Below are 139,105 nucleotides of genomic sequence, written 5' to 3'. Positions count from 1 at the left end.
AATAACCAGAATGGTTTGATTAGTGATCCCTAAGCACCTTATCTATTACATCACTCTCACCATGCGTCAAGCTTCCACGGTAACCCAGGAGTCCGGTCCCGTTTTTGATTTTGCAGGCCAATTGGGTCGTTTTGCCTTTAACACAGCTTTTCAGAGCAAAAATTCAAATGGGTACTCTTCGTTTAAGTCAAATTATTTGTTTTTCGATTGTTCAGTTGGGCAAACAAAGCGCAAAGTGGCTGCTTCTTTGAGCTTCGGTAGTCGGGGAACTTCGAGTGTTAAAAGGATTTGGAGTGAGTTCGATAGGGTCATTAGATTTCACTGTCAGAGAATCCCAATTGGGTTTGCTTCCGTTGGCGTTGATTCTGGAGATAGTAACGGTGATAATAGCAGTGGTTTGAGAGATGATGGATGTGGTGTTTTGGTAGAAGGGGGCTTACCTTTGAACGGTGCAGAGGCCGAGAGCCCCAAAAAGGTTCTCATTTTGATGAGTGACACCGGGGGTGGCCATCGAGCCTCTGCAGAGGCTATCAAGGCAGCGTTTAATGAAGAATTTGGTGACGACTATCAGGTTAGTTTTAAATTTTGATGGGATATGGATTCGTTTCAATTGCTGTTTCTTTGTTTGATCAATTGAACTATGGAAAGAAAATGGAAGTGCTTTTCATAACTAGGAACCTGATGAAACGGAAATTTGCATTGAACTAGTGTAATGCAACTTTATATTAACTGGGTTGCTTATATTTGGTCATGTGAATCGTTATGCAAAACAAAATATTTTGAATTGCATTTTTTCTTTTTCCTCATATTTTTGCCTTATGATTTTTCCCCTAGGTTGTTCGCTGTTTATTGTATTCTTGGGGCAAAAGATTTACTTGGTGTTTATATATGTATTCTGCATATTAAGAGTGCGTCTTGCAGGTGTTCATTACTGATTTATGGTCAGAGCATACACCTTGGCCATTTAATCAATTGCCTAGGAGCTATAATTTCCTGGTGAAACATGGGCCATTGTGGAAGATGACATATTATGGGTCTGCGCCTCGTGTGATCCACCAATCGAATTTTGCTGCGACTTCTACTTTTATAGCCCGGTGAGACTTTCTTGCTTTCTTCAGATAAATATCCATTGGTTTGTTTTTCTGGTTTCAATGTGATGTAGTATGTATATGTTGCTTCCATGTTTCAAGCCTCATAATATAGTTTGTGTAGACCTAACATTTCTAGTACCAATGTCATATTTGTTTTGACTTTTTATCTCGTTCTTCATGGGTTGACCATACCTCCATAAGTAATTGGCTTCTATGTTGCCCTATGCCCACCTATTTTTGAAGTGCTCAACTAGTGGTTAGAACATAAATTAGCAAGTTGAAAATTTCAGCCATGAGGATTACTGAATTACCCCAATATGCTTAGTGATACAAGATGAAAGTATCAATTAAAAACAATAAATAGTGAACTCTATGAATCAGTTTCCTTTGTTATTCCTCATCCTAAATTGTATTGTTGGGGATGGTTTTGTGCTAGTATGCTATGCTATTCTCACTTAACCCTTATTTTGTCTATTCTTGTAGTGAGGTGGCAAAAGGACTGATGAAATACCAGCCTGATGTTATTATCAGTGTACATCCACTTATGCAACACGTTCCTCTTCGTATATTGAGGGCAAAGGGTCTTTTGCAGAAGATAGTGTTCACAACAGTAGTCACAGATTTAAGCACTTGTCATCCTACATGGTTGGTTTTGTATATGTACATTATGATTTAATGATATCTTATTCATGGCATAGTTTTGATCTTCTATATTTTGAGGTTTAGGTTTCATAAGCTTGTCACAAGATGCTATTGCCCAACAACAGATGTGGCAAAGAGGGCATTAAAAGCTGGGCTTCAGCCTTCCCAAATTAAGGTTTATGGCCTTCCAGTGCGGCCTTCATTTGTTAAGCCTGTTCGACCAAAGGTTTGTGATCATTTTGGCTGATACTTTGAACTCTGAGATGTTGATACGTCTTTGGTCTCTATTACATATTCTGATGCAACATATAGTTTGTTGAATACCATGTGGTCACTGTGACTGGCTGACTGCATGTGCTGGGAGTTGTTTTTCATACACTTTTAGAAGCAAAATGCCATAGTTCTGAATTAGTAGAGTCTAGAAGCAAGATCTTCAATCTAATAACTGTAACTAGTAGAGTATCAACCAGTAAATTTCAACTCATTTGTTCTTCCTAATTAATGTCAAACTTTGTCTTGATGTGATGTTGACATAGATGTTTATTTACTTACCTTAGGATACCGTTTCTAATATTGTAGCATGAACTAAGGCGAGAACTAGGAATGGATGAAGATCTTCCAGCTGTGCTATTAATGGGAGGAGGGGAGGGGATGGGTCCCATTGAGGCAACTGCACGGGCACTTGGGGATTCTTTATATGATGAGAATCTTGGTGAGCCAATAGGTCAGGTTCTGGTGATATGTGGCCGCAACAAAAAGTTGGCCAACAGATTGCTTTCGATTGATTGGAAGATTCCTGTCCAGGTATTGATCTGTCCTCTTATAGTCCCAACCAGAATCTTCTATCACAAATTGCATATTGAACTTCATATCTTGCTTTTTTTTTTTTTTGCTATCAGCGATTGAATGTCTTATTCTACTTCTTCTGTCTGCCCCTTGCATAATTGACAATTGTTTTGTCTAGGACATTTGATGGTGAACAAATCATCTTGACCTAGAAAAATTTTATTTTCCTCATTGTATGTATAATACAGCCGACCTGAACTAGTTAGAGACCAAGGTTTAGTTGGGCTGAGTTTTATAATATAAAAAGTAAAACATTTAAAATTGTCAATTCCCAATAATTTTGGAAGTACCAGGTGTACATCTCCAGCTTGTTTGGCGCCCTCCTCCCCTCATCTCCCTTTCACTCTTGTTCCTTTTGGGGTAAATTTCCAAAGAATTTCAAGAATCATGCAGTCATTCTTCGTATGAATTCAATAATGGCCCACTTTTGAGTTCCCACATTCATTTGATGTTATAATAATTGGTGATACTATACGTCCATCATCTTACTGCTGTAGATAGGTGATGAGGTTGGTGATAACCTGGGAATAAGATTAAAGCATTGTTTCATAATAGATTAAGCATATACACAGATGCATTTGTAGTCAACCACAAAGAATTATAAAGTACTAAAGAAGTTCCATGATATAGGTGAAGGGGTTTGTCACTAAAATGGAGGAATGTATGGGTGCTTGTGACTGCATTATAACAAAGGTAACTTCTTTCATGACAATATGGTAATTTTTTGGGTACATTATCTGCCATCAACTAAAGGTTTCTCTTCTGCAGGCTGGCCCTGGGACAATTGCAGAAGCAATGATACGAGGTCTCCCTATAATCTTGAATGATTACATTGCTGGCCAAGTAAGTTAACTTGATGTAGCGTGAAGCTGAATAAAACACACACACAATACACTAAGGTATTTGAGAGAAAATTTCAGCTGAATTTTATTAATCAAATCTCAAAAACTGAAAATACATGGAATTAAGGGCTATTTATAGAGATTTGATCTCTTAAACCTAATATAGGAAAATATAAATCCAATTTAGTTACATCCAAAATAGGAATCCTACTAATTAGAATAGGAAAATTAAATAAATCCCAAATAAAATAGGAAAATAAAAGCTAATTCTAAATGAAATAGGAAAGCATCTAAAACTCAATCTACAGCTGTATTTTTACAAAAAAAGGAAGTTAAAACATGTTTACATTTGGAGACGTTTCTGGACTGTTTTGGAGCATGCCCCCCACACCCGCCCCCGCCTCTCTCCCCCCCCCCCCCTCCCCCTAAAAAAAAAAAAAAAAAAAAACCTGCGTCGTAACCCTATTCTAGAATTCCTCAAATGTTTCAATCATCTTAAATTTTTGAAGCTGAAGAAAGAAATTAGGCTTATTAATGAGCAGTATAATAAGCTGTGTGCTCCTTGAAATTAGGAAGTTGTGGATGGAGAAAATTAAGCATATGAAAGTACTAATTTCTCTATTCAGTATTTATCCGATATAGTTTCATTTACTTAAAACTCCGCCTAAGTAGTTTGCGCTTAGTCGGTCCTAAACCCGGACAAAGGAGGAGGGTTGCGGTAGGTGACAACCAGCGTAAAAATTTCGTCACACTCTATGATATGGATTCAAATGATATAAACGTTGGGGCGTCCTCTACTAACGACGTACTACATCGGAGCCCGGGTGTAGGGCGTTCACCGAAAGCAACGCGCCATGTCGGCGCCCGGGTGTGGTGTTAAGTGAGCAAGGGTTCCCACATCATGGACGAGTGTGGGTAAAGAAGTTAGTCCATAGGACAGATAGTAGAATAAATAGTGAAACAGAACACAAGATAGACATAGAAAACAATAGAAGATATCATAGAAGGAGACCAATTAGGAAGGAGCAGGATAGGAGAAGGATCAGGGTTGGTACTTGGAATGTTGGATCACTTACAGGAAAATTAATGGAGCTTGTTGATACCTTAGAAAGGAGAAGGGTGAATACTGCTTGCATTCAGGAGACTAAATGGGTAGGAGAGAAAAGTAAGGAAGTGGGTAATTCAGGGTACAAACTGTGATTTACCGGAAAGGAGAGAAACAAGAACGGAGTGGGCATAATCATAGACAGTACATTGAAAGACGCAGTAATAGCTGTGAAAAGAGTAGGAGATAGAATTATACTAGTAAAGCTAGTACTAGAAGGAGAAACAATAAATATAGTTAGTGCTTATGCCCCACAAATAGGAATAGACAGTGACAGTAAACAAAGGTTTTGGGAAGAGATGGATGATTTAATGCAAAGCATACCGAATGAAGAGAATGTTTACATTGGTGGAGATTTGAATGGGCATGTAGGAAGTGATAAACAAGGTTATGAAAATGTTAATGGAGGTTTTGGTTTTGGCAGTCGAAATGAGGAGGGAAAAAGTATCCTGGATTTTGCTATGGCATACGATCTAATACTAGCAAATACCTATTTTATAAAAAGAGAGTCACATTTAGTGACTTTCAAAAGTGGGCAACATGGAAGCCAAATCGACTTCCTCTTAACTAGGAAGACAAATAGTGCTCTATGCAAGGATTGCAAGGTCATTCCAGGAGAGGCTTTAACAAGTCAATATCGGTTAGTGGTCTTGGATGTCAAGTTTAGGAACAATTCAAGTAAGGTCAGAACAAATAGTGTAGCTCGAACAAAGTGGTGGGAGTTCAAAGAAGTAAAGCAAGTGAAGTTTAAAAATGAGCTTATCGATTCTGAAGTATGGAAGCTGGATATGGAGGCCAATGATATGTGGATACAGATGGCATCAAAGATTAGAGAATTAGGTAGAAAAGTACTTGGAGAGTCTAAAGGACATGGACCACACTCAAAAGAGAGATGATGGTGGAATGAGGAAGTACAAAAGGCAGTGAAGAGAAAAAGGGAATGGTATAAGAAATTACCTAAATGTGATAATAATGAGGCATATGAACAGTACAAGATAGCAAAGAAAGAGGCAAAAAAGGCAGTTAGTCAAGCAAGAGCACAGGCCTTTGAAAAGTTATATGAGAAACTTGAAACTAAAGAAGGGGAGAAAGATATTTATAGATTAGCAAGGAGGAGAGAAAGGAAATGTCAAGATCTCAATCAAGTTAGGTGCATTAAGGATAAAGAAGGAAAAGTGTTGGTGAAAGATGAGGACATTAAGGAAAGATGGAGAAATTATTTTAATGATCTCTTTAATAATAGTCAAAATGGTAATAGCGTGAATATAGATTATAGAACAATAGAAAAGAATGTGAATTATACTAGAAGGATTAGATCTTTAGAAGTAAAGGAAGCACTTAAGAGAATGAAAGTGGGTAAAGCCTGTGGACCCGATGAAATACCAATTGAAGTGTGGAAGTATTTGGGAGATATGGGAGTGGCATGGTTAACTAAATTATTTAATAAGATTCTAAACTCAAACAAAATGCTTGATGAATGGAGGAAGAATATTTTAGTACCTATTTTTAAAAATAAGAGAGACATCTCAAACTATAGGGGAATTAAACTCATGAGCCATACTATGAAGTTGTGGGATAGAGTTGTGGAGCATCGACTACGTCATGATACTTCTATCTCTCTCAATCAATTTGGTTTCATGCCCGGTCGTTCAACTATGGAAGCGATCTTTCTCATTAGAAGCTTGATGGAAAAATATAGAGATGTGAAGAAAGATCTACACGTGGTTTTTATTAATTTGGAGAAGGCTTATGATAGTGTTCCAAGAGAGGTCTTATGGAATGTGTTAGAACAAAAGAGGGTATCTATTAGGTATATACAAGTATTGAAAGATATGTATGAAGGAGCAACTACTATTGTGCGCACAGTGGGAGGGGACACAAGAGATTTTCCGATCTCAATTGGATTACACCAAGGATCAACCATAAGCCCTTGCCTTTTTACATTAGTTTTAGATGAACTGACGAAACATATACAAGAGAGTATTCCTTGGTGCATGATGTTTGTGGATGATATTGTTCTGATAGATGAGATACGAGAAGGAGTTAATAGAAAGCTAGAACTTTGGAGAAGTACTCTAGAGTCAAAGGGTTTTAAGTTAAGTAGAACAAAGACAGAATACATGCATTGCAAGTTCAGTGAAGGCCAAACTGGTGATAGGGAAGGAGTTAGTTTGAATGGAGTGATAGTGCCCCAAAGTAATCACTTTAAATATCTAGGCTCAGTCCTTCAAGTAGATGGGAGATGTGAGGAGGATATTAGTCATAGGATTAAAGCCGGATGGTTAAAGTGGAGACATGCCACGGGAGTTTTATGTGATCGTAAGATTCCTAATAAATTGAAAGGGAAATTTTACCGTACAGCCATACGACCGGCTATGTTATATGGTAGTGAGTGTTGGGCACTGAAAGAGTCGTATTCATCTAAGATAAGAGTTGCAGAGATGAGAATGTTAAGGTGGATGAGTGGCCATACTAGACTAGATAAAGTTTGAAATGAGAGTATTAGAGAAAAGGTAGGAGTGTTGCCAATTTAAGATAAGTTGAGAGAAGGGAGATTGAGGTGGTTTGGTCATGTGAAGCGTAGACGTACGGAGGCTCCAGTCAGACAAGTAGAGCACATTAGGTTAGAGGATAGAAAGAAAAAAAGGGGTAGACCTAAATTGACTTGGAGGAGAGTAGTACAACATGACCTAGAAGCATTATACATTTCTGAGGATTTAACCCAAAATCGTTCAGAGTGGAGAAAGCGAATTCATATAGCCGATCCCAAATTTTTGGGATAAAGGCTTAATTGAGTTGAGTTGAGTTGAGTTTCATTCACTTAAAAGTTTTAAGGTTCTAGGAATGATTGAAAGTTTTTGTGGTTGAGACGACAAGGTTTGATACTGAATCTAGGCTAATGTGAGACCATTATTTTATGCTTGGTTATTCTCCAATTAGTGAGGGCCTTCATTGCATATCTTGTCACCTCTCTCATGTTAAATCTTGCATAAATTTAAGAAATTACTTAACATAATTTGGTTCTTAGTTGCATCCCATAAAAGGAGTTTTGTTTTCTGAAACCATGTGCAAGGAAACTGCATAATGTATTCTCTAACTACATGAATGGATGATGAGAATGATTTTTCTGCACATATTTTCCTATTAAATCAGCATTTCCTTATTCACTACCTCCCCATTCTCTGATAACCATGTACCGTTGATGGAAAATGCAGGAAGTAGGGAACGTGCCTTATGTGGTGGAAAATGGATGTGGGAAATTTTCTAAGTCACCAAAAGAAATTGCAAGCATTGTTGGTCAGTGGTTTGGTCCAAAAGCAGATGAGCTTAAGGCCATGTCACAAAATGCCTTGAAGCTAGCAAGACCAGAAGCTGTGTTCAAGATTGTTCATGATCTTGATGAGCTGGTTAGACAGAGAAATTTAGTGCCCCAGTATTCCTGTACCCCTTAGCGCTCTCTCTCTCTCTCTCAGAGCAATCAATTTTGATAGGAGCTCAATTACCATGTATAGTGCGCTTATTAGGTGATGGGTATTCTATTGTGAAAAAAAGGAAAGCTTTCATTATTAGAACAGAAACAAAAACATTGCTTATGATTCAATCTTATCATTCGTCTTTTGAGCCTATTTATAATTATGCCTCAATGGGCAAAATAAACTTGTTTAACTCTGTGAATTCAATTCTAATTTTCGGTGGATGAAATGAAATTCAATTTTGATCCCTTGAAACGATTGCTGTGCTGTCTAACACACAACATTTGTAAAATATAATTTATTAATAATATTTTATTATGTTCACATTTTAATTGATGATAAAGTAAAATTTATATATTAATTCATGGAATAAAAACTTTTAAGATTAAATTATTAAAAAACAAAATAAAAATTTTCTCTTTACTCTTATTTGGGTGATGATTTATCATAGTTTCACATGGTATAATATTATTATACTCCTTATTTGTTTAGATTATTACACTTTTCTCTCATCCTCACTCTCATCAATACAAACGAAAGATTAAATATAATTATTAAAAAAATATTCACCAGTCGCCGAAGTGTACGCGAGGTGGTTCCGATTGTGACACGTCAACAAGGAATTGATTGCGGTAACGGATCTCAACGGCTGCCACGTCATCCGAGAGCTGGAAAAGGGTATCGCCAAAACTCCACCATTTGTCGCGTTAATATAACCTGCTGCTGACGACAAAAAAACATCTGAGAAGCGCTAGTTAAATGCAAGATTGTTGCTGCTTTTCTTTTCAACCTTCAACAAACAAGAACCATGTACATGTCATGGATCTCCTTTTCTTTCTAGTGCCCTGATCATCTCGAAAGTTGAAGATTTTTTTGGCAAATTCAAGATTACCCAGTTCACATTTGGGGTCATTTTTCATTATACTGAGAATTCTCTGGTTTTGTTGGCATTTTAGGCAATGGGGTGGAAATATAAAGCTGGGTTGGGATTGATTGGCTCAGTTGTGTTTATATGGGTTGCTTCTGCCGAGGTCACTCAGGTATTTGGCTTTAATCGTGTCTTCTCCCTTTTCTATCTTTGATTCTTCATATTGTGTTCGTTTGCCAAGAGGAGGAGAGAAAAAATGAGAGGGCGTTTATTAAAATTATTATTATTATTATTATGTATTCTCATTGATGGGAACCAAAACAATTGAATCTTTGAATGCACATATCCTTGTACTTTTGCTTCTGCAGTCTTTTCAGTTCTCATGTTTCTTTCTTTTGTTAATGACAAATTTCTTTTAACTAGTATATGTTTAGTGATTGTTATATATCTACTAATTATAAAAATCTGGACTTCCGTTTCTTGTTTTCTACAGAATATCTATGAAAAGTACAGACAGCCATTTGCACTCACATATCTTGGAGCGTCTCTTATGGTGGTCTTTCTACCCATAGCGTTTATGAAAGACTGGTTCTGTAGTTTATTCCACACTTACTTGTTAAAGGACATCTACAATGGCAGTTCTATTACTAGCTCTTCTACTGGACTTGATATTCCGCTTACAATCAATGATATGTACCAAGAGCCAGAGACTGAAGCCAGTTGCTGCCTAGTAACTGACAAGGACCCTCTCAGTGAAAGGGAGGAGGGGTGGCCTGTGATCGTGAAAAAAGGGGAAGAAGAACCTTCTTTGCTTCAACGGAATTGCAAACTTAGTTCAGTGGAAGTTGCCAAGTGCAGTTTATGTCTTGCTCCAATCTGGTTTGTAACAGAGGTAATTTGGTTCATCCATCATCCATTCTTTAGGAGACACTGGTCTTGCAAAGGAGCTTGATGGGGTAATCAATGGCATATTGCTCATAGCTACCAGAAAGAAAAGGAGAAGGCATTACCATTTAAAAACTATGCAATTAATCTTCCCAACTAAGTGGAACCCTTCTTTTCTTATTATTTATGGGTTTAAAGATTAAGGTACTTTACTTTTATTATTGACAGTGAATGGGAGTCAGTCAAATTTAAATAAACTCCTTGGCTCAGAAAATCATGGTTTTCTTACTGATAAATCAGTATTGCAACAGATGGGTGAAGTTCTAATTTTGTTAACCGAGAAACATAATTCGCAAATTATTTACAATTTAAGATCATCTGATAGCCTTTCTCATTTCATATGTTTTCTAGTGATTCAACATTAGTTCCATCATAAATCTGCTGACCAGTGATGTAGTTCCATCATAAATGCTGACTAGTTACGTAAGAATGGCTGCTGAATTGGCAAAACTGATTCTCATGGATAATCTTAATAGACCTGATAATTCATTATTTGACCAACTGTACGAGAAGCATATGCTCCTAAATATTCTATTCAGTTGTTTGCCGTGAATCAGTTATGCCTTTTATTTTCTAATACGCATGTTTAATTGGAGAAGTGGCAAACTGATCTGGGTTTGATATCTTGCATGTAGTGTGGATCTTCTTTCTTCTCATAGATACTTTTTTTTTTTTAACTTTGATTTCATAGTTTTCTTTAGGATGGCAGTCATCAAGTTCCTTTTCTAAACATGTTGTATAATTATTTTAGTTACTTTCATAATGCAGTATCTATCAAACTCAGCTTTAGCAAATGCAAGTGTTGCAAGTACGACTGTCTTAACTTCTACTTCTGGCGCTTTTTACTGTTTTCTTTGGAGTTTTGCCTGGCCAGGACTCCATAAATGTTACCAAGTTGGTCGCTATTTTTATCAGCATGGCTGGTGTAGCCATGACCACGGTTGGAAAAACTTCAGCAACAGATGAAATGCTGAGCGTTTCTGAGTAAGTTATTGTGTCAAAAATGTAGCAGCTGCAATTTCCCATTTAAGTCTTCATAGCTTCTCTTTTTCCCTTCCCACCACTCTATATGAGTAATACCTGATTTGTTATTGATACAATGAGGAGATGTTTACTTGCACCTGAAATTTTATTTAGATACATATAAATTATCTGTAATCTACAAACAACATGTGAATGCCAAACCCAGGGTTATGGTAAAAATCTTGGGTTCAATTTCTTGAAATAATGGTGGGGGTGGGGGAATGTGGTCCCTGGACTCAGCTTCATTATGATCTTATATAGGTAATGCATTCTCCCCCATCCTTTCCTTCTTTCTTCCTCTTATTGTTTTTCCTTTTTCATTTTTTAAAACTATGTCCTTATTCATGTTTCCAAGGGCAAGAAGGCATTCAATCATGGGGGACATATTTGGCCTTTTCTCAGCAATATCATCTGGCTTATTTACAGGTTACATAGATGATATATGATTTTGATGGCAACTATGATCAATTTAATTTTATCTGGTTGTTTCTGATATAGCTTTCTTAACCGGCCTATTAAATGCAGTGTTGCTCAAGAGATGTGCTGGATCAGAAGGTGAGAAGGTTGATATGCAAAAGTTCTTGGGCTATATTGGTCTTTTCACCCTTCTTGGGCTTTGGTGGCTTTGTAAGTAGTTAAAAGTTACAAGCTTTTATGCCCATCAATTGCGTCTGAAAAACACATGCATGAGAACTATAATCTGAGAGTTAATATTATGAAGTTTCAACATGTAGCCTATCAATTGAAAGATAAAGAGGAATTTTTAAAATTCCATAAATTTATCATGAAATGTTGGGAAGAGTTCAGTGATTAAGGTTTCTCAAACCTCTAATTTGGCAACTGTAATCTGCTGTCCAGGCTTCTCCAACTCAAAAGTACCAATAATTATTCTCTAATGTTTTTTACACTATATTTAGGTTAGATTTTACTTTGATATGTACCTTAATTGTTGTTTTATGGTTGATCAGGAGCACATGATTTTTCTCTGGTACAGTCAAATCATTAGTGATGGAAGCCATATAGTAGTTTCTAATTGATATGCAGCATCAAAAATCTTCAATTTTTCCTAATCTTATCTTGCTACCCCTTGTTCTCATCCTTTTTTTTTCCCTGTATTTTTATTCCTTTTCTTGTTCTTTTGTGGGCACCTGGGGTTGTGATCTTGCTCTAAATCCCATTTCTTATTTTCATAGTTCCTTCCTGTATTTCTTCTACAGTTGTACATTTCATAGTAATATTGTTCCTTGCAGTGTTTCCACTGAATGCTGTGGGGATTGAACCAGCATTCAGGTTCCCAGATTCAACATATGTTGGCGAAGTTTTGCTGTTAAATGGCTTTATAGGGAGTGTTCTGTCAGATTACTTGTGGTATGTTCCACAGTTGCCAATTATTTTTGCTTGATTGGACACTGTGATGACTCAACATGTTTTGATTTTCATATTGAAAATCTAATATGAGAAACAAAAACAGTGGGCACTTATATTTCTTACTTGGTTAAATGGCAAAATCTTTCTCAATCAAAATTAGAACTGGCAATAAATGGTGCTGAAATTAACTGTTTATTGTCTGGCAAGAAGATTGTTTTTATATTTGCTGCAATGATGCAGGGCACTTTCTGTGATTTGGACGACTCCGCTGGTTGCGACATTGGGCGTTTCCTTGACAATACCCCTTGCAATGGTAGCTGACATGGTTATACATGGCCGTCACTACTCTGCAATCTACGTCTCCGGATGTATTCAGGTTAATATGCTGCTGCTTATTATTGTTGCTATTATTTTGCAATTTCTGTAACAGCATCATTACACGGACACCTTTAACATGATGTAGTTAAATTTTTTTCTGCCTCAAATCCTTGGCTGCATCTTTTTAAGGCCTTAGAACTAACACTAGTTTTGGTGATTCTATCAAGTTACAATTCAATTACTTTTAACCAAACTTGATTAACCCAGTTTATCGGACGCAGGTTTTTGCAGGTTTCATTATAGCCAACATTTCAGACAAATTTTCACTCAAGAGGGAGTTATAGCAGTCATGAACTCTTCCAAGAAGCATAATCCTGTAAATGGGGAGAGTGTACACCAAATCTTGAATGATGAACCTGTTTTAGAATGTTACAATAAATGGTTGTTTGCTTTTTATGAGGTGGCCCTGCTAAGCTAGACTGTTATGTATTCACTTTGCTAATGCAGTTTTTGAATGTCATCTGAATTCCATTCCTTCTGAAAATGCAATAAATTGCAATACCACTGGATAATGGTTCTGTTCCTATTAAGGTTTTCTCATGCCTGCTCTGCCAATTCTAAAGCCTAGAAGGAATGGTATCGATGGAGAAATAACTTGTCCTTTGAATGGAGAAAATTAGTTTTTTTTCTAAAAATTATTCAATTTTTTTTTTAAATTCAATATTTTTTTTGTAAGGAAAATATTTTCTTCTTTTGAGTCTAATGAAAATGAAATTGAAATCTATCTAATGGATTAATGTAATTTAGAATTGAAATCAAATTAAAATTAGTGTGTATCAGCTTAATAGAAATTAATTTTGAATTAGATTAAAATTAGTTGATCTGATTTATTTTTGAAGTAAAACTGATTTTTTTTCAAAAAAAAAGATTAATTATTAGAAAATTTCTGCTAGTCACCCAACTATTGATTTGGTTTTTTCGTAATGTGTGGTGGGGTGGGATTAAAAGAGAAGATAATCTGTGTATTAGGTATTATTTCATAAATAGTATAACTAATTATTAAATAAAATTTTTTAAAATAATTTTATATAATAACATATTATAGAGAATTCTTTTTCTTAGAATAGTTAATTTTTTTTTTAAATTGTAAATATTAAATATTCCTAACAATTTTATTTGAAAAAGAAATTTATAATTTGCAATTTCCTTAAAATTTTTGTTGAAAATTAAGTCATTTAATGGAAGGATATTCCCACAGGAAATAATAAATAGAGTATTGGTGGATTGGATCCAGTTGAGTGTGAAAGAGGGAAGGGACTGAAGAGACCTCTGCTGCATTATCTATTGATCTTCTTCTTCTTCGAATAACGTCTCAAGAGACATGGACAAAGGAAAAGCTGTAATGGGTTCGGGCCGTAGATGGGCTGTCGATTTCACTGACAATTCAACAGCTCCTTCTTCTCGGGAATTCCCCGATCCTCCTGGTTTCTCTCGCGCTTCTCAAGATCAGGTTTTGGCAATTTATTTTGTATTCCCATCCAATTCCCATCTTTTTATCTGCTTGCCTTAGTTCTCAATTTTTTTTTTTTGGGTTATGTGAATGTATTCAGGACGAATCCACTGTAACTAAGCAAAAAAAGGATGCTGAAGCTAATTGGAAAGCTCAGGTTAGCTTTCCTCTTCTTATTTGATCTCGTTTTTGAGTTCTTGAATTGTTTTTGCTTCTAGTTTCTAGATAGATAGATGCAGAGTTGGTTAATTAAAAAAAAGAAATAAACTAGAAATATTATATAGTCCTCCTCCAGACCTACTATTATGGGATGGATTTTTGGTGATTGAAGCAACTTTTATGAACCAGCAACTTTACCATGTCAAGGCTTGAGCTTTGAGGAGTGTCTTATGAATATATGATTCGGTGATTCAAGTATATGGTTGTCTAATATCTAATGTTTATTATAATCTTGAAGCTGGCATAAATGCTTACAATTGTTTACAACCGCCTTATTTTCGATGGTAGAGGATTTTACTGATTTCCAATTAAATCTCAAATTGACGAATTATTAGGCCAAATTTCAATGTGCTTATTATTTCTTATATTTGTATTGTCTTTGTCTTTTCCTCATCCAAATCAGATCATCTTAAAACTTGGGGATAGATTCCTGAAAAATAAAAGTTAATAGTTAATGGGTTTCTGGAGTTAAGCAATTTGTTTAGAATCTGGTTTCATTTTGTAAAATTCTTGTATGGTTATTGATTCCTGAAAGTGATGGCTTAAGCAGCTTGGCTGAGCGAGAGAGGGATAGAGCAAAGTTGGGTGATGAGTGAATTTGTGTGTGTGTGTGTGTGTGTGTGTGTGAGAGAGAGAGAGAGAGAGAGAGAGAGAGAGAGAGAGAGAGAGAGAGAGAGAGAGAGAGAGTTATCAGTCACCATTATTAGTAGGTTTTGCGTTAGAAAACCTTGTATTGAATTCTTATGCTTGAAGCAAATCAAAGAAATTTTTAATTATGCCTGGCCTGGTCAAAGAAGAAAGACATGAAAGAAAGGAGAAATCTTCTTGTTTTATGCATGTTATAGGGGTTCTCCTAGAACTTTATATTGTTCCTTGAACATAAATTGCCTCAGTTTCCATGTTTCTGATATTTCTGTGGAGTTATGAAATAAAATGATTATCACCAGATTGATCATCATTTTATTGTTGGTTAACACGTGTCTTTATAACGTATGAACAGAAAGCTTGGGAAGTGGCACAAGCACCTTTCAAGAATTTGCTGATGATGGGATTCATGATGTGGATGGCTGGAAGTACTGTGCATCTTTTTAGCATTGGTATTACATTTTCAGCTCTTTGGCAGCCCATAAGTGCTCTTCAAGGGGTTGGGAAGGGTAAGTCATATACTCCAATTTATTACTGTATTGTTATAATTAAGGGGTTGGGTTGGTAGAGGATCACCCACACAATCTATTATGAACTCATTTTTACATATGAGTTCATCTTCTGCTGCACCTCTTAAAGATAGTTGATACCAAATTGAACATTTGTTCTCTGTCTAGTTATTTATGGTATGAAGACTACTACTGCATGCATTGGGAAGAAACCATGTCATTCACTCAAAATCCAATCCCCCTCCCACACCCCTTTCTTGTTTTCACCTTTTTCTTCCTGGGGAATTCTATTCTTTTACACTGCACTAGAGCCTTTCAAATCTCCTTCTTTTCTTCTTTTGCAAAAAGTATATCAAGGAGAGATTGTAACAACATACATCAACTGCTGGATTTTTCTGTTATTTTTAAATATATACAGGAATGATCATTAGGATGTTCACGATTCTTCTTCCTTTTATTTATTTGCGTTTTCTTCCTCCTTTTTTTTTGGTCCTGCTGGGCAAATGAAATCTATGCTTCTCTTATAATCTTTTTATCTCCTGAGTTTTTTTGTAAATCAAATTATCTTTGTACCGTTTTTACTGGTAATCTTTGTCCTTTTCCTTTTTGTTTCTCAGGTGATATCTTTCTTTATTTCTTTCTTTTCTCATCACAATCAGCATTAGTGTCTACCTTGCTCTTATAGTGTTCTAGGTTTATAAAGTGTTCCCATGATAATTGACATTTGGATCTACTCTACAGTGCACATAGAGTTCTTTTATCCAAAGCTAAATCGTTATCTTTTGCTTTTCTTTCCAGTTTTTGAGCCATACAAAGACGGTAAAATAGATCTTCTTGGGCCTAAGTTGCTGTTTATTGCTCTTAATTTGGGGGGTTTGGCGCTGGGTGTTTGGAAGGTAAGATTCATTTTCGTTACCTTTCCTAACTAAATCATTCCTTCTAAAATGAATGGCAAAACAGAAAAGGGTTCATCACATTGAGTTCTGTATATTTGACTTTGGCAGCTTAACACATTGGGGCTTCTTCCAACTCATGCATCTGACTGGGTCTCATCTTTGCCTCCTGCTCAGGTTTGTTTTATCTTCCTGAGAAGTTCAACTTGTAAAGAAGCATTTTTTTTTAATAGAAGGGAAATTAACTTAAATGTGATCTGTTACATAACAGCCTGCTAACTAAGTGAAACAGAGGAATAGGGAGAGAAAGAGAGAGAAATAGATGAGAAAACAGATAGATTGGACGAGAAGAGAAAAGAATGTTCAAAGATGAGAGAAAAGTATTCTTGTTTATTGATTCTTGGAATAGCCTATTCTAATACAGATATACTCTATTTATACACTTCTAATTACAGTAACTGTTTTGACTTTTCCTAAAAAGCTATAACATATTTACAACTACTCAACTACCACACACCACCCTCACTATTTTACTCCTTCCACATACAATTACAAACCTTATTCTCCTTACTAGTATTCATTACATTCCCTACTCCTTGAAATCATTCTTGTCCTCAAGAATGAATAGAGGGGGGGGGGGGGGGGGGGTGGTGCTGCAACATTGAAATTATTGATTGTGTGCAATAAACCAGCACCAAAATGTCAATTCGTTTCCTTCGTCATAGTAATTTTTCTTTCTTTGTCTTCTCCTTCTTTCAAATACATCTTGTTTAAGAATTACAGATGCAATGTTCTCCAAAATTAATTTCTTCTTCTTCAGCCTTCTTGATAACTCCCATTTATCCTCTATGGACATTAAGAACTCACAATAGTAAAACTCACAATCATGGTTCTCTTGAATTAGTAAACTCCATCCATTCCTAGTGCTCCCAGAAATTTCAGGTTTTTGGACTCTAGATTGTGTAGCTTCCAACACTTCTTTCATTCTTAACTGAGGCAAAATCATCCTTTGTTTTATTGAGCAAAGGAATTCCACTTCATATTCAGCTCCTATTCTCCCCATTGAATAGTATAGTTGCCTCATATGCACTTTACTGGAGGCTTCAGTAATGTTATTGTATTCTCATCATTTGCACCATTAACATCATTCTCAAAACTCTGTTGAATGGAATCTTCAAGAATTTGAAATTTTTGCTCCTCCTTTTGAATCGACTTCTTAACATCTCCATCCCCATGAATCTTATCATCAAGAAGGACAATTTCCTTCTTAGCAGCACTGTCCTTAGTCTTTCCCAATTCCTTGTCATCACCCCTATAAACTTCAGTTCCATGATTGTTGTCTTCTATGTCTTCATCATTCTCCTCCCCAAAAACCTCATTTATGCTAGACATATGAGGAAGAAAATCCTGCATCAGATGTTGTAATGTTTCCCCTCCTTCTGCAAGACACAATTCCAATGCATCTTCATTAGTAAAGGCTGCAACATTTTCTGTTTTCTTTTCATTTTCCGTAAAATCCCCTGGAATTTGGGATCTCAGCTCTAAATCTTGAAATTGACTTTTGGATTGTGCCTCTTGAAACAATTTTTCCCTCCTTTTTATTTGCTCTTCTAACAACTTATCTAATTTGTTCCATTTTTGATACAGCAACTCCTCTAAGCGTTCTGTTACTCTTCTTTCAAAAATTTCTAGCATTCCCTTAAGATCCTTTTGTTCCCAAGATTGTACTCCCATGGTTTGATGCTTTGATTGTATTTTACTTCCAAGAAAATTTGAGGAAAATAGTAAAAGAAAATCATATCTGAGCAGGGGTAAGGAATCGATACTGGAATTGGAAGAAAATCACAGAGAAAGGAAGAAGAAAAATTGTGAAAAGAAGAATAGAGAAGAAATTACAGAAATAGAAAGAAAATATTTTGTAGAGAAGGAAGAAAGATTGAGAGAAAAGAAAGATTTTTTTTTTTTTTAAATTTCAGATGTTTCTTGAATTTGACAAAACAGGTCTTGATTTTGAAACCCTAACATTGAAGAAATTGAAAATAGGGAAATTAAGAAGAATTTGATGAAGGGAAAAAGAGAATAAGGCAGCTCGCAAGAGAGAAGAACAAGGGAGAGGAAGAAAATTTTCAAGAATTTCAAGAAACAGGTTTCTTGAAATGCTGGAAATAAGAAATTAAAGAAGGGAATAAAAGAAAGAATTAGAAAGTGACAGAAGAAGAAAGAATTTGATTCAAGAATTTCAAGAAAGTAAGAAAAAAGAAGAAGAAATTGAGGTGAGAAAGGGAAGAAATTTCAGGCAGAGAGGAAGAATAAAAGAAAGAATAGAGGGAAAGAAGAGAGAAAGAGAGGAGCAGAGAAAAACCTGGAATTCTGGAAGTTTGCAACACTCCCATGAATCTGCCCAGAGTTGTGACTCCAACAGAAAATATTGAAAACAAATCCAACTCAAATCAAGGCTCTGATACTAAATTGTTACATACCAGCCTGCCAACTAAGTGAAACAGAGAAATAGGGAGAGAAATAGATGAGAAAACAGATAGATTGGATGAGAAAAGAAATAGATTGGATGAGAAGAGAAAAGAATATTCAAAGATGAGAGAAAAGTATTCTTATTTATTGATTCTTGGAATAGCCTATTCTAATACAGATATACTGTATTTTTACACTCCTAACTACTGTAACTGTTTTGACTTCTCCTAAAAAGCTGTAACATCTTTACAACTACTCAACTACCACACACCACCCTCACTATTTTACCCCTTCCACATACAATTACAAACCTTATTCTCCTTACTAGTATTCATTACATGATCCTCTTTTTATCTGTGTTGAATATATTTGCACTGATTTATGTTGCATGGCCATGTTGTGTATCTTGTTGGTTTAAGAGGTTTTAATAGATATAACATTTTCCTGAGGTTTTCAGTACATTGCCAAAAGAGGTCGTTAGTATTGAATTGTATTCTGCAATTTGCTACTTTCCTATGCACAAAGGCTGACCAAGCTTTTTAGATGATTTGAGCTTTATTTCGCGATATTTAATAATTAATTTAAGTTTTCTTTCATGTTTGTGCCTTTCTTTTCATTGTTCTATGTTTTAAGTTTTTCTAGATTATTTATCTTTCTTTCTTGTTGTATTGTAGGAAGTTTGCGTTCATGACTAGGAAATTGATCACCTAGGGACAATGCTATTGAACCTTGTCTAACTGTGAATTATTTCATTGTTTAATTCTCAGGAGGTCGAATATTCGGGCGGTGGCATTCCCCTACATTAATGTGGTTCCTCTTGCCATTGACGATCAAAGGGAAGGGCAAGGCGTAAAAGAAACGCGGAATTCTTGGTTGATGGCCTGTTATGTGCGGGTTGCACCGTGGACAATTTACCTTGCAGATTGTTTATGTAGGATGACATGGTTGACAAGCTTTGATTTGTTCTACTCCATAGGCTTTGATTTATGTAGAATGCCATCCTCCTCTTCTCTCTTCTTTTTCTTATTGAACAACTAATGAACTCCATATTTGTTTCTTACAAAAACCCCTGATCTGAAGTAGTATTTATCAGATGATAAGTTTGTGTTTATCTTGGACATTGAATGACAATATTCTCATACTTTAGTCATATTATATCTGGATTATAAATATTTACAATGAAAAAGAAATTGATTATATTCTTCTGCAAAGAAACAAAGTAGTAGTTTTTACTAAGAATTTGGAAAGAGAATTTTTTTTTTTTTGTTCTGTAAGAATTGAAAGAGGATTATAAAGGAAGAAGCCAATTTACTCGGTTTGTGGATGATATGATGGGTCTATTGTTGAAACTGTAAGAAAAATGTCTCCTCAAATATGTTCTAATTATAAGGACATTTAAATAATTAAATTATTTTTAAATAATATATCAAATAATATATATATATATATATATATATATATATTTTTTTTTTCCTCTCAAGTCCTGATATAGGAGGAAGATTTCAGTAGGTGACGATCAGCGTAAAATTTCGTCTCATTTTATGATATGGATTTAAATGATATAAACGTTGGGCCGTCCTCTACTTACGATGCGCTACATCGGAGCCCGAGTGCGTGTAGTGAGAAATATGCAAGGGTGTAGGTCATTCACCGAAAGCGATGCGCCATACTAGCGCTCGGGTGTGGTGTTAAATGAGTAAGGGTTCCCACATCATGGATAGGTATGGGTAAAGAAGTTAATCCATAGAACAGATAGTAGAATATAATATCAGATAGACATAAAAAACAATAGAAGATATCATAGAAGGAGATCAATTAGGAAGGAACATGATATGAGGAGAATCAGGGTTGGTACTTGAAATATTGAATCACTTGCAGGAAAATTAATGGAGCTTGTGGATACCTTGGAAAAGAAAAGGATGAATATTGCTTGCATTCAGGAGAATAAATAGGTAGGAGAGAAATAAAGACGTGAGTAATTCAGAGTACAAACTGTAGTTTACCAGAAATGAGAGAAATAAGAACGGTGTGGGCATAATCATAGACAGAATGTTGAAAGATGCTGTAATAGCTGTGAAAAGAGTAAGAGATAGAATTATACTAGTAAAGCTAATACTAGAAGGAGAAATAATAAATGTAGTTAGTGCTTATACCCTATAAATAGGATTAGATAGTGATAGTAAACAAAGATTTTGGAAAGATATGGATGATTTAATGCAAAGCATACCGAATGAAAAGAATGTTTTCATCGGTAGATATTTGAATGGACATGTAGGAAATGATAGGCAAGGCTATCAGAATGTTCACAGAGGTTTTGGATTTGACAACTGAAATGAGAAGGGAAAAAACATTCTGGATTTTGCTATGGCATATGACCTAATACTAGCAAATACCTACTTTATAAAAAGAGAGTTACATTTAGTGACTTTCAAAAGTAGACAACATATAAGCCAAATTGACTTCTTCTTAACCAGGAAGACAAATAGAGCTCTATACAAGGATTGTAAGGTCATTCCGGGAGAGGCTTTAACAAGTCAACATCGTTTAGTGGTCTTGGATGTCAAGTTTAGGAACAATTCAAGTAAGGTTAGAAGAAAAAGTGTAGCTCGAACAAAGTGGTGGGAGTTCAAAGGAGTAAAGCAAGTGAAGTTCAAAAATGAGCTTCTCGAGTCCGAAGCATAGAAGCTGGATATGGAGGCCAATGATATGTGGATACAGATGGCATCCAAGATTAGAGAAGTAGTTAGAAAAGTACTTGGAGAGTCTAGAGGACATGGACCACCCTCAAAAGAGAGATGGTGGTAGAATGAGGAAGTACAAAAGGCAGTGAAGAGAAAGAGAGAATGGTATAAGAAATTACCTAAGTGTGATAACAATGAGGCATATGAACAGTACAAGATAGCAAAGAAAGAAGCAAAAAAGACAGTTAGTCAAGCAAGAGCGCAGGCCTTTGAATTTATATGAGAAACTTAGAACTAAAGAAGGGGAGAAAGATATTTATAGATTAGCAAGGAGGAGAGAAAATAAATGTCAATATCTCAATCAAGTTAGGTGCATTAAGGATAAAGAAGGAAAAGTGTTAGTGAAAGATGAGAACATTAAAGAAAGATAGAGAAATTATTTTGATGATCTCTTTAATAATAGTCAAAATGGTAATAGCGTGAATATAGACTACAGAGCAATAGAAAAGAATGTGAATTATACTAGAAGGATTAGATCTTTAGAAGTAAAGGAAGCGCTAAAGAGAATGAAAGTGGGTAAAGCCTGTGGACCCGATGATTCCTAGTTGAAGTGTGGAACTGTTTAGGAGATATGGGAGTGGCATGGTTAACTAAATTTTTTAATAGGATTCTAAATTCAAAGAAAATGTCTAATGAATGGAGGAGGAGTATTTTAGTACCTTTTTTTAAAAATAAGAGAGACATACAGAGTTGCTCAAACTATAGGGGAATTAAACTCATGAGCCATACTATGAAGTTGTGGGAGAGAGTTATGGAACATCGACTATGTCATGATACTTCTATCTCTCCCAATCAATTTGGCTTCATGCCTGGTCGTTCAACTATGGAAGCGATCTTTCTCATTAGAAGCTTAATGGAGAAATATAGAGATGCGATGAAAGATTTATACATGATTTTTATCGATTTGGAGAAGGCTTAAGATAGTGTTCCAAGAGATATCTTATGGAGAGTGTTAGAATAAAAGGGGTATCTATTAGGTACATACAAGTGTTGAAAGACATGTATGAAGGAGCAACTACTATTGTGCATACAGTGAGAGGGGACACGAGATTTTCCTATCTCAGTTGGATTACACCAAGGTTCAGCTGTAAGCCCTTACCTTTTTACATTAGTTTTAGATGAATTAACGAAACATATACAAAAGAGTATTCCTTGGTGCATGATGTTTGCGGATGATATAATTTTGATAGATGAGACGCAAGAAGAAGTTAATAGAAAGCTAGAGCTTTGGAGAAGTACTCCAGAGTTAAAGGGTTTTAAGTTAAGTAGAACGAAGACAGAATACATGCATTGCAAGTTCAGTGAAGGCCGAACTGGTGATAGGAAAGGAGTTAGCTTGGTTGGAGTTAGTTTGGATGGAGTGATACTGTCCCAAAATAATCACTTTAAATATCTCGGCTCAGTCCTTCAAGTAGATTGGGGATATGAGGAGGATGTTAGTGATAGGATTAAAGCCGGATGGTTGAAGTAGAGACATGCCATATGAGTTTTATGTGATCGCAAGATTCCCAATAAGTTGAAAGGAAAATTTTACCGTACAACCTTATGACCGGCCATGTTATATGGTAATGAGTGTTGGGCACTGAAGGAGTCGTATGTGTCTAAAATAAGAGTTGCGAAGATGGGAATGTTAAGGTAGATGAGTGACTATACTAGACTAGATAAAGTCCGTAATAAGAGTATTAGAGAAAATGTAGGAGTGGTACCAACTGAAGATATGTAGGCATACGGAGGCTTTAGTTAAACAAGTAGAGCACATTAGGGTAGAGGATAGAAAGAAAAGAAGGGGTAAACCTAAACTGACTTGGAGAAAAGTAGTACAACATAGCTAGAAGCATTATACATTTTTTAGGATTTAACCCAAAATCATTTAGAGTATAGAAAGAGAATCCATATAGCTGATCTCAAATTTTTGGGATAAAAGCTTAGTTAAGTTGAGTTTATATTTTTTTCCTCTCAAAATCACAAAAGGCTAGCAGGATATAGATAAGAATTTAAAGAGCGAAAAATAGATATTTTCTCATTGAATAATTTTCATAAATCACTCTTTTAAATTCTAAATATTGATATAAATATTATGTTATCAAAAATTATTTCATAGTTGATAACTATTCTCTTGGAACGATCTTTACCGAATCTTATTTAAACAATTATGGAGGAATTTGAATAATAATGAACGTGTGATTAGCAATGTTTTTTAGTGATATGTTGAATAATAACAAATCTTTACGGGGAATATATGAAAAGTCTTATCTTTTAATTACATATAAAAAAATTTATACCAATAAATCAAAAAGGAAAAAAAACATATAAAGTATTACAAATTTAATAATGAAAAGGAAACCTAAAAATTAAAATTTACCAAACACATTCTCTGTGATTTTTTCTAAGAAGCTTCGCACATCGTTTCGTACCCTTCTTTTGCCTTTGTGTTTGGGCTAACGTATCGACTAAGATTCGATGAGACAACCCTCACAAATGCGACAAAACCCAAATCATCCGTCACCGATCAAATATCACGATTGGATCGACAGATTTAGCGGCCAGGATTTTTTTGGAAGAATTTCCTTTAGTTCATTGATCAGCGTAGAAACCAGACCCAGAGACAGGAGTCGGTCTTTGACTCCTTTTCTTTCATAGCAAGTCATTCCCAAGCAGAAGCCTTTCCTTTCTCAACCTTCTCTCTTTCTTTCATCAAATCAATAAAAACCATCAAATTTTAATCCAAACCCATATCGCAACAAATCCAATCTAAGATCTGTCACTTAAAGATATAATCTTTTTTTTGTTCCCTCTATCAAAACTTCACAATTAGCTTCTTTTTTTCTTGTTAATATTGCCAATTTGGTCTAATAATTTTTTTTTTTTATAGTTTTTTTCCTTTTCAATCAGAGATCAGTAACTCCCTTTCAATCTCCATCAATATGGCCACAAAAAATCTTTTGTACACAAACCCAAAACTTTGCCAGCATCTTGCTGATTACAAGCTTAGACAAGGCTTGAGTGGCTATAAATCTCTCCAAAATTGCCTCAAAACTACTCCAAATGGAAGAACCAGTATTTATAAGTGGGATACAGAGATACCCAGATGCTGTTTTTGTAATGGGTATCAAGGTAGACTCTTTCTGTGTTTGATTTGCTCGTCAATCTCATGTTCAAGCCACGCCCTTTTGCATGCTCAATCAGAGGATGGTCATGATGTAGTTGTTGACATTGAAAGATCGGAGCTTTATTGCTGTTTGTGCAGTGATCAGGTCTATGATCCTGATTTTGATAAGGTTGTCGTTTCCAAAAACATGATGGATATGCCAAATAATACATATACAGTTGATGATGGTATAAGGAGATCAAGCAAGAGGAGGAAGGTGAATTCATTGATGGATTTGGATTTTAGAAAGTCTAAACGGCTGGTTTCGATGAGGGATCGAAGGGAAAAATCGTGTTATCCATTGGGATTGAGAGGATTGAACAATTTGGGCAGTACTTGCTTCATGAATTCTGTGTTGCAAGCATTGCTTCATGCACCCCCTTTCAGGAATTACTTCTTGAGTGGTCGACATGACCGTGAAACTTGTAAGAAGAGATCAGCAGATCGATTATGTTTGGCTTGCAATATTGATGTTATTTTCTCTGCTGTGTATTCTGGGGATCGAACACCTTACAGCCCTGCTCAGGTTCTTTACAGGTCTGCCACTGATACGCATCCTTTAGTTTCAGTGTAATTGATATAACGGTTTTGTGGATTGATTCGTGTCCAAAGATTTTTGTCTACTTTATGCCTCTTGAGAGGATGTATCCTGTCCATTTTTTTAATTAAATATCTTTTGTCAACTTTAATGCATATGACATTGTCTGATTATTGGATTCACCTTTGCTTTTCATAAAAAATGCCAATTTGTGTTATGTTTGATAACACTTTCAGTTAAGTATTCAGCAGAAAGTAGGGAGTTTGCTACTTTTTAGGAATTTTCCATCTTTTTTCAGCTATTCTGCTCGAAACTATCATTATCTATTGTTGGAATTGGCTGGTCGTACTGATGAATGTACTTGGAAGTCCTTTGCAATAGCGGACTTTGCTGGGATTGTTATACTAGTGACAGTGTGGTTCCAGATCTCTTGATAGCTCTTCTTCCATTTAATTTTCTCACCAGATGTTTGGAGATGAACTTATGTTTTAGTAATGAAATTTTGTTTTCATATGAAGTTGGTGGCAGCATTCAGCAAAGCTAAATCTAGCTAGTTACGAACAGCAGGATGCTCATGAATTCTTCATTTCAGTTTTAGATGGTATCCATGAGAGAGAAGGAAATGGAAGAACCCCAACTAAAGGTAATGCTGTAGGTGCTGAGATATAGTGTTCTTTCGACTACATGATCGTGATTTTAATTCACTGTTGTGGAGTTCCTATGGTTTCCTTCTCCATAGTGTTGAATTTGGGATTCTTATTTTATAGTTATATTGTTTGTGGGAGATAATTTTGTATTTAAGAAAAAAAAAAAAGATTAGGCATTCTATCCTCAAGAATTTGGGAAATAATACAGGATGTTCATGAGTTTGTGCTTGGGCGTCCAGCAATAGACTTTCAAATAGTTAGAGGGATATGCCTGTGTTGTTGCTTCCTGATTATATGCAATAACTTGAGAATTGTCGCTAGCAAATTTCAAACACTTTGCAATATCAGGGGCATTGTGAGATTCTTGATATGTGAATTTTACATACTGTCATCATTCTTTTCAAAATGTTGATAATAGTGGACTACGGGCTTTTTCTGTTTTGTTAGGTAATTCTGTTGTACTTACAAGATGGTTCTTCTGTCGTGCAGATAATGGAGATTGTCAGTGTATTGCTCATAGGGTTTTCTCAGGTTTGTTGAGATCAGATGTCACTTGCATGGCCTGTGGGTCTACTTCCACTACTTACGATCCTTGTCTTGACATTTCACTCAACATGGATACAAGTAATTTTTCTTCAATAGATGTGGCTAATAAGTCTGTTACACCAAAGGAGAATTCAGGGATATGTACTCTTTCGGCCTGTTTGGATTTGTTTTCAAGGCCAGAGAAGTTGGGATCAGACCAGAAACTTTACTGCCAAAATTGTCAAGAAAAACAGGACTCATTTAAGCAAATGTCAATTAGCAGACTGCCATTGGTGTTGTCTTTGCATATCAAACGATTTGAGCACTCTGTAGTTAGAAGGATGGCAAGAAAAATTGATTGGCATTTGCAGTTTCCATTCTCCTTAGATATGACCTCATATTTGTCATCCTCAATTGTCAGAAACAGACTTGGGAATAGGATTTTCACCTTTGAAAACAATGAAGCAGATACCTCTGCAGAATTTGAGATTTTTGCTGTGATCACTCATTCAGGGATGCTGGAATCAGGACACTACGTGACTTATCTTCGCCTGAGAAACCAGTGGTACAAATGTGATGATGCATGGATTACTGAGGTTGATGAAGCAACAGTGAGAGCTTCGCAGTGTTATATGATTTTCTATGCGCAGAAAATGCTTTACTACAAAGCAAACGACGGTTTGAGTTGCATGCCATTGTCCCCTATGAGGGATCCATTTTTCCCCATTGCTGGTTGTTGCTGAAGGGAGTGCTTCGACTGTTATTGTGGGCTGGCAATTGGCAGAATCAGAAATTACTGCTAATTACCTTCAAGTTCAGCTGCATACATATTGAGACAAGGAACAGAAGTTTCTGATGTGGAGTGTGCTTTCAGAATCAAATCACTCAGCCAAGATGAAATCACATTTGACTGCAGCAATCAAGGTTGAATAGTGGAAGAAATCAAATTGCAACAAATTAAGTTGTGGATCCATTCGAAAGAGATGAGATGCCAAGTTCAGTTACCTTCAAATGTATTTTAATGGGGTATATGACAATTAGCTCTGGGAGAGAGTGCCAAAAAGAAGCTACTTCTTTAGATGGGTCTGTTCCGGCTCTGGTTTTGCATGATATTTTGGTGGGAATTCTTCGACTGCAGGTCAGTCATGTACTGTGTTCATTTCTATCCATTAAATCAAAACTAATGGATAATATAATCCACGCTAATTAGCTCCAGAAGATTGTGGGCTGTGATGATATTACTGTACATTTGTTTTTTGTTCATTATCCTTGGCAATATCATACTGCAAATGATTTTCTTAGCAATGTTGAAGATCAACACAAAACTAATTAAACTGCCAGAAATCATGACTCTTGATCACCATCAACTCTAAGAAGTTGGTTAACTAACCGTTTTCCATCATTAACTAAGCATTTTTATTTGAAATATTACTCTCATTAATAATAAATAAATAAATAAATAAGTTTTAGCTCAGGGATATTGAAATTGTCTTCAATATCACAGCAGATTCAATTGTATTAAATAAAAAAAATGGCTTTCATAAAAACTTGCAAGACGGCGCAGCCTGTGATCTTTGCTCGTCTTTTGTCCTTGTATTTGATGGGACAGTCAGTGACCATAGCCATTGTATCGTGTCCCTACTTGCGTGGAACCAGTCAGGTTAAACAACGTTTCATCGTATATCCTTGCATTTTGATTCCGAACACAAAGCCTCAAGTAAGTATCTTAATTAACCAATAACAGAAGACATTTAGGTCAAACTAGTTTAACCAGCCAATTGATTCCTCAGTGGGTTGCAATCAAATTTTCTTTCTTTTCCTTTTTCCCCTGTTAAAACCCTGCCAAATTTCAATTCTTGATGCGGACTGCAGATGATTTCAAAGCAGTTGTGCAGGGAAAGGGTGATTTGTAAAAGTGTTTTTGTTGCGTTCTACGTTGGCAATCTCAGATTCTTTTCAGCAATCTCAGTTGATTGAAAGGCATGCACAGTTAAGGGAAAGATTAGATTTTGTCAATTGGTTGGTTGTTTTTTCTCGTTGATTCTACTCATAGTAGACTGTTCCACGTAAATTAATTTTATGGTTTGTGCTTCATGATCCTACAGGACTAAAGCAGTGTTGAATTTTAATGATTTGTGTTTCCTATATGGGGTACACTGTATACCCCGCAGATAGAAGATACAGCAGATCGAATCATGATTTACACTTTTATGACAAAATCCAATTAAGCTGCGAACATGGGTGTGTATTTTCTGTTTTCTGTTGTTCATGAGCCTTGATGCGGATTGGGTTTCTTTTTGATCGAATCTTACTAATATTCATCTTAATATGCTGCTTTTGCTGTTCCTTCAATGTTTTTTATTTTTTTTTCTAGCTTTGACACCATGCTTGTGGCTTTTCTCCTCTAGTTGCCCAGACTGTCACCAAGAAAAGGAAGCTGCATTTATAAGCAGACAGAGATGCCACCCAAGCTGGAGGAATTTTGGTTCAGCAGTTTAGGAGGATTGGGACGGAACCAGTCTGTAGGATCCCCAGTTCCAGTTTCATTTTTATCAAATCTAACTGTCATTTTTTTTTTTCTCTCTTTTTCAAAGGGAAAAAAATTCGTTTTTGATCCAGAAACAGACCAAACGGTTCTAGTCCAGTTCGAATCAGACCGATTGAGTTTGATTCTGGGACCGTGGCCCGGTGTAGTTATAGGTGATACAATAGGAAGCTTTGTGTCATTAAATAATGAACGTTCAAGGACAGAGTGGACTGCAGCCATGGACCAGTATTGCACTGAGCTTATGCGGGACCAAATAGTAGAAGGCAATAAAGCTGATAACACATATACCCAACAAGTTTGGTCTGATGTGCTTGCATCCTTCAATGCAAATTCGTTCCTCAACATGGCAAGAGGGTTTTAAGACATGGATAGTACTGTAGTGAAAGAAGGTTCTACTTGAGCAAAATGGTTTTACCTGGGATGAAACTGAACATATGATTATAGCTGAAAATGATGTTTAGGATACTTATATTAAGGTGCAAGTTCTGCAAAAATTGCAATTCTTTGTCCCTTTCTGTTCTTCCTGGCACACCTTGATTTGACTTCTATGTATACATTTGTCTAATTTGCAGGTGATTCAAGCATGGATCCTTTGACAATGGACTGGCAGCCAGCAATATATTTTATTGAACTTGTGTTAGAGCAGGTGAATAGAGGGAATAAGATTGGTAACACATTCAATGAGCAAGCATGGATTCACATCAAGCTTGTACGTGCATACCACAATTAAATGATCATGTGTTGTGCCTTCTTGATTAGAATTTAAACATTTTCTTTTAATGAATCGAGTTGTGGGTTTGAACTTTGAATTTCGTATATATTTTATTATTTTATTTTATTTTTTAAGATCAAATTACAGATAATTTATTACGATATGCGAAAATAAATTATATCAAGATTGTAGGGTTAGGTAGCTGATAAGAAATAGACAATGGCTGCCATGTATTCACCACGTGCCATAGTCTAGGTTTGACGAATCAGATCATGCGACACCAGTTTTCCAGCCTGCTCAGTTTGGGGATAGGATGAGCCATTTTTATTCCGTAGAATATGAGGCTGAAATTAGAAGATGGGACGAATTTATGGATATTTGATTCATTTAATAAGATGAATTTAGATAGTATATAATTTAATAATATAATAAAAATATATTTAAAATGATGTGACATTTAATTTAAATTTTTTTAAAATAAATAGCTAAGGAATCTCATAATAATATATTTAATAAAATTAGTGTTATTAGAATTACTTAACAAATTAATTGAGAAAATATTACAAGTATTGTGTATGAGTAAGCATTTCAAGTGTAATGAATAACGAAATATAAATATATTAAGAATGAACTATTTTTTTCCATTCATGTATCATAATTGATATAATTAAATTGATTGCTCTTACATCATTTTATAGGTAAGTAAAATTTACAATGTCTAGTGAGATAAAAAACTAGTTATACCGATGTTTTACGGAGTTCAACAAGTAACTCCTCTTAAAAAGTATCGGAAAAATAATGGGGTGTGACAGAGAATAGATTACCATTACAACCTTAAAATTATACAAGTAAAAATAAATATAAAATATCCTCTTTCATCCTGAAAAATTATATTTTGCTATCTAAATTTTCTAAAATATTTAATTTTAATTATTCTGAATAAAAAATAAAAAATTACATAATTTTATGTGAAAATTTTAATAATTAATACGTCTTATAAAATAACATACATTTAATAGTTATAACAAATTATCTTTTTTGCATTTAATAAGAAAATCAAAAATCAATGTCATGTGACATCCCCAGTTAAAGAATAGGAAAAGGCAGAAGCAAAAATAATCTTCTAGAAGATTGACTAATTTTTATTTTATTTTTTTTTCCTGATATATTCAGACATATTTCTACAAACAACTTACACAAAATGCCATTATAATAACAACAAAATTAAAAAAAATAATAATAAGCATTTCACGACGGCGGAGGCCGCCGGTGGTTCCTCTCGAGAAACCCCTCCAAAACCACTCTCTTCTTGTGCTCCTCCGGGTTGAAATCCGGTTCACCCGAAACCAACCCATTTTTCACAGTTCCATTCGGAGTCGGTTTAACCTTAGCGGCTAACCGAGGGATGAAATATAACCATGCAGACGTACAAAGAATCGCACATAAACGACCCCATAGCAACATTATAATTAGGGTTATCATCACAATTGACATGCCAATAACTGGGTCAAATTTTTTATCGCTTGTTCCATTTAAGTTTCGAGGCTTTTTTTTAGCACTGACCCGTGATTTTTCTGGCGGATTTGTTGCGGGAGAAGATGTCAACCGGTGAATAGCGGGGTGGGTTTTATGGGTTCTGGGATTGGGTGAACCGGGCTGGCTGCAGGAGCAAATTCTTGAGGAGTCTATTTTCCGGCGGAAGGACAACTGTTTAGGAGAATTCAAAAGTTTACCATTTTCAAGGATGATGTTCTGTTCAGAACTGTGGTTTGTCTGAAACAAGAAGATAACAAATGAAAGCTGATTAATTCAATGGTCAATACGAGTATGACAAAGCCTTTTAGCTAGCCACTAATAAAATTTTGCATACCTTGTGGGGACTGTCTTCGGAAGCTTGATCTGAAGTAGTATCAACTTTAGGATTAGTTGCCGGAATCTTATCTTGGGATGCCGGAGTTTTACGTTTTGAGAGGATATCATGATCGGAGGAGGAGTTCTTCCTCTTGGGTTTTGATGATGACTTCTTTAACGTAGTCTGTAGTTTTTCAGATATAGCAGAGTACTCGACAGGAACGGTTTTGGTGCCTGATTGTTTTAAGAGAAAAGTTCTTGATCGAGAAAACCACTTATGCTTGTGATCAGATAGTACAATTTTTTCAGGTTTTTTCCGGGAAACTTTTTGTTTGCCAGAAAATCCAAAACAACCCAGAAAGAGAGTTGTTTTGGACTTGGGTTTGGGTTGATTATTATCGTCGTCCATAAGAGAGAGGAATCGGCATGGATGATGGGTTGGAAGAAATGAAGACTGGGTAACAATGAAATAAAAATCTAGCCATAGAATATATTAATTAATATTTTTTATTCTTTTTCATGTTGCAAGATTTGAATCTGATAGGAAATTAATGAATATGTAAATGGTTTGGTTTGAGAATTCAGCAGGAAGAATTGGACTTCGTGGCTTAGTCTTTGCTCTAACACGTTTTCAACTGTTGTACGTTTTCATCATGAATTGAAAGTATTCACATACATACTCAACATAGGCTCTTTTTTTTTTTTTCGAAAAGGAACCAAAAATATTTACCCATAAACGATGGGAACAAATAGCATTATCAATACAAGACTCCACTCTTAGAAACCAGACGAAGAACTATCTACACTAACACATGCGCTTGATTTCAGAATAAATGCATCTTCTTTTTACAATCTGAATTAACTCTTAATAAACACTTAATAGAGATAAATTAATTATCAAATTTTAAGAAGGTTTTGCAACTCATTTCATCTAAAAATCCATCCATCCAGACTGAATATCGGTCATCAAATAATATGAAATGATTAGGGATGATAACGAGTGGAATACTCATTTTGATCAAATTCTATTAGATGTTCAAATTTAAAAATTAATATCTATATGGGGAATTGATTTTATATATCGAGTATTATTATTAAACTCATTATAAAATATATATTATAATAATAATATTCATAAGTTTTTTAATATTGTATTTTAAATAAATAGAATTTAAATATTTTAAAAATTAATTAATATATTTTTTTCATAAAATATAAATTAAACGACTTCAAATAGTATTCAGATAATGATTATTAGTTTTAAGAATAAATTAATTTATGGTGAATATTAATCAAATTAAGAAAGAGTTCAAATATTAAAATTATTAATTGGGAATGAATTTGAATTTGGCCATACCAAGAGATGATGCCATTCGGAGAAAAATAGACTTTTCTCCTAAAATATATATATGTGCTTGTGTAGGCTTGTGAATTTTATTCTCTCTAGAAGTTGCAGGAAGATAATAATAATAATAATAATAAATAAATAAATAATAATTCAACTCTAATTGCTAGTCAGACCAAAGAATTCCGACTCTCTTTGCTTTTGTGGTCAAGTTAATGGCGCTTCTGAAATTAGAAATAATAATTAAGCTTTAGCATTCTGAAATTTTGAGTTTGAATTTGAAGTGAAAGTCAAATAAATTATAAAAAAAAGGATTAAATAATAACAGCAATAATCACTATAATCTGAATATTTTAAAATTGAAAATGTGAACACAAGGACTAATGTGACGGCTGAATTTTTTTTTCTCATTTTTTAAAATATTTATTGAAGAATTTTAAAATTTTAATAATTTAAATTTTCAAAACATTTTTTTTTAAAATTACTTTTTGCTTCAATGATAGTTTAAAAAAATCGAAAAGTAATTTGAATTCAAAGGAATAATTGTCCAAAGATAAAAAAATAATTAATAATATAACAGTTAATGGTGTTTGGTATGAAATTAACATGAATGAAATATGGCGTTGCTTCATTTTTTAGGCTTTGTTAATCTAGTATAACAAAAAAAAGACAGATTAATCGCATCAGAGAGAATCTATACACACATCATGGCTAAATCTATATGCAATTTAATGCAGCAATACACTGAATCATTGAGCACTTGAACACAACCATGACATTAAATTTTTAATGGCAAAATGAAAATACATCTAACTACAACATTGTTTAACAAGAAGCATTCTCCACCCTCAGGTTCTCACCGGGAAGGCAGACATCCCATGGAGGCATTGATAAGCCAATTAATCTCTTCATCTAAACGTTCCCACTTCAACACTCAGACCAATTTCACTCCGAAGTATCACACATTTAGAAAGAGTCAACTCTGTCAGGCAAAGAAATTCTACATCATTCCTCGAGTGCCATAAACCAATTAACTCACTTTACTCGTCTCCTTCTATCTCTATCTCTACCTCTACCTCTACCTCTCTCCCTATCATGATCATCCCGCTCTCTACTCCCACTCTTTTCGCGGCGATCCCTCTCCCACCTTTCACTTTCCAAATCATGAGCTCTATCTCTATCCCAGTGCCTTTCCCGCTCCCTTTCTAAATCAATTTCCCTCTCCTTGTCCCTGGTTGATGTTTTCCTTTGTGGGCTCTGGCTTCTGCTCTGGCTGCGGTGTCGCTTTCGTGATGATTCACGGCTATCATCCCTTCTATCCCTCCTTTCTGAAGATGTTCTCTCTGTGATAGACAAGTGAAGAAGATATTTACGCACATCTCAAGCATCACAAAACTGGACGTGCATGAAACTGTTGCTTGCATTACATGAATATATAATTATAATGCTACATTTTGCATTTTCAGTTATGAAACGTAATATAGTTCTAGCACCAAACCAATAATCTAGATATGAAATCACGCATGCCCAACAAGAACATAAATAAGGAAAGAAATTGCAAAACTAAAATAACACATGAAATGGAACATTTTTGCTGGTGAAAATCTACATGTAAGATCCTGTAGGCTAGAAAAATGGGCACTTACTACTGTTCCCAGGGACATCTTGAGAAGAAACCAATAAACCATATTCTGACTGTAGCCATTTCCGATGGATTGCAACTTTCCTCTCAATTTCCTCTACACTTTTCATCCCTCGCTCCTCGAGGGATTCACGGTATTCTATCAAAGCAACCTCCAAACGTCTCAACTTCTGTCTGCAATATTAAGGCAAGTCAAGTGGAATTCGAACCTGAACTCCACATTTACAAAGATAGCGTGTGCTATGGACTATTAAGAGCAAATTATTTTTAAAAGTCTTAAACTCAATATCTAAAAATTCAGCATGATAAAACTGATATAATCTTTTATATCAAAAGATGGGGAAAAACCAGCCAAATTCAAGTCATATAGATAATCAACTTCATATTAATTTTTATCAAAAAGAGGGTTCAATAATTAAATTTACGAGGGGTCAACTTAAACAAATATATATATATATATATATATATATATAAACAGTAACTTTTAATAAAGAGGGGTGGGTCCCCTCTTTTTTCTAATTGGATCTGCCACTGATTGCAAGTGCTACATAAGAAAATTCAGGACATATACGAGCAATATAAAACATACAAATTCTAGTGAAAGAAAAATAAAACACGCAATCACTTAAAGATGATACCTCTGCTCTTCATTCATCCCGCTGTCAGGTTGCATGGGAACACTTGCATCAGTAACAAACTCCGTTTCATCATCAGCCTTACCTGGATCATCACCAGCATTTTCACTTCCAGAGGACGAGTAGCTCAACCCCAAACCTCTAGTGCTTCTTTTTTGCTCATCATCACTGTCATCATCATCTCGAGCCCATTTAGAGGCCGGCAGAACAGGTTCGTTTTTCTCTTTCTTTGTGAAGGCTTTTAATTCAGGTTGTGGAATTGGAAGGGTTGCTACTAAAGATGCAGACCCTCTGCTTTGAGAAGGTGTCCCATCCTCCTCATAAAGATTCCACCCTGACAATCCCACTGGCTCTGATTCAACATTTGTTTCTCTGCGCCCACTTGAAAATTTACTAGAACTAGAATGGCTCTGAGAAAATTTCAAGTCATCATCTAACTCATAGCCCCTCTGCTTTTCTGCCTCTTCAAGACTGAGCAATCGGGCAACCATCATTTCTCTACCACCAACAAGAGACAATCCATTATGTCTACAACGTCTTTCAAGCTCAGCAAGAGGAAGACTCATTAGTTCCTTCACAGCAGCTCCTTTGCCCATTGCCAATGCAGCATCTTGGTTGATCTTTCCTCCATCACCTATATCTTCTGAGTTAAACTTTTTTTCTATTTCTGGTGCATCACCACATATAGAATGAAAAGAGATAACACCCGAAGTACTAGAACGTAGAAAGGTAGCCCGCAATCCATTCACATATGCATCTGAAAATAGAAACCAGTCTGACCATACTTGCAATACTTTCAGAACCCGCTCCTGTTGGTACCCAGAAAAGGCTCACATTAGAAGAGGACACAAGTGAAAGAGAATGGAGAATTGAAATGAAAATAAATAATTATAATTACATCTTACCTTGAGGGCCTCAGCAGTGATCCTCCCAGTTATACTACGATACAAGTCATTAAAGCTCTCCATTATGTCAGGTAGTGTGGCTTCAAATTTGGTGCGGTATGCGGAAGCATTTTTTACGGGTGCACTGCTATTATGTAGAATGTCAGAGACAAGCATGAGCCTTGCAACTTTAGTTGGAATAGGAGTTTCTTTCAGTGTCAGAGAATCTGTTAGAACTTCAACTATCTGACATGCAAACCAAAATATATGTGAAACATAAAGTACCATAAAGCACTTTCATTTAATAACCACAAAAAAAAACTCCATTTATATTTATTTACTTATTATTTTAATTCTTTTGCTTCCTCATTGATGAAAAAAAATGTTAGCATCATGATCAACATGTCATTAGCAAATTTAGGCCAGCTGACACAATCCATAGGCTAACATCAATCATAACATAGCAATGGGACTCATGCCAAGCAAATATGAAAAATGCTGCACTTGCTTTCAATGCATGAAGCAGAATATCAAAAAGAATACAAGTTAAATGCTCTGATATGAAGCAGCACCTCTCCCGCAGCATCAGCATTATCCAAAGCAAAACCCATAGCATCCTTTATCTGACTTCTTTCTAACGTTAACGCACGTAACATATCCTCAAACTCATCCCTCTGGGGATCAGTCAGGGTTCGTTCTGGGTCAACACGCTGCAAAAGTTCAAAACAGTAAGGAAAAAAAACTGGGTTGCTATATTTTTATCAGGTTTACAAATTGATTCCAAATAACACAGGATATTACCATATTAAAGTTAACAACAGAAATTTATCTGTTGTTACCTTTTATTTTGTTGGTTTGGAAGGAAAAATACAATCCATCATTAATCTGTCCGTATTTAATGACAGATTAAAGATAGTACTACAAATTGAATATTAACTTACATAACAATGGATTTAACTGTCACTATCTTTTGACATTGTTTAAAATTTTAATTCTGAACATTAAAGAATTCACAAAACAATTACAACGCCAGATAGGCCATCGTTACATTTTCTTTAGATTTTAATTAATGAAATTATATAATCCATCGTTATTCGGTTTATAGTTTACAATGGCTTAATGACAATAGTTTTTTCAATAATGGGAAGTAATGTCACTGCCAGAAAACAAAATGATAAATATACCCTGCTTTTTCCAGCAGCATATGTGTTACCAGACTCCTTTTCATGCTCTGGGCTCTTTGCTGTGGGCAGAGGCGGTGGCATCCATCTAGGGAGAAAGAAAAATGAAAACAGTCTCAATCATCAATGTCCTTCAGTACAACATAGTCACAAATTTGTACGCGCCTTCCAAAATTACTGTTCACCAATATCCAAAGAAATGTTACATTAAATACCTTCCACTACCAGTTATCATGATAAAAGGTTCTGTTCGCCACCTTTGAAGAGTATCACCCTGCATTCCCAGGAAGATTAAGCATTCTCAAATCTCATGTCTCAACTTGCTCTCTCACAGATAAATATATAGCAACAATATCCTTTTTTCAAATTACAGATCAGAATATTATGAACATTACAATAAAACAACTGCCAAGGCAGATGTCACAGAAACCTTTTAGATTAGGGTTTCTGATCAAGAGTTTAGAAGAGAAGAAGAAGAAGAAGTAGCAGAGAACAGATATGAGAATTAGAGAGAGAATAGAAAATAGGAGAAAGAGTATTCTTTATTGATCTTCACTAATGACCAATTAAACAGGTACATTTCCTATTTATAGTGCAATCCTATAACTGTTCTAGTAACTCCCTAATTGCTTAACTACTTAAGTTATATTTCCAGCTCAGGCCCTCTATCTAGTTATGTGACAATACCCCTCCCTTTAGAACCTTCTTGTCCCCAAGAAGGTTTGAAAATCAGGAACTGAGCCAGTGGGAATGAAGGTTCTGACTTCCCAAGTTGCGCCTCAGCTGGAACTTTGTTGGTGAGCATTGTTTGCAACCTCTGTTGCAGCAACATAACACTGGAACCAGAAATTGGAAAGTCATTTGGCAAACAAATAGCTGCAGCAAGGGCCTGATTTTCTTTCTCTGCCTTCTCATTTCAAACCCATTCACTTTGAGAAATAAATGATTGCAGTATCTGAAGGACCAAATCTTCTTCCTCTGCCTTCTCCTTATTTCAAACTCAGCCTCTTCGAGTAGTAAATGATTGCAATTTCTCAATGCTAAGACACTGCCACCAATATTTACTTCATCAATCATGAGATAGTCATCTTCAACATGGACAAATGATGAGAAAGATTCCTCAACTTCCATTTCCGTAGCTTGTTTGTTCAGTAATCCCACCAACAAATTGTACTCAACTGCAGCAACATATCTTACTTGGATATGATCCTGATTGTGCAAAACTCCGATGGCCATAGCATCTTCTACAGAAGTTGTATATTTAGCAACACAACACCCTTCATTATCTAAGATTTCAACACTTTCACCAGGAAACTTGATATCCATGTCGCCATGAATTCCAATTGGATTGTTTTCTTGCCTTAATTTCACGAATTCGTCAACTATATCCTCCATTCCCTCATCACCAAACCTATTACAAATCCCCTTCTCAAATTCCTCCCACAACAGATTAGCCTTTCCGTTACGCTAGTTATGAAACCAAGAATTTGCCCTATCTATTAAAAACAAAGCAGCAATTCGCACTCTTTGATCCCCTGGTACATTATATATTTCAAAATACTTCACATTTTTTAAGCCAAACCCTAGGTTCACTACCATCACAAGTAACTAACTCAATTTTTAGCGGTGACCCTGGTATGTCCCCGTTTCCCATAACAGAAGAAACACTTACTTGCTCTCTTTGATTTCCCTTTGCTGGCTTCTTTGGATTTGGTAGTCCCCTTGCTGCCTTGCCCTTCTTGAATTGCATTCCCTTCAACTTCTTCGTTCACATTTCCCTTCCCTTTATTAGTAAAAATTCCAGTCATTATAATCCGCATCTCATCAATTATCATTTCCCTCATTTCTTCCATTTTATGTTCTATCTTCTCATCAATACCTTCTTGTATGATCCGCAGCTTCTCCTCAAGCTCATCCATTCGAATGGCTTCTTGACTCACCACCACACTCCTAGGCATCTTGCAACCAGTGGAATGAATTGGAAGCAAAGCCAACGTGTGAAAAACTTCAAGAAAGCAAAGAAAATCAAGAAAGGGTAGAAATCTGACTATCGGAAAGCAGAATAGGAACTCAGGGAAAGGAAATTTTGAGGGAAAAATCAAAAAAATAGGAAGAAATTCAAGAACAGGGTTTCAGTATAATCTGGAGTTTCAAGCACTTCAAGAAACAAAGAAAATAAAGAAAGAATACAGATCTGATCCTAGGAAAGCAGTTTTGAGGAAGAGAGTAGATTTCAAGAAATTGAAGAAAATATGAATTCCCAAAAAAAACCCTAATTCCAGGGTTTGTCCCTTGAAGAAAAGAACTAACGGAAAGAAGAAACAAGGAAGAAGAAATAGAAGGAAGAAAGGGAAGAAATTTCAGGAAAAGAAGGAAGAAGAAATAGAGGAAGAAGAATTAGAGAAAGGAAGAAGAAGAAGAATAGAGAGAAAAAAGTAACAAATCTCAGAGAAGAAGAAGAAGAAGAAGAAGAATTAGAGGGAAGAAGAGAGCAAGAGGGAAGAAGAGAGCAAGGTAGAAGAACAGAAGAACCTGGCATTTGGGAAGTGTGATCTGCCATAGATGCAACTCCCATGAAAAAAATTTCCTATAGTTGCCCACTGATCTAAGAGGTCTGATACCGATTTGTCACATAAACCTTTAGATTAGGGTTTCTGATCAAGAATTTAGAAGAGAAGAAGAAGAGGTACCAGAGAATAGAGATGAGAATTAGAGAAAGAGAATAGAAAATAGGAGGAAAGCGTATTCTTTATTGATCTTTACTGACGACCCCAATTAAACAGTTACATTTCCTATTTATAGTGCAATCCTATAACTGTTCCAGTAACTCCCTAACTGGTTAACTACTTGCAGTTATATTTCCAGCTTAGGCCCTCTATTTACTTATGTGACAGCAGATGGTCATGACAAACATAACTACTAAATGATACTTGTTGCTAGAAATGAAAATAATGCTATTTTTGAGAATGACCAAGTTTATACTTCTGACTCCAAAGAGACTTGAGCTGACCAGGCATTTAAGAGGATGTACCTGAGCAAAAGAATACAGCCTCCAAACATAATATGTATGTTCCTTCGAGCCAAGCTCAAACAAAAATTTGAAAAGAGGATTCCCACGGCCCCTTTCCATGATAGCTTGTTCAAAAGCACATCCTCCATCCAAAACATACAAAGCCATTGTATCAATTACATGGTGGAGATGATCATCATCAGGTGGAACAACCATTATATCAGGAACATTTGGAGTAAGAACCTACACATGAAAACCAAATCATCAACAGGATATATACACTAAGCCAAAATGAATTCAAACCTTCACAGAGGGGGGGAAAATTTAAATGAAATAGATATGTTTCCAAATCTGGCTAGCTTGAATTCAATCACCGAAAATAAGAATGGACAAAAATAAGATCTTATTGAGAGTTAAGACTTCCATTGAGACATAAATTTAAACAGTTGATTTTTTTTTTTCAACAAAAATAACTAATTTACGTCACAGTTCAAGTATATATTATTATTATGAAATAACAACTACTGGTCATGCTCAAATCAGACTGCCATTCCACATAGTGGCATATCAGCTCCAAAATGAATCAATGAAATAGGAAGAAATGGAAATTCTCCATTCACAATGTTATTGTTTCATTTCTTTTTCTTTGGGCATAGAGTTGCAAAATATTATGGCTCTATCATAAAATAAAGCAGGCAAGAAAATTTGTGAACTTACCAGTTCAGAGTTATGGTTTGGGACCGAAGTTACTGGCGGGCCCGATGGACCAGAGAGAATTACAGTGGCACCCTATCAAACATAAGTTAAATGTCTCAGAATCACAGCACACGGAGACAGAGCTGTACGTTTATTTCAAGTACTATCAAATGATGAAACATTGGTCACTCCTTTTTCAGGAGGATATTAGTCTCAAAACATCACGTTCATGCTTACATCCATGCGCCACAAATGTAATAATCCAGTCAAGAAAAACAGTAAGCCCATAAATCAACCAAATATAAACTTCAGGTGTTCACAGGAACATGTAACAGACCTCTTTACTCCTGATGGCCATATGTCCTGGTGGTGGAGCAGGTAGTGCTTGTGATGGAAGAGCTACAGATTTACCCCAGCCTATCTTCAACTCATATTCATACACAACAACTCCTGCGACATGAAATATTTCACTACAATCACATTTGTATTCCAATATATTCACTACATTTGAAAAGCAGCTCTCACATAATTATAATGGCATCGAACTGAACATCATTCATAACTCAGTAATATTATCACATTGATGCACAAAACTGTAGGACTTCTAGCATTCAGCATCCCAAGGCATAAAAAAAAAATTATGCCCACAGTAACATGAAAAAAAGGGGTCCTTTTTCTCCTTTCTTGGCACTGGCCAAAGGAATTAAGTTCAGCAAACCACACGTTTTTACTTTTAAAAAATTATTAAGAAAACTTAATTGGATATGGAGAATATCAAAAAAAAAATTGCCAAAGCACATCAATAACAATATGATACTTGATAATGCAGCACATTGAAACAAAGCAAGTAGCTGTTCAACTACAAAATAGGTATTGCCTCTTTCAAAGACCATATTCTCCCATCATGACTTTTCTAAGGAATAAACTTATCCTTTTCACCCATGCTCCACACACCTTCCTTTTTCCTTCCTTTCTTTATATATATATATTCAGGTTGGGTGGGTAAAGCCATGCCAGAGAGTTAAAGACCCAAAATTCAATAAAAAAATAGTAACAGTAAATTCAAAACAAAAAAAAAAACCTTGCATTTCATCTTTTGCAGCCTGCCCATCAGCTCTATTCATAAATGCTACAAATCCACAATTTCTCTGCCGCCTTCGCTCTTCTTCTGTTCTAGGCCACATTATCTTGACACTAGCAATAGGCCCAAATCTTCCGAAAGTTCGCAGAAGAAAATTCTCGTCAACCTATAATAAAAAGAACAAGAAAAACTTAGCATTTATCATGAACAATAAAGTGTTAATGAGTAACAACACGAGAAGTATCAAAATAACAATCAAACCTGAGGAGAGAGATTCCCAACATAAAGATTTGTAGTTTGTGGATCACCATCATCAAATGATCCCTTTCCAGTTGGATCAAAGTCATCAGGCAATTCATCAAATCTACTAGATGGCTGGAAAAAGAGACACCTTATTAAGATGTTCATCCATGTATGAAAGATGCAAAGAGTAATACAAACATAATACAGTAGGCAGTATTGTCGCATATATCAAAAACTGCTTGGGATAATACAAAACAATTTTAAAGCAAAAAAGTTTTAAAAAATGGTACAAATCAAACAAAATTTATCAGCATGATTTGGATGCAAAGCATTGAATTACAAGATTTTGGCAACCATCTGCCCATTTTCCAAACATCACTCATGTAGAGGGGATGAGGGTGAACTTACAGCAGCAATCTCAGTAGCACGCCCATCACGCCAGCGCTCACGTTCCTGATTTCGCCTCTCCCTCATCTCATGTTCATGCTTCAGCTCCTCCATGAAATGATCAATGTTACGTGCCTTCCCTTTTTCCTTTTCCTTTTCCTTGTCCTTTGGTCTTTCCTCCTCTTTCTGTAATGTATATGAAAAGATGTGTTACAAACAAAAAATTCCTAAAAACTAATGCAAACGGATGCCATAACTTCTATCAAAATACTAACCTTCTTCTCAGATTCTTTCCCCTTGACTGCCATGGGAGGTGGCAAAAAAGATGGAACATACCTGCAGAAGTCATGTTAAGGATAAACATCCATGTCACTGAGACAGACGCATAATTTGGCAAGGTTCACATCTTTTTGCAAAAGATGAACTCCATGTTGATTGTTAACGCCATTTGTTCTATTTCAAAGTTTTTAATGTGCATTAGAAGAACACTACTGGAAAGTGTTATTTAAGTTTAATATTGGTTCCATTCCCATTTCAGTATACAGTGTTAATAACAACTAGTGGACATTAACTTCTTTTTTACAAATAGCAAGTTGATTTTTCATGGCATAAGGGCTGCACAAAAATGCACGCAGAAATCCAAGCACTTGCTTAATTACAACCCACGTTTACTATTCAGCAAATCAAAACATTTGTATCATTTGACAGTTCATCATGAAACTTAGGGTATTCATATTGTGCCAGTATTCCTCCTATGGGTCAACCTAAGTAGCAAAATTTTCCTGTCACTGTCCAAATAGTAACTCACAAATGAAAGCATGCACAAGGGAGTATGAGTTGGCTTTCCCCACATCAATAGTCATAATGATATTGCAGACTTTTTAACATCATGAAGAGAAATACCAATAAAAATGTGTTGAGATTCTGATTTCTCATAAGGCACCATAAAAATATATCGGTGTTCATAGCAAAACATCTCAGATGTAAACACAGAAGAGATAGGAAGTGAAATGTAGGTTAACAGCGTAGTACTCTTAAGCAACAGGAAAATTTACTTCCCTAGAATTGCCAACAAGCCCAACACAACGAAAGCAGAAGTTGACTGAATAATATACTGCAGCCCTTTATTTTTGAAATTTTGGCCAAAAGATTATTCTATCATGGCATTTGGAAACTCTAATTCAAGTAGATATTGGAATTGATGTTCAAACTTAAAATTTTATTTAGAGGCATTCAATGGAGAAATAAAGTGCACAAAAACCTCAGGGGCAATAAAGAACAACACAACCGTTAAAACAAATTTTTTAAGCTCAAGTAACCAAATACATCCTGCAGTTGACAAATATTTAAAAATACTACCAAGTAATAGCGCCTATGAAAAAAAATCATAAGTTCAAACTAGAAGAGTATTTTACATATAACTTAAATTAAAAGCATCACATGACTATTATAAAAACATTTCAGTAGAAATTTTAAGTTGAATCAAGTAAACCGAACCAACACACTCATTTTAAGGAAATAAGAGAAAAAAAAATGGGGATGATGCTGTGAGATGATCACATTTGAACTCTTCCTTATATCTCAAATAAACAAAACACTGCACCTTTCAATCAGAAGACTTTGTTTGAGAGACTTTTCATCCCCTTTCTTCCTTTTATCTCATCGCAAATCACAGTGGGGTTGGAAATTTGTTAATGTCAATATCCACTTCCACTAATTACCAAGTAATTCTAAACACTGCAAACTATTTCAACTAGTTATTTACTTTTTTTAAGTTTCAATTGAGAATTTTATTTATACATTCTCAATGAAAAAACATGAACACTGACTTTCCAAAGGAGTAATTCCAAGTTGTATTATCAAAAGATGAAAAGAAATATTCTCCTATGGTTTAATGCTGCTCTTCTGGTTATGTCCATATATGACCTCAACATAACAAATAAACAACCTTCTTTGCTTTGCACTGAGAAACATCAATACTGACATTAACAAGTCACCAACTTTCTCAAGACTCAAATGAAATTACATCACTGCATATGAGTGGCAAGGGCCCAAATTCATATCATATTGCAGCATAAAAACATCACGTGATGAAAATCTCATTACAAATAGTGTGAATGTTCCAGGCTCCAAGATCAAACTAAGAATTGGTAAATCCAAATATCAATTTCACACCTTTATTTCAATTATTTTTCTGATTTAGAGCAAATCACTGTAAAAACCACTTCTGAAAAACTCTCTTTATTTCCTTCAATATACAAGCCTAACAAACAAACACTACATCTAAGGATATCAGCACCATATAATTGTCCCAACTCTGTGATGCCTTATGAAACAGAATTGTAACATGGTTAATCATGTTTATAATCAATCAAAAGCATTTATTTACCTACTTCCCTTTTTTGGACCAGATACCCCATCTTTGGACTTTTCACCTGCCATTTGCGAATGAATAAAAAAGGCCCATACTTTTATTAATGTGTTCCCGTAATAATAGAAAACTATTAATTTATCCATAGCATGAAAAAAAAAAAAAGAATAAAACACAATATGAAAAATGAAACTGTAATTCTAAAATCAATAGGCAGATAGAAGTTACTTCCAAACTGACCTTCGGAATCAGTCTTTACTCTCTCATTGGGATTGATGGTTCCACCTCGAACAAAAGCCTTAGACCCAGGTGTGTTGTCCCCTTGAAATGACTCCACAAACTCAGCATACAATCGAGCTGTTTCATCATCCTCTCTCTTCATAGAAAGAGGGGTAGGTAGAGAGTAAAGAAAACCAACTCATTGAGAAAACTAACAACTTCATTTACAAATAGAACTCAATCAACTTTGAAATTGGAGGTCCAAAAATATAAATAAATAAATGGATACCTTCTTCTTTGCTTCTTCCTCCTCTCTATGCTTCTGGAAAGGTGTCTTTTTGCGCGTAATAGAGAAGGAACTCATCTTTGCATTAGTTTCCCACGAAAATATTCCCTAAAATGCACAAAGACTCAAATCAGAGTATGCATCTGATTCAGAAAAATACAAAGCCAAACCATATTCAAAAATCGCCAAATTCGTCATCAAACTGCACGCCATTAACCAACCAATTCGATTCCAAGTGGTAATATCAATCTACGGGAGAACAGATTTCGAGCTACTGAAGCAAAGCTACAAATCCGGTAAGCTAAAACAACTAAGATATTAATATACGTTTCGAATTTAACTTATCCCGGAACTACACAGAAAAAGGAATAGGAAAGAGGCATGGAGAACGAACCGAGTTGAACCGGGTGAAGAGAATCGAATCAGTGCAGCTATCCCTAGGGTTTGTTCAGCTGCTAAAAAGAAGGTTTCGGGGTCGAGTCACGGTGTGAAGAAACACGGAGTGTAATATCCGAAGCTTGTCTTTTTTTTTTAGCAAACTACAGTATCTCTTAGCCCACCATGCTGTGTTTGGCCTAATTTTACTCGCATGAGGATTCATCATAGAGGCAAAGTGCTTACGACAGTGCTTACGAAATTTATCAAAGAAAAATAATTATTTGATTTCTATGATATTAATAATTAAAAATTATATTAATAATCCATTTATGCAAATGATGTAGCTTATTAATTCTAAATTTTTATATTAATATATCAATAATCATGAGTTCAAATCATAAATAGGCAGACCTTTATGCTCAATTATTTTTGAAATTAGAGTCTTATCGTCAAAATGGCTTAAAGTCATCTTAATTTTACTTAATTTAATTTATTTTAACTCTTATATGAAATATAAAATTTTATAAAAATTTAATTCAATTGATTTCCTTTTCGTCAATTTTTATATTTGAAATAAAATAATTAAATTTCTTTTAACTTAAAATTTTTATTTTTAAAAAAAAATATAAATATGCAAAAATTAAATTAAATTCTTTTATTATAAATAATTTATTTTAAATAGAAAATATGTATACCCCATCAATGTGAGACTTATTCTCACTAGCCATATATCAACATTGTTTAACATATAATTTTAATTTTCAATTAATATTCTTACATATGAGAAATTTCATATGACGTGTTAGTGATTATCCTTGAATTTTGTTTAATTGAGCGTATGTGTCATCATTATTAACAAAATATTATAATAATACAATAATATTAGTGCTTACATGCAATTACTAGATAAATCATTTGACACAAACTATACAACAAGAGTTTGGCAAAAAGTAGGAAATATCTTAAAGGTATTCATTATTAACTTTTTCATAATATAATTTTATTAGGCATAATTTATCTTCTAGTATTTATTTATAATAAGAAAATTTTATATTATTGAAATTTGTTATTAAGGTGAAATCCAATTTCTAGTTACAAACACCAATGGCAAACTAAAACTCAAAACTCAAGCAAGAAGTAATGTTAATAATGCAATGAGGATTGCTAAGATAAAGAGATTAAAAATACAGCAATCCTCGCACACTTCCAAATGGCTTTCAAACTTGGCAGATCATATCAGCAAAAACAAGAGTAAAATTTGCATCCCATAAATAATGTGTTGTAAGAGTAACTTGTAAAGGCAAATCAAATAACAAACCAAAGTATATATGCAACAGCACAGCATACTTCCCAGGTCAAGTCTTGTAAACAATACTAATATTTCACACGTCAAGCCTTGTAAACAATGCTACTTTGTCAAACGATACTCTAATCAAATAAACAATCACTTCTCATCGGTAATTTATGCAGAGAACTGCCACTGTTATTACTTATATAGGCACATAGAAGCCATAAGGAATGAGAGTGTACAATTGCCACATTAAACAAATTGGGATCAAGGGCCAAACCCAAATGAAATGACAATCCAAATCTGCACTTCACATATATTCCTTTCCAGGTGGATTTAATTCTATATAAAACTTTAGTAGATATTAGGTACTATGATCAGCATGTGTTTCATTAACGCGCCAATTTCTTAAGGTGTTGAAATGTCCGCTGTTTTATCCACTGTCTATCATATGGCAGATATGCCCGAATTGAGTGATCATAACTGCAAGCCAAAAGCAAACAGCTAATCAGTTATTCCAGCAGGCTAGTATCAGCAGTGCATTCAAGTTCACTGGTAAAAGCATAGAGTTATAATTCAACAAACGCAACAAAGATAGACTTTAGTTCTTTATCCCTAGAATATAAAATATAGCATCATATATTAGGCCCATTCATGGACAGCATGTTACCAAAACTTGATATTTTTCACAGGAAGGATCTCATTCCATAGCACATTCAAACTTGGATCGCTCAATGCAAGGGCAGTCACAAATAGCAATCAACAGGTTATATATTAGTGAATAATTGCATAGGCAGTTGTCACAATTGTTTACTATTTCACATTATCAATCTTGGCAGACATTTCCTTGTGACATTGATATCTCAGTGGATACTCCATCTTCAAAGGAACATACTCCTCTTAAACCATCATCACAGATGTACAAATAAATCTCTCTTTTTTCATCTTTAAAATCAATAAATCCAAGTGGCACAAACATAATCTTCACAGAAGTTTGAAGGTGCTTAATTGTTAGCTTTGAAGTGCTTTGCAATGAACATAGACAGACAGAAAGAAAGAGAGAGGCAGAAGCATACACTAAAGCACTCATGTCAGCAAGGCCATCAATAAAATTGTAGAGATCTGCAATGTCATAAGTGATATTTCTGATGGCTGGATTTAGTTCCTTAAGTTTTCTTTCATATAGCCCACATATACCTGTAAATACATTGAGCATTAACAAAAGGAAAGATTTTCTAAGCATGGATAGTAACAAGTTACCAAAAAAATATTGTGACAATTAGTAAGAAGCTAGACTATTAAACCCTACACGACAGAAAACAGCAATGCAATGAAAAAAAAAATAATGAAAGTAGGAATCAATCAATTTCACATTAGCTGAATCAGAACCACCCACTCTCTGCCACAACATACACTGTATCAAAACTAAACAGTATTAGAAGGGAAATGGTATTCCTTGTATAGGAACAGGACGAAGCCTAGATAAAGAACAGTCTGAATAATATTGATATTATTATGCAGTACGACTAAGGTTGTTAACAGATATCTCAATTCTTTTCCAAATTAAGTGCGCCCTGGATGAAACAAACCACATAACACGAGTGAGACTCCTAGATGGACCGTGAACTCATAATCCATTAGAGCAACTGCCTCGCTTTAATGCTCATAGCTTGAAACAAGTATTTTGACAAAAAGAAATAAGAATATTGATAAAAGAAAATTTCCATGAATAGTATTATGAAAAGACTTTACCACTCAACATCACTTATTAATAGAAAAAGTGAATGATGGTTCACAAGAATGATGGCGATTGCATGATAATAAGAAATACATGTATTATATACCATCCATAGCTTGAGTTATTGAATCATAATCCATAAATGTTCTAGTTGCTCTATTTTGAGAGGTCTGCATCAGAATGATAGTATGCCTATTAGCCTACATAAGAACAGAAAACAAACGGTCAGTAACCTAGCAAGATAAGAGCATATAACTACTCACAGATTGAAAACCCATAAAACTCAATAGGCATTAATGATAATTTTTACATTCTGCAAAAGCACAAAAGGCCTGATGAATTAATTTCAAAGATATGCATTCCTAAATAGCTCTACTATTGTAAGTATCCCAAGATATACAAAATAACACAAAGGAGCTCGCCTGCGAAATCCCTACAAGCTACAGCAGAATAGCATTCACTGAATTAACTTGATAAAATATAGCTCCCTTAAGCTATCCAACATGAGAATATCATCAATATTCCATGGCGAATATAGTTGAAGAAATATGTTACACTGACAAGCTAAGTAAGAAATAAGAATCCATTTCTAGCATCTATAAAGTCCATGTCTTTGCATCCTCAAAGCCCAATTCAAACACCAGAGTTCAGTATTCACAAGATTTCAATTATTATGAAAACTAGTAATGAGCTCAAATCCTCAAACCAACCTAGAAATGTCCGCTGCCAACCACTATCAAACCACATAAACAAGAAACACCTCATTAAAGATCAAGTACAAAAAATTCAATTTATTCTTTATTAGGAACCGGAAACAGAAATCATGAAATTTCAGACAATAATTACAGAATAAAGCAAAAAAGGACGTAGCATGAGAAGGAGGGGAAATGAGAAACCCTAACTTTCCAGGGGAAAAAATGATAAGAAAAAGTGAAAGGGAACAAGAAAACAGATAAAAAAAAAAAAAAAAAGAGAAGAAATCGAATTACCATGCGAAAGGGGTAATTTGAATGCTTGAGGAGCAAGCGCGAGAATGGATTCTTTGCTTCAGCTCAACACGCAGGGAGAATACCGATTGACTTGTAGAAGACCTGGAGTGAGTGCGGAGGTGGAGGAGTGACATTAATGTAAATATTTAAAGGGAAAATTATTATTAAATCTCTATATTTAATAAAATTAATTATTTATTTTTTATTTTAAAAAATATATTATTTATTATTTTTGATAAATTATTTAATTTATCCATTATTTAAAAGTAAAATTTTTTTCTAATTCAATTATTTAGTTTATGTGTTTTTAAATAATATAATTATAATTCATTAACTTATTTAATTTTCACTGTCTACCATTATTGTATCTCTTTCAATTAATAGAAAAACTAACGAAATAGACAAAACAAAGTAAAAACTAAAGAGGGGATTCCTTGCTTCAGCTCAACAAATTGACTTCTTAAGATACAGCACAATGCTATAATTAGTGATGATATTTGGTAGGATATATAAAACTTATTATATTTGAATTTGATTAATATTATTAAAATTTAAATTTATTTTAAATTTAATTAAAAATTATTTTTAACTATTTAAATATATTTTAAATTCGATTATTATTATTCAAAAGAAATTTAAAGTCATTTAATTTTTATATATTTTAATTAATATTTTACATAAAAAATTTATTTTAATTAATAATTTATATTTTAAAAATTTTATAATTTTATAAAATATTTAAATTTTATTTTATATAAAATAAAATTTATAAAAATATATATTTTATTTTTAATTAAATATTTATATAAACGAATAATGAATACCCAATATATAAAACTCAATCTTAACATAATTGACATTTTCTGTAAGATTATATTTAGAGTCATGAATTTGGATTTTATAACGTACTTGAAATTTAGAATTCAAAATTTATAAATTCAAAAATATTTTTGTGAAAACCAATATATAATTATTATTTATTATTATTTTATTTTAATTAGCTAATAATAATTTAATATATTTATAAAAAATATATATTTTTATTAAATGATCTGCTTATTTATTTTTAGATATATATATATTATTTTTGAAATTAAATATATATCTGCAATCTGAACAACCCAGTTCAATAATAACTCTTATCCCAGTCTACACCTAATAGAACTCTTAAAATATATATATATACCCTAATAATCCCTTCTGCTAAACTTTAATCTTAAAACCTGTTTGTCACCTCCTTTTTCTATCAAATACTCTCAACAGAGAATCCCTAAATTTTTACTTCTCTATTCATCACATCCGATTCTGTTTTCAAGGTAAAAATTCTCATTCTTTATTCAATAATGGATGAATTTGATTTTATTTTCTTTCGTTAATTTGTTACAACTACCCTAGAAATTTATTTTTTTTCTTTGATCATTAATATTGAATTGGGTTGATCGTAATTGCTGTTAAATAATAATTGATTATTATATATATATATATATATATATATATATATATATATATATATAAAAGTTATTATATTTTATTATTATTTGATATTTTTATTTTATATTTTGAGTATGTAGGAGATTCAAATATTCATTCTGTCAGCTGAAATTATCTCTCGTCCATTGAAAATAACTATTGTCTTGGAGATTCCAAGTGAGTGGTAATTATAGTACATGGCACCGTTTTAGTCCCTTTCAAAATTTCTTAGCATTAAGTTTATTATTAAATGAAATTTTAAATTAATATTTTAACAATTATTTTATATATGATTTTCTACAATTTTATTTTATTATTGAATTTTATTTTGATTTTGATTAAATAATTGATTTTGTTAACTATCTCTGCATTAGACCCATTAGGATTCCGAAAACAGGCTTTTAATGTATTTATATTGATTGATATTTGACTATAAAATTTACCGATGTGTTACTGAATTGATTTGAGATTAATTTGATTTTATTGAATTGATTTGAGATTGATTTGATTTTATTGAGTTGATTTGAGATTGATTTGATTTATTCGACTCTTTGAAATTATTGAAATACACTATTGGAATTGCACTATCAGTTATTATTTGATATCTGAAATTTTTTATTGATTTTGATTGATTTGTACAAATTGATTTTCTATTTTGAATTGTGTGGACTATCACGGTATTAGGTTGCATTGTTGAGTCATGCATCATTTTTATGGTTGCATTAGTATCATATGCATTGATATCGTGAAGGAGGAGGAAAGTATCGATATCCGTAGCGCTTACCATCCGACCTTTGGTGATGTTATCATCACATAAAAATTTTATTGAATGAATTTATTTTATATATATGTTTCTGAAATTATTTTATTAATGATTTATGAACATGATTTTATTGAATAGAAAATTTATTGTGAAATTAATCACGCTGTTCTTATTCCGTTGTGTGCTATAATTATCATTCATCGAGCATCTAGCTCAAACCACGTTTAGAACTCTGATCCAAATATTCACCCATTTGAGAGGGACAACTTTGATTTGTTCTCATGGTATGCCCGAATTCATATTTTCTCAGGCTAATAATTAATTTAGTTTATTGAACAGTTTGAGTTTTTATTGAAATCTGTAGAGACTCCGCAGTTTACCTATGAGATATTTATGATGTTTATTCAGTATTTTATTTATTTAGATTTTATCTATTTTTGGGATTAGTAATTAACTATATATTCGTTCAAGATATTCTGATAAGACTTGCATAATTTAATAATACTTAAATTATGCGCCAGTCACGGTTCATAATTTTGGGTCGTGACAATTTTATTTGATTATAAAAAGAATTTCAATTTTAAATTTAAAATGAAGACAAGTATTCGATAAAAATTTTTTATTGAGTTGAATCAAAATTTCAAATAATATAATTAATGTTATTATTTCAAATTCTTCTTTTAATTTTTACATTTATTTCGAATTTATTTAAAATATAATTTTATTTTTTTAAAATTTTTTAAATAAAATATTTAATTCAAATTTAAATTAAAATATATAGATCCAAATGTATAAATCTAAACACAATATATATAATTTATTAAATTATAAATTACAAATGAAAAGCTTTACAACAAATATGGAAAATTCCTTAACATTATAATTATCGTTTAGCACCAGAAAGTGCCTATGTGGGATTGTGATTAAAAGGATAAAATTGCTTTATAAGAAAAAAAAAATCATTTTAAATATAATTAAAAAAAAAACAATTTAAAAAAATTATTTTATTAAATTAAATTATATTTTAATATTTTATAAATAATATAATTTAAAATTTTATTTTATAAACAGCAGTCCAACAACAATGCCACTCAACTTATTATTGCACGTGTTCCACATATGAGTGGACTAAAAGTGGACGCAAGACAGTAAAGCCCAGGCCATTCCAGCAAAATTGTAAAGTTGCTGAAATCCCCTTGAGATGCAAGCAGCTCGAGCGGTGATGGGCTCGAGACCTCGCGGCTCTCTATAGTCGGCTTCGACTTTTCTCTCTGATGCTCAACTGCTGAGTTCTCAGCCCTCACTCTTCCTTTCTTCCAACCTTCCTCAAGGTTTCTACTTTTTACCCTAAAAACCGAGCCTCGGGTTCTTACATTAACAACGTGATGAGAGCTATCTGAATAAAATCATATGTAACTTTTAGTAAAGATGAGATTTTGTGGATGAAATGTTATTGCTTGATGTAGTAGTAGCTGTCCTGATTCTTGGCGGGGCACTCAAGTTTGTGTCCCTGCTGTATATGTGGACAAAAAACCATTTATGTGATTTAGGTGGGGTTCCGATGAGTTTAGCAATGCCCATAAAGAACCCACATTACATGAAATCCGGTCGTCAACCAGTTTTCATAATTTTCTTCAATCAGGGTGCATTTTATGATTTCATTGAAAACTATGTATGTCATGATTTGGTTGTTCTAGCTGGCTGCTATTCTGCAATAGATTGGGGAATTGCCATTTGGACATTGGAGAGGAGTTAAATAATGACCAGGACCAACTACACTTCCAGTTTGCAAGGACTCAAATCACTACCAACCAAAAGGTAAAATCCATTGCTCAAAAGAATAGTCACAGACTCGCAGTTTTTCTATCCATTAATGATGCCTCAACCATACTGTTTATATGATTAAATACAAGGTTTTAGTTGACATTGTTGTTCCCATTAAAGATGAGTGGAAAAATTGAAATTTTATATGGAATTCAAGGATTTCATGATCCATCTTTCAATGAGTGAATCTTTCTTGACCTGAAGTTTTGTTAATGTTAATAAATGTATTGCTTCTATGTTTCTTTAGTATGCTGTTCGAAGTTCAACCAGGATTCAAAAATATTGTTCAAATAAAATTTTGGATTCTGTTTAAATTTTTATGGCAAGTTTCAATAAGAAGTGCTTGTTGTGATACCATAATGTGATGAAGTTCTGTTGCAGATTCGGTATACTGAACAAACTGACACCAGAGAAGTTTGATGTTTTCAAGGGCCAACTGATTAGCTATGGAATTTCAAGTTCAGATATTTTAACAGTTCACATTATTGCAAGTCTTGAGTCCCTTCTTGTGCAGTTGTGCCTAGTAATTCAATTATTTAGTTGGCAAATAAACTGTGTGGGCTGTTGGCCTTGTAGGGTGTTATCTTGATAAGGAACTGCTGAAACCCAAAATTTGCCCCTGTATGTGTACCCTGGCCTTAGGGTTTTAATAATTCTTAGTTTATTGTTATCTTATCTATATGCAAATGAAGGCCAAAAAAGAGAAGAAATGGACGAATTATTAATGTTCTTGTGATTGAATTGTTGAAAGGTGGGTTGCTGATTAGTGTTTATGCTAGGTCTTGTGCTCAGATTGTGGGATTTTTAGATGAGGTAGGGGAGATGTTTTGTATGAGGGATTTTATGGTGGTGCGGATTGTAAACGCAATGGTGAAGGATTCAAGGAAGAGAATAAGATGGCATTGTGGGTTGGTCATAAAAAGCAGGTGTAGCCAGGGCAAATGTGTTCTCTTTCTTTCTGTTCTTCTTGTTGTAGTTGTTGAGGTTTTTTGCGGTTTGCTTGATCTCAACTGGCCTTAGCCGATTCTCAGTATGACAGTTTTCAACACCTTTGATAGACATGTATTCCAAATGTGGAAGTATAGAGCAAGCTCTACAAGTGTTTTGTAAATCCCAAGTTAGAGATATCTATTGTTGGAATGCTGTAGTCTTTGGGCTTGCACTTCATGGTCAGGGCTATTCTGCTTTAGAACTCTTCAACTAGATGAGAAGGAAGCGTGAAATGTCTGATGCTATTACCTTCATTGGCCTACTCAATGCCAGTAGCCATTCACGTCTGTTGCAGGAGGACTATGGAATATCTCTCAAGTTGGAGCACTATGGATGCATGGTTGATCTTCTGGGTAGGACTGGGCATCTTGATCGAGCATATCAGATAATTGAAGCTATGCCATTTGAACCAGGAGAATCCATCCAGGGTGCCTTGCTTAGTGCGGGTGCGATTCATTAGGATCTTGACACTGGTGAGAGAGTAATGAAGCTAATTTCTTCCAGATCTCCCCATCTTAGTGTAATTGAAGTGAATGGATGATTTCACAAGTTCTTGGCTGTATAAATTTGGTAAAAGTTGTACATAAATGGTACTTAACACATCTCCTTGTGTAGTTTACCCATTAATCAAATGAATTGTTTCATTACTTATTTTGATACCCAGCAAACTTCTAAGATGGAGACAAATCCATCATCCTTTCCTATGGTAGGTGACTAGGCGTCCCACTTTAATGTTAAGTGGACCCACCCAGAAAAAAAAAAAAAAAAAGCACCCATTTCCTGCAATTTATTGTTAATCTTCTCCATGAATATCTGTTAAAAGAAAATGCATCAGTAGCAATTAAGTTATAGCTCAGTGCTCCAGAATCATTTTCAGGTGAGATTTCAAAGTTAACCAAATGAAAGTTGCAACCAATGTTAGGCAGATAAATGATTATTTATTTCCTTGGAAAACATGTAAAAATCAGCCCACCCACAGGTTTGTTGCTGCTTTCCCTTTCCCTTTCTTATTTTTCAAATTTTTTAATCAACTTGGTAAAAGTTTTCAACTAGAATATAGATATTTTTGGAATAGAAAAAGATTATTGTATGAGTTAAGTGATTTAGATTTATTGTATAACCAATCTCTTTCTCTCACCTTATCTTAAAATTATTGTGGCCTTAAACAATGTAGATCTTATCATCTTCTCTGGAAGCAATTTTAAACAGTCACATTTAGGTAATATTCGATAATATTAGTTATTCTAATAGTTATTAGCTGTTTTATTAACTGTCAGCCGATTGATAGTATTAATGTTAGCTGTTAGTAGTTAATTATTTATATAGTAATTTAAATCTGAAATGTTTTATGAAAATAGCTATTAAAACACTAAACGCAACTTTAGAAGCCTTTACTCAATAAGACTTTAATAATTAATTTAATAATATTAAAATTATTTTCAGTAAAATTTCAAATTTAAATCATAATCAAATAAATTCAAGAAAATATCAAATAATTTTAAAATTATTTTTTTATGCTGAGAAGTAAATTAAGTATAATTAAAATTAATTCTTAATATTATATTTCCGTGAAAACTTTGACAATTATATATATATATATATATATATATATATATATATATATATATATATATATATATATATTGAATTAAATACCGGCCAAAATAATTAGGAGAATAATTGATCCTATGCAATTTGAAATCAAATTATTGAAAGGAGAATTGTCACGACCCAACCTATGGGAAGACTAGGACACAGGCGACCTAAAGCCCCAGGCCCGTAGTAAGCCTAACTGTTCATTTACCCAACTCTAAGGCCCATTTGGGCCCAATTTCAAGAAACCAACCGGACAGAGTCCGGCCATAAAATGGACCTACCAACGGGGAGTTTTTGACTCACCCGACCTGTAAACACAGTCAATACTCAATTGGGGAGCTCAGCTCACCCTCCACATACTCATCAACATAAAAATAAATGGGAGCTCAGCTCCCTCATCCAATCCATCAAACATGCATAGAATATTAAGTTTACAGGTCCAAAATAATAATTTAGTTTACAGGCCCAAATCAAATAAACATTCTAACACATGCGGAAATTCTAAGATTTAACCAGTTTATACAAACATTAGTAATCGACCTGCGAGGGAGAAAGCAGGTTAACCTCAAAAATATCCTCCTGTGGCCTGGAAAAATATTGAACAGGAGTGAGTGTTCGACTCAGAGAGTAAAATATCAATTTTAACCATAATCTCTATAACTATCTGTAACTAATGCACCCTGTGGAGTGAAATGCAACATACACAACATTTTCACATCATAACATCAAAAAGGTAATTTGGAGCACTCACACACCCTGTAGTATCAATCATAACATATGGGGTGATCCCTATACTGACTCTCTTAAATCCAACTTGGTGCAATTACTCAAGCTCGGACTTCCACTTAATAACCAAATCGAGGGTCCCAATTACTCAAGCCGTGACTACCTCGAAGGATCGGGTCCCAGCGAATTACTCAAGCCATGACTGCCCCGTCCTATCCATAGTCCACACCACATCACACGCACGCCAACGCACGCACACTGCTCCAAATTACCACAACAACATTCATGGCACATTAACAGTTATGAATGCAACATAATTCGTGCCTAGAGTTTAACTAAATAAATATATGCATATAAGTGATGCATGGGCATGCTGAACATATAATAATATCGAAATTACAATTAAAATTAATATTTTACTCACAGACTTGACGACAAATTTGTGGCGGCGGAGGAAGAAGGCATCCGCTCACCTGACAATCATATTATATTTATTTAATACAATCTGACTCAATACAAATAAAGAAAAAGACCAATTACATCCTAAGTCGTGCCGAAAATCTGGCAGAGTCTCCCCTATACCTAGGACCTACCCAACCTGCAAAAGGGCTAAAAACGCACTTCTATACTCACAATCCATACATCAACAGTTCAATCATATCACACAGCCCCTCCTGGGCCCATCAAATCAGTCATCCATCACAATACGCAAAATTTCAATTTAGTCCTTATAATTGATCATTTTTGCAAAAACTGCTCAAATAAGCTCTAAAAATTATAAAACTCGCTTGCGGTCCTTAGAAATATTACTAAGCTATTGCAAAAAGAATCGTAATTTTCTAAGCTACCACGAATATTTTATGGATTTTTAATCCTATTTAAGCACTAGAAAATTACGAAAAAGCAAGGTTCGGGTTTACCTTTGCCGATTCCGACTTCGGGAACGTGCTCGGGATGCCTAACAATGGTGGGGTAGCCAAAATTCTCGATCCAATTCGGAGACTTTTCCAGGTCGGTTCATGCCGGAAATTCACGCATCCCGGACAACCGCCGAATTTTCGAATTGAGGATACCTACACGAAGCCCAATAATAATATATAAAAATCAGGGGTGTTACATTCTTCCCTCCTTACAGAAAATTCGTCCTCGAATTTTACACAAGGCAGAATAAAGTATATGATTACACATTGAACAGATAAGGGTACTTGCTACGCATGTCCCGTTCTGACTCCCAGGTGCACTCTTCCACTGACTGGCTCCTCTACAAAACCTTAACCATAGGGATCTGTTTTGATCTTAGCTGTCTCACTTGGTAGTCCACTATGGCTCTGAGTTGCTCCTCAAATGTCAAGTTCTCTTTTAGCTCTATTACATCCGTTGTAGTACATGAGAAGGATCTGGAATGTATTTCTGAGCATGGAGATGTGAAACACGGATGAACGTGAGAAAGGTTGGGTGGTAGCTCCAACCGGTAGGCAACGGCTCCAACTCTATCAAGAACCTCAAAGGTCCGATATACCGAGGTGCCAACTTGCCCTTCTTTCCGAATCTCATGACTCCTTCATTGGAGATACCTTCAGAATACATAGTCGCCATCGCAAACTCCACATCCCTCCGTCTGGGTGCATAACTCTTACTGCTTCAAAGCTGTCCTCGGTCGTTCCTGATTAAAGGAACTACCAAGTGTCTTGCACTAGGTCTACATCATGCACCTTCGCTTCCCCATTTCCGTCCAACACGGAGGAGACCTACACTTTCTTCCATATAGTGCCTCATAGGGTGCCATCCTATCTTTGGAGTGATAATCGTTGTTGTAGGCAAACTCCACCAAGGCTAGTTGCTCATCCCATTAACCTCCAAAATCCAAGACACTCATGCGAAGCATGTCTTCGATGTTTGGATTGTCCTTTCTGTCCGTCTGTTCGAGGGTGGAAGGCTGTACTGAAGTTCAACTGTGTGCCAAGAGCCTCCTGCAACTTTCTCCAAAAGCGAGAAGTGAACTAGGGCCCTCTGTCAGATATTATGGAAGCCGGAACTCCATGCAATCTGACTATTTCTCGAATGTAGAGCCGGGCATACTGTGCCCACAGTATGTAGTCTTCTGGTAAGAAGTGGTGATTTGGTCAAGCGGTCTACAATTACCCATATCGAGTCATATACTCGTGTGGTACGAGGCAACCAGTCACAAAATCCATAGTAATCATTTCCCACTTCCATTCCGGGATAGGGAGCTCTTGCAGCTTCACAGCGGTCTCTGTGTTCAAACTTCACCTTCGACAAGTCAAGCACTTGGACACAAAGTCTGCTATGTCTCTCTTCATGCCATTCCACCAGTAGCTATCTTTCACATCATGGTACATCTTGGTGGAACCTGGGTGGATACTGTACAGTGTATAGTGTGCCTCTTGCATGATTTCATTCCTAAGGTTGTCCACATCGGGCACACATATCCTAGAACCTTGCACTAGGGCGCCATCATTGGCAAATCCAAACTCACCACCTTCACCTTGCTGTACTCTTTCTATGATCTTCATCAATTGTTGGTCTCCGGGAAACTCTAACTCTGTCCCTCAAGTCCGGCCTCACCGAAAGTGAGCCAACAATACCTCATCTGAAAGATCTAGGATTAGACCTTGATCCATCAACTCATGTACGTCCTGAATCAATGGTCTTTTCTCTGCTGAAATGTGCGCCAAACTGCCAGAAGATTTTCTGCTCAAGGCGTCTGCCATAACATTGGCCTTCCCAGGGTGGTACTGGATGGTGCAATCATAGTCTTTCAGAAGCTCCATCCATCTCCTCTGTCTCAAGTTTAAATCCCTCTGTTGGAAGATGTACTTTAAACTCTTGTGGTCGGTGTATATCTCGCACACTTCACCGCATGTAGTGTCTCCAGTTTTAAGTGCAAAGACTACACGCCATTTCCAAATCATGGGTGGGGTAGTTACGCTCATGCCTCTTCAGTGCCTTGAAGCATAAGCCACTACCTTTCCATTACGCATCAAAACACACCCTAGGCCAACTCGAGGCGTCCACGACACGGCGTATCCTTCACCACTCACGTAGTGTCAACACGGGCGGTGGTTAGACACTCCTTGAGCTTCGGAAACTCACCTCACGATCATCTGTCCAAATGAATGGAACATTCTTCTGGTCAACTTAGTTAGGGAGCCGCTATCTGGAGAAATCTTGCACAAAACGCTGTAGTAGCACTAAACCCGAAAACTTCGCACCTCGATGTTGTAGGCCTAAGCCAATCGATTCTGACTTCAATTTTCTTGGGATCCACTTGAATACCGTCACTTGAAACCACGTGTCCCAAGAATGAGATGCTTTCTAGCCAAAATTCACATTTCGAAAATTTGGCGTATAGCTGGTGCTCCCTCAAAGTCGCAACACCATCCTCAAGTGCCACACGTGTTCTTCCTCGGTCAGAGTATACCAAAATGTCATCTATGAATACGATGACAAACGGTCCAAAAATGGCTTGAACACCTGTTCATCAAGTCCATGAAGGTCTTTGGTGCATTAGTGAGTCCAAAAGACATCACCAAGAACTCATAATGACCATATCTTGTCACGAAAGCCGTTTTGGACACGTCCTCATTCCCGATTCTCAAGCGATGGTAGCCGATCGCAGTCTATCTTGGAAAGAATCTAGCTCCTTGGGTGATCAAACAAATCATCGATCAGGAAGTGGATACTTGTTATTCACGGTGACCTTGTTCGGTATGCGTAGTCGATACACAACCTCAATGACCCATCCTTCTTTCTCACAAATAAAACAGGAGCACCCCAGGGTGAAGTGCTCGGACGTATGAAACCCTTGTCCAAAAGCTCCTGTAGTTGCTCCTTCAGCTCTTTCAATTCTGCTGGTGCCATCCTATAAGGTGGCATCGATATGGGGTTTGTACCCGGAATAACATCAATGCAGAACTCTATTCCCCTTTCTGGTGGCAACCCTGGAAGCTCTTCAGGGAAGACATCCATGAATTCTCTGACAACAGGAACATTTTCCATGCTGACACCTTCTACAGATGTATCTCTCACCAATGCCAAATACCCTTGGCATCCACACCTCAACATTTTTCTAGCACTAATTGCTGACACCAAATTATATGGAGCCACGCTCCTGTCACCATCAAAACTAAACTCTTCCACATCAGGTATGTGGAAATACACCTTTTTGTTCCTGCAGTCTAAGGTGGCATAGTGAGTTGCCAACCAATCCATCCCGTGATTACATGAAATCCATTCGGTAGAGGAACCAAGTCTGCTGGGAGGATCTTTCCATCCACTACTACTGGGCTACCCGGAAAAACCATATCTACATCTATGTTGTTACTAAGTGGGGTAGCTACCGACAAAGGGCATTCTAAGGTTGTAGGGTTTCTACCCAACCTCATGGCAAACACAGGGGAGACAAATGAGTGCGTAGCACCCGGATCTATCAAAACACGAGCCTCATAAGAACAGACCAGAAGAATACCTGCCACAACTGCATTTGAAGCTTGAGCATCCTGGTGGGTCAGGGTGAAAACCCGAGCTTGACCCCTACCCTGAGTGGCAGAACCCTGATACTGACTTTTACCTCCTGATCTGCCTCCAAATTCACGTCCCTCTTGTCCTCGGCCTCGACTGCCATGTTGGAAGCACCGGATACAAGCCGAGGAACATTCGCAATGAACCACTGTGACCCCATCGTGGCTCATGAACATGGGGCATTCTCTAGCAAAGTGACCGGTTGGCCACACTGAAGCATACTCGATCCCATCAAACAAGGTCTGAATGTCCTCTTCCACACTTGTGCACAAGGTGCCAAGGAGGATCTGAACTGGACCAGAACTCATCGTACCACCGCTGATCCGTGCCACAGTGCGAATCCTCGTGGTCGGTATCTGAAACCACTTCTCTTGCTCCTACCCTTTCCTCTGTAATTACCACAGCCACCATGTCCGGAGTACCCATGGAAGGGACACACGAGAACCCTCTACTCTGTTTTCTTTGCTCTTCCTGTCATCCACAAGATAGCTAATCTCAATCTGCAGCTCGATCAACCACCACATCAAAAGCGATCCGACATCATGGCCAGTTCGCATACCTCTGTCAAGCCCCTTTAGGAATCTTTTCACCTTCATAGTCTCTGAGAATCTGCTGTAGGGGCATATCTGCTCAATTCGAAATGCAGTAGCATATTCATCTACAAACCGCCATTACGTCTTAAGGCCTCAAAGGCCCACCGCTTCGATCTCTCAAGCTTTCAGACAAACCGATTGATAAAAAGTTCCACAAAATGAGCACATGTCAAACCCTAAATCCGGGGTAACACGTAGTCATTAATACATTGTCTAGGCATGGGACCCATGACGTGCTGCATACACTCTATTAATCTTCTATCGATCAAATTACATTCTGCTGTCTGCGGGAATCCAAAAACCGATATGCATCGTCTGACACATCATAGGTACCAGGCACCAACTTCTTAAAATTTATGATCTGTTTGTAAGGTTCCCCTCTTGGTGCGGTGATCTGCTGTGGAGGGTGGACCATATACTGCGCCATCATGTCGATGGTTCTCTGCAGACCAGCTAGAGTAGCTGCCATGGGGTCCATGGGACCCTGTGCCATAAAGGACTGTTCCTGTACTGGGGTTGGCTGCTCCTCTACTTGAGCAGCTCTAGGCCTCCTACCCCGCCTCCTCGGGGCAGGTGCCTCATCCTGTGCTGACACCTCGTCAGGCACATCAGTTACAGTGCGATGGCGCTCTCACCTTCTACGCATTTTCCTGAAATTCAGCAGCATTAGCCCACAAAATTCAAAACTGCACATTGCACAGCTCTATAGACTCATATTTATACATAAAATATGGAGCAGAAACTAGAAGCAAAGACGACAATGCAAGACGAATATGGACCCTATTTTTCCGCATGTGACTCCTATTAGACTTTTCCCAACACTTTAGACAACATTCCCTAAGAATCTGGAGCCTAAGCTCTGATACCACATTTGTCACGACCCAACCTATGGGCCGGACCGGCACTAGGACCTGGGCCAGCCTAAAGCCCCCGAGGCCCGTAGTAAGCCTAACTGTTCATTTACCCAACTCTAAGGCCCATTTGGGCCCAATTTCAAGAAACCAACCGGACAGAGTCCGGCCATAAAATGGACCTACCAACGGGGAGTTTTTGACTCACCCGACCTGTAAACACAGTCAATACTCAATTGGGGAGCTCAGCTCACCCTCCACATACTCATCAACATAAAAGTAAATGGGAGCTCAGCTCTCTCATGCAATCCATCAAACATGCATAGAATATTAAGTTTACAGGTCCAAAATAATAATTTAGTTTACAGGCCCAAATCAAATAAACATTCTAACACATGCGGAAATTCTAAGATTTAACCAGTTTATACAAACATTAGTAATCGACCTGCGAGGGAGAAAGCAGGTTAACCTCAAAAATATCCTCCTGTGGCCTGGAAAAATATTGAACAGGAGTGAGCGTTCGACTCAGAGAGTAAAATATCAATTTTAACCATAATCTCTATAACTATCTGTAACTAATGCACCCTGTGAAGTGAAATACAACATACACAACATTTTCACATCATAACATCAAAAAGGTAATTTGGAGCACTCACACACCCTGTAGTATCAATCATAACATATGGGAGCTGATCCCTATCTGACTCTCTTAAATCCAACTTTGGTGCGTGAATTACTCAAGCTCGGACTTCCACTTAATAACCAAATCGAGGGTCCCGAATTACTCAAGCCGTGACTACCCCTCGAAGGATCGGGTCCCATGAATTACTCAAGCCGTGATCGCCTGTCCTATCCATAGTCCACACCACATCACGCACGCCAACGCACGCTGCTGCTCCAAATTACCACAACAACATTCATGGCACATTATGATTATGAATGCAACATAATTCGTGCCTAGAGTTTAACTAAATAAATATATGCATATAAGTGATGCATGGGCATCTTGAACATATAATAATATCGAAATTACAATTAAAATTAATATTTTACTCACGGACTTGACGACAAATTCGTGGCGGTGGGCGGAGGAAGAAGGTCATGGCTCACTGACAATCATATTACATTTATTTAATACAATCGACTCAATACAAATAAAGAAAAGATCAATTACATCCTAAGTCGTGAAAATCCGTGAGTCTCCTATACCTAGGACCTACCCAACTGCAAAAGGGCTAAAACGCACTTCTATACTCACAATCCATACATCAACAGTTCAATCATATCACACACCCCTCCCGGCCCATCAAATCGATCATCCATCACAATACGCAAAATTTCAATTTAGTCCTTATAATTGATCATTTTTGCAAAAGCGCTCAAATAAGCTCTAAAAATTATAAAACTCGGTCCTTAGAAATATTACTAAGCTATTGCAAAAGAATCGTAATTTTCTAAGCTACCACGAATATTTTATGGATTTTTAATCCTATTTAAGCACTAGAAAATTACGAAAAAGCAAGGTTGGGTTTACCTTTGCCGATTCCGACTTGAACGTGCTGGGATGCCTAACAATGGTGGGGTAGCCAAAATTCTCGATCCAATTCGGAGACTTTTCAGTGCATGGGAAATTCACAGATCCGGACAACTGTCGAATTTCCGCGAATTGAGGATACCTACACGAAGCCCAATAATAATATATAAAAATCAGGGGTGTTACAAGAATGATTGACTGAATAATTCTCACTCACATTCTATGTTATCTTAGACTTTTTTTTTTTAAATCCAAATATAAAATTATCAAAATTAAAAATTTTCTTAATTTTTTTAAATTATGAAGCTCATATAATTATAATTAATATATTATTATTATTATTATTATTATTATTATTATTATTTACAAAGATAGAAATCAAAAAGCTTGGCTTTTTGACAAAACTGACTTGTAAAATACTCAAAAGGGATTTAAAAAATAAATAAATAAATAAAGGGGGTGGATAGGGGACAGATTCATGAATTGTCCTTTTCATTCCTTCAAATTTTCCTATAATAATAATAATAATTATTATTATTATTTACAAAGATAGAAATCAAAAAGCTTGGCTTTTTGACAAAACTGACTTGTAAAATACTCAAAAGGGATTAAAAAAATAAATAAATAAATAAAGGGGGTGGATAGGGGACAGATTCATGAATTGTCCTTTTCATTCCTTCAAATTTTCCTATAAGAAATTTAAGGTTTTTTATTAAAAAAAATAAAATTTTGCCTTTTCTCTAGAATTGATTTACATCATATAAAAATTAATTACTTTTGTATTTTAAAAAATAAATAAAAATAATTAACATAATAAATACTAAATTCTACCTAAGATAAATCAGAATTATTAAAGATATTGGTGTATTAGACTAAAATCCTTCAAAAAAAAAAACGGAAAATCAAAAAACTAATTAACCAAAGCTGTCGATTTTACAATTATCACACCATAAGAGAGATGAACAAATTCTAGAGATAGAAAGTGAACAGCTTCAAAACCCACATTCACATCAGTCCACCAAGTCATCGTAGCTCAAAAATATCACCATTTCTAGATTAAAGTTTCTATTTTTTTTTTTAGTTTCATATCCTCCTCCTATCAAAGTATGTATCTTTATCATTTTCTCTGTTGAATTCTTTCTTTTGTCAGAAATTATTAGATTTTTTTTCCCTTTTTTTTTCTCTTTCTCTGACTCTTTGGTGGCTCTGATGGGTCTTCCTTAGTTTTGGGAACAATTCAATTCCATACACGGATCGGACCCTGCTCCTTTTTCTACTATTTGCTTCTGATCATTAGCTCCGTACGCAGCCCAGTTGGGCAGGTAAATAAGCAGTGAGTTTTGTGAATCTATTTGCATATATTGTCTTATTCGATTATTACGTTTCAAAATTTTCTTTATTTTTGCTGTTTTAAAAGCCTTCTTTTCATGGAACGTTTGTGCTTTTTTTTTTTTAACTGTGGTCAAATTAGCATGTGGTGTGGGTATCTTGTATTTTTCTTTGTTCGGCTCTTTTGGATATATATATATCTTATTTTGTTCATGCATATTCTCTGTTGTGAATATTGTATTGTTAAATGACTGCATTTCAAATTGGTTCCTATGCGTGTGTTTATTGTAATTACCTGATTCAGTGTTGATCTTAGATCTTGATTGGTTGTTATTGTATTTGGATGTCGGTTTGGCTGTTTGAGGCTTGGTTGACTTTTCCTGTAACCATCCGGTCATCCAGATTGATCTTAAATTTTTTTTCTTAAATTTTTTTTTTATGATGCCTGTGTATTTATGATTTGATCAGCAAATGATTTGACCCTCAGTTTGGTTGGTTGAGAAACCTTTGGAATAGAAACGTCTTTGAGTTTTGAAGCTATAGTCTTGATTTTAAAGAACATGCACAAAAAAAAAAAAAAAAAAAAAATCTGGGTTGTAATTAAGTTTATTGGAAGCTTTTGCATAGTTTATTACAACAAACATTAAATATTCGAGTTAAACAAACCAGGCTTCAGGTTCTTGCTAACCAAAGAAAACATCTGGGCTGAGTCTGGAATGGCATAGGAGCTATTATTTGTTGCAGCAATTAATAGCGTTTTATGTTTGTGTTTCTGCTGGCTGAAGTACTCTTCCTTTGTCACTGCAAGCTTCTATTTTTATTTCAGGTAGAGATGGGTATATACCTCAGCTCTCCTAAAACAGATAAGTTCTCAGAGGACGGTGAGAATTATAGCCTCAGATATGGCTTGTCATCCATGCAAGGTTGGCGTGCAACCATGGAAGATGCTGTGAGTAACTAATTCATATGCATTTAAGTTCTATCAGTGGCAACTTTGATCCTATAATTCTCTGTTTGGTAATTTAATAATATATTGGATCCTGATGGTGTTAAGTGGGAATCTATGAAGTTATTATGTTTTTGATTACTGCCAATTATAAACTCCGTTAGGCATGACCTTGTATGTACTTAATGCATTGTAAATATCATTTTGGGATCTACTCCTTTTTTTGTACATTCACAGGTTATTAAGAGTTGTGACTTTGGGTTTTCAATAAAAATAATAGAATTACTCCTCAAAACAAATTAGGATTTTGAGAATTAGTTTAGCAGATAATTAAGTTGTTCTGAATCACTCTGTTAGGTATCTAATTGACTTATTTCTCATTGAATTTTTATTTTCCATCATTTGTGGGGTGGGGGAGGTGGTCTCCTTATATATTACCTGAATAGACATTTGAAGCTTTTGGAATTTGGAAATGTTTGCTTACGAATATACATATATTTGATTCACAATGCCAAAGGCACCTTCTGCAAGACAAAGTCTCCCTCATAGTCACCAGTTATATCTTTTATTACCTTTATATACTCTTTTTTTCTTAAAATTGTGTTGTATATATAGTTAATCATTTTTTAGAAATTGAGCTAGTATGTCATATCACTTCATTTATAATTTCTGTTTTTCTTGCATGTTTATTTTTTGAATGTTTGTTTTATGGTCGTCATTCTGATATTAACAATTCTGGAACATGCATGATTACTTTGTGTTCACCACTTTATTTGCTTTTTCAAATTGCATTACAATTATGCTGTTACTTATTACTATTGTTTATTTTTGTTAGCATGCTGCATTACCTGATTTGGATGCTTCCACTTCTTTCTTCGGTGTTTATGATGGCCACGGAGGTAAGAATAGGGAGGTTCAGGTATTTTTGTATGTGCTATGTAACCATTTTTACTTCCTTAATTTTGGTTTTCTCTTGATTGTGCACCATCTCTAGTTTTATTTTTTTAGTTAATCTTGAGTAAATGTTTTTAAAATGAACAATCAAAGTGATCTCTTGGGTGTTATATTGTGGACTTCTGATGAATATTTATTGTCATTTTGACTTACTTATGTGTCAAATGACTCAAATTGTACTCAAATTTCTGTGACACTCATTTAAGTATGTGATATAGTAATTGTGAAGTGAATGAATCTGTTTAATGGAAGTATAGATGTTTGGTAAAACGACTTAGAATCTTTTAGGTCTGACATTTTATTTATTTTTTTAAATTTACGTTTCATGGTCAATTTTTCATATTTCTCCAAATTGTTGTGCTTCTAATAAACTTAGATATTCATCATTTTCTTTTCCAGCAATATAAAATTCTATTCCTATACTGTACAGATGAAATGGTATCATGAGGCTTAGATAATGAATTATTTTTGTCCCAAGTATTTCTGCTTTCATTTTTTCTCCTTGATGTTGCAAGGATAGCCTAATCTAAGCGCATACCTTATATGACTGGACTTGTTTGCACAGCTTTGACTCCCATCTGCTTGTTATTAGTTATCAAGGCTATAAATTAATCATATTCATGCAGTGTGTTGGTAATGACTGGCTTTTATTGCTACTCACCTTGTTCTGTGAACTTGCAGGTAAAGTAGTTGCGAAGTTTTGTGCAAAGTTTCTTCATCAGCAGGTCCTAAGAAGTGAAGCATATTTGGCTGGAGATATGGGAACTTCTGTTCAGAGAGCATTTTTCAGGTTGCTTCATTTAATTACTGGAGGGTCCTTCTTCATGTTTTTCCCCCTTGGCAGTGTATTTTAAGTATGTTCCTGGATGACCAGGTGTTTCTAAGTGACCATCATTCATGTGTTTATTCCCATCGATGATGCTGGCATTTTTCATTTTAATCCTTTGTTGTAATGTCAAGCCATATTTTAACTTGCATTTGTCTTGCATTGTCTCAGATAACATTAACAATTTCATTTCATTATATCACAAATTTTCTTTGTTGATATCAAACATAAACTTTCTTAACATTTTGATATAAAATCTCAATAGTGTTATTTTATTTTCTTCTTTTTATTTTATCTTATTTTGTATCTTGCAAAATTTGGCCCTTTTCCGTCAATATTGTGTCCTTTAGGAGCTTATATCTCCGCAACTAAGCTCTCCTTAGTAGATAAGATGCTGTGAACCGTTAACAATAATACATGCTCTTGTTCTCATTGTTTGTGGTTCTTCCAGAATGGATGAGATGATGCGTGGACAAAGAGGATGGCGGGAATTAGCTGTTTTGGGTGATAAAATAAACAAGTTCACAGGCATGATAGAAGGGTTGATATGGTCTCCAAGGGGTAATGATAGTAATGACCAACCCGATGATTGGGCTTTTGAAGAGGTATTTAATAAAATAAAGGAACTACACTCATATTGGTATCTTCTAATATAATGCAACTACATAAGGTGTAATTCATGGATACTTTTGCAATTCTTTGTAGCATCTAATGGTTATAACTTATAAGTCATTTATTCTGAACACGTGATCAGGGCCCGCACTCTGATTTTTCTGGACCAACTTCTGGGAGCACAGCATGTGTTGCAATTATTAGAAACAACCAACTTGTTGTTGCAAATGCTGGTGATTCTCGATGTGTGATATCAAGAAAGGGCCAGGTATTTTTCAATTAACTGGAATCATAATTGGGTTTTTGTTCTGAAGAAAGATTGGAAGAGAAGGTTGTTCTTCCAATTATATATGTTGGCCAATAACTAGTGTAGTGTCCATTTTTCAATGAATATTGTTCTCCTGTTTTTGATGTGGTTTCTTTGTTGCAGGCTTATAATCTGTCTAGAGATCACAAACCTGACCTTGAGGCTGAGAAAGACAGGATTTTAAAAGCCGGTGGTTTCATACATGCAGGACGGGTCAATGGCAGTTTGAATCTTGCAAGAGCTATCGGTACTCAAGCTGATTTATCATGAACTTCTTTTACACAAATTAATCGCTTAATTAGATTTTATGTGATTGAATTATGGTTTCTTTGCCCATAGACTGGACCCATGTCCATCCCTTGTTTATGTAAGTAGTCCATAAACTGGACCCATGTCCATCCCTTGTTTATGTACGTAGGGCTTTGGACTTGGTCCCTAGGATATCTGTAAAAGATAGGTGGTTCATTCCACTGAGCTCAATCATTCCACATATTGAAAAGCAAGGTTTAATGATATGAAATATCTTGAACTCTGTCTTTTTTTAATTTTATTTTATGCTTTTATTTTTATTAAATCGGTTCATAAGTTACTGATTTTGTTCTAGTTATATCCCAATGGGTTTGGAATGTGTGTTTACATTGGCATGACATTAGGGTGGACCCAATAGTTATTGAAGTTGCAAGGTGCAGGTGTGCTTCTAAGTGACATGTGGCACATCAAAATTAAAATAAAATAAGACATATAATCCTAAATAAGACTAAAATGCAAGCTCCATTAATAACTATCATAATAATAGCATAAACCATTTAAAGTTCTAGCACTAAGGTGTTAATATTAAACAAACACAAAAATAGAGATGTTTTTAAGTGATAACCTAAATCCTATATTCTACTAAATTGCTTATTACTGAATTGCTGTACAACCTAAAACAACTAAAAGACTATTCCTCAATCTCCATCAAGAGTAACATGGTCGTCATGTCCATCTCCATCATCATCATCATCTTCTTCAAGACTTCCAATGTTCTCTTCTTCTCCATCCTCATTATAGTGATCTCCTCTTTCTCATCAAAACCACTCCTCAATCTCTTCTTCATCCTCATCTCTAAGTACTAGAAGAGTATTGGCTCTCAAATTAGAAGATGGTGCTTTTGCCATTTCCTGAGGCCTAACACTTGGAGTGGATGTAGGCAGAACATTTTTGTCTTTTGTTGCTTTAGTATTTTAGACATTCTTCTCAACTCCAGTAGCTTTTGCAACCACACCCCAGGTTAAATTATAATCTTCAAGCACAACTTCATCCTTATCATCCAAGAGGAAATTGATTTGGTAAGCTCAATCTTGCTTATTCTGTTCAGAGAAGAAAATAAAATCCCTAAGCTTTCAACGTTCAATTTGATCTGCAAGTCTGCTGTTTCCTTTTTTTTCTTCATAACTGTTTCTGTGATTTGATGTGGATGAGTCTATGGTCAGCCGACCTATAAAGTAGGTCAAATGATGGATGTTTGATCTTAATAATATTTAAAACACACACACACACGCATGCATCAAGCATAAATGAATGACAGGCGCGCTCCTTAGTGACATTCAAAGTTGCCAGAGGCACTAGGCTTTGAGCCACAAGCACACCTTTGACAACTATGGGTGGATTTTTGACATGGAAGAAAATGATAGCTTGGCTATTCCTCCTAAACCTTAAGTGCCACTAAAGAGGGTATTAGTAATTTATGAATCTCAAAAAACATTTCAAACTACTTCATGAGAGAGGCGTATTTTTTGAAAATGGCTTTTAAGGCTTAAGAGAGGCTTACTTCCAAATTAACTAGTTGTGTCAATGTTTGCCTTCATCTCGACATGAAGTTAGTACACTAGATTCACAAAAAGCAATTTGTTTGCAAAGCACGTGAAGATGTTTGCATGTCAATTAGTAGGTGTCCAGATTTACGTGCGTTGTTATGCATTTGGTACTCTCTTCTATTCTTCATATTTTTCTGTGTAATACAGGTGACATGGAATTCAAGCAGAATAAATTTTTACCTGCTGAAAAGCAAATTGTAACAGCCAATCCAGATATAAACACTGTATGTTTATTTTCCTTTCTGCAACATGTACAATTAATAAAACCCCATTTTACATATAGGTCATGTACATTATTCTCTGTGCATTCAGTTGATTTAGGGATGTGTATTTTTTTTTATTCCACCTCAAAATTTTCTAGTATTGCTTTAACAATTGCTTATATTTCGTGCCTGCAACTTCTTGTTTAATAATCATTGATTACTTCTCTTTTTCGTTTCTTATTACAACTAGGTTGAGCTTTGTGAGGATGACGAATTTATTGTGCTAGCATGTGATGGAATATGGTATTCTTCTAACAATTTAATTTCTTAGTTGCCTAACATAATTGTTCATGATATGGCGATGTTAATCACTTGATTTGGCTAGGTGCATCATGCAATTCCTTGGGATTGGCTTTTACAAAGGAAAAAATACCTGGATTATTGCAACAAAAATTGCAATACCTAGAAAATGGGTCTGGCTTTGTTGGTTTTAATTGAAACAAAGTCAGAGATGGTTCCAGTTCCACCAAATAAGGTTTACCCATGCGCATCATTAAATTTTCTACATGCTATATCTTGGTCCGTAGTTATTTTTTTTTTATCGAGTTCTTTTGGTGCAGTTCTCATTTATTCACCTCTCCAGCTGCGTTGTGCTTTCTAGTTTCAACTTAATTTAGTGACTATTGCATATTGGTCATTTTTAGTATGGTTAATTGCCCTTTATGTCTAGGACAAGATGATGAATGCTTTTGTTTACCCCATGAAGTTTCAGAAATCACTTGGTTCAGCCCCGCTGGTGGCCTGCTTTTCTTTCTTTTCAGTGAATATCTGGATCATATGGATCGGCTCTGTATATTTTGCTGATGATCACATTTTATATGCTATTGAACTATTCATACAATTTTTTTTTTTGAATAATTACAAGTGAATGATTGTTCACTATTGATTATTTCAGGGACTGCTTGTCAAGCCAGCAACTAGTAGATTTTGTTCATGAACAACTGAGTATGGTATGTGCATTTAGCCCTCTGTTACACAAGGTTGTTTAATTTTTTACTTTCAGTGCTTTTGTCCTTTTCTCTATTGAATTTTGTTCAGCATAAAGTTTAAACTTAATAAACAAAAGCTTGGACTAGAAAGCACAGCTAATTTTCAAGTATTGGCTGATGATATCAATGGTGTCTTTGATCAATGGTTGTATTCTAATATTAGACCTTTCAAAGCCTAATGTAGTTTCTACACTTGAACAATTCAGGAAAGCAAGCTTTCTGTAGTGTGCGAGAGACTACTGGATAGGTGTTTGGCACCATCAACAGCAGGCGGTGAAGGATGCGACAACATGACTATGATCTTGGTGGAATTTAAGAAGCCAATCCAGCGCACTGCCTCCGCGAATGAACAGTCCTCAGGATCCGAATTTACTGATACTGAATCTAAACAAAAAGAAAACGAATTGAAGTAGCTGTTATCTGTTGGTGTCTCATCAGATGCCATTGTGCAGCCTCCTGGCTAGACCATGTACAAGGGTCCTCCATTTTCTTGAAAAGTTGGGCCCTTTTATATCTTTGTAGACATGAATGGATGAAATACTGTGAAAATTTGTTCCATTATCATTGTGCTGGTGTGTGCTTTACGTTTGAACCACATTATCATATTCAATAACATGTATAGCTCTTTGAGAACATCATTTATCTCCACGATCTTGAGTGCATCACCTGATTACTTACACCAGGTTTTCTGGAGAATTTGTTAAAAAAAAATATGGTAAATATAGTATTGAAATTTCTCTTTACAATTTCCACTGTGATAAAATGAAAAGAAAATAAAGCAAAAGAGAATTTCTAATCTATGAATGATTCCATTATCGGCTAAGAAAATATAAAACATTTAGATCTTCATTACAGTTGACTGATCTTGCCATGGGATTTTCTTCTGAACTCTTTTGCCATTGATTATCCCATCCTTGAGCTTCTTCTCAGCTCTCAACAATTTCCCAACATCCTCACTTTGCATGGATGAATTTTGTGGTGGAGCTTGATCTTGCTGTAGCTGATGATTATGTGACCACATAGCCATTAAATATCTGTGCCTCTGTCTTAAAAATCTAAAATTCAGACAAAAAGGGAATGGTAAGTCCCAGAATTAAGATCTGCGCATCCAAGTATTTCAAGTTGTAACTTTTAAGAATCCAGGCAATTTGAGGAAGCAGAGTTCATACCGAATTTCAGTTGACAGAATGTCTCTCTTCTGCTTTGTCATCTGCAATTTTTTCTTCTTTGAAACAAATTCCTGAAACAAGAAAAATCATCAAAACTCATCTGCATGCATGCCAATACAAACAAATATCGGCCACTAGGCCCTAGATATCAAAAACCTTCTGTCAATATTGCATCAAGCAACATTGTATTTTTGCATCTCAAACACAACCCAAAAGGGGCCTTAGAACAAACCGAGTAACAAAAATCGACAGAGTGCTCAACGAACCTACTTAATTACAACAAACACAATGATAACCAACCAGGCACACGTCAACAACAACATGCAATTTCAAAACCCACTACCCTTAAACATCAAAAACACACATGAATGAATCGATAACAGACCAAAAGACTCACCTTCTGCAATTCTAAGAAATCCTCAAGTAGGCTTTGATGTTTCGATTTAAATCTAGCCTCCTCAATGGATTGAGATGGACTCATGTTATGCTTCAAAATTAGCCAATTTATTATTTGTGGGTTTGGGATATGAGTCGAAATTGATCCTCCCCTTAATACTCAAATAAAAAAAAGAGCTTTATTTACCTTACTAAAAAGAACTCCAATTCTGATATGGATTTGCAAAAGATATAAACAAAAAATCAGAAAACTAAATAGAGAAATCATAGTAAAACTCAAACCCAATTCGACTTGAAAAGGAGTAAATAGAAAGAAGATATCCGTGTATCTTGTCTTGTCTTAGTCTGAAACTTGCTGACACAGGAACCCAAAAGCAGCCCCGTTGAGAAAGGGAAGAGCGATGAAGATGGGATTGAAAAAAGGGCATTCATGGTAAGATAATCTTTTTTGGGTATGTGTTCTGAAGATAGAAAGAGAGTTGTGGTTGGAGGAAAATTGGAGACATATATCTATCTATATGCTATCTTCCTTATATATAGAGAGAGAGATATGTTCCTCTTGGGTTTTGGTTTTTCTCTTGCTCTACGTAGAATTTGGAGCAGCTGGGCCATTTTATATATTGAAGATACAAATAGAGGGATAGTAATCTGTAAGCAAAGGTGTAAACTTTGGTTCACAGATTGCGCAGAAAAGGTAGAAGATAAAATGGCCACTATTTCTTGGTGGATTTGCAGCTCTCTGTAAAGAAATCTCGCATGGGCTTGGCACCCCACAGCTCCAGTTCCAACTAGACCGGCCAGGGACGGTTCAAAACCAGTATAAGCCCAGAATCAGACCAATTCAATTAAAATTTGAAATGAAATCAAAATCCATCAAAATTGGACTAATGAAAATTAATTTTGAATCAAATTGAAATCAATTATCTTAATTTTGAATGAAAATCAGATTTTTCCTTTTTTTAAAAAATTATCAACGGGTAAATTCGATCAAACAAGATATAGCCGGATTCTTCAATTCGGGTTGCATTTCTATGAACCTTGAATCAAAATCATTGATTTGAAACCGGTTTGAGTCTGATTCAATCACTTACAATATATTAAATAATTTTACGACGTAATTTTAGCTATGAAACAAAGTAACGGTAGAAGATCCGAAAACGTAATCCCAAGTGTCCTGAAGTGTCGCCAAAAACCTCTCCCCATCCTCCAAAAGCCCTAGCGACCTACATAGAAGAACTCAACACAGCAACCTCAAATTTTTTTGATTTTCCTTACAAGAACAGAGGCATACCTGACATTTTTCTAAGAAAGATTGAATTTTTCTTTGCACCCTTAAGAGAACACAGAATGGGTGAAAGAGAAAGCAGTTCATTTGTACCAGAATCAGTCATGGACTCTACGAAGACTACCTTGGCCAACCTAGAACAACTGCAGACCCACTTGCTTCAGTTCCTCTCTCTTTCTGACCCTGAAGTCCTCGCCGAGATGCCCCCTCTCCAACGCGCTCAGTCTCTCTTTTTGCTGGCCAAGGCCACTACTATTCTTTTCTCATGTGCATACTACTCTTTTTTCCTGTGATTCTTATATAATTTGGAATTTTTAAACATGATTAGCATGTGTGGTTATGACTCGTTTCAATACTGTGGATTTTCAGTGAGATTGAGATGCAGTGGAATTGACCCAGATGAGCATCCCGTCAAGACAGAGCTTGTATGCCCTCTTATACCCTTTTACTTAAATCTTAAATTTGGGAATTTGGGTTTTGGTGTTTAGATTGTTGCTGGACATTTCATTTAGTTTTTAAACTGTGATGTCCCTGGTGTTCTTGTCGTTGCTAACTGGTTAGGTATATGCTTTTGGCATTTTTGTTCAAGCTTTTGTATGTTTTTCCCCTTCAAGGTGTTGCTTTATGTATTTGCGGGAGAAAAAGCTTATGATTTAGAGATTCCATTAATATCTCTCACCTATAATCTGCTCTTTTGGGTCTATATCTGTAGGAGAGGTTGAACTTGTACCAAGAAAAGCTTGAACGGTCCAAAGATTTGAGTAAAGGTGCCCCTTTTCCCTTGGAACTTGCTGTTATTTATGTAACCAAAATTTTCATTGTTATCTATTATGTCTAGGCTAAGACACTTTTCATTTGGATTGGGAGCTGATTTCCTGTGCTTAAAGTCTTGATCCGTTATGATGAGTTTTGGTTTTTAGTCTATTTTCCTTACTGATTAAATGAGTTTCAATTGTTTCCTGAAGCACCATTGCGACCTTCTACCACCTTAAATTACCAGGCTGCTACCCGCTTCATTGAGCATTCTTTGCCTGACCTTACCCCTGGTACATTTAATCAATCCCTTGCTAATTTCTATGGGATCAACTTTCTTTAAATGCTGATGTCATTTTAAAAACTTGTTTGCCCCATGCAGAACAGAAGAAAAGTATGAGAGATATCAGTAAAGGAGAAGGACCCAAGATTAAGTATTTGGAGAGGAAGATCCATAAGAAGAGGAAATATCAATCATCTGAAAAACATTCAGTCCAAGCTGCTGCCTCAGAATTTCTTCAAAAAGCAGCGCATGAGCTTCTTGGTGATAACGCAAGTGGCTTAAAAGGACCTATACAAATTGATGCGTTAGATGACAATGATCTGCATGTGGGCTGATTTCCTAATTTGTCCTGGTATATATATTTTGGCTTCATATTGATCCATAGTTAAGGATTCATTTCTCACAACTTTTTTGGCTGCTTCATGCTTGTCAGATTTTTCTTATCTTAATATTTTCAAAATATTTATGGAAAATTTTTACTTTTTTGGTTGCTGAAAGCAGAGTGCCTTGGTTGTGTACCTCCTGATTTAACTGTGAATTTTTCATTTTCTTTGTTAATTTCATGAATGTGAATGACCCTGTGCGATTTTTTTTTAATCAAATTGGTTATGGGGCTGTACAATTGCTGGATATATGCTGCCCATGAATAGATTGCTTTCTAGTTTTGTAAGTGTGTCTAAATAAGGTGGTTGCTAATTACGCATGTTGATGTGAATAAGAATATGGAGCAAATATGCGGATGTCTTGTATCCAATATTATCCCTAGTTTTAGTTCTGAATATGTTGCTACTTTTTATTGGGTTTTTCTAACAAGTGCCCTTACGGCATTAGTTAAAGAGCAGTGTCCTGGTTTTAACTGTTCCCATTGTTATTGAATTTTATTTATCATGATAAAATTTTGTCATGATTAAAGGTGAATTACAATTAAATGTAAATAGTTTGTGATAAAATCTTATCATGGTGAGTAAAACCCTATAGTAATGGACATAGATAAACTCTAATACTGTTACATAACCAGTGTCCTGAGGGCACTCATGGGAAGAACCCCTTTTTTAATTATTGTTGGAATGTTATAACTTTTCATTCAAGTTGAGAGAGGTTACCTACATTGTGGATCACTCTTATACATGGAATATAGTAACGTGAACATCCTTATTTAGAAATGTGGTATAGCAAGTGGGTGTAGGTTGGTTTTTTTTAGATTGCTTATTTTTAGATTGCTTAATGAGAATAAAATAGATTATACGGATTGCATATGTGCTGCAATATAGAAAAATATTATATAATGGATTAGAATGAGAATAACCACAAAGTTTTCTACTATCATATAATTATAATAAAATATTTTCAATTATATAATACTATGTTAACTGCTTCAATACTATTAAAAATATTCAAATCCTAAAATTTTTGGCATAGTAATGATAAAAATAAGAACATTATTTGATATTTGTGTGCTTGAGATTGTTTGATTCTCTACTCATGGTTGTTTGAATTTCAGAATGCTAATTTAACATTCCAAATCACTAACAATCCATAATCTGGATAGTGCGATCCAGAACACAAATCGCTAAGGGGTGCAACTTTTTTCTGGCAACATTGATCAATTGTACTGTCTTTGAGAAGTTATACCAGGTTCTAGTAATTGTACACCTGAAAGGCCTGTAAGGATGCTTGCATTAGTATCTAGATTGACATTTTCCTGTCAACTTGGACATAGATGTCCGCTATTATCATTGCCATGGAAATTATGTTTGACAAAATAAATTGAATGGAAGTCTCTCTCTTTTTTGACATCTTTTCCCTTTTCTATCCTCTCAGGACCGCAGAGACTGGATCTGCTGGTGTTTAACATCTGCTTGAGTTGTACTATTATGACTGTGGCCTAGTTGTTGAGGATTGCTTTTCTTGTTTCTGTGGTACGGAGCCTTTATTAGTTTCTATTATCTGCCGCAGTTTTTCTTGGTGTTTGATGATGGGTATACTAGCACACAGCTTGGATGGAGAATGGAGGGTTCTCTGAAGTCAATTTGTTTTGGTTCTCTCGTCCACCATTATCATTGTGAATTGTTTTGGATTGTAGTAATCTTTTAGCTGCCTCTGTGCAGGGAAAACAAAAAAGCAAGTTAGTTTTTTTGTCTATTATTATGTAATCTGTTATACAGTTCATCGGAAATGATCAAACATTTACTGGGATTATCTGTTGATGATTGTGTGAAATGAATGAAAATTTTGAATGTTATTTGGCACCTAAACTGTGTATGCTATTTGCATTTTGCACTCATTTTGTAATTCTACAGTAATCATAACTCTCATCAGCTGCTATGAGCATCATGTGTGGATGGTTAAAGCCTTTGGAATTAGGATCTGTCAGCCAAATTGCTGCTTTTGCCTTGGGTTTTTCTGTGGGCCTTGTTCTTTTTAAGGTGGAGGTAATTGATGGGTGCTTCACTCCAAAATTGGTCTGGCATAGAATTGTGGAATTGGTGCTTCAAACGCTAAAAATTGTTTACAAAATAAAAAAAAAAAATAGAATATTTTTAATATAGTGATTTTTCTACATAAATTTAAAGCATATATAATCACATAAATATACTAAAAAAATATATAAACAATTTTAAAAAAGTTATTGAAATACAAAACTCTCTAAATCTTGAACTCAACTCAACTAAGTCTTTATCCCAAAAATTTGGGGTGGGTTATATGGATTCGTTTTCTCCACTCTAAACGATTTTGGGTTAAATTTTCAGAAATTTATAATACTTCTAGGTCATGTTGTACTACTCTCCTCCAAGTCAATTTAGGTCTACCCTTTTTTTTCTTTCTATCCTAACGTGCTCTACTTGTCTAACTGGAACCTCCGTATGTCTACACTTCACATGACCAAATCACCTCAATCTCACTTCTCTCAACTTATCCTCAATTGGTGTCACTCCTACCTTTTCTCTAATACTCTCATTACGGACTTTATCTAGTTTAGTATAGTCACTCATCCACCTTAACATTCTCATCTCTACAACTCTTATCTTAGACGCATACGACTCTTTTAATGTCCAACACTCACTACCATATAACATAGCTGGTCGCATGGCTGTACGGTAAAATTTTCCTCTCTAAATCTTAATTTTAATAAATTTATTTCATTTTCACAATCTAACAAAATAAATAAATTATTATCATTTTAATATTAAAGGGCAATTTTTTTTAATTATTGTAAAAAAAAAACCCAAAAAAAATGAAAATTGAAGGATCCGGAACAAGAAGTATTTTAGGGTCGGGTCGAATAGACCAATCGAATTGAAGGTGTTGAGAGGGATACTTTTGTTTCAGTGAAAACCAGTAAAGTGCGACTGTGCGAGGAGCCTGTTATCCTCTATTTTCATCAAAATCAAATGGCGTCTACAACCACCGTCGCTTCAACCCCACAACTAGGAAACTGCCGCTCACTCACTCGCTACAAAAATCTTGCCTTTTCCTCTCTCTCCTTCTGTATGTTCCCTTTCTCCTTCTGGGGTTTGGATTTCTTCAGTAATTCTTAATGCACTTTGTTATGGTATGGATTGTTTGTGTTTTTTTGTCATTGCTCATTGGTGGGTCTTGTATATTGCTATGTGCTTCAATTGAAAGTTCTCAGCTTTTCTTTTTCTTCTTCCTGTTATTATTGAAAAAATCCAAATTAACTTTCAATTTGGTCTTTAAACCCTCTTCTGTCCAAATGTGCAGCCCATTTTGCAGAGAATAAAATTGTAAACAAAATTGGAAGCTTTCTGAGTTTAATTACGTTTTAAGGCAGCTCCATTTTGCAAAAGCAAATGAAGAGAATAACTAGGTGATAGGCATCAACTAAAATTAGGTAGTGATCATGATTTATTGAACAAATTGCCTCATAGAAGGAGGGCAGAGTTATATATGGATGTGCAAATAATGGTGCATACCTTGTCAGAGATTCTGTCCAAATTAACTTTCAATTTGCCTAAACTTAACTCTAGGTCTTAAACCTTCTTCTGTCTAAGTGTGCAACACGTTTCGTAGAGAATTAAATTGTAAGCAAAATTGGAAGCTTTCTGAGTTTAATTACATTTTAAGGCAGTCCCATTTTGCAAAAGAAGATGAAGAGAATAATCAACTAAAATTTGGTGGTGATCAGGATTTATTGAACAAATTGCCTTACAGAAGGAGGGTGGAGTCATCATATATGGATGTGCAAGTAAAGGTGCATATGACTTGCCAGAGATTCACATATTCAATTTTTCATAAAAAAAAGGGGTTCTTTTGGCTTCCATCACTTTGGTCCTAACAGTCCTTTAGGTATTATCTTTCTCTTTGTAGTTAAGCATTCAACTTCACATGGGTTGATATTATTGTTATGTATAGTTTGACTGACCCTTGGGGGAAAGAATTGTGAGCCAACCATAAATGGTAAGGAGCTGAATTATGCCAGCTAAGTTGTCACTCTTTTGTCTTTTGGAAGGGTTGAAAGGATCCAAAACCAATAACAAAAGTTTTGAGTTAACAATCATTCATTGGCATGCCTTTTTTTTGGGTTACACATCGGTATACCTATTTTAAGTGTTCTATCTTCTTTGTTTCCTATGTGCTTATGTTGTGTTCTTTTATCCCAAATGAGATTTATGTTTTCTGCTGGATTCAGGCAAAGTAAACTCATTTGCAAATCATGTTAGACCTTTGTTTACATCACGGCCAAATGAGATTGGGAAACAGTCATGCTCCCTAAATTTAAATGGTTTATTTGGGGGGAAAAAGGAGAATAATGACAAGGGTGATGAGAAACCACCATCAAAGGTTTGGTGAATCTCTTTCAATTTGATTTATACTAGATGAATTGTTTTTTTTTTAACCTGATTTTTGGGTATGCAGAGCATCTACATTTGTATGCTTATGAGTATGACTCTACTTCCTAATTGAATGTTACTTTCTAAGAAATGGACATGTTAGCATATTCATAATAGTTTACCATTTTCTTCCAAGTTTGGTTATTTTTCATTTCTTGTCCAAATTCATTTTTTTCTACCGACACATATTTGCATAAAAGATAATGAATGGAAAGTACTTAACCATAAGAAGACTACATTAATAGGCTGTATGGAGCAAATTTTAGTCAATTGTAGGTTCAAATTAAGTTGAATCGTTACCTGCCATAACCGTACATCACTTAAATTCAGGCAGGATTACTGGGAAATATGCAAAACCTATATGAAACTGTGAAGAAAGCACAAATGGTAGTCCAAGTTGAGGCTGTTCGTGTGCAGAAAGAACTAGCAGCGTATGTAGTGTCTCTTCCATCTATATCTAATATTTTCACTTATTTTTCATTCCAATGGTTCGAAGAATTATATTCTGTTTCATTGTGGTCTATTTTACAGAGCTGAGTTTGATGGCTTTTGTGAAGATGAACTAATAAAGGTGAAGTATGTGTGCTGGTGAAGTTAACTTTTAATATTTTTATGAAATTGTTCAATGTGTTTTCTTCTAGGCAACACTTTCTGGCAACCAACAACCTGTGAGCATTGAGATAACTGAGGCTGCAATGGAACTAGGAGCTGAAGTAAGTGTATTTGACTTCAGACTTTCAGATATTCATCCTCTGTGATTTTATTTATGCTTACAGGATAGTTCGATCCCACCATTTTGCTTCTATGCAGAAACTCTCTCTTCTGGTCACTGAAGCCTATAAGGATGCACACCTGAAGAGTGTCAAGGTGAGGTTTTTTTTTTTTTTTATGTATATTGAGTGTCAAGCTGAGTTGAGTCACTCCGCCATCTTATTAATATTTTCCCCACTGCACCGTCTTATTATTATGCATGTTCTCTTCTCTTGTAGGCGATGAAGGAAAGAATGAGCAATCTTGCCCAAAGTTTAGGGCTGCCACCAAACCTCAATGAGGAGTTGAAGTGATGTACATTTGGATGGCTTCAATTTTGTATTCGAGCTTTGCATAAAATGGTTATTTTATAACGTTGGGCCTTTGTAAACATTATAAACTTTTCTTGGAAATGTTGAAGAGCACAGATATTTCTTTATAGCAAACGCTACATATGCAAAGATAGAAATGTAAAACGAATATCATATATTGATGTCGATCTCTCCATAAACCCAGGCTCAAAACCAACAAAATGAATAAAGAATGAGTAGAAAAGGAAAAATCCAAATTTCCCTTCCACAATTAAAACAAACCCCAAAGCAAAATCCCTAGTGACATTACTAAGCTCCCTTTCAAGCTTGTAGCGGTACTTGTAGGGGCGACTGCTGGACCCTCAAACTCTGCAGGAGAAGGAGCTGGAGAAATACCAGTGTACCTGCGCCTTGGAGAAAGCACAACCACAATCATCTTCTGGCCCTTCACGCAATGTCCCTCTGCTCCACTGATGAAATAGAACGGCCCTGATCGATCAAGCTTCACCTTGGTGTTTCCATCCTTGTACTCTTCAATTGGGTTTGAGGTGTTGCAGCTCAGGTAAGCTTCCCTATTCACTTGCAACACTGAGTCCTTTTCACTGTCGTACTTCCACACTGAGAGAGATCCAACAAGAAAAAGGGTAATAATGTTAGATATGTTGTACACAGCAGAATAACATTGAAAAAGCAGTATTTAAAAAATGTGACCAATGAGTTTTCAAGTAGATGTACCAAGAGTGTCGCCGATGCTAAAACGAGCACTTTCAGCCCACTTGTTGAGAGAATCAGATTGAGAAGATGGGATTTTCCATGAATCTGTTTTCCCACCAATAAGAATTTCTTTAGCTTCTGAGAAGCTGAAGAGCAGGGTGATCATGAGCAACAAAAAAGAAGTTGCAACTCTTAGAAAGTGAGCCATGGAGGAGTGAGGAGCGCTTAAAGAGAGAGAGTATGCAACTTCTTGAGAGAGCGAAGATTGAGACTTGAAACTGAGGTGGCAGAGAAGCCTGTTGGCTGTATTTATGGAGGACAGTGAAAGTAGCCGTTGGAGAAGATAAAAGTGTGGACCCACCTCAGGTTCAGGTAGTGGACCGTTGTCTGGTTTTGTCACAGTTTGTGTCCCCATAGCAAAGTAGTAACGATCAAAATTGTATGAAAAGGAGGGTAAGGAATCTTAAACTGCCCAAAAAAGAGGGTTTTTGCACGAATTTCAAGGGTTGCTATGAGCTTCCAAGCAAATTAGTGTGCGAAAAAAAAAAACTTCAAAATAATGATAGGAATTAGTAAGTTTACAAAAAAAAAAAAAAAAAAAAAAAAAGACAACAATGATATAAGTTTAAATTCATAAATTTAATTATTATAAATTAAATATTATATTGAGATATATATAAAAATAATTAAAAATATATATATAAAATATATAAATATATATATAAAAATTTAATTTAATAGTAAATATATTTATCTTCATATGAATATAAATATATCATAAAAAATAAGAAATTAGATGATATATTTTTAAAATTAAATAATTAAATTTTTTAAAATAAAAAATCAAATACTAATTTTTTCAAACATGTTTTTTATATCAAAAATTTCAACTCAGAATTTATTTTATTTCTAGCGTGTAATACTTCTTTTTGGTAGCTTCTGTAATCTTTTCTTTAAAATAAAATTATTTTCTTGAAAAAAAAATATTTTACTTCATAAAAAATTTGAATTTTATAAAATTTAAAATCTTATATTTTATATTTTACTTAGTGTAATATTTTCATGAAAAATATATTAGATTAATATAAATATGGTAGTATATATATATATATATATAATTTTAAACTAACAATAAAAAATGTGTTATCTATATTTTTATTGTTAAATATAAATAATTTCACTTATTGTTAGTAATTTAAAATAAATATTTATTTTATAAAAACATTATAATTGTATATAGTTAATTTTTTGTAAAGTATTATATTTACAAAATGTGGAAAATAAAATATAAAAAAATTTTGTAACCTTAATTTAAAAAAAAAATCTTATTTCGTTTTAAATAAAGTAACCATAAAACATACTTTCTTGTTGATTAAAATCATGATTGGATTGGTAGATTCGAATTATGTTAATATTTATCGTCGCTAAGTTTTATACCAGTAACATGCCAGCATGAACCAATAAAACCCCATTAGCCTCAATGAGAAATTTATCTCCGGCTTAAATTCGAATTGGGCTCAAAGGCAGACTAGAATCATCACCGCACCAAGTCCAAGCTCCAATTCTCAAATCCAAGGTGTACAGCTCCTCAACTCCACATGTCCTGAGGCTGTGAGTTCAGAGCATGCAACCGCTGACATGGTTTTGTATGCAAAGAAAAAGCCTGAAGCAAGCGCACGAGATGTAGCCAAAGTGGCTACTAACACTGCTGAGCCTGGAGATACTCATCCTAGGAAATAGGTTTTAGATGACAGTATCAGTTTGTGTTTTTGTTTCTGTTAGTTAAAATCTGGAAGCGATTAGTTTACTCTTCTCTGTTTCTTATCCAATCTTAATATTTTATAGGAGGAAATCCAACCTGTTCAGTTTCCTATCATCAACAGCCGTGTAAAGAGCAGGGGAAAATCATGAAAATGATAATACAACCAAAACTAATCACTTATGTTTTGCTTTAAACTAATCAATGGTGGATTTGGGCCAACACTGAGACTAGCATTTCAACGGTGAACCTTTGCTCAGGGATCCTCAGAGCTTCCATTCTTGTCCAAGTGTGGGAAGGGCAGGCAGGCGTAGAAGTGACAAAACCAGTGTAGTTAGACCTGTAAAGCGAACCATTTTTGCCCATGTTGAATCTTGGGGTGCTTTCTTCCTGCATACCGATCATGTGAGAACGCACAGCATGGTGATTCCTTTCCGTGAAGAAATGTAAGAAATAGCAGTACCTTTCCTTGAAACCAATGGCTTTAGTTATCCTGAACCAGAAATAATAGAGGAAAACTAACAATTGAAAAGCTACTCTCAAGACAACAGAATCAAAACACAAACATGATGGTGATACAATACAACACGTTGGCCATGCAGAAATTCACCACAAAAACATGGCCAAGGGCGTCAGATATAGTTTAAAAAATTAGTCCTTGCGATCCACCAACGTTTGTGCTCCACAGTGTCGAAACTAAAGCAATACAATGGACAGCGTAAACCCATGAAGAGAATTCTTGGCCTTTCTTTTCCAATTTAGAGCCATCACCCTCTTCTATGTTTTAATAACAGTATCACGTGAATCCACCAATATTCTTCATTTTCACTGAAACTTTTTTCTTTTCGTAACAAAAGAAGCAAAGGATCAACAACCAAATCCAATAAACAAATAGCAATCAAATGGAAGCATTACAAGCTTCCTAACAATCTATATATTTTAAGAAAACGGTCGTTCTTCAACAGTAAGTAAAACAAAGGACTATATAACATCAGAATCATCAAGGCTCCATTCAAAAATGAGCAAAAATGTTTACATCTAAAAACATAATTATCTACTATCCTTGAAACTTACCCTGTTTTGGGGAAGAGAAGGATCAGCCAGAATTAATCAATTTTCACTGATGAATAGATAAGCCTTGTGAACCAAAAGCAAGCATAAAACCCAATGGTGCCAGTTAGCACAAAAAAAGCATATGATGCTATTAGCATGTAGCCAAAGTATAACGCCCCAGAAACAAACTTCGTTATTTCAAGCTTTGTGAAGAAGTAGAATGTTGCATAAAGGAAGAGATATAACGCTGAGGAGCCAGATGTAAGGTATGACCTCCACCACCACAGGTAATCCTCACTGCACAACTGGAAGTAGCAAAGCACTACAGTTATTTCCGCACAAGTGACAATGAGGATAATGAACACTAGGAAGAGGAAACCAAAGATGTAGTAAAACTGATTCAGCCATATTGAGGTGAGGATGAAGAAGAGCTCTATGAAAACAGCTCCAAAAGGAAGTATTCCTCCGATTAGAATTGAGAAGGCTGGGTTCATGTACCAAGCCTGCTCTGGAATCTGTCTTGGAATTTTATTTGTCTTCACAGGATCCTCAATTGCTGGCTTTCTTAACCCAATATAACTTCCAACAAACACAAGCGGAACTGAAATCCCAAACCATAAAAATACCAAAGCAAACATGGTCCCAAATGGCACAGCCCTAGATGATTTCTGGCCCCAGATGAGAGCATTTAAGACAAAGAAAATGGCAGAGACGATTCCAGGAAACATAAAAGCAGTCCTAAAAGCAGTTTTCTTCCATTCTGTTCCTTTAAACATTTTGTACAGACGAGCAGAGGCATAACCAGCAAAAAGGCCCATGAAAACCCAAAGTAAGAGCATGGCAGTCATAAGGCCACCTCGGTTTGATGGAGAAAGGAACCCTAGAATTGCAAAAATCATGGTAACAAGGGTCATTCCAAAAAATTGAACACCTGTTCCAACATGGACACAGAGTAAATCGGAATTGGATGGTGGCCTGAAAACATCTCCATGGACAAGCTTCCATCCAGTTTCTTCCTGGGCTTCTTCCTGGGTCTCAAGTTCATTGTACTTGGATATGTCATGGTAAAGTGTGCGTAGCATGATCATTGCCACCATGCCCGAAAGAAACAAGACAATCATCAGTGAATTGACAATTGAGAACCAATGAATTTGGTCATCACTCATTAAAAGATAGGTATCCCATCTAGATGCCCACTTCACATCGCTCTCCTGAAAGGCAGACAAGAGTAAGAGAGTGCATAGAACAATAGCACCTCACATATAAGCAAGTAAGACAAGTCACTGCTATATTCCAAAGTTATAAAGACGGGGAGGAGAAAAAAGAGAAAAGAAGAAGAAGAAGACGAAGAGAGAACAGAGTGAGGAGGAGGATGCAGAAAAACCTCCTTTTGGTCTTCATCATCCCTTCATATTCATAGAACAAATGCTCAAGAAATGCAAATAGAAAGCTGTAACACTGAACACAAGTTGTGAGCAAGAATTCACCTGGAATTCAACATCATATGTGAAAATAACTTCTTTTTTCTCTTCAACTTCTTGAGGAGTGTTGGAATTAACATTTCCATGGGGGTCACAGGTTGTTAACCGAGTTTTCTCATCATTCCATTTTCCTTCATATTTGTGCTTAACACTGTATGATTCAAATACGGAAATATTACTACTAAATAACATGGAAATGATGACTCAGAAAAGAAGCAACAGTTTTCAATAACAAGCATGATACATAAAATCAGACCTCAAAGGTTTAACTTCAAATCCAACAATTCTTGCAGAGTCAGTTTGCAAATCTCTATGAAACTTGACTTTGAATGCCAAATGATTGTGGATAAAATACCTTTCCTCCTTGCTCTGCGTGATTTTTCAGTAAGCAAAAGCAAAACCCAACCTACTAACAATAAATGAAGTTTGAAGTAAAATGAGGTACCCCACTATATTGGCCTTTGAGACCAACATGAAAGCCAAGCTGATACACAGTAGGAGATTCCTGATCCAACCTTTGTCTTGGAACCACAAGAGGAAGGTTATCAAGGATCCTATAACATGCATGCCAAGACAATTAAAGGATGAAATTTGAATGAATTATCACAACAATACGAACATATCTTACATGGGTCTATAAAAGGTCTTTCTTACATGTTGACGCGATACTCATCATCTATCTTCTCTTTGAACTCCTTCACAATTTTGGCGTCAAGTTTAAGACGGCAAACAGTATGGCACATCTTTCGCTCCAGCATTTTAAACTGCAATAATTCACCATAACAGAAAAAATCAGTCACAAGAAAAGCACATTAAAACATTGGCATAGAGGCCCTAGACTCACACAAGATAATGTAACTAACCACATAAGGGGAATTTTCTATACGGTCACCACGAAGCACTTCCCCAAGATTCTCTGCACTGTCCAAAATCTTGGATGGGCGACAATAAGGAAGAGAATAGTATGAGTAAGGAAGCTGAGTTTTTGTAGAGGTCAATTTGTTCACTTTCACTTTCAACTCATCTCCCTGCATGTTATGGGAAACCAAACAACCATATAGACAAAAAAATACACAGTTAGTCATTTCTTAATGATTTTCCACACTTGGCACAATGTCTAAATGTCTGCTGTACTACATTTTCTGTTTTGAAGAACTATAGTAAAATATAACAATCATGGGGGAGAGATGGAGGGGAATGTGATAAGGAATAAGAGGGAGGACACTGTACACTGAAAGACCAATACCATCAATGCAAATTACTTTCACAAGCCATCAAACAAACTACATTTGACATATTGCCACAGACAGCAAATACAAGGTAAATGATTCCTATGCACAAATATGGTCTTTTGAGCTAAGGACTACAAAAGTAATCCAACCTTATGGTATATCATCCATGAGCAAAATCAAGTCCCAGATGAATGCAAATGTCCAACAAACTAAGGAATAAGATGCATAGTAAGAGAAAATAGGAGACCATTTCTAAAACTTTTCATAAACATTGATTCAGCAATGCGCAAATCTCACAAAATTGAGCATCAAAATTGTAATGCATTATTAGAATCAAGTCAAGAGTGTTATGTGCCGTTTCCAGCCCAAAATGACCTCGGCTAGTTAAAATCAAAAAGATTTATCATGCATTTTCAAGCTTCAAATCTTCAAGAATTATTATTATAACACGAAAAGAACGAAAACATAATGTAACGAACGTAGAAGCTACAATGGTGAAACAGAAATGGTTGCTTCAAGAAGCTAGCTTTAATTGCTTGGATCTTGGGACTTTATAGTCTATATACAGCGAATAGCTAATAACAAATGCAGGAAGATAATGTCGATCGACATTACACAGATATTCCAATCAGTTCTCATCTTCTTCGCAACAAGAACACTATAAATTCTATAAATTAATCGTATTCAGTGACCTAGTTTTTTAAAACGTAAGTGAGACAGCACCGAATCCATTTGATCATAACACTATCAGGTAAATCGAACAGAAATAACGTGCTAATTCTTCAAATTTCCTCTCGTTTCCTTCATTTTCTCAACGCCCAAACAGAAATTAAGAAAATACCGGAAATCACAATTTAAAAATATTAGCCAGATTCGAAAACAAAATCCAGATCAAGTCAGATAGTGTTTTTGTGTTCGAAATCCGGAAAAATAAAAGGCCGCTCACCTTGACGAAATCCTCAGGAGCGACGCCAGGAAGGTAGAAGCAGCGAGCGCCATGGATCAGGAGCGCAAGTATCGCGCATATCGTCGTCATTAATGGAGGTAAAGATCTTAGTCCTCGAGGCTCCATGGCGTTTTCTGCGAAATGGAAAGTGAGAGAGGGAAAAAAAAATGTAGAACGAGGCTAGATCTAGAGTGGTGATTTTGTCTGTTGCGCGATTGAGGGAGATCGAGACCTGAGTTATAAATTAATAAGAGGCGGGTAAACAAGGTTAGAGTTAAAAATGAAGCTTGGGAGTTGGGACGATAAGCACTAGTCTCCCTCCCGGTTATGGACGTCAGGCGAAAATGGCTTCGGCTGCCGCGCAACATCCTTCCTCGTCCAGCTCTTCGGTTGTGACCCGTAGCCCATCTCAGCTATGATTCTCTAATGGGTCGGGTCTTCGCATGTGGGCTGAGATAGTTTCTGTTAGTCTCTCTTGATTGGATTTCAAAGCCCTAAATTATGTAATCTTTCTGTTGCGCCTTGTATTAATGAATAATACCTAAATATTTGTATTATGTATAAATTTGATATAAATTAATTTTTTTATATTTAATTTAAATTTTAATATTTTGTTTTTTATTAAAATTATTTCTATTTTTTTTATATAATTTGATTATTATAATTTATAGCATACAACTATAATATTCACACTTTAATATTTTATTTTTAATTTTTATATATTCGATTTATATTTTCAATAAAATTATATTTTTTAACACTTTTTTAATTCCATTTTCTATAGAAAAATAAATTAGTTAACATATATATATATAATAAAAATATATTATTACTCATAAAAATAAACTAATGAACAAATTAAAAAAAATATAAAATTTTCATTATAATGATTAATAAATAAAAAATAAAAATAAAAGAAAACATATGCAAAATCAATATTGAAAGTTTATGTTGATATAAGTCTGCAAATATATACAAAATTTAAGAATTAAGATTTCTCTTTGATAAGTTTCACATAATAGTTTTTAAAGAAAATTTAACGATAAACAAATTGCGAAAAAAAAAAAAAAAAAGAAAAAGAAACCTTAAGGCGATTGAAGTGTCATTTAAGGCTGAATTTATTGCTACGTTCTTAGATCAACACAGGATCACATGGGTATGAAGTAGAGAGAAACATAAATGTGGGGGCAATAAAAAAGGAAACGAAAGTGAAAGGAAGTGAGAATGTAGTGCTGGAAAATGGTAGAATTCTATGGATGGTGAACAATGACTATGCATGTGCCTGAATCACAAATATAAACGTACTCATATCAAAAATTAATTAATTTCACAACATGCATATACTTAATTTGCAGAAAAGTCACCCAAAATTAATTCAAGAGAAATATAAAGAAAGAGACAAAATTTTCAATGGACATTCAATAAAATGGACATTCAATAAAAAGAGTTGAATTGTTTTACTTTTAAATAATATAATTATCATTACAGATAAAAATAATATAATTATAATTATTTTTTTTATTTTTTTTTATTATCAACGCTATCATGAAATCATCATCACTCGATCAACTTCAACTCTGCTATTATCATAATGACCATCATTGCTGTAAAACTCACCTTCAAACACTAGAGAAATTATCCGCTTTAGCTAACTACATCTTGAGCCTCGAGATTTTGTTTCATAGCTAGAATATAAAATTTTACAGGAGGTAACCCATCATAAGATTTATCTCAAGCAAGCACGCTTAATCCCGGAATTCTTTCAACTCTCCAGGCCATTTCACCGAAAGCGCCTCTAGTGATTAGTTTCCCCCATTTTAATGTATAATTTGGTTTATTCTTGCCCCCTATGTGGTCAATGTCTCAAGTGAGACTCTGCCTCCAGCTATAGATTATTTTCCTTTGCCGCACGGGATGTTACAAGCTCATCAGCTTCCGCCTGGTTCGTCCCCAAACCACACATCTATTAGAGGGGTCTGGCTCTGATATCATCTGTAACGCCCCGCTTCAACCACTAGAGTAATTATTTGCTTTGGTCCACTCCATCTTGAGCCTCACGGTTTTGTCCCATAGGTGGAATGGAGAACTTCCAAGGAGGTCACCATCTTAGGATTTCTCTCAAGCGAGCACGCTTAACCCCGGAGTTTTTCCAACTCTTCAGGACATTCCACCAAAAGGCACAATTAATGATTAGTTTTCCTAATTTTAATGTATAATTCGGTTCATTCTTGCCCCTTATTTTATCAATATCTCAATTGAGGCCCTGCCTCCAACCATAAATTATTTTCTCTTTGTCGCACAGGACGTTACAATCATTAGTAATTAACTATCGCCGTCACCACTATTATTATTATCAATCCACGACCACTTAGTTATAACTATTACCATCACCTAATCATTATTACTGCCATCGTCACAATTTCCACTCTATTACTACTCTTACTACCACTACCTAAATAGCGTCATTACCACCACCACTCAATCACGACTATTACTACCATCACTTAGTAGTAATGATGATAATGATAATAGTAATATTAAAAATACTAATAATTTTAAATTAAAATAATATTTATAAAATATTATTACTAACTTGATTACATTGAAATTGTAATTACACTATATTTTTTAATGTAATATTTAATATATTATATTACATAATAAATTTAATTCAATTACATAATTGATTACATTTTAAACATTACGTTTTATAGAATAATTTTGTATTATATATATATATATATAACTTTTAATTATAATCTAATTAAAACCCTCCCATTGGACTTGTACTATATATTATAATCCAACGAGGAGACGAATGTAGGGAGGAAAAGGGCAAAGGATAGCAATGGAAGTAGCAAGTAGAATCATGTCGAGCTTTAGGAGCATAAAACCTAGAGAGAATCTACAAGTGGTAACCCCAAACAGAACCCAAATCACTGAAAAAATGTAAAATCAATAGAAAGAGGGCGGGGGATAAGGGAAGCCATATGGTCCCCCACATTGGCCTTTTTGCTAAGGTAAAGCCCATCCACACCACACGCCTTTGAAGATTTGGGTCCCCTAATCATCATTTATTTATCATGGGTTATGCTCACGCCTGATTTCAACCATAATTTTTCTCTTAAGGGTCACATATGGGGATCATTTAACTATGTCTTGCTTTTTGACAAACTTAACTCCATGGTTGTTATAACAGGACCCCCAACACTAGCACCAACACACACACACACACCACCCCCGCCACCCCCCCCACACCACCCACATCCCCACAAACACCCCCCCCCCCCCCCCCCCCAACCAGCCAACCAACCAACCAACCTTTTGCCCATAACATAATAAATATTTGCCACTTTTCTGCATACATATGTTAAAGTTGGAGTTTGAGTTTTGATAAGTATTTATTCATTCTTACTGTATGCTTCATAAATTATTATTTATTCCATTATATTCTTTATAATTAACAGAAGCAGCATAAATTATTATTTTGTTCATAAATTACATCAAAATTAATATATATTTAATAGGTAAAATTTATTATATATTTTTTTTATCTTAATTTTATATTAAATCAAATCTAAACAAGAAAATTTCTAATTTAATATATGAATTTTAACATAATAAAACTAAAAATCTATTTATCTATGTCTATAAAATATTAAAATACTTTTAAAGGTAATAACAATAATATTGATAATAAAGAAATTATATAAATATTTTATATATTGCAAATACTCCACATCATTGGGGTAGAAAAGGTACAAAAGTAGTTGAGTTGGACAACTAAAGTATGATGACTACTGGTCCAAAATATTAATTGGGCAATTAAGAGGTATGAGTACAGCATGAAGAGACCAAAAAAGGCCGCCCCACACCCATCATCCTCACGTGTAGCTAGGGACCATGCCAATCAAGCTTTTCATGTTGTAGTATAAATAGAAATATGGCAACGCTAAGATTGCTTCTTCTTGCATGAGCAAGGTTAACGGCATCGAATTTTTAATTAATCGTATTGATAATTAATTTTAAAAATATTAATTAAATTAAATTAAAAATTTAAAAAAAATATTAAATTAATTAAAATTAAAAATATTTGATTGAATATTAATTATAATTCAAATAATTAAAAGTATATATATTTTATATATTATTAATTGATTAAATATTTGGTCTTGCCCATGTTGACAAACTTTTCCAACTTCACTTTTTACCTATTTAACAATAATCAAAGCCATTAACTTTATGTTTTTCACCCTAGGATTCCTTATCTTCCTTTTATATTTATGCTTTTTGTGTGTTAATAATTAATAATAATTATTAATATTAAACTTTTAAATGTTGTAATATATTACACAAATCCAAATCCAATCAATCCAAATTTGCATCATCATGTTACTTTAGAGGCTTCAATAAATATATATATATTATTTAAACATAGCTATTATAATTCCATATATACTAAGTATAAAATTAAATATTTCTATTAAAATTTACATATTTATTATTTTTATTATATATACACTTCAATTAATTTTTGTAAACCTCTTTATGAATATTTAATTTAAAAAATTATTAAACTTGTTTTTATACAAAATCAAATTTATGTAGAGAAAGAATTTAAGTTTATTATGTATAAATTAAGTTGAGACTATTTTAAGTGTAGATAAGAATAAATTATAAATTTTTTAAGGCTCAAATTTTACTTATTTATATAGTAATTAATCACTTAATAATATTTGATCATAATAATTAATATATAAGAGACAAATTTTTTTTAATTAAATTACAAGTATCTCATAATCCATAAAATTATACCTAATTCTATTTGCATTAAAAATGTCCATTATAAAATAAAGTCTTCTTAATAGGGATTTTTTTTTTCTTTCGTAATGATTGAATATTTAATTTTATTTAAAAAATATAAAATTTTTTATTACTCACATCATTAATAGTAAACATATATAAAAAAATTGATTCATAACAATATGTATTATTATTTTTTTATTAAATAGTGATTAAATAAATTGAATAATAAATAATGGGTTGATATATATAAAAAATAAATCAATTATTAATAAAAAAAAAGTATATTATATATTAAGAGAAAATTATCAAATTTTTTATAAAAATTATAAATTTTGTAAGGGGTGAATGATGAGACACGAAAACATGAAATTCAATGTATAATTTTTTTATTATAAAAATAATAACGACGTAGTTTAAAGTTTAAACAAAGTCAACGTATTGAGAAAAAAAAAAAAGGTCAACATGTAGAGTCAAAAGCAACGAGCCAAAGGAGAAGAAGACAAGCTCATTACATAAGTAGTTTGGTGGGGTGAAATATTTATTGACTTTATGGTTTAAGTTCGTTTTATTTTTTAAAAAATATTATTTTAAATAATAATTTAAAATTTATTTATTTACCTTAAAAATTTGTAGTTAAAATATATTAAATTTAATTTTTAATGACATCTAATTAATATATTTAAATTATTATTAATTTTCATTTAAAAAAGTTAGAAATAGTAAAAAATTAATGATATACTCCCAATTTCATATATCGATAACTTTATACAATACATATATATAATTTATTTTTTTTATGTATTATTTTTATACTTTTTTGATAATTAATATTATTTATTAGAATATTATTAATATTACAAAATAAAAATAATATTTGAATATATTAAAAGGATATTAAAATTTTGATATTTTAATTTGATAATAATGATCATATGAATTAACTAAACTCAAATTATTTTATATTTTATATTTTTATTTTTTTATATTATTATATTTTTATTAAGAAATTTTCATTAAGAAAACTTGAGAATAAAATAAAAAGTAACTAACAATAAATTTAAAATATTATTTTATTTTCATATATTAAAATTAAAAAAATAATTCAAATTATATATACGTAAAATTTATTATTAGCCCTATGCTTTGCATGGGCAACTTTCTAATTAAATTAATCAAAATAATATTTTTTTAATCAATTAAATTTATCTTTTTACTGAAAATTATTTAAAAAATTGAGTGTAATTATTATAAATTTAATTTTATATAATAACGAATTTAATAACTTATGTCTGTAGACTATGTGCCCAATTATTTAATTATGAATAAATTTAATTTATATAATTTTGATGTAAATATTTAATTTAAAAACTATTAAATTCATTTTTATAGAAATTAATATAAATTATAGAAAATTTGATACTATAGAAAATAAATTTAACCATATTTAAATTAAATACTTCTAAAAATTTGAGATTGAATGAATTAAAATTGAGTTATCTAATATAAGTTTAAATTCATGAGATGAGTTTAATTATTATTAAATTAAATATTTATTAAGGTGGTGCATTGTCACGACCCAACCTATTGGCCGGACCGGCACTAGAACCTGGGCCATCCTAAAGCCCCCGAGGCCCGTAGTAAGCCTAACTATTCATTAACCCAACTCTAAGGCCCATTTGGGCCCAATATCAAGAAATCAACCGAACGGAGTCCGACTGTTGTCCCAAAATAGTCCAAGAGGGGGGTGAATTGGACTTTAACAATTTTTCGGCCCTTGCTTGTAGCTTAATGAAAAATTGTGGCTTTGTTCAACTAGGTGTTTCTCTATGTAAAATAAAAGTAATATGTGCTTCAACAATGTGTTCCTAAGTTTCAATTCAAGCCTCAATCAATTAATATGGCAATATCTAACAAAGCATTTATCATACAATATACAACCAATTTCTCAAGTCACTCAAAATGTCAACAAATTTATCAACTCAATCTATTTAACCAACATTCAATATCATGTATATGAGGAAAATTTAAAATTGCACAAAAGTAAGGAAGTAAGGGTTAGAGAAATCAAACACAAGGATTTTTATAGTGGTTCGGCTTAACTAGCCTACATCCACTCTCTCAAAGAACCCTCTTTGAGTCTTCTTTCCACTATTTGCTCTTTTGAAGGCAAGAGACCAAAAGCCCTTTACAATTTCTCAACACCAAGCTTTTACACCAAGGTAGCTTGAAACCTTCTCAAGTGCAATCACAAGCACTAACTCTCCCAAGCTTCAATAGGTGCTTGTACAACCTCTCTTGAATGTAATTCAATGTTTCAACACTCACTCTTACACAATACAAATCAAACTATAAAGAAGAGATGAGTTGATTTGCCAATGGTAGCTCAAAATCTTTAAAGCTCTTGAATGAAAGCAATAAATGAAAAATCAATGTTGGAGTTCAAATGTAAGCTTTCATTAAGTGTAAATGAAGTGAAGAATGTGTATTTATAGTCCCAAATCATTTTAGACCGTTTGAAACCCTTTTGGAACGTTATACACACTGCCCAAGACAAAATAGCCGTTATTTTGTCCTTTTGTGCGAAGTTGAGCAGCTCTGATAAATTAGCAAACTAATAAAATTTTAGAAGCAGTCAGTAAACTGGTTAGTAAACTAACGTTTTTAGCAAACTCATTAGCAAACTAAAAAATTTAGCAAACCAGTTAGCAAACTAAGTCAACAGCTGCATGTCTTAACTTGCAATGCAAAATGATTTTGACCTTTAAAAAATATTTCAATAGTTGTGTTCAAGGTCATGATGAGAAAAAGTAATCAGAAAATAAATTTTCATTTTTGAGCTCCATATGACTAAATTCTCATCCATTTTTTTTCACACAAGACCTAAGACTCTAACACTATGCTTTTCATACCTTTGCTTTGAGTCTTGATTTCCATAGCCTTTTTCTCATTTTGGATTTGTCTTGAAATACCTTTGAGTATCCTTTCTCCTTAGATACAACTTCAAAGGTTCTTTATGCATAAGACAAAGAATCTACACATCACTTTAAGGTTAGGTTAGATAGATTCTCTTTGAGTTTTGTTATCATCAAAATCAATGCTCATTTTGAGCTACACGGGGTCAACAATCTCCCCCTTTTTGATGATGACAAAACTCAACTGAATCAACAGTCAAAAATAAAAGTGTGTGAGAATTTATGTGAGTATGTAAATCCAAGTATAGTATACCGAAAATGCTCCCCCTAAATACATGCACATAATATCCAAGAAATCCATTTTCTGTACATAAGCTCCCCCTGAATTTATGCTATAAAACATATTCACACTTCACAAGTATCAATCACAAATATAAGCATATATCCAGCAACACAAGTATCATCACATATATATATCACCACACTTCACAAATATATATATATATATATATCAACACATTTCCATATTTTCATGGTCATCAACACATATTCACATAGCCATAACCATTCTCCCCCTTTTTGTCATCAATAAAAAAGGAAACAGGAGAAAGTACCCAAAAAGAATCATGTGAGCCAGAATATAAATGCAGTAAGATAGACAGTAGCAAACTAAAAACCAATAGCAGCAAACAGACTAGTAAACTAATTATGCAATCAGTAAACTAAAAATCCAGATGAGATGCTATTTAAGTCTGTTACTCCTGCGAGTGGATTTTGAAGGCACCATTTTCTTCCTAGGTAGTTTAATAACAGGGGCCGGAGGTGCTTGGTCAGCCACTTGACCATCTTTGTCGACCTCATCATCTTCAGAAGGTGGTTGAAGAGCAGCAGCAAGGGTCTGGTATGGATTTGACACGGTTGACTTGTACCTTTTCTTACCTTTCTTTGCTGCAGGGGCAACAACTGCAGATAGCTGAGTTTGAGCACTAGCTTGGTGATCTTTTAAAGAAGGTTCCTGGTGTTGCGTAGGAGCAGCAGCTGGCTCAACTGGTGGAGCAGGAGGAGGTTCAACAACTTGTTCAGATTCTAGAACCTTTTCACCTTCCTTTGGTAACTCACTTTCAGCTTCTACAACCTTGTTACCATCAAGTTCAGTAGGTACATTAGCTGTAGGACCAATTTCAGGTTCAAGAACCTGGTCTCCAACATGCTCATCATGGGTATCCACTACCGGTTCAAGTTCAGCTTCAGCAGCTTGACCACTTTCACATGCCATATCAGCAGGAGACTCTTCAACTTTGTTGCTTTCTTCCTTATCAGCAGAAACCTGAGTAGCAGCCTCAACTTTAGTTGGAACTCCAATTTCCTTGGCCTGCTGAAGAGCCATAATCAGCTTCTTTAACTCCTCATTTTGAGTGAGCAGGTGACTCACTTTATAGTCAACCACATCCACAAATTTTCTGAGAATGTCAAGGGACTGATTTGTTGAACTAAAATGTTCATTAACAGTAGCTTTTATCCCTTGTATTTCATTCAAAATTTCACTAGCAGAACCAGAATCAACTTTAGCAGAGGAGGAACCACCCTTTTCAAATCTTGTTTTTCTCCCATCAGTTTCTGAATGTATTTCTCTAAGCACTATCAAGTCAACCCTAGAGCTTTCCTTAGTGACATTCACCTTTAGCTCTTTAAACACAGCAGTTAACAAATGTGCATAAGGCAGTTTTCCAATCCCATAGGCTTTGCACATGTTTTTGAAAATTAAGTAGGCTAAATTCAACCTAACTTTATTCACAATGTGCCACATAATACACATGTCCAAGTGACTCAAATAGCCATAACTGCCAGATTTCGGACAGAACACATAGTTCACCATACTGTGAATAATTTTGATATGTTGGAGGGCTTTGGTACCGGTGGATTTCTCATTTTTGGCAGTGTTAACAGGGAACACCTCATTTTCAAACTCAATCAGATTGAACCCTGCCACCCTAGTAACATCCTTATGTGAGGAAATTTTATTTCCATCATTGGACAATTTCAAAGCAGTGGCTATCAGTTCAACAGAAACACTATAAGTAGTTGTATTCAAAATCACTTCAAATCGATCCTCATCATCAACAGTTCTCATGGTTCTATAAAATTCTTGTACAAGCCTAGGGTAGTACTCATTTGCACATTCACAGACACCCAACCAGCCTTGAAACTCAAAAAGCTCTTTAAAGTGAAAGTGTACCTGATTAAAGTTCTCCCATTTGATGAATTTGCAATCCAACAGTGCTTTATCCACTGAACCCGAAAGTTTTTCGATACCCATTTTCTTTTTAGCATCTGTCCCTTGCTTCTGTACCGTCTTTTTCTTTTTTGGCGTCGATTTAGGGGATTCGACACCCTTGGACGAGTGAGAAGACTCACTAACTGATTTTGATTTTGGCACGTTTTGCTTTCCTTTCATTTTCTTCCGCAATGCCGCGACAGGAACATCGTCGGAGGCTGACGAGGAAGATGAAGCAGCGGCAACAACAGGGGATTTTCGTTTGGTGCGAGCCATTGAGACAAAATAAAATCGGGTAATGGTAGTTCGGTGGGTGAAGAGAGAAAGAGAAAAAGAAAATTGAGATTTTTGGTGAGTTAGGGTATGCTTTGCCTGAAAGAGGTATTGGGTATGGTTTTGGGGGTGTCGGAAATCGAAACAGAGAGAGAGAGAGAGAAAGCGTGGGAGGTTTCGTGTGACAGAGGGTTTAAGTCCTCTTGAGTCCTGCGCTTTTCATTTTCACTGTACTTTCAACTGAACCTGTTTTTCCTTTTTCTTTCCCCCTTTTTTTTTTTTTTTATTTTGCATTTCAAGCAAGTCTACCTATACCTATAAACACAAAAACACATTTCTACATGTCTGACACATTACAGAGAGTATGATATCAAATGTGGAAAGATAAATGCATTGGTGAACACGTAGAAAACTTCAAGAACAATCACCTTTTGGTTTGAAATTTGAACAGTACATGATATAGCAAACTAATTTTAGCCACGCAATATTAGTATACAACTTAGTAAACTAATTTCACGAGTACACAAACAGGTTAGCTAATATGCTTTAAGGATTTTTCAGCAAACTAATATCACAGTAGATCAATTACACATTCAATAAAATGTAGATACATGAAGTTATTATGACTTAGATTTCAAGCAAGTGATTCACACATACCAATTTCCCTTCTAATTCTACAAAAGGTTTCTTCATTAAGAGGCTTTGTAAAAATGTCAGCAAGTTGATTTTCAGAGGCAACAAACTCTATTTTGATATTTCCATTTTGAACATGATCTCTAATAAAATGATGTCTAATCTCAATATGTTTAGTTCTTGAATGTTGGACTGGATTTTTGACCAAGTTTATGGCACTAGTGTTGTCACACCTAATTGGGACAAGATTATATTTTAGACCAAAATCTTCCAATTGTTGTTTCATCCATAAGATTTGAGCAACACAACTACCAGCAGCTATATATTCTGCTTCAGCTGTAGATAAAGCTACTGAAGTTTGTTTCTTACTGTGCCAAGAAACTAGTGCAAGACCAAGAAATTGACAAGTACCTGAAGTACTTTTTCTATCCAGTCTACTTCCAGCAAAATCAGAGTCACTATAGCCAACAAGATTAAATGATTCACACTTTGGATACCATAAACCAATTGATTGTGAGCCAATGAGATACCTAAAAATCCTTTTAACTGCACTTAGATGAGATTCTTTTGGACATGATTGAAATCTTGCACACAAGCAAACACTAAAGTGTATGTCTGGCCTAGATGCAGTAAGATACAAAAGAGAGCCGATCATACCTCTATAAAGCTTGGTATCTACTTCTTTACCTTTTTCATCACTGTCCATTTTAATTGTTGAACTCATAGGAGTGCCCATGCTCTTCAAATCTTCCATTTTAAATTTCTTTAGCATATCCTTGATGTACTTTGATTGATTTATGAAGATGCCATCATTCATTTGCTTAATTTGAAGTCCAAGGAAGAATGTGAGCTCACCCATCATGCTCATTTCAAATTCATTCTGCATAATCTTAGAAAATTTCTTGCAAAGAGATTCGTTAGTAGCACCAAAAATTATATCATCAACATAAATTTGCACAATGAGCATATCATTATGATGCTTCTTAACAAAAAGTGTTGTATCCACTTTGCCTCTTTGAAAATCATTTTGTAAAAGGAATTTACTAAACCTTTCATACCATGCTCTAGGAGCTTGCTTTAAACCATATAAAGCTTTAGTAAGTTTATAAACATGATTTGGATGCTCATGATTTTCAAAGCCTGGAGGTTGTGCAACATACACTTCCTCATCAATATAACCATTTAAAAATGCACTCTTGACATCCATTTGATAAAGCATAAAATCCTTGTAACATGCAAAGGCACACAACATTCTAATAGCTTCAATTCTAGCAACCGGAGCAAAGGTTTCATCAAAATCAATCCCTTCCTCTTGGTTGTAGCCTTGAGCCACTAGTCTAGCTTTGTTCCTAACAACATTGCCTTTTTCATCCATTTTGTTTCTAAAAACCCATTTAGTACCAATAATTGAATGATCTTTTGGTTTAGGCACTAAATTTCAAACTTTATTTCTCTTAAATTGATTTAGTTCTTCTTGCATAGCAAGAATCCAACTTTCATCATTTTGAGCATCTTCAAAACATTTAGGTTCAATTTGTGAAACAAAAGCAACATTACCAAAATATCTTCTCAATTGAGCTCTAGTCATCATCCTCTGAGATGGATCATCAATAATGTCTTCTTGGGGATGATTTCTATGGAATCTCCATTCTTTAGGCAAATCTTCATGTTGAGGCTCATTTACTTGTAATTCTTCCAAATTTGGCATTTCTTCATTAATTTGATCTCCATTGGCATCATGGACACCTATTGTAGTTTCTCCTTGAGTTTCCTCATCTTTGTCATCAACTTGTTCCATTTCTTGACTTGATATTGAATTTTCTTTTCCAAAAATCTGCTCATTATTATCATCACAAGCATTTTTCCTTCTAATAGAAGGGTTAGTCTCATCAAACAAAACATGAATAGTTTCCTCAATAACCAAAGTTCTTCTATTGAACACTCTATAGGCTTTACTCTTTGTTGAATACCCAAGAAAGATTCCTTCATCGGATTTAGCATCAAATTTCTTTAAGTTATCCTTCTTGTTATTTAAAATATAGCACTTACAACCAAATGCTTTGAAATATGAGATATTTGGTTTCCTTCCTTTCCATAGCTCATAAGGGGTCTTTTTCAAAATTGGTCTGATCAAAACACTATTCAACACATAGCAAGATGTATTAACAGCTTCAGCCCAAAAGTATTTTGGCAAATTATTTTCACTCAACATTGTTCTAGTCATTTCTTGCAAAGTCCTATTTTTCCTTTCCACTACCCCATTTTGTTGTGGTGTTCTAGGAGCTGAAAAATTATGATTAATTCCATGTTTATCACAATATTTCTCAAACAAATGATTTTCAAATTCAGTTCCATGGTCACTTCTTATAGATGAGATGCAAAAGCCTTTTTCATTTTGAACCATTTTACTAAAAGAGGTGAATTTTTCAAAAGTTTCATCTTTATGAGCAAGGAAAAATGTCCATGTATATCTTGAATAGTCATCAACAATAACTAAAGCATATGACTTTCCACCAAGACTAGTAGGAGTTACGGGTCCAAATAAATCAAGATGAAGCAATTCTAATGGCCTAGTGGTAGACACAATATTTTTGGATTTAAAAGATGCTCTAGTATGCTTTCCTAGTGCACAAGCTCTACATTGAAATTCATTTTCATACTTAATCTTAGGAAGACCATTAACAAGTTCTTTCTTAGACAATTTTGAGAGTGTATGCATGCTTGCATGACCTAGTCTTCTATGCCACAAGTAACTAGAGTTATCAAGAGATACTAGACATGTACCATGATTAGTTTCAAAATTATTCATGTCAAGCAAGTAAACATTATTGGATCTATTTGCAATGAACAATGTATCATTATCTAAGTTATTAATTGTACATAGAGAAGAAGTAAACTTTACCTCAAAACCTTTATCACAGAGTTGGCTTACACTTAGCAAGTTGTATTTCAAACCTTCAACAAGTGAAACATCTTCAATACAAGGTTTGGTTCCTATTGTGCCATTTCCAATTATTTTTCCTTTCCCTTTATCTCCAAATTTTACGTATCCTCCATCTTTCATTGTGATTTTTGAAAACTTGCCCTTTTCACCAGTCATGTGCTTTGAACAACCACTATCTATGTACCATTTATCACTTTCCTTCATCCCTTTGCAACAAACCTCATTGTCACTTTCTTCTTCCTTTTGTGAACTTTCGACTTTCTCTTCAAGTGCCATCATACAAAGGAGAGCAGCCTCTTTGTCACTTGATTCATCATTTGAAGATTCTTCACTGTTGCTCCATACTACTTTCATAGCTTTCTTGCTCCTATCTTCTTTTCCTTTATTCTTTTTGAGTAGTGGACATTTGGGCTTGATATGTCCAGGTTTGTGACACTCATAACATACAATTTCTTCTTTTGAATCTTTGAAATGTTTATCCTCGGGAGTATACTTTTTCAAGAATTTCTTGTATTTGCTTCCTCCCTTCTTGAAAGCTCTTTTAAATTTTCTTGCAAGCACAGCCATTTCATCTTCATCATCACTTGAAACACTTGAGTTGTCACTTGAGTCAACTTTGAATGCAACACTTTTCTTCTTATCTTCATCCTTGTTTGACTTGAGAGCAATGCTTTTCTTTTTCTTTTACTCATTTTCAACTTCATTTTTTTTGTATACCATCTCATGTGCAATAAGAGAGCCAATGAGTTCATCATAGGTGAAAGTTTTAAAATCCTTGGTATCTTGGATAACTGTAGTCTTTGCTTCCCAAGATTTTGGAAGTGATCTAAGAATTTTCTTCACAAGTTCAGCTTCCTCAAATCTTTTACCAAGTGCTTTGAGAAGATTCACAAGATCAGTAAACCTTGTACTCATATCCGCAATTGATTCTCCTGGCCTCATTTCAAACAGCTCATAATCTCGAATAAGAAGGTTTGCTTTGGACTCTTTAACAACATCAGTTACTTCATAAGTCACTTCAAGCTTATCCCAAATTTTCTTAGCAGATTGACATCCTGAAACACGATTGTATTCATTAAGGTCAAGTGAGCAATGCAAAATATTAATAGCTTTAGCATTTATAGAAATTTTCTTCCAATCATTGTCATCATATTCATCTTAATGTTTTGGAACCTTTGTAGTTCCTGGACCATTCTTTTGAGGAACATGTAGACCATTTTTAATAATTCTCCATGCATCAATATCTACAGATTGTATGAAGTTTCTCATTCTTACTTTCCAAAATGAATAATTAGTGCCATTAAAGAGTGGTGGTCTAGTGATTGAGTAGCCTTCAACTAATGGTGCGGGTATACCGGCAGAATTACTAGATGAACTAGCCATTGTGGATCACTCTAAGGTTGTAAGACCCTAAGCAAGAGAGTCAAGCTCTGATACCAATTTGTTGTCCCAAAATAGTCCAAGAGGGGGGTGAATTGGACTTTAACAATTTTTCGGCCCTTGCTTGTAGCCTAATGAAAAATTGTGACTTTGTTCAACTAGGTGTTTCTCTATGTAAAATAAAAGTAATATGTGCTTCAACAATGTGTTCCTAAGTTTCAATTCAAGCCTCAATCAATTAATATGGCAATATCTAACAAAGCATTTATCATACAATATACAACCAATTTCTCAAGTCACTCAAAATGTCAACAAATTTATCAACTCAATCTATTTAACCAACATTCAATATCATGTATATGAGGAAAATTTAAAATTGCACAAAAGTAAGGAAGTAAGGGTTAGAGAAATCAAACACAAGGATTTTTATAGTGGTTCGGCTTAACTAGCCTACATCCACTCTCTCAAAGAACCCTCTTTGAGTCTTCTTTCCACTATTTGCTCTTTTGAAGGCAAGAGACCAAAAGCCCTTTACAATTTCTCAACACCAAGCTTTTACACCAAGGTAGCTTGAAACCTTCTCAAGTGCAATCACAAGCACTAACTCTCCCAAGCTTCAATAGGTGCTTGTACAATCTCTCTTGAATGTAATTCAATGTTTCAACACTCACTCTTACACAATACAAATCAAACTATAAAGAAGAGATGAGTTGATTTGCCAATGGTAGCTCAAAATCTTTAAAACTCTTGAATGAAAGCAATAAATGAAAAATCAATGTTGGAGTTCAAATGTAAGCTTTCATTAAGTGTAAATGAAGTGAAGAATGTGTATTTATAGTCCCAAATCATTTTAGACCGTTTGAAACCCTTTTGGAACGTTATACACACTGCCCAAGACAAAATAGCCGTTATTTTGTCCTTTTGTGCGAAGTTGAGCAGCTCTGATAAATTAGCAAACTAATAAAATTTTAGGAGCGACAAGAACTGGTTAGTAAACTAACGTTTTTAGCAAACTCATTAGCAAACTAAAAAATTTAGCAAACCAGTTAGCAAACTAAGTCAACAGCTGCATGTCTTAACTTGCAATGCAAAATGATTTTGACCTTTAAAAAATATTTCAATAGTTGTGTTCAAGGTCATGATGAGAAAAAGTAATCAGAAAATAAATTTTCATTTTTGAGCTCCATATGACTAAATTCTCATCCATTCTTTTTCACACAAGACCTAAGACTCTAACACTATGCTTTTCATACCTTTGCTTTGAGTCTTGATTTCCATAGCCTTTTTCTCATTTTGGATTTGTCTTGAAATACCTTTGATTATCCTTTCTCCTTAGATACAACTTCAAAGGTTCTTTATGCATAAGACAAAGAATCTACACATCACTTTAAGGTTAGGTTAGATAGATTCTCTTTGAGTTTTGTTATCATCAAAATCAATGCTCATTTTGAGCTACACGGGGTCAACACCGACCATAAAGTGAACCTTTCAATGGGGAGTTTTGACTCACCCGACCTATAAACACAATAAATACTCAATTGGGGAGCTCAGCTCACCCTCCACATGCTCATATCGACATAAAAATAAATGAGAGCTCAGCTCCCTCATCCAGTCCATCAAACATGCATATCATTATACGTTTACAAGTCCAACATGATAATAATATTACAGACTAAAATCAAATAAATACTTATAACACATGTGAAAATTCTAGGAGTAAATAAAATTACACAAATATTGATAAACAACCTGCGAAGGAGAAAAGCAGGTTAACCACAATAAAAATCCTCCTGTAACCTGAAAAAATATTGAACAGGAGTGAGCGTTCGACTTAGAGAGTAAAATATCAATTTTAATCATAATTTCTATAACTATCTAAAACTAATGCAACCTGTAAAGTGAAATGCAACATCAGCAACAAATTCACATCATAACAGCAAAAAGGTAATTTGGAGCACTCACACACCCAATAATATCAATCATAATATATGGGAGCTGATCCCCTATACAGCTCTCTTAAATCCAACCTGGTGCCAGCGAAGAACTCAAGCCGGACTTTCGCTTAATAAACCAAATCGGGGTCCCAGCGAAGAACTCAAGCCGTGACTATCTCGAAGGACCGGGTCCCAGCGAAGATCTCAAGCCGTGTCTACCCGTCCTATCCATAGTCCACACCACATCACACGCACGCTAACGCACACACACTGCTCTAAATTACCACAACAACAACATCCATGTCACTTTAACAGTTATGAATGCAACATAAATTGTGCCTAAATTTTAACTATATAGATATATATATATATATATATATATATATATATATATATATATATATATATATATATATATATATATATATATATATATATATATATATATATAAGTGATGCATGGGCATGCTTGAACATATAATAATATCGAAATTACAATTAAAATTAATATTTTACTCACAGATTTGACAACGGTCACTGTGGCGGTTGGGAGGAGGAAGAAGGTTGTCCCGGCTCACCTGACAATTACATTATAATTATTTAATACAATGGACTCAATACAAATTAAGAAAAGACCAAATACGTCCTAAGTCGTGCCGAAAATCTGGCAGAGTCTCCCCTATACCTAGGACCTACCCAACCTGCAAAAGGGCTCAAAACACACTTCTATATTCACAACCCATATATCCACAACTCAATCTCATCACACAGCCCCTCCTGGGCCTATCAAATTAATCATCCATCACAATATGTAAAATTTCAATTTAGTCCTTATAATTGATCATTTTTGCAAAAACTACCCAAACAAGCTCTAAAAATTCTAAAATTTTGCCCCGCGTTCCTTAGAAATATTATTAGGCTATTGCAAAAAGAATCATAATTTTCTGGGCTACCACGAATATTTTATGGATTTTTAATCCTATTTAAGCACTAGAAAATTACGAAAAAACAAGGTTCGGGTTTACCTTTTCCGATTTCGACTCTAGGGACGCTCTCGGGACATCTGACAATGGGGGGTTAGCCAAAACCTCGGTCCAATTTGGAGACTTTTCATGCAGTGCATGCAGTAGGGAAATTCAGACGGACAACTGTCGAATTTCCGCGAATTGAGGATACCTACAAGAAGCCCACAACATGGGGGTTAGTACATAAATTTTTTAGAATTTTATAAGCTCATTTAATGCTCGGAAAAATACTGTGAAATTCCTTGGGAACCACCGAAAAACGGTGTCAGAAACTTTTGAAATTTATATCCCCGCGAAGCTCTCGACGAGTGGAGCTCTCTGGTACTCTCGGTTTTCCTGTGGAGTTCACGGTTTGCGAGAAATTTAGCCCGAAAGTCAAAGTATGTTAAAACTTCTCGGGCAAAAATTGGACAAACCGCTAGATGGATTTCGGTGTTCTTGGTGTCTATGGAAAGCTCTCGACGAGCAGATGAGTTTAGACACAAGACCCGGTCCGATTGGTGGCCGGATCGGCCGGATTTTGGCCGGGAAGACGAATCGTCACATCGCTACACTTCGCGCACTCGCGTTCAGTGCCAGTGACTGTGGTGAGACGGTGGGGTGGCGCCGCGGTGGGGTGGCAGGGGTCGGGACGCGCGCGGGGAGGAGGAAGAAAAAGAAGAAGACCGGTCCGATCGGTCCGGTTCGATTCGATCGGTTCGATTTAGGATACAAAATTTTGAATTTTTACTCTGTCTTGGGACCGAAAACGAGGTCAAAAAATTTCGAAAAAATTCTAGAAAACTCAGAAAAATTTGTAGACTCCAAATATATTTATAGTTTTACCACGTGGTCTTTAAATAAATTTTTAAAAATCATTAAAGTTTATATTTTCAGAAAATCGAACCCAATTTTTAAAATCCGAAAAAATCTCAAATAATTTTTTAAAATTTAAATAAAATTAAAATATCAATAATATTCATAAAATAATAAAATTTAAAATTTTAAAGTGTTACATGCATAATATATATATATATATATATATATATATATATATATATATATATATAAACACAATATTCTATTTGAACTTGAATCTTTTATCACTATGGTTATTAAAATTTATAAATAATTAAAAAAAATTTAAATTTAATATATAATTAATAAAATATTTAGTGAAAAGATTTATGGCGTTGGTTTGATATTTAAATATGCCTTCAAAAAAATAATTAAAATTTTTTTTTTATTATTTTAATATTTTTATTATTAAAATTAATTTAATTTAGTTTTAAAAATTTTAATATTTCTTAATTAATATATTTTAAAAAATATTTTGTCTTAATAATAATTTCAACTAAGAGTAGATTATTAACGTGGCATAAAAGTAATACAGGAGAATCACTGAGGGCAAAATTGAAAAGAAAAGGGTGGCGTGCTTTAATGGCAAAAAAGCCCACAGTACACACTCGCATACACTATCACCTCTACTCTCCGATTATAACTCCATGAGCACATTTACTTTCCCTCTCTCTTTCTCTCGCGGTTTCTCTCTTGAATGTTATTTTCCTTTATTTTCCTGGAAAATTCAGGCCTAAGGCCTGAGCGCAGACAACTGTGTCAGAGGTGAACCAGATAACCATTCATTGCGTACAGATACAGAGAAAGAAAGACGGAAGGAGAGAGAGTGTGGCATTGAGATTTGCGACGAGCGAGAGAGAGAGAGAGAAGATCTCGAGCAGATCAGGGTGATTTAAAGCAGAGGCGGCGAGAATTTATTGATATGATATGAGAGCTTTTTAGAGTGAGAGAACGTCTTTCTGTAACGCCAATCTCACCCTTCTCCACTACCCTTCTCTTTCTTTCCTCCTTTCATCCCATTTGGCCATTTCTCTCTGAAGCCGTATCATATTTCCATACTCTGACACAATTGCTCTTTCCCTCCAAACAAGGCTGATTTTATTTTTTCCCAAGTGTAATTATTACTTCTCTCTAATTTTTTCTTGCATCTACTTGAGTTTCTTTTTTTTTTTTTTTCAGAAATCTACTTGAATTTTTACTCTTTCGACTATTGCTACTCTCTCTCTGTCTCTGGTTTCGGGTGAGGGCTTCATCATTGTTCTCTCTGGCTAACGTATTATTCAAGGGTTGAAATCGTTGGGAACAGCGCGAGATTCGAGGTGTTTGTGTAAAGGCAAAGGTTGTCGTTGTCCAATGTAATGTTATGGTCTGCTGCTAGTATGTTTCATTACAGAGCGACAGATAGAAATCTCCCCTTAGAACCCGCCATTTCTGGTCTGAGTTTCCAGATTGTGCCTGGTTTTGGAGAAAAGTCTCCAAATTTGTCATCTTAGAAACAGAGGGAATTGGTGCTGTGGTGCGTATGGGCAGTTTCAGACAATACGGTGGCTTTGTCTGTGTACTTATGTGAAGGTTCTCTCGTGGTTTTTAGCTATTAGTAGGGGTAATTTGGGGATAGGAAAAAATGAAGTTTATGAAGTTAGGATCGAAGCCTGATGTGTTTCGAGCTGAAGGCAAATCCGTCAGGTGAGAGGATTATGCATTTTTTACTTCTATGCCAAAACTGACAAGCTCAAGTTTTTTCTTTTTTTTTTTTAATTTTTTTATTTAGTAGTCTTTCTTCACCTTTAATTTTGTTTTGTTCTGTTTTTGCTTTAGTTATGCTTTTTAATCGTTGGTCTTCGTCTCTTTTGTGTGTTTTTTGTCGAATGTGATGCGTCTTTTAGGTGTTGAACTCATGAGGTTCTCTTTTATTATCTCATTGAATTTTGCTAAATAAAGCATGTCTAATTTTAACACTCTAATCTTTTGAAATGTAAAAGATTAAACCCTGCTATTTTCTAAATTTTGTGCTATTTACAAAAATAAAGAAAATTCATCACATTTTCTTTTGCCTGGAGTCATTAATCTCTGTGGTTGCCCTCTCTTATTATTCCTTACTGCTGCTATTATTACTACTAATACTAGTTAAGGAGGAGAAGGAGGAGGAGGAGGAAGGGCGTGGGGGTGGAGAGGGTATCTGAAGGGTGGTCCTGCAATTGAGTTGTCCTGCAATTGAGTTGTCCTTTTTTGCATGAGTGAATTGGTGGTCCAAATGTGCTAAAGTCATAGTTGTATGGAAGGATTTTAATCATCACAGCGAGCAGTTTCTTGCTGTGCCATTTATTGTTCCTCATCTTGAAACAACGTTTGATTAGGGAATGTACTCTTTTATTTTTCCTTTTTTTTTTGGGAGAAATAGGAGGGGGATTTTTTTTTTTCTGGGTTGTTCAGAAGTGTAAATTATTTAGCATCAGGATTTATCACGTTGTACTAAAAATGTATTTTTGGACATTTTGGTAAAAGAATGGCATCCCCTCTTACATGCACTACACGATACTCTCTGGCTGCATAATAAGATGCCAAATTGAAACGCTGGGTTGATGTTTGCCTGGTAAGCACTGAAAGCATGCATGATAGATTGATGTTGATCTATTTTATTTGTTCTAGTATATAAGCTGCGGGTTTTTCTTTTGTGGATGTTTTTGCTAGTTCAGCACTATTTGTTAGTAGCAAATATAGTTAGTATTTTTTTTGGCTGATGAACTTGCCTGTGAAATAGATCTGTGAACCAAAAAGTCATCACCCTAACTTGCGGGTAGGAGGGCTGGTTATTGCCAATCTCGTTTACTTTCTCTATACCTGAATTTAAGTCTTTTAAACAGGGTTTTTATTTATTTTTTATTTTTTAAAATGCTGTTGCATGTATTATGCGGTCGTAACATATGTATACTGAGTTCTCTTTGAATTAAAATTGTTTCCAATGGTGAAGATCAACTATCAAGTTCTTAAAGTTAATTATCATTACCAGACATTTTGTGAAACATATAACATTTACTTAACTGTTTAAAGAACCGGTCTCATTATTTTCTTCCTATATGCTACTATATCTTACAGTTTGTTACTGCATTTATTGCTTGCCCATCGCAGGCAGGATGTTGTTTCCTCTGTATGGACTTATTGTGATCAATGTGCTCATGCAGGTATGTGTCATCCGAGCTGGCTACTGATGTCACCATAAATGTTGGTGAAGTTAAGTTTTACCTCCACAAGGTATAGTCTTGGATCACTTGGGGGTTAACGGTTAGTTTTAGTGGTTTATGTTCAAATTAAACCAGTAAAATGTCTGTATTCCAGTGAAGACCCATGAACATTTTCAAGTCTCTAGAGATCTAGATAAAATACATTATATTTGTGCTTTTGAAGTATGTCGTTTTTTTACTGTTTAATTATAAGCTTGGGTATATTGGATTATCGAACCAGTAAATCATGATGCTACTGAATTTTAATACAGGTCAATGCATTGGAAATGTTTACTGATTCTTAATAGACCATAAATGATACTCGAGATAGCAATTGCATAAACAAAAACAACTCCAGACATGTTTGGAGTTTTTGGTTATTTCTTTTGATATATCCAAAAGGAAATTGTTCTTTGGTTTTTAGATCATTGTCAGTTAGTTAGTACAGAGTGGTTGGCTGAATGGACAGCAGACTTTTTCATTTTGGATTCTGACTTTTCTTGTGATCCTGATTCTATTGTACTGATTTCAAAATGTGCTATGTATTTGTACAGTCGTAAAATCAGGAATTTGTTTAATCTTTGAAGCTTGATAAGATGCACTCGCTTTTTTCTTTTTTTTTTTTTTTATGGTTGGGGGTGCTTGCTGAAGTCATGGGCATCTTAGTTACACTTGATGATTGGTTTTCAAAAGTTTTAGAGCACCAGCCTAGGATGGGTAACTGATCAGAATGTTTTTGTTCTAAATCATAGTAGTATCACTATATTCATAAGAAATGGGTGTAATATCTCTACATTCTTAAGAAATGGGTCCTGCCATATCTTATTTGGTTCTAAAGTTAATAGAAGCTAGATTAATCTTGTCTCAATTGTATCTTTCTTGTTTTTATCTCTGATTTTTGAAAATTTAATTATTTAGTAAGGTGTTGAATGCTTGGTCAGTCATCAGTGGAGACATTTCCTGACTTGAAATTACGCCTTTCTTTTTATTTATTTATTTATTTTACATAATCTCATCATGATCTGTTGTGGTAATATGCCTTTGCAGTTCCCTCTCTTGTCAAAAAGTAACCGCTTGCAAAAACTAGTGTTGAAAGCCACTCAGGAGAATTCTGATGAAATTACAATGCTTGATTTTCCTGGTGGGCCAAAGGCCTTTGAAATTTGTGCTAAGTTCTGCTATGGAATGACTGTTACTCTCAATGCTTACAATGTAGTAGCTGCTCGTTGTGCAGCTGAGTACCTTGAGATGGCTGAGGATATTGATCGAGGTAACCTTATTTTCAAAATTGAGGTATTTCTGAACTCTAGTATTTTCCGAAGCTGGAAGGATTCCATTATTGTTCTTCAAACCACCAAATCTCTTGTGCCTTGGTCTGAAGATCTGAAGATTGTGGGAAGGTGCATAGATTCCATTGCATCTAAAACATCTGTGGATCCAGCAAACATTACTTGGTCATACACATATAATAGGAAGTTATCAGTGTGTGATAAAATAGTTGAAGATGGTATGAAGGTACGAGAGAAAATTGAATCTGTTCCAGGGGATTGGTGGGTGGAAGATATTTGTGAACTGGATATTGATGTCTACAAGCGAGTCATGATTGCTGTTAAATCAAAGGGAAGAATGGACAGTAAAATTATTGGGGAGGCACTGAATACTTATGCAGCCAGATGGTTGCCAGATAGCTTTGATGATTTGGTTTCTTATGGTTGTACTTGGAAGTACAAATATATGGTGGAAACACTGGTTTATTTATTGCCTTCAGACAAGGGTGTCGGTTGTCCATGTGGTTTCTTGCTGAAATTGTTGAAAATTGCCATATTTGTCGGAGTGGATGATTCATGTAGGGAAGATTTGGTGGAGAGAATCAGTTTAAAGTTGCATGAGGCCTCTGTTAAGGACTTGCTGATCCCAGCACGGTCCCCCCAAACCACATCATATGATGTGGAATTAGTACAATGCCTTGTGAATCGTTGTATGACAAACGAAAAGTATAGTCAGGATTTGAGTGTTGAGAAGAACGATGAGACCAATGATTTTGTTTTGCTGCACAGGCATGGATACAGGTTGAGTGTTGGAAAAATAATTGATGGGTATCTTTCAGAAATTGCACGTGACCCAAATCTCACCCTCGCCAGTTTCGTTGACTTGTCACAATCTATTCCCGAGTCTGCTAGACCAACTCATGATGGACTGTACAAAGCCATTGACACCTATCTGAAGGTATTTGTTTGTACCTTTAGCGCCAATTCAATATGTGCTCTTGCATCTTTTCAGCTGTAGAAGTCTTAGAAAAGCATGTTCTGAGTGCATGCATACATCCACAGTTCCACACTTTCAGGATTTTCTCTGGTTCTTAATTTTATTCCATGCTTGTGATTTCACAGTGTGAATCTGTCTTTAGATTGGTGATGCCCATTGATGCCCATTGTTCAGGATGCCAAGTGGCATTCCCAACTTGGGGATCTAAGATCTGTACAGAAAATATTTATGCTGCTTCACCCATGGTAAAGAGCTAGATAATGCACAAGAGTGGATTTTTTTTTTTTTGGGAGGGGGGATTCATCATGTTTCCAATGCGAGAGATATACTGTATTTCTGATTTCTTTTTGCTATTTGACTTCAAGCAATCGACTGTGAATTAATGTTTAATATTGGTTTAGGAGCACCCCATTTTGACAAAGGCTGAAAGAAAGAAGGTATGTGCTCTAATGGACGTAAAAAAACTGACAACGGATGCATCCATGCATGCTGCGCAGAATGAGCGGCTCCCACTTCGTGTTGTGGTCCAAGTTTTATTTTTTGAGCAGGTTAGATTCAGTGCTGGTGTTCAAGCTCCTAACGGCAATGCCCGTGATGCGTCAAATTTAACGACAAACACAGATGAAGAATGGGAGAAGACAGCAGCAGATGATAACAAATGTGTCAAGAAACAGATGAGTCAACTGAAGATAAAAGACGAAGAATTCCAGAAAAATGGAAAAATGATGAAGAAAAACAGCAAGAACAGCAAAAGTGGCACACAGTTGTTGCCTTCTAGATCAAGGAGAATATTTGACAAGTTATGGGTCATGGGGAAAGGGCAAGGAGAGAACAGAAGCTCAGAGACATCAGGGAGTTCACAGAGCCCAACTTCAATGGTTCCGGGGGACGCCAAGTCCTCTGGTTCATCTTCAAGACAAAGGAGACACTCCATCTCCTAAAAGAAGAATTCAAACTTCATCAGAAGTAAACAAGCAAATGAAAACTAAAATCTGTTTCGAGTGTAAAAAGTGGCAGGATTTCCTTTTAGTTGATCATGATGGGTTTTTCTCGTCCTATCCGGAAAAATGTAATAAATTTTTTTCCCTTTTTCTTGGTTTTTGGGTGGGGGCTGGCTTTTAGTGTATCAATATTATGTATGTCTATATGAATCCCGTAGATTATCCAAGAAATATTGAAATATTGTTCAGTTAGTGAAGTTTTCTCCTGATTTTTTATGACGAGCCGCTTTGTGATTTCGAGGCCAGGTTTAGATTCTTGTAATTCTATTTAATGGAAATCCCAGGAAAAGGAAAGTCTGGAAAAAAAAAAAAAAAGAAAACATCAGAGAGTTGCAGAGAATAAATGGTGAATATATGAAGAAGAATCATATTGGGAGAGAACAAACAGAAGCATGCATGGAATCAGGAAAGTGGCATAAATTAGACATATCGTAACACCATTTAATATTAATGTGTGACTTAGCTTCATTTCAGGGTTTACATTTGAGTGCAAAGGAAGTCTGATAGCCCAGGGTTCCCATGTGAAGGAAGGTGAGCAAGTACTTTTATTTAACACTCTTGCATGTGACTTGGATTCTTTCTTTATGGTTGAAATATAGAATGATGAGTCTAATGCATTGATGGAAGTTGCTTGGAATGTCAATGTTTCGTTACTGTAAGCAATTTATTGTAGCATCCATGGTTGAATTCCAAAAATCCAAATCAGCTGCTAAATTTGCAGTTGACTTTAAGGGCAGCTAAACTGCTGATCCAGATTTGATAAAATTTATAATTTAATTTTTTATATTTTTAAAATTAAATAATTTAATCTCTAAAATTTATATTGATTAACAATTTAGTTTCTCTATCTAATTTTCCATCCAATTTACCCATTAATTATAGTGAAAATGACTAAATATCATTAACTCTATATATTTTCTAATTTAAATAATTTAATTTCTAAAATTTTATATTATAAACAAAATAATTTAAATTAAGAAACTATTTTATTTATAATATAAAATTTTAGAGACTAAATTAAATTATTTAGTTAAAAAATATGTAAAATTAAGAGTATCTTAATTATTTTTACTATAATTAATAATCAATTAAATAAAAAATTAATTGTACTTGAGATTTCTATAAATCATCTAATTCATCTTCTTGGTTTACATTAATTTTATTATATACATGAGATTCTCCAAAATGGTAAATCAATGATATAGACATATAGTGATGCTATTGCTGGCATTTAGGATTTTCTTAATCGTGCTTACTAAAAAATTTAATTCATTAATTATAAAAAAAATCCAACAGTAATACAATTAAATTGAAATTTTTTAATTTTATTTAATTTAATTTTTAATTTGAGTCTATTTTGAGTTTTTCTAGAATTCTAAATTCTTATTATTTATAAAAATTCATAAAATCTATAAAATCACCAAAATATTAAATATATAGCACATAAAATTTATAAAATTAATAAAAAATTTAATTAGTTTAATTAGTTTATTTTTTATTGAATCTAAATTAAATAAATAACAACCAATTAAAGTTCTACTTAATAATATATTTTAAGGAAATATTTGATATTTTAACTTTAGTTAAAATATTATATATTTTATTTATATTATTCATAGTAAATTAAAAGTTAACAATGTAATTTATGAAAAGTTATTTTAAATGTTCATTAAGTTTTTTTTTATAAGATCAACAAGATATATTACTAAACAATTATTCTTACCCAACACATTTTATTTAAATAGTTAATAGCTATTAAAATAAAATTTAGTAAAATGACTAAAATGAACAAGTCTTCACGAGGGAGTTGGCATGCATAAGGGCTAATTTAGAGACGAAAGAGTGCATGTGTATAGATTATATAAAAATAAATATTTTATTAAATTATTTAATAATAATTTATTTTTATTATTATTTTTTACGTGTAAATGTTTTATCTATTAAAAAATTTTAATTTATTTTTTTATTAGCATTTAAAAAAAATAGAGCATGAAGGGTATTCGTGTAATTTGACAGCTTATTCAAATTGTAACCAAAGACTCGATCGTCGAGCGGTGTAGAGATGGTCCTTTTGACTTTGTAGGAGGAGCCATTTTCCAAATGGATATACAGCCATACAGCTTCATACTGCTAAAGAAAGATAAAGGAGAAGTAGAGAGGCAAGAGGCAAGCAACATATTTGAAGAGTAGAAATGGGATTCAGATATGGAATTAGCATTTCACTGGTTGTGTTTCTTCTCTTCACCAATGTTTGCTTCATAACACTAGCTGAATCACATTGCAAAGCATGGCTCGTCCAATCAATCCCCACCGACATGCCCCACCTCCGTCGCGTCCCAGGGGTTCTCTCCACCGGTAATTCACTCTCCTTCCTTTCTTTTGTTTGGTGCCCCAGAAACTGTAAAGAAAATGAAAAAGAAAAAAAATACAAATTTTCTTCTTATAGGTGATGTGCTCCGTTGGTTGGCTGGTAATTCCACCAAGAAATTGGATATTATAGCTCAGTACTGGCAGTTAATTGCACATCCTGATGATCCTCTTTCTGGGGATTATGGATATTCGAGAGATGATATGAAAAAGTTCGGAGCTTTTGAAGGTTCTGCCGTTTACAGAGCCATAGAGGATGCCGCCGATCGTAATGTTAGCATCAGGTGTGTGTTTTTAGTTTTATATGCATGCATGTGTTTCCATATCAAGAAAATTTCATAGATTATATAGAGAAGCTGCTGCTATATGGGTTTCAGATTACTACAGCACTCGGGTGTATATCCTGACTACACCAAAGAACCTACTCAACTTGCTTCGGGAAGGCCAAATGTAAAGAATGTGACCTTGTTACTTGGGGAATGGTGGGGATCAGGTATAGTTCATGCCAAGGTTTGGATATCTGATAATCGAGATGTGTATATTGGATCTGCAAATAATGATTGGAAATCTCTCACTCAGGTATATCAAGTTCTTTGCTTAATTTAATTAGTAATGGATGCAAAAGAGTGTCCTTAATTATTTTCGAATGGTTACAGGTTAAGGAGGTTGGAATTTATCTGGTTGGATGCCGAAAAATAGTGAAAAGGGTTGATACTTATTTTAATAACCTATGGAAACTTGCCCATCTTAATTCATCAGCTTACACTAGAACAGTATGGGATCAACAGTGGCAGATTGAAAGAACAGTTCCATGCTGGTCACATTTCATTGACTCTAAAGCAAGGTGCAGGTAAGTTGGACAGTGTCACCTGTAATCCCAATTCATTTGTTCTTGTTTAGGTGACAATTGTAGGTAAGCAGTTTTGCTATACTTTGATATAAATTTCTTTTTGACCCCAAAGTTGTCTAGCTACTTTATTGCTTAATTGCTGCCTTTTGTGATTTTGTATTTTGCACCTTTGCAAATAGCATCTTTATATGGAACTGTTAACTCAGCTCAACTAAACTAAACTCAACTAAGCCTTTCCTAAGAATTTGGGGTCAACTATATGGGTTCTCTTTGTCCATTCTAAACGATTTTGGATTAAATCTCAGAAATGTGTAATGATTCTTGATTCATGTTGTACTACCCTCCTCCAAATCAGTTTAGGTCTACTCTTTTTTTTTTTTTTTCTATCCCTTAACCTAGTGTGCTCTACTTGTCTTACTGGAGCCTCTGTATGTCTATACTTCACGTGACCAAACCACCTTAATCTTCTGAATTTATATATTTTAAAATTAAAGTTGACCTTGAATAGGGATTACAATGCATGTTTTTGAAAGAAAAACATTTTTAGGTAGCTGTTTACTCGTATATTAGACAATATCAGAGATGACTGCAGTTGTATTGCAAATGATATATTAATTTCTCATCTTTAAATGGCTTTTGACATCTGCTGCTGATTGGAGGAGATTTTCTGAAGTGTTATATCTCTTAAGTGAGTAGGCTGACGTTTTCTGAAAGCATATATTACTGATGCAGGCCTCATTTACTGAGTTCAATCCTTCTATCTGTGATAGTTAGTGTTGCTAGCCAAAAATAATTGATCCTTGAACTGCATCTTTACAGTCGGTAGATAAGCATGATAACCTGTTGGATTGCCCATGAGAACTTTTGTTGTAAATTCTTTCCCATCCTTTTCTCCTGTCCTATCTGTAAGTGTGACGGGAGGAAGAGGAGGGGGGCGGGGCGCGGGGGTTTTTGGGTGGAACTTGATCAAAAAATCTGGCAACTTATTAATTAATTTAACCACATAAAATTTTCATTGCAGGTCTCCTCTTCCTCATTTTGTGGAGGTTCCCCATATTGCAGGCTATCCTATATTATCAGACCCGCATATGTTTAAAATTCCAATTGAAACTCCTGATCACAATTTTTCAACTTTGCAGCCTCAACTGAGCTATCTATCTTTTGCTCCTCCTGAGGTAATTGACTAAATTTTTCCTTTTGCAGTTCTGGTGTTCTATCACTATCAGAATTGTCCCACCAAATCAATTGTTAATTTCATGTCTTTTGTAGCGTATATAGCCTTATCATATGGATTAGAACCATTTGGAACAACAATAATATAGAAAGTGAGAAACTGTTTGTCAAAACAAAAAATACCTACTCTCTCTCTCCCTAAAAAAACTTTTATGATCGTTAGATGCTTCATGACAGAAAAATTGTTTGTGAAAGCTCTCGGATTTTTTGGGTGATATAGGCAGCAACAGATTGAGATTTCAATGAAGTTTGATTGAAATTTTATTCATACCTTCTCCAGTTCTCATGATTATTTCTGGATCTCTGGAATTTATTTGGCTTTTGGAAGCATGTTTCTGGCTTTATAGAGTGAAATTCGGTTGCATAGCTTCAGTCAAAATATGGGTATCTCCCAAAATGATGAAATGTAGATGCCTCTAGCTTTTCATGATTCACTTCTTTTGATGCCATTTTTGGTTAGCAGCTATTGTTTGGCAAGTACCAGGCTGATGAACAGGCATGGATTGATACAATAAAATCTGTTGGAAGTGGAGCAGTAGTAAGGATTAATAATATGGATTGGCTTGGCCAATCCCAATATACAAAGCAAAAGGTTTACTGGTCATCTCTTTCCTCAGCAATATCAGAGGTAACTATGTTCTGATATCATTAACATTTTATTCTCTTCAATGTTATTGCACTTTTTTATAACTAGTTAGCCACTCAGCATTGGTACCTAAAATAAGTTTCAGCAATGCCTTCTTAGACCAATAGCTTGCTTTCATATGCACACAAGTGAAGCCTATAGAATATGCTTATGAGCATTTGTGTGTACATTCCCATCTCCTATTTCCATGTCAGAATGGCTTACAATTTAGTGACTGTTGAATAATAGGTTGTCTTCTCCAAGCATGCGACAGTTAAGATACTGGTAGCATACTGGGCACATTTCATCGACAACACAGATCAGTATCTGAAGTCTCTCCTCTATTCCAATGTCCTGTGTTCTTCTTCCAAGTATAATAAATGTTCTGGTAAAGTAGAGATCAAATACTATGTGGTTCCAGGTTACAACCTGACTGGACCTGCAAAGAGCAACAAGACTAGTACAGGAAACATATACCCAGCATTTACCAGGGTCAATCATGGAAAATATGCAGTTACTGATGCGAGAGCTCACATTGGAACAAGCAACCTTGTGTGGGATTATTTCTATGCAACAGCTGGTGTCAGCTTTGGTACATATAATCCTGCCATTGTTTTACAACTTCAAGAGATCTTCGATGCTGACTGGAATTCACCATATGCTGTTCCAGTGGAAGGGCTGGAGACAGGCCATTCTTTTTCAAGCTGATTAGATTGGCTTGAATAAGCACATAATTTGTTGAGAAGTGTTACAAATTCCAGTGTACACAAAAGAGCAGATGACATTAGTCTCTAATTGATCATCTTAAGTATAAAGGCGAGCTGCTTTTCCTCTCGCTTTTTCACCTGTGTCTAATTCTTTTCCTCTTACTTGGTTGTTGGGATTTAATGTTTCATCTGGACCTTCTCAAGTTCTCAATACCAAAAAATAGTTGTTGGTTTTCCCTGAAGAAATAAAGAGAAATGGTTTTGTGTATATTATGGAAAAATATTCATCTCTGTTAATAACAATAAGAAAGTCAATTTCCACTACCCATATAAAAAAGTAGCCTTTCCAAGTTTTTGTATTTACAATTTTGCCATTACATAAAACTTTGTTTAAAATTTTTTTCTTAAGTTTATATTTACAAACTTTTTAAAACTTCCTAAGCTTATGTATTTGGAAATTTACCATTATGCATCATTTCTTGTTAGTCTTTCTTTCTTCCTTTTTTTTTTTTTTAATTTATTATTATTAAATTATAGTCATAATTTTTCCATTTTATCTATTATTTTTAATTTTCAATTAATACTTATATAAATAAGTAATGTGTTTAAAATGTGGATAATTAAATATTTATATCTATGATATAAAATGGTTAATTTTATAATTAAGTAAATTAGTATTAAATTTTGCATGTAATAGTAAATTAACATATTATAAATTTATAGATAGTAATAATTTTTTTTATAATAAATTTATTGAATTTCCACCATGATATTATTACATGAACTTATGTTATTAACCTGGTTACAAAAATATTACTAGCACCATCATATCATTGGCCATGGATATTTTTTAATATTAAGACTGAAGAAAAACAATAGCACATATTTAATTTTTAAGAGTCAAAGCATACGTACTTTTAGCGTGAGCAAAGATCAAAGTATGAGTGAACTAGGATTACATACAGTATGGCTAAGCTAATAGAGTCACCTTCGCGGAAAGGAAGGGGGTTAAGATCATGGGTTTTGAAGATAAATAAGATCTGCTTTCAATTGCATAGCTAAGCTAATCAAGTTCAATCTCACCATTTGTTTTGAGGTATTGCTTTAAGTGGTTAGGCATAATCAAGAGCATGTTCTCTTCTGCTGCAATTGCATAGCTGAGAAAACTGCTGACTATCAAGAAAGCTGGAAGCTGCCTAAGAAAAAGGAAGATTAGAGTATAATACAATATCTTGGCCAGTATCAAGAAGTATGATTTGCAGACAGGTTCACATTTCACAACTATGGAATGCAGTAATTTTTCAAGCTGAATGCGAAATCACCCCCACCAAGCAGTAGCTTGACGCAGCAAAGAACGTGAAGTTCTCAACACAAACTGCATGAGGTGAACTCTTATAGTTGATAATGGAAATATCACCATCAAGCGTATTATGTCACAAAATTTAACTGATTTTAGACTAATCTTCTGTGTCGTACATGAAAAGTAATAGCACATTAGCAAAAACTCGTAAGTAGCATGCAGGCTTTGTAATCTTGCCTTTATGTACATCAGAAAACCTTCAAGAGAAAGAAGGTATCAAGGAAAAAACCTTCAACAGAATGAAGGAAACATGAAAAAGATTGCTACCAATTCTACACTAGACCTTCAGCAATGATCAGTGCTAGCAAACTGCTTACTCATTATATACCACGGCCTTCAGCAAGAAGTGAAAGGCAACCCAGTAAAAAATCAAAAAATGAAGAGCCCTATGCTAAAAATACTGAAGTTCAAAACTCTAAAAATGATATATCATCAGAAGATGAGTAATCTCAATGTGCACAAGCTATCACCAGTAGATGATCAATCTCACAGCACAGGTGTGTCGTCAAGGGCCTGCCTTCCTATTCCACTGACTGACCTGCCATTTTTTTTTTTTGGCTGTAAAAGTCAGAACTATCATCAGAAGATGATTAGTTACCGCATTGACATAAGAGTACGGACTTTTTTCTCTCTCTCTGCCTTCTTAGCACTAGCTGTTCTCTTCAGTTTCCGCAATTCCTCCATCACTTCTTTCTCAACTGTGTCAATTGAGTTCAAGAGCTTCTTTTGAGGTGTAAGAAAATCTGAATCTTCAGAGGATTGATTAGTAATATCAAGCAAAATTTTTGGAATTTTGCCGACTGTAGGAGGACATCGCTTCACTTGAAGACTTGGAATTGGAGACATGATAGTGTTACTGTGCTCGAGATGAGCAACTGATGATGGTTCAGATGAGTCAAGAACTCCATAAGCGTGCGGCACTGGGCTCTCAATTTCTTGGGCCCTGTCTGCTCCCAAACGTTCCCTTCTTTCAATTGCCTGGTCAAAAAGTTCCAGAATAAGATTAGAAGTATAAGGAACAGAATTGTAAATGCCCCTTGACAATACGTACCCCACCAATAAAAGACTTTGGATAGGATGAGCCATGACTCATGAGGGCTAATGAAGTCTCACAAAATTGAGAACTTGCATTGGCACTCGACAAACAGCTCATTTGGCTTGGGACTGACTTGAGCATCAGACTTGCTTCAAAAAAAGCATCAAAGTCCAGCAGTACTCATGCTCACTTTAGAAAACGTAACATACATGCGGAATAGATTTGATAAAAAAATAACAGAACAGATAAATCATTCTAAGCTTATCATTTCACTTCAAGAAAGGCATTACAGCCATTGCTATACTATTTTCAATCTAATTAGAATAAGTTCAAATACATGGCTCAAATAGCTACCAAAAACATAATAGCAAGCTACCATATCAAAAATTATGTAAGCTAAAATAAGAAAAAAAAAATATAAACAAATTTACAAACAGCAGAAAAAAATAAAACAATGGTTAGAGTGATATGAAAATGTAAAAGTGCCTTGAAAGTGTTAAAATAATTTAACTCAAGTTAAGGCTAGCCTCTCTATTAGACGATAAGAAAATGTTTTGTTATTGTCAAAACCAAGATAGTTTCAATTAGAGAAATCATACGTCATAACTATCAAACATCACCGATACAATTCTGCAGATTATCTGCAAATGGCTGGAATCGATATCTAAATTATAACATGCTGGAAATTAGCTTCCCTTACATGCAAAGTTTTTACTTTAGCATTAGATACAAAGACGAGCAGAATATCAAGATCAAAATGGTAGAACAAGCACAGAAAGGAAGACCTTAAACGGAAAGATTATATGACAGTTTGTCAATAAAGAATAATGATCAATTCAATCTAATAACAAAGTTGAACGATGTCAGATTTTCCCAGTGAGGTTTGTCAATCTCTCAGATCAAGGCCACACTCCAATGAAAAAAAAACTTGATTTGCAAAATTTTTATGATTGGTACCTGAGTATAAGGATCCGAAACATAGATATGACACAAAAGCAAAAGGTATTACTTAAAACTCCAACACAAACAGGATCACAGTCTAACACACTCATCTAGCAAAGTCAATAAAGGTTAAATTCAACACTAAATCAGGATGAAACTAGGCAATAATCACAATCAAGAAGAACTGTAACAAAATATTAGGTAGATTCATAACCAAATACGAGCTGGAAGTTAATCAACAATTTAAATACTTAAACACAAACGAAAGAAATCCCCCTGAAACTTATTCAACATCGCACAAGTTCCACAGTGTACCTAGAGTTTCAAAACAAAGTCAAAATAACATTATGAAGCCCAAAACTAAACTAAGAATGCAAATCAAATGGAAGATATGCTATAGATAATAGTCAGAGTAGAAGCAGAACATATAACCCTAATAAAGTCATAACTACTAAAGATTCATTATCTAAGCTTGCAATTTATATCAGATATACTTCATCCAAAACACCAAACTAGCAAATTAAGCCTAAAAAGTACCAAAGACCATTTAATGCAAAATAATCAAGACGAAAAAAACTAAAACAACTCAAAAGATAGAAGGTGAGCGTTACCCTGACAATTGCAGTGATATCTCGAAGAGGGGTTCTCGGGTACCAAGAAGGTAACGCACTGTTCGAGGCACGACCCCTTCCCCTGCTATTTCCCCGCCTTGCACTTCCAATTGGCGTGTTCTCTCTGCCTATTGCCGGCGTTCTGTAAATATTCCGGCCACGCCCAGTCTGGCCTCTTGGAGTGCCCAAACCGCCCCTTCCATGGCCAATAGGACTCATACCAACTGCTCCAGTACGGGTAGCTACCATTGGTGGACGAACCGGAGACCCAAACAGGGCTCTTTCGAGGTCAGGTTGGTCTTCATAAACTCCAAGAATCCCTGACCTTCTACGGGCAAATAAGGCAGCGATGTCAATGGCCCTCGACAATCTGTCTCTGGATTCCGGCATTTCTAATCCTTTCAACTTAGAGAATGATAAAAGAATATTAGATAAACCGGTGAAGAATCACAATCTTGAAAAATTCAATGTTCATAATTATATAAGGAAAACAACCCGAGAATCATTCTTAAAAGAAAATTAAAATTCAATGGTCATCACGGAAACCATCCCAATTTTCTCTGAAAAAGAATTTCTCGAGCAAACCAAATGACACACGCATCTAACTTAGAAATCTTCCAGGAAAATGTGAGGATCCTCTTTCTCTGTTTAGACCCAGAAGTTGTTTCATCAGGAAAATGAGAAAACCCCAATGACCCAGAAAAGAAAACAAAGGAAATCTAGTTTCCAGCTAACTAAATGCCACTAATAAATCTACAACAAAAACAGATTTAGAGGAATGAAGATCGAAGAACAAAGAAGAACAAGAGAAGGGTGCGATAATTACCTAGAAAAAAATTGGTTCTTGATTAGCAGCAGAGGGTGAAAGATGGAGTCTTTTCACTGCAAATGATAAAAGGAAGAAGAGGAAGAAGAGATTTTGGGAGCAGCCAGAAAAATGGGCAAATTTTCAAACTGAAATTTTGGGCGGTCTTATAGGGAATATCTGTGAGCTTGAAAATTCAAATTTTCTCCCAAGACCGCTCTGTTAGGGAGCCACAACGAAATTACTACTTTGCCCCTCACTTTGGATCTCTGCACTGCACCAAGGCCCGGCCCATTAGAGTTCTTTACCAACGCGAATTCTTTTTTAGTTTTTTTGAATTTGTTTATTAAAACTCCTTATAAATAGAAAATTATAAATAAATTAATAATTAATTTAATTTATAAATTAAAAAATATTTAAAATAAATTAAAAATCTTAATTAAAATATCATCCACTTATAACTTATCTATTTATTTTAAAATTATAGTTTATCCAAGTAAAAGATTATATTACCCTAATAATTTTATAAAATATTAATATTATCTCATTTTAGCAACAATAATACTCAATAATATATCATTTTTATTATTTTAACAAATTAAATTACTTTTAAATGATTTTTAATCAAACGTTTAAATTATTTAAAATTTAATTTTAAATAATTTTATTAAATAATTAATTATTTATTTTTAAAATTAATTTTTAAATTAAAAAATACATTTTAAATCAAAAGTTAAAAGAAACCAGTCAAACCAAACACCCTTTTAAAATTTCTAATTCTAAAATAGAAATTTTGACCCTTTTAATTCTTTAACTTGTAAATTCTAAAATGGGATGTACTAGTTTTAACGATCTCTACAACAAGAAGAACTAGACAAGTAAAATAAGATGCTCCACAGAAAGACATTACAAAAGAAAGTCCATTAAGAACAAATTATACAAGTAAAATTGCCAAAATTTCATTAAACTCAAATCAACAGTGCATAATCTAAGCCAAAGATGGCACTTTAGAAAACATTTTTGTATCAATCAACACTACTATTTGCTTCTCAACAAGGCCTGAGTTCAATTCCAATGCTGAGAAGGGTTTGAGCCGACTCCAGTGCCTTTTCACCTCCAAGCTCTAAGACCTTCTCGTCCATCAAATCTCCTTCTCTATCCACTGACCATTTGGCTGAAATCCTTTGACTAGATAAAGTTTTTGTTTTCTTGCAATGAGCACCATTTGATGTGGCGGCAGAGGAAATCAGACCAAGACTTTCTGAACCTTTTTGTTTCTTAGGTATTGGCATGTCATGGTCGTGTTTCCCTTCGTATGTTATTGTAGATGTTGTTGCATCATCTGTCGCCCTCTCAACATGCTTGCGGGCAGAGCATCCGGCAGATGTGCATCTATAATAACTCCTAACATTTTACCAAGAGGACAAGTGAATGTAAGAACAAGAATTGAGATTGAGTATGAATCGCAGCATATATCTATAAATCACCATGGCATGCACAGATATTCACAAGCGCATATACCATGGAAGTATGAGTAAGCAACCATACACAAAGCAATGCAATGGCTAAAAGCCCGGGTTGATATGTACGAGTACAACAGAAGAAGAATCCGTTGAAAGTTGAAATTATCCACTAAAAAATGTCAAATTAATATGAAAATTCACCTTATGTGAGAATTCCCCTTCACCATTTTCTGGCCATACTTGCGCCATCGGTAGCCATCACTTGAGATGCCCCCATCAGCAGTAGTATGCACAACAATCTTAATCTCCTTATTAGCTTCCAAGACAGGAGCTGAATATGCACTCCTATTTGTTGACCAATGATATGCATTTAAAGTCATAATTAAAATCAATGGAAGGTTTTAATTTTCAAGAGAATCAAACTATACAAAGGACATGCCTTTTTTTCAGCCTTGGTTCAGCACCATGCTTCTCCTGAACCTCAGCATTTGCAATTCCACAAGAACTATTTTTCTGGTGTTCTGCCCCACTTGAACAAAAATCAGAAAACAATAATCAAAATAAAATGATTTCATTAACAAAAAGCTTAAATGAAGACTATTTAAGAGGATCATGTTTTCCAAATAACTTACAATTTTTTTGAGTCCAGCTCATTACCATTATGCTCCTCAACCTTAATCCTAATATCGCCAGTAGAGCTACTGGAACTCTGTTGTTCAGATTCAGCAATATGCACGGATGACTGCCTGGTGTCTTCCCAGCAGACAGACATATCTGCACCATCGACCTTTTGAATAGAATCAACAATATTACTGCCTGCAGCAAGCTTAGAGGATGCTACAGACGCTCTTGAAACATTGCATTTATTTTGAGAGAGATCATGATTATGGTGACCTAGATAAACAATATCAATGATACGACTGGAATGATGACAGCGTTGAATCTTCTTCTTTGCATGGCAATTAGAAAACGCACACCTGTAGTAGCTTCGGGAACTACTAGAACTCTTCACCTGCTTTTGCCCATACTTCCTCCAGCTATACCCATCACTAGCAGGCGTCTCCCTAACAATATGGGAAAGACAGGTATTACAGTCAGCATTTTGCTGGTCTACTATTAGCCCAGAAGTTGGGATTACAGGAGCTGAATGCGGCAGAGATGTTGCAGCTGGAGCAAGAGGTGATATACCGGTAGAAGGATTTGCGCATTCAGCTTGAAGTTTCAACTTTGCTCCATCTTCTTTAGGCTTTTTGCTCACCACATTATCTTGTTGAGGTGTCTCATGTTGTCCCTGCAAAAAAAATATCACATTAAAGAGGTTTGTAACAGGTATTACAGTCACCTTGCCAAAAATTGCAAATAAAAATAACAGGAAAAAACTATATATGATATTCATATAAGAAAAATTTTCCCAATTTTAAAAGTGGATTTTCTATAATTTTGAAAGTTCTGTGCAATAACATGGTCACAAACTCATCAAGAAAATGATATATCGCTTCTAACCAAATGCAGGATCTACAACTGAAGCTACTTCCATACATTTTACGGCCTTGTGGAATGATAATAGGATTTCAGAAAACTATATCACAGAGCAGAAAAGGAAAATAAAAGAAAAAAATACAAATAGTTAAGATATGTTGGTATATGTCTCAAACATAAAACAGTGCTAAAATACATCCAAGTGCAGATGAGTAGATGAGTTCTTCACCCACTTAAGTTTGTTAGCATTAGTCCATAGAGCATGAATCATTCTATCTCTTATGTCTATCTAAAAAATTACTGGAAAGTACAAATTAAATGAATAAGAGGGACAAAACTTTGAAAAAAAAAAAATTCATTGTAAGCTTCCAGATACCCAAAATTAAAGAATAATTGAATTAGATTTATACTTGATTTTCTAAAAAAAACAATGAGTAATAGGACTGAAGATAAAAAGAAAGCTAACAGAAATTTCCAAATGCTATCTTCACTTCCTAACTATAGGGCAACAAAGATTTCAAACAAACTTGAAATCAATGGCTAAGCATACCCAGAAACCCCCTCTTCTTACCACCGTATCCGTACAAGTTGTACCAAATAGAAACAGCAAAAATAAGCAATTTAAAAAACCAACCCAAGAAACGAATAAATTCAAAACAAGTTCCAAGCACACATAGCTACAAGAGTTTCAAAAATCACAATAGTAAAGCAAAACAGTACCATTCAAACATGATAACAGAAAAATAATAAAATCCATACAAGCAGAAGAAGGAACCTGAAATCGAAAAGTAGAAGAATTGGTCGTCAAAACGCTTTTGAGTAGGTTGGAGAAGGAGGGGCAATCACAGACAGAGACATTCGAGTACGGGGCACGTGATTCCCCTTTACCTCCAGAACAGGACATGGTGAGAAAAGATAGAAAAAAAATGATGAAGAGAGAATTTTAGATGGATAGATGAGAAACGAAGGAGATGGGTATTTCAAAAGAAGTGTTCTTGACCCTGTTCCAGTTGGTGTACATGCTATGCTATGTTGGTTACGGCTAGAAGTAGTGAGAAGAAAGGAAAAGTTGTGACACCGAAGAAACAGAGGGAGTCAAAGGGAGAACATCTGAACCATGGCTCTTTTTGACTAATGTTGACCAGCTTATACATATAAATATAATTAAATACTATTAAAATTTAAATTAAGGCTTCATAATTAGAGATACTCTAAATTAAAATTATGAAATATTAATTACCCATATTAAAGTTTTTCACTCACTCAGGCACCCAATTAATTTAAAATTATTATATTATAAATTAATTATTAAATTTTTAAATATAAAAAAAAAATTTTAATTACTTGTTAGCCCAACAAAAACTTTACATTACCTCTCCTTTAATTGTGACCCAATGCTGCAGTTCTCGTGGCTGGCTCTGTTTCTGGAATGAAATCCTTCATCTTTCGAGAAAAAAAAAAATCAAGGCAATTTATTTATTTATTTATTTTAATTTCAATACAATAGTCAAATCCAATCAAATTCAAATTTGAAAGGAAAAAGAGCGTCAAAAGCTTATAAATTTAGTATTCTATCACATGAAATAAGAGAAGTAAATTCCACTGAAAAACATGCATATGCATTCAAGGCACTTAATAATTCATCTTCAATTCAATTCATAACTATTTATCAATCACGGTCAAACCATAATCAGGTCTAATCACTGCAAAACAGATAAGGGGGTAATTCAAAAAAACATTGTGACTTGAAACTACTGATCATAACACTGTACAGTACAGGCAACATAGTCACGAGAGTATACCAAATAAAACATGTACTAAGAAAGTTGCACAAGGCCGAAAACAATCATCAAAAAAACTTAGCACAAGATCAACATAGCCGAGTTTCAAACTTCAAATTTATGCCCATGCTGAAGAGCTCCTGGCACAATAACTTGGCCCCATAAGGTACATTAACCCTGACTATATCATCAACAGACTCACAAACTCGGCAGTAGGGACCCCTAATCTTGCGGCCACCAGGCACTCCCCGTTGAATCACATTTGCCACATTTTTGCATTTCTGGCAAATATGCATCTGTGAAGAATCACTGAGAGTAAAAAGACGCTCATGCAGGTTCGCAGATGCACCATGAGCTATAAGGCAGTCCCGCTCCATCTCACCAAACTTGATACCACCAAAACGCTTTCGGTCTGCAACTGGCTGTCTAGTGAGTGGGTGCACAGGCCCAGTGTTACGAAATTTTACTTTGTCTTCAGCCATGTGGATCAACCGCTGGTAGAAAGTTGGACCCATAAAAATGAGAGAACGAACCATTTCACCAGTTCGACCGTTGTAAACTCTCTCATTTCCCCATCTTGAAAATCCAGCTCTGTCATAATCCATAGAACAAATCATTCTGGTAATCATTTATAGAAAACAAGGACAGGAGCCACAATCTTTAAACTGCTCAAATATGGAAAATATTCTGAGGTTGTAAGCTCAAAATGTACCAAACTAAACCATGTAATCTGACAATGAACTATTGCAGGATCACATTGTGGTCACCAAAAGACATTTTTCGTTTCTACTTTTAATACAAGTCAGTTGAAACAAAAATCTAAAGAGCTATGATTTAAAAAATTTCACATTGCACAACAGTGAATATTATGACTTGAATCAGAGGAATTGTCACCTGTGAAGCTGGTCTGTGATTGCTTCAACAGACAGCGTGGAGAAAGGGGTGGCATATCTCAATGATCCACCACAGGCAATTCCCTTTCCCAAAGCAGCCTCTAAGAGTTGACCAGGAGTTTGTCGTGAAGGAAATGCATGTGGGTTTATAACAATATCAGGAACTATTCCCTGTATGGTGAAGGGGAAGTTCTCTTGAGACTCCAAAAAGCCCAGAACACCTTTTTGTCCATGCATGCTAGAGAACTTGTCTCCAAGACATGGAGAACGAACCTGCAGCAAAGATCCAGGAGTTCAACCAATGATTTAAGCAAAAGGCCAGACCATTAGAATATAATCTCACACCATGTGGATTTGTTTTTTTTTTTTTTTGGGTGTGTGTGCAGAGGTAAACATGCATGAATAAATAGTGCACGTGCATGTGTGCATACATAGGTATATCTATGATGTTTTCATATGCACTATTAGTGTAATCTTTTTCGCAAACGTACCTGTCTCAGAGACACCACAGCAAAATTCTTCCCCTCATCATTAGAAGACAATACAACTTTCTGGACCATGCCCCTCTCAGTGTGCTTTAATTTCATACTATGATCAACCCCAGATTCAGAACACCTCCCAATAACAATATCACCACTTTGTAGATTAGCTCCAATGAAAGGAAAACCATCATCATCAAGACTGTCAACACGTCCAAACTTACTCTGTATCTTCCCAAAATTCACAGGATCATCAAACTTTCGCCTCTTGTCTAATAGTTCTTTATTATCAACATCAGCCTTATAACTTCTGATATGTTCAGATCGAAACATACCACGCTCTAAAGAAGAGCGATTCATTACCAAGGAGTCCTCTTGATTGTAACCTAGATGAACATTGACTGCCACAATAGCATTCTGACCATTATATAACTCCGGTTTTGGCAGCATTCCATTATGACCTCGTTGGTATCCAGCTTTTCCAAGACAATCAGAAGTCACAGTCCTAAAAAGTGGCCTCTGGGGATAGTGCAATTGATGAGACAGCGTATCCACTCTGATGTTGGGATTTGTTGTGGAAAAACCTATAGCCTGCTGAGAATGTTTTTGAGCCTGGTATAGAACTCTTCTTGCATGGTCATGATTGGCAAAGGGAATGATCCCACAACTTAAACCCAATAAGAAGGACATGTCAAGTTCACAGTGTGTGTACTTCAGAGATTTCTTTCCATCAGCTCCCGCTAGAAGAAATTTAACTCCCCAGGCGGTGCTGCAATCCTCTTCCTCTTCTGTTCCAACAAATTCAACAATCCCCTTGTCGAGAAGAGAATGGAAAGTGTAATTTTCCCCTTTAAATGCTTTTATCTTAGTTAAATTCTTAACAACCAAAAGGGGACGTAAAATCCTTCCAGCATCAGAATATATGCGCACTTCTCTTTGCTGTTCATCTCTTTTGATTTCCACCTAACAGAAAACAACAAAAGAGACGTTAGGAAACCAACAAAATCTAGCACATAAAACAAAACCAGTGTATGTTGCTTTGTCAGGCTAGATGTTGGTTCCACCAAGTATAACACAACAAAATCGCTATAGCCTCAAAAGACCAAAATTATTAAAAAATTAAAAAGAGAACCTGTTGAGGCAACCTCTTCCTCTGCCGTAAATGTCTAAGCTCAGAAACAAATAAATGAGAATCTTCACAAACTCCAACCCATTCCCCATTCAGAAATACTCTAAACTTCCTGTCCAGTTTAGTATGGGTATCATCAACAAGTTTCTCCATTCCACAATCAAACAATTTGTCAACTAGAGGTTCTGATATGTTTGTGCTAACAAGTCCAGTGGCAGCCAAATTCTTTACAAGTCCACAGTTTTCACCATCCGGAGTAGAAAGAAAGCAAACCCTACCCCAGTGAGAAGGGTGCCTGCATGCAGTAGATTATATTAAGAAAAAGAAACTGCCATTGCCAAACATCTCATCTAACCTAAATAAGTGTAATTTTCTTGACAATCAAAGATGCATGTATTAGTGTGTGTGTGTGTGTGTGTGTGTGTGTGTCTATATATATATATATATATATATATTGATGATCTTACATCTCAACAAATGACACAAACTATCAACAGTTCTTACAATCATGAAGAGAAAAAAAAAAACGAACTCTTTTTACCAGTAACTGTTAGAAACTTAACCTTTTTGGTATAATCAACATTTCCAGGTATCAGCATATGAAGAGTTATTGATATCAATCGCTACTATGCATACAAATTGCACCAGCCTGCTTGCTAGTCAAATACATCTTGGCATTTTAATTGGCTCATGTTTTGCAACTGAACTTACCAAAAGAAATTAGAAGATAACCATCTCAACCCTCAATGAACTTAAAAATCATTCATCACATTAATCCACATGCTACTTCCACTCCGAAAATGACTGGATAAAGTGGGGAGAGAACAAATGATGAAAGGACCTTGTTCTGTCATTCATCGCATAGTATAAACCAGTGATTTCAAGATTCCAAGGCCACGGATATTATAATACACAGGGAAATTTTCAGTGACAAAATTAAAATTTTAGAAGGTAATACATATTAACTAGCAATCCCTGCCCTAGCAATGTGGCCCTGTTCAGAAATAGGTTAGCACAATAATCTGAGCACTATCAAGTATGGCAAGGTTGGAAATATAGTTAACCAATCAACCAAATAGAGTTTGGTTTTGGCTATAAAGTTGGTAATATTACACTGACATAATGCATCAAAACAAGAACTAAGTTTTAAGTTTATAACTTACGGGTATCTAGCATCTCCAACCTTCCCTGTGTACTGAACCTGCTGTCGTGTTTTCCGCAAATCGACCATTGTTTGTAATGGATTTGCACGCCCCAGATTTGCCACTACACCAGATATCCTTTCCATCCTCTTGAATGGATGTGACCATGCCCCAGTTGAGAATGCTCTCGATAGACCATTCGTGATTATAGAAGCATCCAAATAATGTTCAATTGGGCGCACATCACGATCTCCATAGAGGTCTTTCTGCAAAGCCTTGGCCATGCGCCTCCGTGCATGTGCAATGTGTACTTTTAACTCTCGCTCAAGCAACTCAGCAGCCAACTCAAATCTCTTGTTTCTAAAACTATCCCTGTTATCACATTTTCTTTGGCCACTATATGCCTGTAAAAGGCACTTTACCATATAACCTAGAAATCGGGCCTTTTGCCTAGGGCTATGGAGACTGGGAAACAAATACAAACTAACGAAATCTTCAGTTTCCTCTGGTGGAAATCTGGTTCCTTGTATTTGCTTAATAACATAATTCAGAGCAGTTCTCTCACTACGAAACCACTCACATTTCTCATCAGAATCATGAATTGAAGCGAAAAATATATTCATAATGCTGGCATTCTCTGTATTATAATCAATCAGATCTACAACTTCTTTGTCTGACCTGATTCCAAGGGCAAAAAACAATATCCATAAAGGGATCTCTGTTGACATGAAATATACAATAAGTCCTTTCTTTTCTCCTTTAATGCTGTCATCTTTAGAGAGCCCCACTAATCTAACAATTAATCTATTCCTTTTAATTTCAGACTTATATGCAACTGTCCAGCCCTGAGCATTTGAGATCCAAAGTCTCTTTAAACAAATTTGTTCTTGTGCAATAAAAACCTGCAATAAATAGAAGTTGGATATCATGATATTTGGGCAGGAAAAACGTTAAAAACAAATACTAATATGATCAATAACTTGCATAGCACATTCAATAAAGGCACAACACTTCAGTAAAAAAGAAGAATAAATGAAGAAATTGGAAACATAATAAACTAATACAGCAAGCTGCAAGTCCAGGCAAAAAGATTATTTAATTCAACCTCAATATAGAAAATAAGAATAGTAAGTGATTAACAGCAGATATGACCAAGGTCCAGCCATCCAAATCATTAATAGAAAATATTAAGTTCTTCCTAAGAATTCGCCATCTTGAATTCCAAGCTTCAAAGTTGGAAAGAGGACAAAGAAACACTTTAAACTCACCTTCTCTGCACCCTTGATCAAAAAATAACCTCCATGATCAAAATCACAATCACCTTTTTCAACTGTTTTCATCCAGCAAAGGTCAGACTTCACCATTACAGGCATCCTTCCAATTATGATATCTCTGTTATCAGTGCTTAGAACTACCTTGTCAACAAATTGATCTTTCCCAGTTTTAAACTTATCACTTCTAACAACTTTCTGAGTGTACACCTGAAATATTTGCAGAAAAATATCAGACATTGAAAACTCTTAATAAAAGGAGAAATCAATCTATGGCATTCTCCAAAAAAGTTTACAACTCATAGCCGTAAAATCCATCCCCAAAAATGTTCACACAGAATGAAAATACCATGATTGCACCCTTTAAACAGAAAAAGATATTTAAACTGGCAATGAACCACATCTTTATCTCTCAATCTCTAAATCAACAAAGAAACAATACAACCAATCAATAATTAAAACTGCGAGTCGCAAAATGGCCAGCATAATCATCATCGCTAGAAAAATTACTGAATTCAGCGAAACACAAATTTCAGCACTGAAATACATTTTACTCACCTCTACAGAAACATTCACTTTCATCCTGGATGAATACGTCATATTCTGAAGTCTCGCATGCCTGGGGAGCATATTGTGTTCAATACCATCCGAACCAGCCCAAAAGCTTGGTTTATCAAGGCTGACCTTCCCGAACCTAACTGAAGCATATCGCCATTCATTCTCTCCCTTCTTTGATGGGTCATATCCAGGCTCAACGATCAGCTCACCAAAAGAATCAAAGGCCTTCTGAAGACCATTGTGGATGAAGTCATTGTAGGAGTTAATCTGGTGACTAATAAGACCATACTCATTGAAGAACAAGGTCGCAGCCTTTTTACAGAAATCTTTTAGAAAACCTTCACCCAAATCGCGTAAGCTAGTGGTTAAGTCCATAAAGTCAACATCATCATCATCATCATCATCATCGTCGTCAAAATCTATCTCCATATCAAGTCCATTTGGGAGCTTCTCACCCTTACTACTCGTGCCTATGTCTTCTTCCATGGCATCCACTGACTCCCCCATTTAATTCAAATCTGTGAAGAATAACAAGCGCACACATACACGAATAATAAGCCCATCATTTCATTAACTTCGAACCCTAAGAAAGCTACACAAAATCTCACCCCCCCCCCCCCCCCCCCCAAAAAAAAAAAAAAAGAATCCATGTTAACTCAGACTCACGCCTAAAAACCATTAAAAAAATGAAATTTAATTCCCCCACAAAGCGAAAGTCATTAACAAGGATTAACAAACACCACTAAATTAGAATCAGAAACTTACAGTGACTAGAATAGAATGTAATTCCCAAAGGAGAGGAACCCACGAACCCTTATCGAAAAAAAATTTGAGGTTTTACAAGCGAATTTGAGGGCTTAAAAACCCTCGTGTTAACAATGCATGTAGAGATTCTAGGGTTTTGTTTTGATTTTATGCTCTTCTCTCAACACACAGGAAGTGTGAGCCACCGAGAAGAGGAGGAAAATTGCAGTCTCTGGTCTAGGGAAGTGAGGACTGTGTGGGTACTGGGGACCATATCTCAGTACTTTCTATTTGTAAAATGACCAAAATATTCTTCCATCCATTAAATTAAAGGGCGATATCGTAAATGACTGTCACCCATTGACGAGAAACTATACTGTACTCATCTACGTATGTCAGTTATGATAAATTTTAAAATTATTATTTAGCCAATGTATATTAATAAAATTAAAATTTTAATTTTAATACCTTAAAGTTATATTATTTAATTTTTATATTTAATTTTTATTTAATTCTTTTATTTTTTATTAAATTTTTTCATTAAATAAAATATTTAATACTAATTAAATTATTATTTATTTTTTTATTTTAATAAAACTAATTATTAATTCATATAGTTTAAAAAATATATTAATTAATTAATTAATATACTTTATTTCGTTAACTTTTTATTTGTCTTTTTTTTTATCCAAAATATTTTATCTCTATATTATTTTCTTTTTTTATATTTATTTCTCTACACTTATATTCTTCTTTTTCTCATTCTTTATTTATTTTTTATTTTAAATTTATAAAATATATATGCGCACGAAATGTTAATCCAATTAAGATTATGATGTATAAAAATTATATTTCAAAATAAAAAATATAAAATAATACTTAGAGAATTAAATAAAAATATTTAAATAATTTTTTAAAAAATATAAATTCATATTTAATCTTTATATAGTAAATTTTATTGTCAATCAGTAATATGTTTTCTAAAATATATTTTTTTAATATATTAACTAATTAATTAATTATAATAAAATAGATAAATTAAATAATAACATTTTTTTAAATATAGAAATCAATTAATTATATTTACTAAAATAAAAGAGATTAAATAATAATTTGACATATATTATTAACAAAAAATTTAAGAAAATGATTAAATAATTTAATCAAAACAAAATACATAAATTAAATAATATAATTTTTTTAAAAATAGAAAGTAAATAATTAATTTTATTAAAATACAATGATTAAATAGCAATTTTTCTAAAAATTATCACTATATATTTATATTTAATACTTACTATATTGATTAATAGACTGTATTCAAAGTAATAAGTAAATACTAAGGGGGTGTTTGGTTTACCTGTTGGATGCAGCTGATAGCTGATAGATACCCAAACAGGTAAATTGTGGTGTTTGGTAAACTTAAAAAAATGCAGCTGATAGCTGATGGGCAACTGATATGATACCCATCAGCTGCAGTTTGTATCAGCTCTAAAAATAGAGCTGTTTCTCATCAGCTAATAGCTGATTTGGTTTTATTTTTTATGTTGACCATATTATCCTTTTTTATTTAACTTGAAAATTAATATTATTAATATTTTTATTTTTTTATTTGTAATTTTAACATTTTAATTAACCTATTTCAACTTTGTTAAAATATTTTTTTATTAATAACATAAAATATAAAATATTTATTTATATCCAAAAACTTAAAATTAATTATAAATTTTTCTATTAACAATAATAATTATTTTATTATTTTATCTATATTTTTAAAATTATTTAATTATCTTATAAAAATAATTATTTTCTTATTTCAATAATAAAATAAATGATAAAAGATTAATAATTATATATTTATTTAAATAATATAATATATTAATTTAATAATTATATATTTAATTTAATAATATAATAAATAACATAATGTAATAAATTTATAATTTTATATTTATTTAGATAATAAAATAAATTATATGATATATATCCATATCAACAGTAACAGCTAAATATAATTTTACCAAACACTTAACATAAAACAGCTATCATCAGCTATCAATTATCAGCTATCAGCTAACAGTAACAGTTATCAGCTAACAGCTATCAGTTGTATTCAACAGTTAATCCAAACAGGCCCTAAGTTAACGAGTAGATAATTGTAATTGTAATTTTTTTATAAAATTACTTGATAATTATAATTTTCAATAACTTTTCTAATTAGGGTTTTCATAGTTCATTAGTTGTTTAATTCTCTTAGATAAATTATGGGTGATGAAATATATATATATAATTAGAGAATTATCCGTACTTTTGCATATG

The 139,105-nt window shown here is 34.6% G+C and overlaps 17 protein-coding genes, 1 long non-coding RNA gene and 2 other non-coding genes across 33 annotated transcripts in view; 11 read left to right on the top strand and 9 right to left on the bottom strand.

Moving 5' to 3' along the window:
- Positions 1-8,206, top strand: part of LOC110671192 (monogalactosyldiacylglycerol synthase, chloroplastic) — an 8,317-nt gene extending 111 nt beyond the window's left edge. Inside the window, exons 1-8 of the mRNA XM_021833587.2 lie at positions 1-571; positions 922-1,094; positions 1,575-1,736; positions 1,818-1,959; positions 2,313-2,537; positions 3,210-3,272; positions 3,348-3,422; positions 7,742-8,206. The exon at positions 1-571 is cut by the window's left edge and continues 111 nt beyond it. Coding sequence (XP_021689279.2) covers positions 62-571; positions 922-1,094; positions 1,575-1,736; positions 1,818-1,959; positions 2,313-2,537; positions 3,210-3,272; positions 3,348-3,422; positions 7,742-7,978 — 1,587 coding nt within the window. The 5' untranslated portion in view covers positions 1-61 and the 3' untranslated portion in view covers positions 7,979-8,206. The remainder of the gene's footprint in view (positions 572-921; positions 1,095-1,574; positions 1,737-1,817; positions 1,960-2,312; positions 2,538-3,209; positions 3,273-3,347; positions 3,423-7,741) is intronic.
- Positions 8,207-8,524: 318 nt separating this feature from the next.
- On the top strand, positions 8,525-13,105 carry LOC110671193 (thiamine-repressible mitochondrial transport protein THI74). The gene is made up of 8 exons (XR_009148386.1): positions 8,525-9,039; positions 9,361-9,759; positions 10,581-10,796; positions 11,191-11,261; positions 11,361-11,462; positions 12,086-12,203; positions 12,444-12,579; positions 12,803-13,105. It is a non-coding gene; the product is annotated as a thiamine-repressible mitochondrial transport protein THI74 (transcript).
- Positions 13,106-13,558: 453 nt separating this feature from the next.
- LOC110657372 (uncharacterized) lies at positions 13,559-19,916 on the top strand. Its single transcript, XM_021814541.2, has 6 exons — positions 13,559-14,031; positions 14,132-14,188; positions 15,251-15,404; positions 16,203-16,300; positions 16,409-16,474; positions 19,534-19,916. Exons 1-6 carry the CDS (start codon positions 13,903-13,905, stop codon positions 19,570-19,572), a joined length of 543 nt encoding a protein of 180 aa, XP_021670233.1. The 5' UTR covers positions 13,559-13,902; the 3' UTR covers positions 19,573-19,916.
- Positions 19,917-23,900: 3,984 nt separating this feature from the next.
- LOC110657375 (ubiquitin C-terminal hydrolase 22-like) lies at positions 23,901-29,752 on the top strand. Of its 3 annotated transcripts, XR_009148384.1 has the most exons (5): positions 23,901-25,192; positions 25,712-25,836; positions 26,330-27,503; positions 28,774-29,389; positions 29,486-29,752. XR_009148384.1 is itself a non-coding variant. In XM_058146132.1 (3 exons), the coding sequence occupies exons 1-3, from the start codon at positions 24,432-24,434 to the stop codon at positions 27,106-27,108; spliced, it is 1,665 nt and encodes a 554-aa protein (XP_058002115.1). In that variant the 5' UTR covers positions 23,901-24,431; the 3' UTR covers positions 27,109-27,628. The 3 variants fall into 3 exon arrangements, 1 of the variants encoding a protein (XP_058002115.1); XR_009148385.1 differs by lacking the exon at positions 28,774-29,389; XM_058146132.1 differs by lacking the exons at positions 28,774-29,389; positions 29,486-29,752 and having other exon boundaries at positions 26,330-27,628.
- Positions 29,753-30,704: 952 nt separating this feature from the next.
- LOC110657374 (uncharacterized protein At5g23160) lies at positions 30,705-32,024 on the bottom strand. Its single transcript, XM_021814544.2, has 2 exons — positions 31,496-32,024; positions 30,705-31,398 (listed from the first exon to the last, which is right to left on the bottom strand). Exons 1-2 carry the CDS (start codon positions 31,883-31,885, stop codon positions 30,874-30,876), a joined length of 915 nt encoding a protein of 304 aa, XP_021670236.2. The 5' UTR covers positions 31,886-32,024; the 3' UTR covers positions 30,705-30,873.
- Positions 32,025-33,573: 1,549 nt separating this feature from the next.
- Positions 33,574-46,026, bottom strand: LOC110657376 (protein RRC1). Its single transcript, XM_058146131.1, has 18 exons — positions 45,851-46,026; positions 45,460-45,564; positions 45,192-45,327; positions 44,970-45,015; positions 42,856-42,916; positions 42,602-42,766; positions 42,212-42,325; positions 41,951-42,116; positions 41,207-41,319; positions 40,891-40,962; positions 40,195-40,416; positions 37,379-37,437; positions 37,167-37,251; positions 36,555-36,692; positions 36,004-36,228; positions 35,102-35,907; positions 34,468-34,637; positions 33,574-34,164 (listed from the first exon to the last, which is right to left on the bottom strand). Exons 2-18 carry the CDS (start codon positions 45,532-45,534, stop codon positions 33,857-33,859), a joined length of 2,961 nt encoding a protein of 986 aa, XP_058002114.1. The 5' UTR covers positions 45,535-45,564; positions 45,851-46,026; the 3' UTR covers positions 33,574-33,856.
- A 1,155-nt stretch (positions 46,027-47,181) lies between these two features.
- On the bottom strand, positions 47,182-49,979 carry LOC110657377 (enhancer of rudimentary homolog). The gene is made up of 4 exons (XM_021814548.2): positions 49,850-49,979; positions 48,967-49,060; positions 48,199-48,319; positions 47,182-47,605 (listed from the first exon to the last, which is right to left on the bottom strand). Exons 1-4 carry the CDS (start codon positions 49,850-49,852, stop codon positions 47,515-47,517), a joined length of 309 nt encoding a protein of 102 aa, XP_021670240.2. The 5' UTR covers positions 49,853-49,979; the 3' UTR covers positions 47,182-47,514.
- Positions 49,980-53,292: 3,313 nt separating this feature from the next.
- Positions 53,293-55,496, top strand: LOC131179356 (uncharacterized). The gene is made up of 2 exons (XR_009148383.1): positions 53,293-53,900; positions 54,288-55,496. It is a non-coding gene; the product is annotated as an uncharacterized LOC131179356 (long non-coding RNA).
- On the top strand, positions 53,578-53,683 carry LOC131179798 (small nucleolar RNA snoR103). Its single transcript, XR_009148684.1, has one exon. It is a non-coding gene; the product is annotated as a small nucleolar RNA snoR103 (small nucleolar RNA).
- Positions 55,497-65,682: 10,186 nt separating the features above from the next.
- Positions 65,683-73,455, top strand: LOC110657379 (probable protein phosphatase 2C 60). Of its 3 annotated transcripts, none has more exons than XM_058146123.1 (12): positions 65,683-65,842; positions 65,963-66,060; positions 66,894-67,016; positions 67,849-67,912; positions 68,649-68,757; positions 69,245-69,398; positions 69,548-69,673; positions 69,836-69,959; positions 71,716-71,792; positions 72,022-72,074; positions 72,727-72,781; positions 73,027-73,455. In XM_058146123.1, exons 3-12 carry the CDS (start codon positions 66,900-66,902, stop codon positions 73,231-73,233), a joined length of 1,086 nt encoding a protein of 361 aa, XP_058002106.1. In that variant the 5' UTR covers positions 65,683-65,842; positions 65,963-66,060; positions 66,894-66,899; the 3' UTR covers positions 73,234-73,455. The 3 variants fall into 3 exon arrangements, with proteins under 3 accessions (XP_058002106.1, XP_058002107.1, XP_058002108.1); XM_058146124.1 differs by having other exon boundaries at positions 66,876-67,016; XM_058146125.1 differs by having other exon boundaries at positions 65,963-66,071.
- Positions 73,456-73,522: 67 nt separating this feature from the next.
- Positions 73,523-75,204, bottom strand: LOC110657381 (uncharacterized). 3 transcript variants are annotated; one of them, XM_021814558.2, is made up of 4 exons: positions 74,668-75,135; positions 74,387-74,544; positions 73,990-74,060; positions 73,523-73,875 (listed from the first exon to the last, which is right to left on the bottom strand). In XM_021814558.2, the coding sequence occupies exons 2-4, from the start codon at positions 74,468-74,470 to the stop codon at positions 73,659-73,661; spliced, it is 372 nt and encodes a 123-aa protein (XP_021670250.2). In that variant the 5' UTR covers positions 74,471-74,544; positions 74,668-75,135; the 3' UTR covers positions 73,523-73,658. The 3 variants fall into 3 exon arrangements, with proteins under 3 accessions (XP_021670250.2, XP_021670249.2, XP_021670248.2); XM_021814557.2 differs by having other exon boundaries at positions 74,387-75,204; XM_021814556.2 differs by lacking the exon at positions 74,387-74,544 and having other exon boundaries at positions 74,668-75,142.
- A 298-nt stretch (positions 75,205-75,502) lies between these two features.
- Positions 75,503-78,961, top strand: LOC110657380 (uncharacterized). Of its 2 annotated transcripts, none has more exons than XM_058146128.1 (6): positions 75,503-75,937; positions 76,040-76,095; positions 76,383-76,431; positions 76,636-76,716; positions 76,806-77,058; positions 78,528-78,961. In XM_058146128.1, the coding sequence occupies exons 1-5, from the start codon at positions 75,733-75,735 to the stop codon at positions 77,039-77,041; spliced, it is 627 nt and encodes a 208-aa protein (XP_058002111.1). In that variant the 5' UTR covers positions 75,503-75,732; the 3' UTR covers positions 77,042-77,058; positions 78,528-78,961. The 2 variants fall into 2 exon arrangements, with proteins under 2 accessions (XP_058002111.1, XP_021670247.2); XM_021814555.2 differs by having other exon boundaries at positions 75,504-75,937; positions 76,383-76,437.
- Positions 78,962-79,985: 1,024 nt separating this feature from the next.
- LOC110657382 (nucleoid-associated protein At4g30620, chloroplastic) lies at positions 79,986-82,755 on the top strand. Its single transcript, XM_058146129.1, has 7 exons — positions 79,986-80,195; positions 81,358-81,509; positions 81,890-81,990; positions 82,091-82,130; positions 82,201-82,272; positions 82,370-82,426; positions 82,549-82,755. The coding sequence occupies exons 1-7, from the start codon at positions 80,099-80,101 to the stop codon at positions 82,621-82,623; spliced, it is 594 nt and encodes a 197-aa protein (XP_058002112.1). The 5' UTR covers positions 79,986-80,098; the 3' UTR covers positions 82,624-82,755.
- Positions 82,756-82,774: 19 nt separating this feature from the next.
- LOC131179355 (early nodulin-like protein 15) lies at positions 82,775-83,764 on the bottom strand. The gene is made up of 2 exons (XM_058146126.1): positions 83,356-83,764; positions 82,775-83,238 (listed from the first exon to the last, which is right to left on the bottom strand). The coding sequence occupies exons 1-2, from the start codon at positions 83,747-83,749 to the stop codon at positions 82,892-82,894; spliced, it is 741 nt and encodes a 246-aa protein (XP_058002109.1). The 5' UTR covers positions 83,750-83,764; the 3' UTR covers positions 82,775-82,891.
- Positions 83,765-85,224: 1,460 nt separating this feature from the next.
- On the bottom strand, positions 85,225-90,272 carry LOC110638652 (transmembrane 9 superfamily member 8). Of its 5 annotated transcripts, XR_009148382.1 has the most exons (10): positions 90,038-90,272; positions 89,806-89,939; positions 88,491-88,655; positions 88,282-88,391; positions 88,073-88,181; positions 87,884-87,996; positions 87,634-87,778; positions 86,168-87,357; positions 85,557-85,586; positions 85,225-85,483 (listed from the first exon to the last, which is right to left on the bottom strand). XR_009148382.1 is itself a non-coding variant. In XM_058146120.1 (9 exons), exons 1-8 carry the CDS (start codon positions 90,171-90,173, stop codon positions 86,200-86,202), a joined length of 2,070 nt encoding a protein of 689 aa, XP_058002103.1. In that variant the 5' UTR covers positions 90,174-90,272; the 3' UTR covers positions 85,225-85,586; positions 86,168-86,199. The 5 variants fall into 5 exon arrangements, 4 of the variants coding, with proteins under 4 accessions (XP_058002103.1, XP_058002104.1, XP_058002105.1 ...); XM_058146120.1 differs by having other exon boundaries at positions 85,225-85,586; XM_058146121.1 differs by lacking the exon at positions 85,557-85,586 and having other exon boundaries at positions 85,225-85,556.
- A 19,183-nt stretch (positions 90,273-109,455) lies between these two features.
- LOC110638650 (BTB/POZ domain-containing protein NPY1) lies at positions 109,456-115,503 on the top strand. 2 transcript variants are annotated; one of them, XM_021789263.2, is made up of 4 exons: positions 109,456-110,510; positions 112,007-112,076; positions 113,093-114,271; positions 114,712-115,503. In XM_021789263.2, exons 1-4 carry the CDS (start codon positions 110,449-110,451, stop codon positions 115,249-115,251), a joined length of 1,851 nt encoding a protein of 616 aa, XP_021644955.2. In that variant the 5' UTR covers positions 109,456-110,448; the 3' UTR covers positions 115,252-115,503. The 2 variants fall into 2 exon arrangements, with proteins under 2 accessions (XP_021644955.2, XP_021644956.2); XM_021789264.2 differs by lacking the exon at positions 109,456-110,510 and adding an exon at positions 111,048-111,417.
- A 1,857-nt stretch (positions 115,504-117,360) lies between these two features.
- Positions 117,361-121,361, top strand: LOC110638644 (uncharacterized). Its single transcript, XM_021789252.2, has 7 exons — positions 117,361-117,666; positions 117,758-117,962; positions 118,056-118,257; positions 118,335-118,528; positions 119,550-119,703; positions 120,225-120,389; positions 120,636-121,361. The coding sequence occupies exons 1-7, from the start codon at positions 117,504-117,506 to the stop codon at positions 121,092-121,094; spliced, it is 1,542 nt and encodes a 513-aa protein (XP_021644944.2). The 5' UTR covers positions 117,361-117,503; the 3' UTR covers positions 121,095-121,361.
- A 1,226-nt stretch (positions 121,362-122,587) lies between these two features.
- On the bottom strand, positions 122,588-126,002 carry LOC110638645 (protein POLYCHOME). 2 transcript variants are annotated; one of them, XM_021789253.2, is made up of 3 exons: positions 125,869-126,002; positions 125,043-125,447; positions 122,588-123,431 (listed from the first exon to the last, which is right to left on the bottom strand). In XM_021789253.2, the coding sequence occupies exons 2-3, from the start codon at positions 125,430-125,432 to the stop codon at positions 123,048-123,050; spliced, it is 774 nt and encodes a 257-aa protein (XP_021644945.2). In that variant the 5' UTR covers positions 125,433-125,447; positions 125,869-126,002; the 3' UTR covers positions 122,588-123,047. The 2 variants fall into 2 exon arrangements, with proteins under 2 accessions (XP_021644945.2, XP_021644946.2); XM_021789254.2 differs by having other exon boundaries at positions 125,043-125,686; positions 125,869-125,976.
- Positions 126,003-126,753: 751 nt separating this feature from the next.
- Positions 126,754-129,927, bottom strand: LOC110638642 (probable WRKY transcription factor 32). The gene is made up of 5 exons (XM_021789251.2): positions 129,565-129,927; positions 127,943-128,601; positions 127,750-127,839; positions 127,512-127,655; positions 126,754-127,251 (listed from the first exon to the last, which is right to left on the bottom strand). Exons 1-5 carry the CDS (start codon positions 129,691-129,693, stop codon positions 126,897-126,899), a joined length of 1,377 nt encoding a protein of 458 aa, XP_021644943.2. The 5' UTR covers positions 129,694-129,927; the 3' UTR covers positions 126,754-126,896.
- Positions 129,928-130,512: 585 nt separating this feature from the next.
- On the bottom strand, positions 130,513-137,045 carry LOC110638646 (DNA-directed RNA polymerases IV and V subunit 2). The gene is made up of 8 exons (XM_021789256.2): positions 136,808-137,045; positions 136,043-136,560; positions 135,482-135,694; positions 134,235-135,115; positions 133,075-133,366; positions 131,955-132,905; positions 131,465-131,736; positions 130,513-131,161 (listed from the first exon to the last, which is right to left on the bottom strand). The coding sequence occupies exons 2-8, from the start codon at positions 136,547-136,549 to the stop codon at positions 130,660-130,662; spliced, it is 3,618 nt and encodes a 1,205-aa protein (XP_021644948.2). The 5' UTR covers positions 136,550-136,560; positions 136,808-137,045; the 3' UTR covers positions 130,513-130,659.
- Positions 137,046-139,105: the final 2,060 nt, after the last annotated feature.

The sequence above is a fragment of the Hevea brasiliensis genome, chromosome 4 (assembly GCF_030052815.1).
Source record: "Hevea brasiliensis isolate MT/VB/25A 57/8 chromosome 4, ASM3005281v1, whole genome shotgun sequence".
NCBI classification, from domain to species: Eukaryota; Viridiplantae; Streptophyta; class Magnoliopsida; order Malpighiales; family Euphorbiaceae; genus Hevea; species Hevea brasiliensis.
This window is presented reverse-complemented; position numbering and strand designations above follow the sequence as displayed.

Excerpts from the sequence above, each read along its gene's own strand:
- LOC110657372 (XM_021814541.2), top strand. The coding sequence starts at position 13,903 with ATGGACAAAGGAAAAGCTGTAATGGGTTCGGGCCGTAGATGGGCTGTC. Across the intron at positions 14,189-15,250 it reads AAGCTAATTGGAAAGCTCAG|AAAGCTTGGGAAGTGGCACA; the intron begins GTTAGCTTTCCT and ends ACGTATGAACAG. Across the intron at positions 16,475-19,533 it reads CATCTTTGCCTCCTGCTCAG|GAGGTCGAATATTCGGGCGG; the intron begins GTTTGTTTTATC and ends TTTAATTCTCAG.
- LOC110657375 (XM_058146132.1), top strand. The coding sequence starts at position 24,432 with ATGGCCACAAAAAATCTTTTGTACACAAACCCAAAACTTTGCCAGCAT. Across the intron at positions 25,193-25,711 it reads CCTGCTCAGGTTCTTTACAG|TTGGTGGCAGCATTCAGCAA; the intron begins GTCTGCCACTGA and ends TTTCATATGAAG. Across the intron at positions 25,837-26,329 it reads TGGAAGAACCCCAACTAAAG|ATAATGGAGATTGTCAGTGT; the intron begins GTAATGCTGTAG and ends TCTGTCGTGCAG.
- LOC110657374 (XM_021814544.2), bottom strand. The coding sequence starts at position 31,885 with ATGGACGACGATAATAATCAACCCAAACCCAAGTCCAAAACAACTCTC. Across the intron at positions 31,399-31,495 it reads CCGAAGACAGTCCCCACAAG|ACAAACCACAGTTCTGAACA; the intron begins GTATGCAAAATT and ends TTCTTGTTTCAG.
- LOC110657376 (XM_058146131.1), bottom strand. The coding sequence starts at position 45,534 with ATGAGTTCCTTCTCTATTACGCGCAAAAAGACACCTTTCCAGAAGCAT. Across the intron at positions 35,908-36,003 it reads TCACTGCTGAGGCCCTCAAG|GAGCGGGTTCTGAAAGTATT; the intron begins GTAAGATGTAAT and ends GGGTACCAACAG. Across the intron at positions 34,638-35,101 it reads GGGATGAATGAAGAGCAGAG|ACAGAAGTTGAGACGTTTGG; the intron begins GTATCATCTTTA and ends TTAATATTGCAG.
- LOC110657377 (XM_021814548.2), bottom strand. Across the intron at positions 48,320-48,966 it reads AATAACTCAAGCTATGGATG|GTATATGTGGGCTATATGAA; the intron begins GTATATAATACA and ends ATGTATTTACAG. Across the intron at positions 47,606-48,198 it reads GCTGACATGAGTGCTTTAGT|TTATGATCACTCAATTCGGG; the intron begins GTATGCTTCTGC and ends TTTGGCTTGCAG.
- LOC110657379 (XM_058146123.1), top strand. The coding sequence starts at position 66,900 with ATGGGTATATACCTCAGCTCTCCTAAAACAGATAAGTTCTCAGAGGAC. Across the intron at positions 67,913-68,648 it reads TGTTTATGATGGCCACGGAG|GTAAAGTAGTTGCGAAGTTT; the intron begins GTAAGAATAGGG and ends GTGAACTTGCAG. Across the intron at positions 72,075-72,726 it reads CTAGCATGTGATGGAATATG|GGACTGCTTGTCAAGCCAGC; the intron begins GTATTCTTCTAA and ends TGATTATTTCAG.
- LOC110657381 (XM_021814556.2), bottom strand. The coding sequence starts at position 74,817 with ATGAATGCCCTTTTTTCAATCCCATCTTCATCGCTCTTCCCTTTCTCA. Across the intron at positions 74,061-74,667 it reads TCCTTTTCAAGTCGAATTGG|GAATTTGTTTCAAAGAAGAA; the intron begins GTTTGAGTTTTA and ends TTCTTGTTTCAG. Across the intron at positions 73,876-73,989 it reads ATTCTGTCAACTGAAATTCG|ATTTTTAAGACAGAGGCACA; the intron begins GTATGAACTCTG and ends TCTGAATTTTAG.
- LOC110657380 (XM_021814555.2), top strand. The coding sequence starts at position 75,733 with ATGGGTGAAAGAGAAAGCAGTTCATTTGTACCAGAATCAGTCATGGAC. Across the intron at positions 75,938-76,039 it reads CACTACTATTCTTTTCTCAT|TGAGATTGAGATGCAGTGGA; the intron begins GTGCATACTACT and ends GTGGATTTTCAG. Across the intron at positions 76,717-76,805 it reads TTTGCCTGACCTTACCCCTG|AACAGAAGAAAAGTATGAGA; the intron begins GTACATTTAATC and ends TGCCCCATGCAG.
- LOC110657382 (XM_058146129.1), top strand. The coding sequence starts at position 80,099 with ATGGCGTCTACAACCACCGTCGCTTCAACCCCACAACTAGGAAACTGC. Across the intron at positions 81,991-82,090 it reads GTGCAGAAAGAACTAGCAGC|AGCTGAGTTTGATGGCTTTT; the intron begins GTATGTAGTGTC and ends TCTATTTTACAG. Across the intron at positions 82,427-82,548 it reads CACACCTGAAGAGTGTCAAG|GCGATGAAGGAAAGAATGAG; the intron begins GTGAGGTTTTTT and ends CTTCTCTTGTAG.
- LOC131179355 (XM_058146126.1), bottom strand. The coding sequence starts at position 83,749 with ATGGGGACACAAACTGTGACAAAACCAGACAACGGTCCACTACCTGAA. Across the intron at positions 83,239-83,355 it reads TAGCATCGGCGACACTCTTG|TGTGGAAGTACGACAGTGAA; the intron begins GTACATCTACTT and ends GATCTCTCTCAG.
- LOC110638652 (XM_058146120.1), bottom strand. The coding sequence starts at position 90,173 with ATGTTGCGCGGCAGCCGAAGCCATTTTCGCCTGACGTCCATAACCGGG. Across the intron at positions 88,656-89,805 it reads CTCCTGAGGATTTCGTCAAG|GGAGATGAGTTGAAAGTGAA; the intron begins GTGAGCGGCCTT and ends CATAACATGCAG. Across the intron at positions 88,392-88,490 it reads TAGAAAATTCCCCTTATGTG|TTTAAAATGCTGGAGCGAAA; the intron begins GTTAGTTACATT and ends GAATTATTGCAG.
- LOC110638650 (XM_021789263.2), top strand. The coding sequence starts at position 110,449 with ATGAAGTTTATGAAGTTAGGATCGAAGCCTGATGTGTTTCGAGCTGAA. Across the intron at positions 112,077-113,092 it reads TTAAGTTTTACCTCCACAAG|TTCCCTCTCTTGTCAAAAAG; the intron begins GTATAGTCTTGG and ends ATGCCTTTGCAG. Across the intron at positions 114,272-114,711 it reads CCATTGACACCTATCTGAAG|GAGCACCCCATTTTGACAAA; the intron begins GTATTTGTTTGT and ends ATATTGGTTTAG.
- LOC110638644 (XM_021789252.2), top strand. The coding sequence starts at position 117,504 with ATGGGATTCAGATATGGAATTAGCATTTCACTGGTTGTGTTTCTTCTC. Across the intron at positions 118,258-118,334 it reads ATTGGAAATCTCTCACTCAG|GTTAAGGAGGTTGGAATTTA; the intron begins GTATATCAAGTT and ends GAATGGTTACAG. Across the intron at positions 119,704-120,224 it reads TATCTTTTGCTCCTCCTGAG|CTATTGTTTGGCAAGTACCA; the intron begins GTAATTGACTAA and ends TTTGGTTAGCAG.
- LOC110638645 (XM_021789253.2), bottom strand. The coding sequence starts at position 125,432 with ATGCCGGAATCCAGAGACAGATTGTCGAGGGCCATTGACATCGCTGCC. Across the intron at positions 123,432-125,042 it reads ATATCACTGCAATTGTCAGG|GCAATTGAAAGAAGGGAACG; the intron begins GTAACGCTCACC and ends CTTTTTGACCAG.
- LOC110638642 (XM_021789251.2), bottom strand. The coding sequence starts at position 129,693 with ATGTCCTGTTCTGGAGGTAAAGGGGAATCACGTGCCCCGTACTCGAAT. Across the intron at positions 127,840-127,942 it reads GAGCTGGACTCAAAAAAATT|TGGGGCAGAACACCAGAAAA; the intron begins GTAAGTTATTTG and ends TTTTTGTTCAAG. Across the intron at positions 127,252-127,511 it reads AAGGGGAATTCTCACATAAG|GAGTTATTATAGATGCACAT; the intron begins GTGAATTTTCAT and ends GTAAAATGTTAG.
- LOC110638646 (XM_021789256.2), bottom strand. The coding sequence starts at position 136,549 with ATGGGGGAGTCAGTGGATGCCATGGAAGAAGACATAGGCACGAGTAGT. Across the intron at positions 132,906-133,074 it reads GGAAGAGGTTGCCTCAACAG|GTGGAAATCAAAAGAGATGA; the intron begins GTTCTCTTTTTA and ends GTTTTCTGTTAG. Across the intron at positions 131,162-131,464 it reads ATCACAGACCAGCTTCACAG|AGCTGGATTTTCAAGATGGG; the intron begins GTGACAATTCCT and ends GGATTATGACAG.